This window comes from Strongylocentrotus purpuratus, unplaced genomic scaffold (genome assembly GCF_000002235.5).
Source record: "Strongylocentrotus purpuratus isolate Spur 01 unplaced genomic scaffold, Spur_5.0 spur5_contig_843, whole genome shotgun sequence".
NCBI lineage: Eukaryota > Metazoa > Echinodermata > Echinoidea > Camarodonta > Strongylocentrotidae > Strongylocentrotus > Strongylocentrotus purpuratus.
Genome location: NW_022145550.1, coordinates 69782 through 213960, shown reverse-complemented (window position 1 = coordinate 213960; position 144179 = coordinate 69782). Strand labels below are relative to the sequence as shown.

Here is a 144179-nt window from a genome sequence, read left to right as displayed (position 1 = left end):
CAGCCTGAACTTTCTCGACAGCATAGGTGTTTTGGGCTGTATAAGGGTCCCATGCTGCAGTGGCGTAGTCAAGGTGTGGACGTACAAGAGTAAGATACAACTTTTCTTTAACATTAGATGAGCAGTGATGGAAGTTGCGTCTTAGGAAGTTAAGGACCCTTGAGGCTTTGCCGGTTGCATAATGAGTCTGGCTATTCCAGCGTAGGTCTTTCTGGATATTGATGCCAAGGTATCGGGTCTGGTTCGTTTCCTCCAGGGTAACATCAAGGATTTTGTAGGAGTTAGTACCCGGTGTTCTCTTTCTTGAAACACGCATGTTTTTGCATTTAGAGGGATTGAAATGCATGCCCCAAGTCTTGGACCACTGGACCATAGTATCTTGCTCCCTCTATAAAACAAAAATCCCAAATCGGTGACCATTGGTCCTCCATGATCCTCTTTGTCTTATGTTCATTGAGAGCTGAGTTGATAAAGTAACCACCTGTCCAGTGACCTTGCAGTGTAGTCTTATCCCTCATATAAACTAGTACAGATATGCTTTAAATGGTAGGTTATACAGGGTGGAATTTGAGAAACCTATTAAAGACCGTCAATACTACTGGGCCAGAGGGGATAAGACCACATAGCGAAGTCACTGACAGGTGGCTATCTCATTAACTCAGCTCTCAACTAACTATAAGAAAAAGAGGATCATGGGGGACCAACAGGCACCAATTGGGGAGGTTTTCTATATAGAGGGAGCAAGTAGCTACAAGTAGGACAGTGGGGCTTTTAAAAGCTTAGCTTGCAGATTATAGGATCCCCTTAATAAAAACCAGTATTTGATTGAAGTTATTAATTAGGATAAACTTCATGTGTTTTCTTTGTAAACAATATAATTATGTCTTTCTTATGTACGTATTATTCAACTAATAAGTGATGGGGAAAGAATAAAAACAGAAGAAAAAAAACTATGTGAAAATGTAAAAAAAAAAAAAAAAAAAAAAAAAAAAAAAAAAAAAAACTTTTTAATAATTGTTGTCGTACTTACCGAGGGAGAACAGAAGATGAGAAGCGAAGTAATGACACTAATTATGTAACGAAGATTTATAACTTTCGAAATCAAAGCCATGGCAAATAGTAGCATTCATGAAGCCTTTACTCCTCGGTACCAAAATGTCAAAGTGGGTGTTTTCTTTATTACTGGTCCTAGTTATTGAATTCTACAACCAATCAAAATTGCGCAAGAAAAATACTCATCTGGCGATAGCATCAACCGTAAACAAACTCGGGTATGATTAATACATTGATATCAATGTACGTTTGGTATCATGTTAGGTACGGTTAAAGGTAATACAAAGTTTTGGTATGGGGTCATGAATTTGGTTAAAATTAACATATTGGAAGCATATGCGATCTGACAATATTCAGTGATCGTTGTCGCGGTTAAAATATAGTCTCAAGTTATGAAATTGTAAATAATAAACTTGTTATGTTGTATAGCTCCCTCTCAAGGTCAAGATATAAATTAAGCTATAAAACAATGGTTCATGACTAAAATCGACCGATCAGCTATTCCCGTTTGGAAATTATATATCACAACTACATATTCTGAGATTTTCATGGTCGCAGCTACCATCGTACGGCCGTAGTCGCTATTTGAAATTTATCAAAATTTACCGGGAGCACCGGTATATTTTTATATTCAATTTTTCTCGAAAGCAGAAGTATTTCAGGGGCAAAATTTTCTAATGTTTATAATACATCCACAGGGGCATCCAAATATGTCAAAATTGTGAAGAATCACTATCCACCCAATTTTCAAAATTTCCCAAAACTTTGTATTACCTTTAAGTAAGTCTGAGTTCAAAGTACGAATTATAACCGCTGGCAATTGAGTTGCCGCATGTGTAAGTTTATGCAAAGGAATGTATTTCCGGGCAATAAAGTGATAAATCTTTGACAATGAGACAATGAGTTACGTTGCGGGCTACTCTAAATAGTCCGGCAGCCAAACCCGGATTTGGGGCCTAACCTTGTTTTGGTGAAATAAGTTTTTTTTTTAATGGATTCTGATTGTCTAGGTATCCACTGTGAACAAGCAAAAAACTGGAGCTCTGTCAGCCTTGAGCAATTTGAGATATAAGCAAAAACAAAATGGCCGCCAAAATGGCGTTTTCTGCTCTAAAAATATGTGAAAATGTATACTTTGTCATGTTTTATTTCTACATTTAGAACCCTTTTCTGATTTCTTTTACCAGATATGATATATATGATCCATATTTTGATAATTCTAAACGTGGTTTTAGATGGCAGAGCAATTTATACATTTATACAGGGTGATTCATAAAAAAGTGTACAAGAGATTGGCTGTTTGCGATTTCTACTTCGATAACAAGCAATCAATGTATACACACTCTGGCAACATATTTGTGATGTATATAATCTGCATTTTAATTGAAGCTAATTGATGTCGCCTATCATCATATCGCCTTTAGCAATTTGTGATTATAAGCAAAAACAAAATGGCCGCCAAAATGACGTTTTCTGCTTTAAGAATATGTGAAAATGTATACTTTGTCATGTTTTATTGCTGCATTAAGAACGCTTTTCTGATTCTATTTAACCAGATATGATATATATGATATATATTTTGATAATTCTAAACGTGGTTTTAGATGGCAGAGCAATTTATACATTTATACAGGGTGATTCATAAAAAAGTGTACAAGAGATTGGCTGTTTGCGATTTTTACTTCGATAACAAGCAATCAATGTATTGTATACACATATACGCTGCATTTTAATTAAATCTAATTGATGTAGCCTATCATCTCAAAGCAAATGTATTTGTAGAGATACCCTGTTGAACATACACACACACATCTATGATGAACTGCTACGATTCAAGAAGTGTGCAGCTGTAGAGGCAGGGAAAAACACTGAACTGACAGCAATATCAAGTGCTGAAGATGGTCTTGTTCAGATCATAGTTGACAACTTCCCGTGCAGTTCTCATGACCCAGCCAGATACAAGCATGTACCATGATGATCAGCAAGAGATTTCACAACTGAAGAAGACTGAGATGTCTAGAGATATTGACTACAAGCTTGACATCATGAGATACAATAGTCCAAGAAAACCAGATATGCCACCTGTCAAGAACCAAGTTCCACCACTTAGTGTTCTCGCTCATATGGTTTCTAGACAGAGACCTAATGAATGTGACCGCAGGTTCTTGACAGATGTTGTGCAGCGTGATAACTGTCCTGAATTCAATGGATATAATACGCATTTATGTCGCAATCAAGGGGAAGCCACACAACCGAAAAATAAAGCAGCGTATCTATCGTTGATTGATATGCCACCAGCACATCCAGACACAATAATGACAGCCATGAGCAAATCCCAGCAGTTAAACAGAGAAAACTGGTCAATGTTTCACTGTCTTCACTGCAGATCAACAACTGTACAGGGTTGCAGTAGAGGTACAACCTGATCAAACCAGTACTGATAATGATGCTCTATGTACGGGCTGAACGAGAACTAAAGTGATTGGCCTCTACACCTGGAGGCAGTGAGGCTTATGATGCTTTGCGTCGGGACATGTAAACTACGCGCGATATCGGTTATTCTACCTTCGACGCATGGAAGCCCTACCAGGAGATGCACTCCAGTATTCCATGAAAAGGTCTCATGTGATGAGACACACTCAAGGCTTATGGAATGGCATATGGAGCGACATGGGCATGGTATCGCTGGTGTGATTGGCATCCCTCTAAATCCAGAAACTCTCAAGACCTGCATGGGCCCTTAGCTTGCACATATGTATCAGACTTGTGGAAGACGTTCCAACTCTGACAGACAAGTCGGCTAGTTCTAAAACAGTGCACAAAGAAGAGGCTCCAGCAAGGATATCTGCAGACCATGGTGACAGAGACTGGTTGTGCAGAAAACTGGATGTGAGCATCGATCCAATGGACCCAAAGAAGCACCCAGCGAACATTGTCAATGTGGTCAATGGACAGATCGCTCCTGAATCAGTGAATGTTGACAGAGTAGTTGAAACTGGTGCTCAGTAAATGGGTGAATTTGAACGGAAATTGCCTGGAGGTTTCTACGACACAATTTCAAAGAAAGTTCAAACCATGGCTGTCATGAAGAAATCAATTGTCAGAATTGACGTAGGCGATTCCAAGGTATACGATACCAAGTTGATATACTCTCGCGTGATAGGTCTACAAGCAAGTTCCAGAGATGTTGAATTTCATGATGTAATGTCATGCGAGCTGTCGCCAGTTCCTACAGCTCTGTTTGATGAGTCTGGAGATATGGATATCTCGAAGTCCAAGGCCGCTTTGGAGAACCAGAGACAAAGGTTGAAATATCAGCTAGACACGCGACACTTGAAGAAACGTGTAGAGTGATCGATGGATGTGCTCTCCTTTGGATTCCTAATTGGCCTTCATCATCACCAACACGACAACCAACAGAGATGGACTTTGTATCGAAATTCAAAGGCAAGATTGAAGAGAGACTAAAATCCGGTGATGTGTACTTGGTATTTGACAGGTCAATGATTACAGTACCAAGTGTACAACCAGGATATCGAGAGGCAATGATGGTTGCAGAGTTTTCCAACTGAGTCCAACTTCACCCCTTCCGTCTCAGAAACTGACTCTGACAGTCACAGAGAACAAGAAACAGTTGATTAACATCATTTGTCAACATCTGAAAGGTGATGTAGGTTTCATCATAAAACACAAGCTTGTGATCACCAGCCAAGATGGCACTCCTGTTCAACTAGGTCCAAGTGGTGTTCCGCGATATGGCCACATCTCATGAGGAGGCTGATGTGATTATTGTGCAGCAGGCTATCATGCTTGCAGATGAACGACGATCCATCAGGGTGCTTGCAGACGACACAGATGTCTATGTTCTTCTGCTTCATATTTCTACCAAAAGCAAGGCCTTCAGTCACCCTTGATAATGGAGTCGCCCATCAGAGACAGATCTGTAATCGATATACATGCCACAGTGGACAGACACAGAAACATCATCCCTTTTATGTTAGCAGGTCACCCATTGACAGGTTGTGATACTGTTGGTGCACATTTTGGAGTTGGCAAAGGAACTTTGCTAAAAGTGCTGAGGCAGAAAAATGGGTTCCCATCGCCATCGATTGGCGACATACATGCAGATATGGCCGACGTGATGAAAGATGCAACAGCGCTCATAACATCATGATATGGACAACCCAAGGCTACGGCACTGTCAGATGCCCGACTGAATGTGTGGACTACACGGGTCGGGAAAGCAGGAGCTATCACACTCCAAATCTTGCTGCAATGCCACCAACAACTGAAGCTTTCAAAGATAATGTTAAGCGTGCCCATCTTCAAACATGGATTTGGAAGAGTGCTCCGGAATTGAATCCATGGACATTGGATCCCACTGCATTTGGTTACATGAAAGACGAAGCAACAAAGTCACTCATCCCGGTAACTATTCCACCAAATGTGAAACTTGCACCTGCAAACATACTAAGACTTATACGTTGCAATTGTGCAAGTGACAACCCATGCAAATCATCAGGATGTGGATGCAACAAAGCCAAATTAGCTTGCACAATGTTCTGTGCGTGCCATGCATCCGTGCGATGTCTAAATGATCAGACTCTGGCAGCAAAAAAATGTAAATCAAAATGACAGTGATGCGTGAGCTCAGTTCAGCAAAGGAAGAAAAGGCGTATCCTTAAAAGAATTGCGTACAAGATGAATTGTGAAGGTAAAATTCCTAATATCGCTATAAAATGGTAACACATTCATGAAAGAAGAGTGATCAAATTATTATTATTTTTCCTCAAATGGTATCTTAGGAATTCAAACCTATTGTGAAAACAAATATTTATTACTATAGACTATTGATAGATATTGTGTGATAAACTAACATTGCCGCCATTTTTAATATGTAAATGAGCAAACGTACAACAGCCTAAAGTCAAATATCCAAATCAATTCATCTCTGATTCATGAAGTACCAGTACTCTACTCTGCCAATTTCCGTAATGTATAATACTTATGGCAAATGTTGCTTAGAATTTATCATTTTGGTGGCCATTTTGTTTTTTCCCATTATCTAAATTTAGTAATTATTGACAAATGAGTATGACATAAGTATTTGGTACACTTAATTATTCTAAGAATTAAAAACATAAGATAGAAGGAAATGAGTATAATACTATTTTATTGTGATTCTAAACTTAACAGCTGGCATTTATCCGCCATTTTGAACATGCAAATTAGCAACAATTACAATGGAAAATATGCTAATTAGGTCATCTATGGTCATCTATGTTCACGTATGGTCATCAGGAATGTGTTGAAAATGGTCTTCATGAATTATAAGCACACCATTCTGCCAATATTCTGTAATGTATTATGAAATAATTCAAATTTGACTGAAAATAGGCTATTTTGGCGGCCATTTTGTTTTTGGCCATATCTTAAATTGCTCAACACTGACAAACCTCCAGTTTTCTGTTTGGTCATCTGCAATGCCTACGGAAACAGAATCCATCAAGAAAAAAACTTATTTCAACAAAACGAGGTGTAGCTCAGTGGCTGCCGGACTAAAACCTCAGGAATCCAATTTAAAAATAGCACTACGACAATAACATATTTCTTCCATGCAAATACCAAAGGAAATCAGAGCGGAGATACATGTGTTTATGTTGTGTGATGCCATGGCAATAACGAAAACACTATTTGACGGTACAATACCACATTGCTCATAATAATAGTCCTACAAAAGAAAATAAGAGGTTTTAATCGACCATCAATGACCATGAACTCTGAGGTATAACCACTGGCAATAGAGTTACAGCATTTGAAAACATTAAGGATTTCTTTTTATATTCCATGACATTAGAGTTGAAATCTTCGATAATGAGACAATGAGTCATATCACGGAGTACTTCAGACTTCATACACTGTAATTTCAATCTAAAATGGCGGCCTTAATTTACATAAATTCCTCTGATTGAATCACTTCATTATTATCAAACTTCCTTAATTTTCCTTGAAGAAAATCAACATTGACAAACAAGAAGAAACGAAATAGAAAAGAAATATTGAAGATCGAATGAAGTACTCATGAGTCGACAATACTTGGTGTCAGGTTATCATGATGGGGAATGTGTATTGTTGACTATTACCCTCTTCTTTTAGGAAAAGATCATGAATGAGATTTTCAGAGTTCAAATTTTAGTAACAACAAAAAATTATGAATAATAAACTACGTCTGCCACTTATTAGTTGAGTATAAAACGCATTCCATAGGACCAGACTCACAACGAAAGTACCCATCGATTTATAGCCTGGGAAGAAACATAAAGTTGTTCCATTTATTTCCTTAAAGTTCGATTCAATATTTAGTCGTGTATTTTTTGATGAGCGAGTTCCGTTTCGATGTTTATCAATTTTCACTGGTTCGATTGAACTATGATACGAGATATAAACGGGAAGCAGCAATACAAAAATTGAAATTATCAACAATGTCGCATGTATAAAAGTTGTTTAAATTTCAAACTAACAAGATAGAAACTTTTAAAAGACACGATGAACAAAAACGGAATGGTTACAAATACGACCCAAACAAGCCAAGCGAACTTTCTGACATGCTAGCTGCAATGCGATTCTTATTTACACAACAATGTAAATGGTATGAACAAAAATTGGGACAATCTACCAACAATGTTATAATTATAGTCATTTCATTGATTCGGATAGAAAGATCTTGACAGATACTAACTATATATTACTTACATAAAATCTTATTGCAGCAATTCATCCAAGAAGTTGTTTCATAGGAGACATTAAAATATTAATCAAGATTCTCCTTTCATCAAACGATAATAAAATTAACGTTTGATTGAATAGATTATCGCAAAAACATATATAATACATTGGTTTGTTATGATACTTTCTTTGTATCTGACCGCATATTTCACGCCTCATTGTCTGTACCCCTATTATCTTGATATAACAAGATATGCGTCTAGTTCCTGATTACGATTGAATTCAAGATCAATCACCACGATATTTAGCGTTCAATGAGGCAAAGAATAAGGTATATTGCCACAAATTACACAGGCAACTTTCAGAAAGCTATAAAGCTCAGGAGGTATACTGTCTAACATAGGCGTCATCTATATATAAATCTCCTTTAGGTAATTCCTACAAATTATGGTTAGAATCCAACCATGGGTTTTCAAGAAGAAGAAGAGAATGTGCAATTACTGCCACTCATGAACTTTAGGGATACGGACCCCATTTGATCAACTTCAGATCTCCCTTGTCTATAAGGATGATTCAGACCTTGTAGCTTATGGACCCCTCAGATAATAATAATAATAATAATAATAATACATATGATTTATAAAGCGCCAAATCCACTTGATAGTCAAATGCTCAAGGCGCAGCTTGTGCAAAAGATGAAATACATACATGATACATTGGTGCCAGGTAAAAATGTCAGAGGAAAAAAATGTCAGAGGAAAAAATGTCAGAGGAAAAAATGTCAGAGGTAAAAATGTCAGAGGAGAAAATGTCAGAGGTAAAAATGTCAGAGGTAAAAATGTCAGAGGTAAAAATGTCAGAGGTAAAAATGTCAGAGGAAAAAATGTCAGAGGTAAAAATGTCAGAGGAAAAAATGTCAGAGGTAAAAATGTCAGAGGAAAAAATGTCAGAGGTAAAAATGTCAGAGGTAAAAATGTCAGAGGTAAAAATGTCAGAGGTAAAAATGTCAGAGGTACAAGCAAAAAAAAATGAGTGCCGTCATCATGTCTTAGCACTTTTATTACACAGAATGTCGAGACGTACTGCTACTGCATGGGCTAGTCTATTATATTCCTTTCTTCCATAATGTAAATTTTATAAATGGCTGTGTGTTGTATTTCGTACATGTCCTGAGGATAATACAATGTGGAAAATAGATTTTGAAATTTATTTTGTTGTGATCAGGCTTGCATATATGTATGAATGTCTAACATTTGTTGATATTTTGAATCGGTTGATGTGTTAATGTTTGTGAAACGGACCGGTTCGGCCGGTGGCAGCCTGCAACCTATCCGCGTGTAACGTTCCGGAGACGAACAAAGTCCAAACGAAGAAATGAAAGTTCTCGACAAAAGTCAAGTGTTAAAGTGAGTAGTGCATTTAGTACAAATAGTTACATATAATCACGAGGAATCACGAAAAGTTATTTATAATGGTTGGGCGCCCCGAACTCTGCTAAAGCTTTAGCACCTCATGGCGGCAAAAGAAGTGGAGTAAGAATAAGAAAATCAAGAAGTCGCTCCGAAAAGTAAAAACTCGCTCCGAAAACTAAAAACCCGCTCCAAAAAGTAAAAGACCGTCTCGATTCAGAAGCTCATCCCAATTTTAAACTCTCCGACAATTATAAATAACGATGTAATTTAAACCGAACCTCTGCAAAGCGCGCGCTTCTCTGGAATGTGATGGTGCGGTTGGCATTTAAAGATAAAGTTGAGTTCTGGTCTTGCGATTGCATTGTGAAAGAAACGGTGTGGAAGCAATCAGAAAAGGTTGATCATCTAGCATAAACATCTAAGTATTGGTATGTAGTGCAAGGTTTTGGAGTCATCAAAATGATAAAATCGTTGGCCCTTTCTTGGTAAAGTAACAAGCACTGTACACAGAAAGATATTGATATGGGACTACACAAACATATGGCATACAAATCGGGCCTCATTTTAAAGCTGTTACTTGTCATATCTGGGATATGAAGTCATTTGAAATAGATTTTCAGGGAATAACTTTTTTCTTTGATGTTCTTCCACACTTGCATAATAAGAATGATAACAAACGCTCACACATTATTGTTCACCTTTCCCCAGAACTCAACCTTCTCTTTAATTGATGTAACATCGGCGGCTTTCTGCTTTGTATCGGAGTAACAAAGCTGCTTATTGATTTTTCCCCAGACTATTTTATACCGCAATAGTAATCTTTTATTGCAACGCGCGCACTTCGGGAATGTGATGGGTTTAGCATTGATAACATGGCTTTCTGCTTTGTTTCAGAGTATCAAAATACCAGCCCACAAGAAAGTGGAATTGTCGGAAATATGCATTTATTGGAAATTACATATAATAGTAGTCATTGCCACGCAGTTAAAATGTCCAACAATCTTCAAAAGTGAAGGAGAAGTGGGGGGGGGGGAGGTTCATAGATATCTGATCCTATTTTTGGGGCTGTACTGACTTTTCTTTTTATTTAATAATTACACCATGCATGGAGCGACAACTCAGCCTATAAAACATGGCCAAACTTCTCGATTTTAGAAATCTTTTTCCCCAGAAGTTTGCTCAGTGTACCAGTACCATGCGCGGCTTCTACAAAAGCATAATATACCGGTATATAAATATTGAATAAGGCAGACTAATGGGACATGCATGGTTGCTACTCCGAGTTTCACGCCTTGCAAGCGATCATCAGACAAGATAGCATTCTTACATGATTCCTCTGTAACCTTGGTAAACACGCTCAAAATAAGACTTAACTAATACAATACCTGAATACAATATAATAAGAATTACTCATGAGTAATTCTAATTGTATTTTATTAGTTAAGTCTTATTTTAGGGGTATTTGTACCAAGGTTGTAGGATAATCATGTTTAAGAATGCTATCAATTGCCTGATGATTGCTTGCAAGGCGCGAAACTCGGAGTAGAAACCATGTCCCATTAGTCTGCCTGCTCTCCCTCGGCATTGACCACTGTTCGGAAGGATTTATTAGCAAAGCATTATATAAGAGGAAGGGGGGAGCAGCCGGGTCACCGTGCCCCAGAAGAAGAATACCCCCCCCCCCCCCTCGTCTTCCTTCGGCAATAATCGGGCAAAAAGTCACCATTTGGGGCCGAAAGGTAAATAAATTTAACTGGGAAAGTGGAAAATAAAGCAGCGGTGAAATAACAACTGCAGAATATCCCTCGCTGTTCTTTTTCGATAGGCCTAATATATAACCCGGGTGTAACCATAACAAACTTGCCACATGATTTTGTTTTTAATTTATACCTCTAACATTTATACCTCTGACATTTTTTCCTCTGACCTTTTTTCCTCTGACATTTTTTCCTCTGACATTTTTCCCTCTGACATTTTTTCCCTCTGACATTTTTACCTCTGACATTTTTACCTCTGACATTTTTTCCTCTGACATTTTTACCTCTGACATTTTTACCTCTGACATTTTTACCTCTGACATTTTTTCCTCTGACATTTTTACCTCTGACATTTTTACCTCTGACATTTTTTCCTCTGACATTTTTACCTCTGACATTTTTTCCTCTGACATTTTTACCTCTGACATTGTTTCCTCTGACATTTTTACCTCTGACATTTTTTCCTCTGACATTTTTACCTCTGACATTTTTACCTCTGACATTTTTACCTCTGACATTTTTTCCTCTGACATTTTTACACCGAGCCGATACATTAACCGTTAACATTGTTTTCATCTAATTTCAAGATATATCCCTTACCTTTTTATTTAAATTGATAACCAATTTATCTCATGTTTGTGCCAAAAATATTGAATAATAAATGATTTGGATTCATTTCAGTTCTGTATGTCAAACTATAAATCAGTGCAATTCGCTTCAATTCAATTCAGATTCTAGTACATTGTAAGTATTATTGTCGCAATGGAATAACTGGACTGAGAAATTACCTAGTGATTAAATACGGATCTAGATACAAATTTTTGATAAATATTAATCCACGGCGGCTAAAGCTCAGACGCGTGGGTAACTTATTTATTTTAAACCTGACAGAATCAATTAACCCACTGGCATTCAAATATCCACGTTTCACTCAATTAACGAGCAATTTTCTTTTCTTTTCTTTTCAGTCAAGAAAAAGCCAGATTTTAAAAGGAAATCAGAAAAGAGTTAAAATAATTTTATTAAATCTGCGTTTTCATGAAAAGAAAATTAAATGCCAGACATTCAACCAACCATTTGACAATGATAAACTGAGTTTCTTATTCATGGTTTTAAATCTATCAGTGCGCAACATTATTTCAGTTAACGGTTAAGTGGTTTAAAAGAGGGATATCGCCAATGGATGCCTTGTTTTCGTTCAAGTACACCCCTTTATTTCTCTAGATGTTCTGTTCCTCATACCTGGGAGTCCCTCTTCACAGGATACATTGCATCGGATTCCGTATCCCGAGCTATTTGTGACCTGTTATGGCAAACCTAACACTTTAAGGGGTAATGGAAAACCAAAGTTTTATTATCACTGGATAAAGTAAGAAATCACCTTCAGTATGATACCTCATACAAAGGAAGTGATTGCAATTATTGCGTTTTTCGTGCTTTTAATCACCGACAGTTCATTACGAGGTATTAAAGTTTAAAGTTAAGAATTCGGTTCCATTTTCACACCAAAACCCATGTACACGTTCACTACATTTTTATTTAAGACCGCCATATATAGCCATATTTGACATCTTCGTGCTTTTCTCTTTTTTTCGGTACCAATACCAAATATGCCAGGGATCAACAAATAATTGGTAAAATTAAGCGGGAAAACAAAAGGAAACTTTATTTCTTTTTGACCGCATTATTTCAACTAATTTCGTCCAACGAGGGGATGTATTCATAGATTTAAATTATGAGACCATTAATAAATCTTATGTTGGTCCCTGAAGTAAGAAATCCCTGTTCGGAGACTCCTACAGCACAATGATTTTTGCAGTAGCGGATCACAATAGGGACTTTAAGATTTGCACGTCGACATAGTGGACTGCTACGTATGACGTCCTTATACGGCAGTCCCTTTTAGTGTACATCGTGAAACCATTATCGTTTCATCTAGCTTGGGGTTGCCAGTCATGCCAGTTGCCAGGAGTCATGAGCAAACAAAAGCAAGACAATATTTCGCCCCCAAAATTTAACAAAAGATCTGGAGACCTAGACAACGATCAAGTAAATAAACATAGCTGTGACTAGTAGGATCATCATTTTGTGCTGCATTTCTCAAAAGAATTATGACGAATGATATACAAAAGATATCACGCATGATAAACATGTATAACAATAGGCATTCAAATCGAGATAAAAAAAAATGTTTGTACAAGAATTCCGCAATATACCCACTGATTTCACGTGCACGTAGAACACACAGAAATATGCATTATTCTTTTTACCTCAAGGCTTCCCGTGCAGTGAAGATTTGTTTTCTTCTATGTATAGTGAAAGCATCGATTTGTTAAATGTATGCTTATAAATTATTAACAACCTCACAATAATCGCGGGCGCAAGATGGACGCCCCTTCCCTTTCCCCTCCGGAAACTATTGGCTACTAGCTCGCGGTTTCATGTCATGTTTTTTGGGGACTTTACCCATCTTTTAACATCCAAAAATGATTTGCGGCATTTTATGTCACATGACCCTTTGTGACATTTTTCTTCCTGAAAAAGTAGAATTAGTGAATTTTACGGAATATATCATTGTAGTTTCTGCCTAGATCAATTGCATACGTAAGGAATACGAAAATGATTTCAGTCTTAGTATCCAAAAAGTAAAAGTTTCGTGCGCCGCTGCAACACTTCGTCAGGTGATAAAATATATTGTAAGCAAGCGTGTTTTATACGGGCTACGGGCGGACCGTCGGTCAAACTTATTCGATCAATAATTAAAACAATGACGGACGAGGTCTATTGTATATAAAACACGCTTGCTTACAATATATTTTATCACCTGATGCAGTGTAGCAGCGGCGCTCGAAACGTCGTTATGTTTAAGATCCCTTGTTGACCAAACATTGCGAGACAAACGAATATCACTAGCGATATTATTTTCGACACTACATTCGCAATGAGTATTTAGCATTAACATATATTTCTTCCAAATCCTGTAATTGAAACAAAAACAATTTATGCTAACTTCTTCATTCCAGTTTTGCAAATCAATGTCATTTAATCTACGATCCATATATGATTTCACCCACTCTATGTTTAACGGGGTATTTATACCCATAAATTTGAGATTCCGCTCACGTCTAAGATACATTTAATTTTGTAGTCCAATTCGATTCAAAATCACAATTATCGTATAGTTTGCGTAACAAATTGTAAATAATACACGAGAGTTTAGATTTCTTAGATTAACGAACTGTGCATACAATGTGTGCGGGTAGGCCTGAATCCGATGACCGGGGTAATAATATATATATAAATATATCTGTAAAGCGCTTTGAGAGGGCCTTCGGTCCTGAAAAGCGCTATATAAGAACTATCTATTATTATTATGAGTATCTCTTGCCCAAACATGTATCATACGTCTCTCCACTTTACTAGCCAAAGCAAATCTACCAACTTCGCCATATACCTATACAACTTGCAGTACCACGGTTCAATTTAAGCACGTCAATTCAGTCGTCGAAACCCCCACAATTCATACCCATAAAATAAAATTGAAACAACTATTATTGATCGAAGAGTTCATATTGAATCTCAATTGGTAACCACAATTTCTTAGCTTTACAAGAAAGATTAAACGTGGCTCTCCTGGCTTGAGTAAAACCTGCCTATGTATAGCCTTACAAAAGGAACCATTATAGTTAAAGGTTGGACCAAGATAAGTATGTTCATCAACAATATCAATCTTACTATCACGAAAAGGAGATTCAGGGTATTAACTAACTTTCCCTCGACATAAAATAACAAATTTAGTCTACCTTGCATTAAGAAATAATTTCCAAAGCTCACAGTATTGATATGCAGCAGATAAGGCAGACCGCAACTCTTCAGCAGATTCAGTTATTATCATGATGTCATCAGCATAAAGTAACACATAGGATCGGAGAAACACTTCAATATCATCGTCACTTATCTCATAGTAATATGTCAGTAAAAGCATCTCCTAAAAACTATACTACCTGGCTCTTATTCCTTGACATATGTTTTCCTAAGAATGACCATCATTATAATCCTTGTCATACGCACAAACTGAAGAATGGTATAAGCATTGTTTCCCGACAATGGTGGAGTTGTACTTACCGATATAGCAGCATAGAGTATCAACACTGTTGCCAAAGGGCAAAGGAAGAGACGGCTGATAGTCGAACAAAACATGATGTCCTAGAAGAATCGCCTGTATAATATGACTGCAGTAGAGTATGAAGAACACGCTGTATAAAGCAGATGTGCAGTGATATTGCCTTTTCGGTATCAAACTTGTATAGGGACTTTTAGATTTGCGTGGACTGATACGTGTGACTTCCATTCAAGGCAGTGCATTGAAAGGACGTCGATCGTAGCAATCCCCATTATCTTCGTGCGAATCTAAAAGTCCCTATTGTTATTGGTATGGTGCGGCCTTGAACGTTATGAAGACCGGTTGGACGGTTAGCATACATCCCCTATCGAATTCCATACAGAGCGTGAACTTGAGGAATGCACATGTGAGGGCAGTGGCGTAATGAGCAAAAACGTTTGGGGGGGCTGACAAAAAAAAATCCGCAGCACACCACTCTAACATGCAGGCCCTGCTGAACGTTTCGCAAAGTGGGGTCTAGGGGCAAAGCCCCGGCGGGGGTCAAGGGGCGGAGCCACCGAAGCTCAAGGGGTATGGGCTTCAGTGGCGGATCCTGGAATTTCTTACCGGGGGGGGGCACAAAATGGCATGGGGTTAAATATATGTAAAACGATGAAGCGACAGAACGAGGCTTCAGCGGCGAGGGAGTGGGGCGACCAAACGGGGGTGGGTCTGGGAAGGGGTTATGGCCCCCTTCCAGAGTAAGAAGCATTTGCAATTTTAGAACCAAATTAGACGCATTTTCAGGCTTTTCCTGGAGTAATATGACGTAAATTGCTTTCTCTTACCCCTTCCAAGAGTAGTGATTTGAAACTTTGACACTTCATTAAATTATTAGAGAAAGAAGACGATCCGTTGTACCGTTCTCGACTCTTAATTCTTGTTTGGATCCAGTTCCCCCCCCCCCCCCCTCTCCCGCGCGAAGCGCGGCAGTTTTGACGTTTCAATAAATTATTACTCTTATTCCTTGGCCACCGATTACCAACAAAACGAGCAACCACTTACCGACAAATATATTAATGTCAATGTCCAAATGTTTATAAATTTAACCTTATAAACCAGGGGCCAGGAACTGAGTTATTTTTCAGTCTCCCCCCCCCCCTCCCGCGCGAAGCGCGGAAACTTTGACACATCATTTAATTATTAAAGAAAGAAGACGATCCGTTGTACCGTTCTCAAATCTTATTTCTTGTTTGGATCCAGTTCCCCCCACCTCCCGCAAAGCGCGGCAGTTTTGACGTTTCAATAAATTATTACTCTTAATCTTTGTCTGAATTCATCTTAGCCCATCCCCCGCGAAGCGCGGAAGCTTTGACGATTCATTAAATTATTACTCTTAATCTTAGTCTGAATTCATTTTCGCCCATCTCGCGCGAAGCGAGGAAGCTTTGACGTTTCAATAAATCATTACTTTTATTCCTTGTCTGAATTCATTTTTGCCCATCCCGCGCGAAGCGCGGATGCTTTGACGTTTTATTAAATTATTACTCTTAATCTTTGAATTCATTTTCGCCCATCTCGTGCGAAGCGAAGAAGCTTTGACGTTTCAATAAATCATTACTTTTATTCCTTGTCTGAATTCATTTTTGCCCATCCCGCGCGAAGCGCGGATGCTTTGACGTTTTATTAAATTATTACTCTTAATCTTTGTCTGAATTCATTTTCGCCCATCCCGCGCGAAGCGCGGAAGCTTTGACACTTCATTAAATTTTTAGAGAAAGAAGACGATTCATTGTACTGGTTCCGACTCTTAATCCTTGTCTGAATTCATCTTCGCCTATCTCGCGCGAAGCGCGGAAGCTTTGACGTTTCAATAAATTATTACCCTTAATCCTTGTCTGAACTCAGTTCTCCCCTCCCGCGCTAAGCGCGGAAGCCTTGACATTTTATTAAATTATTAGTGAAAGAAGACAATTCATTGTACAGAACCGGTTCTGACTCATAATCCTTGTCTGAATACATTTTCGCCCATCTCGCGCGAAGCGCAGAAACTCTGACATTTCATTAAAATATTACTCTTAATCCTTGTCTGAATTAATATTCTCCCAGCCCGCGCGAAGCGCGGAAGCTTTCAGATTTCATTACATTATCAGAGAAAAAAGACGATTCGTTGTTTCGTGTTCTTGTATGAATTCAGTTCCCCCCCCCCCCACCCGCGCAAAGTGCGGAAGCTTTGACACTCCATTAAATTATTAGAGAAAGAGGACGATTCATTGTACCGGTTCCGACTCTTAATCCTTGTCTGAATTCATTTTCGCCTATCTCGCGCGAAGCGCAGAAGCTTTGACGTTTCAATAAATTATTACCCTTAATCCTTGTCTGAACCCAGTTCCCCCCCCCCCCCTCCCGCGTGAAGCGCGGAAGCTTTGACACTTCATTAAATTATTAGTGAAAGAAGACAATTCATTGTACAGTACCGGTTCTGACTCATAATCCTTGTCTGAATACATTTTCGCCCATTTTGCGCGAAGCGCGGAAACTCTGACATTTTATTAAAATATTACTCTTAATCCTTGTCTGAATTAATATTCTCCCAGCCCGCGCGAAGCGCGGAAGCTTTCACGTTTCATTACATTATCAGAGAAAAAAGACGATTCGTTGTTTCGTGTTCTTGTATGAATTCAGTTCCAACCCCCCCCCCTCCCGCGCAAAGTGCGGAAGCTTTGACACTCCATTAAATTATTAAAGAAGGAAGACGATTTGTCGAACCGTTCTCGACTCTTAATCCTAGTCTGAATTCAGTTGCCCCCCCCCCCCGAAGCGCGGAAGCTTTGCCGTTTCATTAAATTATTAGAGAAAGAAGACGATTCGTTGTACCGTTCACTACTGTTAATTTTGTCTGAATTCAATTCCCCACTGGGCCCCTCAACGGTACATGTGCAGTGTTACATGATGTAAGTATGGAACGCCTGGCAGTGCCTGCCACAGTTGCTTCTGGAAAGAATTTCTTTTACTAGTGTTACTGTTAGTGGCCACGGCCCCTTAGTGACTATAAAAAAATCATGTGCTCTTCCTGGCCATTTGGGAATGTTTCAGTTTGCAACAGAAATGGAGAAACGCGCACTTTGTTGAAAATCATGTGATATCACGAACATTTATACATCACTTTTATATGGAATTGAAAATAAGTCATGATTCAATTTTATTTGGGGGGGGGGGGGGGGGGCTGGCGCCCCCCCCCCCCACCAGTACGCCAGTGTGTGAGGGTATGTTTAGGTAGACAACATTATGTACGACATGTGAATGCCTGTATGGTGCCCTGTCTGTATTACACGGCTGTTACACATAATAATAAACGGTGCGCTTACCACCGTAGTCTCTAAGCGCTATAACAAGGAAAATACAATGATCAACAATTAAAAAACTTCGCTATATACATATATAACTTGCAGTACCACAGTTCAATTTAAGCAGGGTTTGAGAAACTTCCTAAAAAACACTTCAATACAGTCTTCGAACCCCCACAATTCACACCCATAAAATAAAATTGGAACAACTATTATTGATCGAAGAGCTCATATTGAATGTCAATTGGTAACCACAATTTCTTAGCTTTACAAGAAAGATGAAACATGGCTCTCCTGGCTTGAGTAAAACCTACTTATTTATAGCATTTCAAAAGGTACCATTATAGTTAAAGGTAGTACCAAGATAAGTATATTCATCAACACAATCAATCTTATAACTATCACCAAAGTAGATGCAGGGTATTAGCGAACTTTCCCTCGCGAGAAAATTTTAAAAAATGTAGTCTTACTGGCATTAATAAACAATTTCCAAAGCTCACAGTACTAATATGCAGCAGATAAGGCAGACTGCAACTCTTCAGCAGATCCAGCCATTATTATGATGCAATCAGCATAAAGTAACACATGGGGTCGGAGAAACACTTCAATATCATCGTCACTTATCTCTTAATATTATGTCAGTAAAAGCATCTCCTAAAAACTATACTACCTGGCTCTTATTCCTTGACATATGTTTTCCTAAGAATGACCATCATTATAATCCTTGTCATACGCACAAACTGAAGAATGGTATACGCATTGTTTCCCGACAATGGTGGAGTTGTACTTACCGATATAGCAGCATAGAGTGTTAACACTGTTGCCAAATGGCAAAGGAAGAGACGGCTGATAGTCGAACAAAACATGATGTCCTAGAAGAATCGCCTGTATAATATGACTGCAGTAGAGTATGAAGAACACGCTATATAAAGCAGATGTGCAGTGATACTGCCTTTCCGGTATCTAACATGAATGTTATTGGTATGGTTCGGCCTAGAACGTTATGAAGACTGGGTTGGGCGGTTAGCATACTTCCTCTATTGAATTCCATACAGAGCGTGAACTTGAGACACGCATATGTGAGGGTATGTTTAGGTAGACAATTATTGTGTACGACATGTGAATGCCTGTATGGTGCCCTGCCTGTATTACACGGCTGTTACACATAATAATAATAATAATAATAATAATAAAAACGGTGCTTATAAAGCTCTTACCACCGTAGTCTCTAAGCGCTATAACAAAGAAAATACAATGATCAACAATGATCAACAATACATATTAAACAAAACAAAAATTACAAATAAACCTACAAGTTACAATATATATGAAATATTACAATACATATGAACTATACATCAATGTGAACAGAGTATTAAGTTAATCATCAAAAGTAATTTTGAAGTTTTGAAAGGTTCAAATAATTTTCTAATTACGCGAAAAGTGAAAAGTATTTAGGAGCAAACCGCCCGTTTATCATTTTATTCAAAATCTACCCTCTTTCTTCTAAATAATTTGAGAGGTTTCAAAATGCACACCGACAATTCTGTATCTAAAATACTGTACACGAGCATCGTGGATCTAGAAATGAAAATGCACACCATATCGCCGATCTACTACACCAAAATATCCCTCTGTCTTTCTTTTCTTCCACTCATTCTTTCTTTTGATTGCTGATATTGTAACAAGAACACCCCTACAAAACACCGGTACCGAATTTCGCAGTTTGCGTGATATATTATCTGACTTCACTAGACCATTTTAAATGTTAATAATAATAATAATAATCCGTTTTTTGATATAGCGCTCAATACACCGATCCAACGACGTGCCTAAGCTGACAATCACAAGGGGAAAATATATATTTTATCTATACATGTATAAGATATTTATGTTACAGCTCTTAATTGAAGAAATTTGACGACATAGAATTTCATACGAGGGTTCACATCATACACCTCCCCCCCCCCCCCCCTTCAAGCGATCCCTTGTTTTAATAGGTGTTGTGGTCCAGTGAATGAGTCTCCGGAATGTGAAACACAAGGTACTATCGCAGTAATTGACAGGATATTGATCTACAGTTGCCCCACTCCACCCAGGTGAGGTAAACGGGTACCTTCCAGGATTTAAATACTTAAAATGCTCAAGTGCTGTAAAGGCAGTCGTGCTAAAGCCATGACAATGGAGCGCCAGGAGTGGCAATGTGCAAACACTAGCGCCATACAAGACTTTATTACTATTATTATTATTATTATTATTATTATTATTATTATTTGTTATTATGAGTATTTTTATTACTATCATTACAGGATGGTGGTTCATATTATTTTCAATCAAAGAGGGAAAGATATAGGAATGGCATGACCCAGTGGATGTCGATGAAAAAGGCATATATTAGATAGCTTAGACAGAAACCGAGACGTGATTGGTCCAAAGCTCGTCACGTGATATCAATTGCGTAATTGTTATATTTTCCTGGCCGGTCACTTTCCAGTGTGATATTAACCAGCTGGTAAAATGAATATATTTTTAATCAGTGCATGTTGCCCTCTCTAGGACTAATTACGCAAATTACACCAATACCGAGAGTCAATAATTTGTTTCGAATTTTTTGTTTTCCCCTAGTCTTTATTTTTTCAATTTTTTTTTCCCCGAAAAATGCTTTTTTTTTTCTAAGAATTTGTTTTTTCCCTTGAAATCTTTTTTTCCAATTTTATTTTCCCCCCAATTTTTTTTTTTTTAATAATTTTTTTTTTTAAAGATATTATTTTTTCCTGAATTATCTCGAAGAATTTTTTTCCTGGATGTGATACAGTTGTTGCCCATTAATTTGGAATAATTTGTTTTTCTTTTCATGAAATAATCCTGAAAATATGATTTATTTGTCGTAGATAAAGTTGATATCTTCCCAGAGCTATATTGGTCAATCTCTATGACTCTTTAGATTGATCTACAAGGTTCCGAAATGATATAAGCTATGTCTGTCAAGAATGTATCATATTGTCTCAATCGTTTAATGAAAAGAGGTAAAGACAAATTATTCTAACTCCATGGGCAACAGTGTACAGTCATGCTGAATACAATTGTACACTACCCTCCTTTCTTTCACAAGTATCTGTTCATTGTGTACACAGTACAGCAGCCTTTCATAGTCTTCACCGTGAGTCACATGAATGTACTATGAATGTACTATGAAGGTGGGTTCATGGTGTACAAAGTACAAAACCTATCTCTTTAAAATGAGTCACAGGAGTGCAGCATAGATGTCTTGCCAAGCATGGCTGGTGCTCATTCTCTATAACACCCCAAAAAGAAAAAAAAGAATAAAGTATCATGGAATGCCACATTTATGACGTTAATAGTTGTATGACTGGTTCCCACGAAGCTCAGAGAGACTTGTGAATTGTATGCAAGATTGTAAAAGATTTTATTTCTATTTCTATTCTTTTGACAGGGTAGCCCATTCACCAACAAGTAGTGGTCTTCCATGGGGCCCTGAATGAACATATTTACATCGTTTATAACATTTATACAGAACAGTTACAAAAATAATACTCGTTTGCAAAATAAACATATATCATTAACCTAGTAAACAGTAATGTCAATAGGAAAATATTAATTAAGTCGCAGTTATGTGAATAAGTCATGTTAATATTACAGAACATGCACGTAGTGTATGTTCGGCTGAGCCATTCACAAATTACAACTTTAAAGATCTGGAGACCTAGACAACGATCAAGTAAATAAATATAGCTGTGAGACAGTGGCATTATTATGTCACATGACCTTTCGTGAAATATTTTGTCTTTCTGAAAATGGAAAATTTGTGGATTTTACGGAATAGATAATTGTAGTTTCTGCCTAGATCATTTGCATACAGTACGTAAGGAATACGAACATTATTTTAGTCTAAGTATCAAAAAAAGTAAATTATGAGATGTTTGTCAAAAAGCTGGTCTCCATTTGTTTTCTTTCTTCTTTCTTTAAGAAATATGTTAAATTTTTCATTGCGATCTACATTTTTTTACCATTTTGACATTATGAATTTGTTGCCTATCTAAGTCGCCAGAATTCCGTATATTACTGAATGAATGAACATAGGGGCAACGTACTATAGGCATGATAGGGGAATATTTTGCTAGCTCTCAATACGGTTGACAGGTTAAACAAGTTTGAAAGGTTTTTTTTATTTCGTAAACGACCCAACCTGGGGCATTGAAGAAATACAGATAAATGGTACAAAGATCTTTTACAATTCAGACACTTAAAAAAACAAAAAGCATATATGTATCTTACTAAAGAGGGGTTCTTTGGTAGCAAACTAAACACATAATAAAGTGAAGGCAAGATTTCAACGAATGAACAACGACCCCCAAAAATAGACTTGTAAAACTATAAACCTTATATTACAAATATTGTCAGCACGTATACTAATGCTAAAACAAATTTAAAATGTATACAATCTATTATATATATATATATATATAGATGTATACATGTGCATGTAGAAACCGAGGGTCACTAATGCTTTGGGGAATTTTTTTTTTTTTTTTTTAATTCTAAAATTCGACGTATTGATTTTACAAGAATGTAGAAAGATTCTTTAACTGTTTAACACAAGTTATATTGAACAACTGGTGAAATTTGATGTTAGGTCTACTGTGATAATATTTCTTAACATACATGTACTACTTATTACGAATGTTATCAAAAGCTGGATAAAAGATAAAATAACGACATTGAGTGACGGGCAGCTTACTATTACCACATCGATATTTACTAAAAGAGATGTTCTATCACTAAAATCCAACTTTAAGAGATATTGTTCCATACCGAATTCCTGTTTCAAAATCCCGTAATTGAAACATAAACATTTTATACTAACTTCTTCATTCCAGTTTAGCAAATCAGTGTCATTTAATCTACGATCCATAGATGATTTCACCCATTCTATGTTTAAGGGGGTATTTCTACCAATAAATTTGAGATTCCGCTCATGTCTAAGATACTTTCCATTTTGTAATCCAATTCGATTCAAAATAACAATTATCAGATATTTTGCGTAACAAATTGTAAATAGTACACGACAGTTTAAATTTCTTTCAATGAGTAACTTTTGCCCAAAAATTTATCATACGCCTCTCCACTTTACTAGCTAAAACAAATCTATCAACTTCGCCATATACATATATAACTTGCAGTACCACGGTTCAATTTAAGCAGGGTTTGAGAAACTTCCTAAAAAACACTTCAGTATAGTCTTCGAACCCCCACAATTCACACCCATAAAATAAAATTGGAACAACTATTATTGATAGAAGAGCTCATATTGAATCTCAATTGGTAACCACAATTTCTTAGCTTTACAAGAAAGATGAAACATGGCTCTCCTGGCTTGAGTAAAACCTACTTATTTATAGCATTACAAAAGGTACCATTATAGTTAAAGGTAGTACCAAGATAAGTATATTCATCAACACAATCAATCTTATAACTATCACCAAAGTAGATGCAGGGTATTAATGAACTTTCCCTCGCGAGAAAATTTTAAAAAATGTAGTCTTACTGGCATTAACAAACAATTTCCAAATCTCCCAGTACTAATATGCAGCAGATACCCCCAAAATGCCCCTTTTTCTATAGGAAAAGTGCCCCTTTTACTTTGACAAGTGCCCCTATTACTTAGTAAAAGTGCCCCTTTCCCCTTTTCCTTCGACATGTTCCCATTTTCCTTTGCAATAAATGTTCATTTTCCATTCTCATGAATCTTAAAATTATCTTGAATAAGTGCCCTTTTTAATCTCTAGTAAGTGCCTCTTTTCAGGTACGAGAAGTGCCCCTTTTCATTTTTAATAAGTGCCCCCTTCACCTCTGATGATTGCCCTATTCAAAACTGAGAGGTGCTCTTTTTACTTTGACAACTTCCCCTTTTTTTCCTTTGTAAGAAGTGCCCCTTCTCCTTTTAATAACTACCCCTTTTTTAAACTCGGATGAGCGCACCTTTCATTTTAACATGTGCCCCTCTTATTTTCTAATAAGTGCCCCTTTTCCTTATGATAAGTGCCCCCATTAAAAACAGAGAGCTCCTTCCCCTTCTCATAACTTCCTCTTTCCTTTTCTAATAAGTGCCCCTTTTCCTTATGATAAGTGCCCCCATTAAAAAGAGAGAGCTCCTTCCCCTTCTCATAACTTCCCCTTTCCTTTTCTAATAAGTGCCCCTTTTCCTTATGATAAGTGCCCCCATTAAAAAGAGAGAGCTCCTTCCCCTTCTCATAACTTCCCCTTCCCCTTCTCATAACTGCCCCTTTTAAACATCTGAACGGTGCCCCCTTTTCATTCAACAAATGCACATTTTCCTTTATTATAAGTGCCCCTTTTACATTTTCATAAGTGCCCCTTTTCATATCTGGTCAGTGCCCCTTTGCAATTCTGATAATTCCCCTTTTAATAATGATACGTGCCCCTTTTCCTTTCTAATAAGGGACCTATCCCCTTTTCACCTCTTATAAATGACCCTATTAAAATCTGATGGGTGCCCCTTTTCCGTCAACAAATGCCTATTTCCCATTTTCGTAAACGCCTCCTTTTCATCACTGGTGAGTGCCTCTTTTCAAGTGAAAAATGCCTCATTTTCACCTCTTATAATTATCCTTTGTACTTATACACGTGCTCCTTTTCTTTTCTAATAAGTGTCTTATCCCTTTCGATAATTGTCCCCTTTTCATGTAATCATTAAACGTGCCCCTTATTTAAAGCGACTAAGAGCAGTTTCCCCCAAAGTTCGCTCGCTGCGCTCGCTCGCATTTAAAGATTATACAATTGTGTTACTTATCAAAGGTCTTTTCAGTCTTCCGTTATGAGAATGTGCTTATAACCCCATCACGATTGGCTTTTTTCCTCTTTATAAGATGTAATTTTTCGCACTGCGACCTCACAGATCTTTCAAAATTGTCTCGCTCGCTTCGCTCGCTCGTAAATGTATATTCAGACATCACACCCAGCTGTAAAGTTTGATGCTTAAGCGATATCTTGTATGATGTATGAAGAGGAACAAATATTGAAATCATCCCTGATAATGTAATCACAATGTAGGGGTATATACCAATGTCTAAAAATTGTATATTTTCGCTTTGAGATTTCCCACTGTAGGTGCCCTTTTTTCCAGAAAGTGCCCTTTTTTGTTGGTGCCCCCCACTTTGAAAGTCGCTCGGCCGCCCCTGTGCAGCAGATAAGGCAGACTGCTACTCTTCAGCAGATCCAGCCATTACTATGATGCAATCAGCATAAAGTAACACATGGGGTCGGAGAAACACTTCAATATCATCGTCACTTATCTCTTAATATTATGTCAGTAAAAGCATATCCTCAAAACGATACTACACTGTCGCTCATAAAGGTGGAATATTTTAGTTTTACCCCAATTCATGGAATTATTTTAAAAATTATTTAAAAATAATAGATCTAGATAATAGTATACATTCTCAGATTTTATTTAATAATAATATGCAAATGTGTGTTTTTGCGGGACTGCTAAAGCATGTGTATGCTACTATGCTTATTAATTAGGGGACCTACGCCCTCAAGTCATAAATGACAGTAATGAGGCTTAATACCCCCACAAAAGGGCACTAATATAGCACATCGACACGGTTTTGATCCTGGGGCCTCACAGTTACGGGGGCATTGTTTTGTCACTGAACCATGACTGTACGCAGCGGGGGCTAGGGTAGGGGGCAGTTTACATAAATTTTAAAAAAAACAGAAAATGCAATAAATTTTCAATAATTTATTGCATTTTACCCCGGTCCCCAAAATCAAAAAATCTTCTCGACGGCGATGCATTATGGCTCAAGGCATGGGCACACAGAAGATTTTTTATGTTGGGAACCGGGGGTAAAATGCAATAAATTATTAAAAATTTATTGCATTTTCTGTTGTTTTTTTTATTTATGGAAACTGCCCCCTACCCTAGCCCCCGCTGCGTACAGTCATGGTTCAGTGACAAAACAATGGCCTCGTAACTGTGAGGCCCCAGGATCACAAACGTTTCGATGTGCTATATTAGTGCCCTTTTGTGGGGCATTATTCCTCATTACTGTCATTTATGACTTAAGGGCATAGGCCCCTAGTTGATAAGCATAGTAGCATACACATGCTTTAGCAGTCACGCAAAACACACTTTGGTAAATTATTATTCAATAAAAACTGAGAATGTATACTATTATCTAGATCTAATATTTTTTAATTATTTTTAAAATATTTTCATGAATTGGGATTTAAAAAAAATATTCCACCTTTATGAGCGACAGTGTATCTGGCTCTTATTCGTTGACACATGTTTTCCTTAGAATGATCATCATTATAATCCTTGCCATACACACAAACTGAAGAATGGTATAAGCATTGTTTCCCGACAATGGTGGAGTTGTACTTACCGATATAGCAGCATAGAGTATCAACCAGGCGCGTACACAGGGGGGGGGGTTAGGGGGTTAAACCCCCCCCCTTTGGTAATTTTTTGTGTGTAAACCCCCCCCCCCCCTTTTGGTTTTTTTTTTTTTTTTTTTTTTTTTTATTAAAAAAAAAAAAATCCCATGGTTGACATAAAAAAGCTGACCTTACCCCCCCCCCCCCCCCCAACGGAGCAAAATGTCAAATTTTCAAATTTCGAGACCAAAAAAAAAAAAAAAGTGTCCTTTTTTTTCCAGAAAGTGCCCTTTTTTGTTGGTGCCCCCCACTTTGAAAATCGCTCGGCCGCCCCTGTGCAGCAGATAAGGCAGACTGCTACTCTTCAGCAGATCCAGCCATTATTATGATGCAATCAGCATAAAGTAACACATGGGGTCGGAGAAACACTTCAATATCATCGTCACTTATCTCTTAATATTATGTCAGTAAAAGCATATCCTCAAAACGATACTATCTGGCTCTTATTCGTTGACACATGTTTTCCTTAGAATGATCATCATTATAATCCTTGCCATACACACAAACTGAAGAATGGTATAAGCATTGTTTCCTGACAATGGTGGAGTTGTACTTACCGATATAGCAGCATAGAGTATCAACCAGGCGCGTACACAGGGGGGGGGGTTAGGGGGTTAAACCCCCCCCCCCTTTGGTAATTTTTTGTGTGTAAACCCCCCCCCCCTTTTGGTTTTTTTTTTTTTTTTTTTTTTTTTTTATTAAAAAAAAAAAAATCCCATGGTTGACATAAAAAAGCTGACCTTATTCCCCCCCCCCCCAACGGAGCAAAATGTCAAATTTTCAAATTTCGAGACCAAAAAAAAAAAAAAGTGTCCTCTTACCCCCCCCCCCCCGCTTATTGCGAAATATTCGGCCCGATTTATAAATGTTACCCCCCCCCCCCCCCCCCCCCTTGAAAAAAATCCTGCGTACGCGCCTGGTATCAACACTGTTATTGGTATGGTGCGGCCTTGAACGTTATGAAGACTGGGTTGGGCGGTTAGCATACTTCCCCTATTGAATTCCATACAGAGCGTGAACTTGAGACATGCATAATTATGTGAGGGTATGTTTAGGTAGACAACATTATGTACGACATGTGAATGCCTGTATGGTGCCCTGTCTGTATTACACGGTTGTTACACATAATAATAATAATAAAAAAGGTGCTTATAAAGCGCTTACCACCGAAGTATCTAAGCGCTATAACAAGGAAAATACAATGATCAACAAATAAAAAACAAAAAATTACAAATAAACCTACAAGTTACAATATATATGAAATATTACAATACATATGAAATATAAATCAATGTGAACAGAGTGAGTTAATCATCAAAAGAAATTTTGAATAAATGTGTCTGCAGACAAGTTATGAATGGTTCCAAGATTTTAACGAGGTACCTATTTAGCAGAAAATGTTCAAATAAGTCCCTTACTAAGGCGAAAAAGTTAAAATGTATTTAGAGTGAAACGCCCCTCTTTTACCATTTTATTCAAAACCTACCCTCTCTTCTAAAAAGTATGAGAGGTTTCGAAATGCCAACCGATAATTTTGTATCTCAAATACTATACACGAGTATCTTGGATCTAGAAATGAAAATGCACACCACATCGCCAATCTACTACACTAAAATATCCTTCTGTCTTTTCTTTTTCCTCCTTCTTTCTTTTGTTTGCTGATAGTGTACCAAGATCACCCTTTAAAAACACCCGCACGGAGTTTTGCAGTTTGCACGATATACTTTCTGACGTCCCTATACAATATTCTAAATTGTAGGTGTCGGGTTATATTTGCTGACAATCACAAGGGGAAAAAATATGATATTATTTATATGTACACATGTATTAAATATGTATGTTAAAGCTCTAAAATAAAGAAATTTGTCGACATAAAATTTCGTACGGGGTTTCTACATCAATCATCCCCCAACCCCCTTCAAGCGACCCCTTGTTTAAAGAGGTGTCGTGGTCCAGTAAATAAGTATCCGGACTTTGAACCACAAAGTGGTGGGTTCGAATCCCTATCGCAGTACTTTGGCAAGATATTAATCTACAGTTGCCATCCTCCACTCAGGTGTGGTAAACGGGTACCTTCCAGGAATGAATTACTTTAAATGCTCGAATGCTTTTAATAAAGGCAGCCGTGCTAAAGCCATGATAATAATAATGGAGCGCCGGGAGTGGCAATGTGCAAATGCTATCGCTATTATTATTACTATTTGTTTATTATGATTATTTTTATTACTATCATTACAGGATGGTGGTTCATATTATTTTCATTCAAAGAGGGAAAGATAGAGGAATGGCAAGACCCAGTAGAGGTCGATGAAAAAGATACATATTAACTTTGGTACATAGGCTGACCAACATGTGGAGAAAAAAGGTTGGTAGTCTCCCCCCCCCCCCCCTAAACAAAAACACAGCACAAACACAATAACAACAGCCAAGCCCCCACGGGGAATCATGAACTTTCGCGGATTCCAGCTGTTCACCAGACCCCACCGGGCTATTCCATTTCTTACGTAGGGATCATGTTGGTTATAGACTGATCCTAAAATGGAGTCATTTGGTATATCTGGAGCTTGGCATCTTCTCTCTCTCTCTCTCTCTCTCTCTCCATCAGTCTCTCTCTCTCTCTCTCTCTCTAACCCTCTCTTTCCATCTCTCTCTCTCCATCAGTCCCTCTCTCTCCTTCTCTCCCTCTCTCTATCTCTCTCTCTCTCATTCTCTCTCTCTCGCTCTCTCTCTCTCTTTCTCTCTATCCATCTCCCTCTCTCTTTCACATAAGACCCATTCCTCTCTCAAATAAACAGCACAGTTCATCAGTTCCATTCAGTTCAGCTCTGTCACTTTGAACAAACAACTCGATAACACAAAATGTTGTTAGAATAAATTTGCGTTAAAGTTATAATAATTTGTGTTTAAGTATACAATATTGTACAAGTGTTTTCGTAGGTGATTTTCCGAAACCAGAAGTTATACCTTACACCTAATTAGGATGTTACAAGTTAATAAACCTGAAAGGAAAAGATAATGGTCTCACCGCCACTGCGAAGGCAAGGTAGGGCTCGCAGAGGTTTTGAGGGATATAACAATTATGGAGAAAAGAATCTGAAACCCTTTCTTGTTTTCATATTATAAACTTTTGTTTTCTTACTTCAGGGGACCAGCTTCGATCATCAAATGATTTTTCGTTAATATAAAATTACTGTCGGGTCGCCCTTCCCCCTCACATGACAATCCATAGTCCGCCCCAACTATGTCGATACGCGTCTTTCCCAAATTGTCTGCTTTTATTGAAAACGCCTTGATATGAGAGTGGGCTTCCCCTTCAAAATTAGTTTCTAAACATGTTCTGATGACGTTAACAATTTGGAATACATAAATAAAACGGCGGTACAAAATTGTTCGCATAGACTTCCTCATTTCACCTTTACAGAATGATGTGAAAAGTCTAAGCTTTATAAACTTTTCTATTCAATTCTTTTAAAAAAAAATTGACAATCGTCTCATAACAGAATGTTGGGGCCATGGGTTCAAGGATAAGACCTAAGCTAATATTGACATATTGATAGGTCCCTGGATGTGATACAGTTGTTGCCCATTACGTCGGAATAATTTGTTCATGTCTCTGTTTTTTTGCCAAATATGGCTGGTGATCTGTCTCTATAACATCCCAAAGAAAAAAAAAAGGAAAACAACTAATAAAGTATCATGGAGTGCCAAATTTATGACGTTGATAGTCTAGCCGGTTCCAACGAAGCTCAGAGAGACCTGTGAATTGTATGCTCCCACGAATGTAGCTGTTACTTTTACATATATAATATAGACAATTACAGTACACTCACATTAAAAGGGTAATGCAAAAATGATTGTAATAGGACTGGTTTATTGATTAAAATACATCTTTAATAGCAGCCACAGAGCAGAAACAAATTGCCATAATTTTTCGAAAATGTCCACTATCCCTGTAATCTATCTTGTTCTCTATCCCCTCTCTCTCTCTCTCTCTCTCTCTTTCTTTCTCTCTCTCTCTCTCTCTCTCTCACTCTCTTTCCCCCACTCTCTCTTCCTCCCTCCCTCTCTCTCTCTCCCTCTTCTTTCTTATCCAGATGCTGTTGTTTTTTTCTCGCCAGTACGATTGCGGGCAAATGATCCCTTACATATTGGGTGAAAATGTTGCAATAGTTCCCGTCATAATTATATGGAAAGACCCCTCTCTCGATGACGATGATTATGTAATTATAACACTAGTTGGCGCCATATACTTTTATGATGATTGCTGAATTGCATTAGTTGAGTGGTACTTAGCTTACGTACGATATTAAAGAATAGATTCCGAAAAAAAGTTGCTTAAATTGACAGATTAGATCCATTTCTTTATTCAGCTAAACTAGAACAAAATATATAAAGTTGACCATTTACCTGGTAGCAGGCGCGTACGCAGGATTTTTTCAGGGGGGGGGGGGGGGGTTAACATTTTTAAATCGGGCCGAAATTTTCGAAACGACTCAGCCAGCCGTTGAATAAGCGGGGGGGGGGGGGGGGAGGGTAAGAGGACACTTTGGGGGGGGGGGTCTCGAAATTTGAAAAATCGACATTTTGCTCCGTTGGGGAGGGGGAGGTCAACTTTTTTTAGGTCAGCCATTTGTATAATTTTTTATTTAAAAAAAACCCCCAAAGGGGGGATTTCCTCCAAAATACACACATAACAAATACCAAAGGGGAGGGGGCTCTACCCCAATACCCCCCCCCCCCTTGCGTACGCGCCTGCCTGGTAGGATCCATGATTAAACTATATAAGGAGTTAACTTATAACTCCTTGTTTAATCTTAGTACACTACCATCTCACCATCTAACACGGTAAAACACAGATACGTAAATGTCGTGGTGAGTTTTTTATACCAGTGCATTACAGCTCATGTTTAGTTATGACTTTAGAATTCTTAGGTATAGGCAGAAAGAAGTAGCATTATATAATTGCCTGATTGTTTTACGCCTCTTATTACAATCACCAAATGGTAACTCATTGGCTTTTAAGTAATCTTGGCTGCATATGAATCGATAAGTAACTGAGCATAATCACAACTCAGAATAGATACTGCATTGTATAAATGCAGAGCTTATTACAAATAATAAGTTCCGCCATAGACATCGACAGGAGTTATGGTCAAACAAAGTTGCATTTTCAACCACACTATTATTACAACTCACTTACTAGTACATCTATTACTACATTTATTACAACTACTTCTTTATAACACATGCATTGTAAAATTTTAGCATGGTGGTCAAATAGCCAAAATTTCTTAGCAAGCCGCTCCTTTAGTATGCCTTGCCAAACAGGTGAAGAAAGTAAAATGATGTACTTATATAATCCTTACAATATCATTTGGCTACTTTTGAGAAAGCAATATAATTTCAAAATTTGTTAATAACCCAAAGAATTATTCGACACCACATTTCGCCTCTGCAAGAAACTTAAAAATACAAGACTACACTTTGATTAAACTGATAATTGAACTGAACTAAGTCAAACATTTTTCAGTTGTGTGATTAATGTTTTAATGTGAAAATGATTCTTCTCTAAATCTCGAGGATTTTAGGGCTGAAAAGCTCGGGCAAAAGGCTTTGGTGTTCGTTTGTCTGTCTGTCTGTTTCCAAGGAAGTGTCAAATTAGTTTTGGATGAACTGGAGTGACCCTTTGAAGACTAGCTCCTGGCCAGTCTATAATGATTGATTCTTGCTCATACATTGTAGACAAATAATCTTTAAGAACTAATGCTTCCTCCAGTCAAGACGTTCCCTTGGTTTTTTACTCACTCGCATGAAAAGATTCTGGGAGAAATACCTAGGCTTTCTCGATACAATGGTGATTGCTTTATAAAATGTCATGTATAAGTCCTTTACTACATACGACGCAAATCTGTACAGTTTTCTGGTTATACATGTGTATGTATATGAAAACAATCGTACTACTTCAAAATCCCCTATAGCGCCATCTCAGTTAAGTTGCAGCAGTATTATGAGCCCGTAATTCGCTGCTTCCCTAGCTACACTGTTTTCGCGTCGAGTCATGTATCTGCGAATGGGAAATTAGGTATTGGGTTTCGCACTGTTGGCAAGTTGATCATGAGATGACGCTGTGCAATGAACAGTACCAGAGCCATCTATATACAAAGTGTAGCCAACTTGGTTTCCCTGGGTCACAACATGGCGTATATTCTTTTGTTTTGTGCTTGCCCAATAAAGCAGTAGTCGCCATATTGTGTACAACTCGAACCGGGTTGGCCAAACTCTGTGTATAGATGGGTCTGAACAGTATGCTAGGGCAGAAAGTTAATCACTTCAGTCAAGTTCAGTGTCGCTTTAAGACGATCTTCCCTTGTGTATAGAATAACCAATGATGTCGAGAACCTTGCAGAGGGTAAGAATACTCCCTCCTATCCACATACCAAGAGAGCCACCGATGTCACCTAATTAGGGTCAGGTAAGGGATGGAAAGGGGGGGGGCAAACAAAGATTTGGTAATCAAGCAAAAATAAAAGTGGAACAATTCAAGCAAAGTTTGAAGGCATAACTGATCTGATAGCATACGCAACCACTGAACTCAGATTGAAAGTCGCTGCTCACGGTAACTTGAAAATCTTTTTACTCAAAGCTTGACTTGATTAGGAATGACATCTAAAATGCTTTTTATCTGATGGAGGGTTTAAAAAGCTTTAAAAAAGTGAGACAGCGACCCTTATTGGCAGGTCCAGAGGTAGTAACAGTAAAACACTATTTTTCATGGATGTATGTACTTGCCCCTTACTCAGGAAGCAACGTTTGAGAAGTTCGTGTATAATTCATGCAGTCCTGAGTGAAATGAATATGTCCTTAATATATTATATCAAATGAAATTCAATACAATAGTGCAATTGATGCATTGATTACAGTATTTTCATTGTGAAATATACGTTTTGATTTAACCTATATCAACTTTAAAGGGAACCAAAATCTTCATACTCACTCAGTTACTTTTATTGTCAAGTTTAAGATATTTGAATAAAAATCAGTGAAAATTGAACAAAATCGGGCAAGGAATAAGGAAGGTTAAAGCTTTTTGAAATGACTAGTCACTAAGAGGGCGAAATTCAACTTGATGACATCATTTGTGGACAACTCTCCATGCCTTTTGTACATCAAATTTCACAATTCCTTCGTTTTCTTCGTATTTATTTGTGTTCTTGATCCGACTTCATAACATGTGAAGTGGAATATCATTTTGCATTCTATACCTTGCTTTTAGGGGAGTAGATTATCTCAATCACAAGAAAGAAGTAAAACATGAAATTTGAAGTACAAAAGGCATGGAGAGTTGTCCACAAAATGATGTCATCAAATTGAATATCGCCCTCTAGTGACTACTGACTAGTCATTTCAAAATGCTTTAACTTCCTTATTCCTTGCCCGATTTTGTTCAAATTGTCAATGATTTTATTCAAATATCTTAAACTTTATAATAAAAGTAACTTAAAGATAAACTCCAGTACTGGTAAAAAAAAAAAATTAATTCTCACAGAATCAAACGAAACTTACACTGAATGTTCAAGATTACAAATAAATGACATGTGCCAAACAATTTTGGAAGAAAATGTATACTGGCTGAGTAATGAGCATAGAAAGACAAGGAAACCAAGGTAGTACCATCCCCGACACGATGTGTGTTGTCCCATATATAGCTTTCTATGTGAGTGTTTGTTACTTTACCAAGACTCGATCAAATTTATTATGATTTTGATGACTCCAGAACCTTGCAGTGCACACCAATACTTACATGCTACATGATCAACTGTTTCGGATCCTTTCACACCTTTTCTTTCACAATGCAATCGCATTACCAGTACTAAAGTTTAGCTTTAATATGAAGGTTTTGGTTCCCTTTAATAGCAGAATTTATTATAAAAATAATAATAAACAAATCAAACAACCTGATTATATCTTTAAAAGCTATTTTAAGCTGAGTGTTACAGACTAACAAAGAAGACTATAAAACCCATAAGCTTCTTGTTGAGTGTTTGTTTGCCGACTCAGTTCATTAAAGAATATGTTGATGAGACACATACTGTTGCTGTAATAAAGAATAGAGGTAATACAAAACGGAAAGATTTTAATTCGTAATAATAAAAACAAACGGTTATTGTATAGTGCATTACCTTTCAGTCGCGATGCACTATGGAGAATAAGGAAGAGGTAGAATTAGGCAATAATTTCAAGATACCATTCAAATGAGATACCAACTAAATTTAGATCTAAGGAAAACTGCTGGTGAACGGATGAGTCATCAGTCTTATTCAGTCTGTATTTGAATTGATCAACTGTGACTGCCTCACCACAATACCAGGTATTCTGTTCCATAATTCAGCTGCTGCTACCTAGAATGAACGAGCTCCATATTACTTAAACATATAAGGCCATGTAAAAAAAATATTCATGTTTGGCGTCCCCGCCCGCTTCCTTTTTTTGGGGTCGCCTTCTTTTTTTTCTTCTTTTTTAAGAAAAAAAACATGACCTGCTAAAATGATCTATTTCTGATTTTTTTTTTTAAATGCCGGCGGCCATCTTGAAAAATAGCCAACTGTCAGGGAAAATGTACCGAGCGGCCATTTTGAGAAAAAAAAGGGCCTCCTCCTTCCTATTTTTTAAAAAGGCAGGACGCTAAACATTTTTTTTTTATTTTAACTCTGAGCGTAGATTTCTGGTTGGGGTAAACTTTCTATTGCTCGATTTCCGGAAGAGGCCGAGTTTCGTAAACAATTGCTAGATACAAATGTTTTTTCTAGTAGTCATTAGTCTGCCGGTTGGGGTAAGAGGATAAAATGTTACGTTAGAATAGAAGAATACATTTAAAAACATGATTATAGACCTATATATTTGTTATCAAACTATTAATGGATCTCCTTCCTATAGGACTTCATTGTTTGGATAAATATTAAGAATAAAGATAGAAATAAAGATATTCATAATAATAATAATAATACCAATAATTATAATAATAATAATAATTACAATAAGTATAACAAATTATTGTTATAGTAACAATAATAATAATAATAATGCTACTAAAAGTAGCAGTAGTGGTAGTAGTAGTAGCAGTAGAAGTGATATATGAATGTTTTTATAACAACAATGCGAAATTTATGGGCTTCATGGCAGTTAACGTAAGGTTCTCGAGAGAAGAAAAGTGTGAACAAATTAGATAAAACACATTTTCCTGAATCTTCAAAATATGTCAAAACTTCGGTCCAGTGGGCATTTCCTCAACTAGGACGTCTGGAATAGACCATTTTCGTAATGTAACCTAATACATACGTCTGTGTGAAGCGCCTCGATAGGAATCATTTCATTCACCTGTTACGAATAACTGCATTTCAATAGTCAACATGCGAACTGCTTACTTTACTAGTAGTTGGTGCCAGGTAGGTGCCAGGAGGCACCTCACAAAGACATATGCATTGAAATACGAAAACGGTCTATTGGATATCGATCTTCTTTTTTGTTTGTTGCATTATTTTGTGTGTTTCACAGACGAAAAATTGGTCCTATAAGTACTGACTCCGGTCTCAAACTACAAGCAGTAGCAATCCTTACCTGAAATAGGCAGCATTAAGAGATCTATTCCGCCGTTCAGTCAGTGTTTCTGCAAGAAATTTACTGTAAAAGTCTGACGGAAACTTGGCTTGTGATACCGTGGTAGCATACGTAACAACGTCACATGGTCGGGGGCATGGGCAAGCAGCAGTGGCCTTCGAATTGAAGTCCTCTATAGCACAGAAACAAAAATGACAGGTTTTGGAGAAAGAATGAGCTGTGAATAGAATATGGTTTCTTTCAGGTCATTACGTCATCAATGCTCATTTAGATGATCTTCATATTTCGTTCTGTCCTCTGCACCCCAACAGTGGAATGATCCTGTCACGACATTTTCGTCATTCTTCTTCATTGGGTGCCTTTGATCTCAAAGTGTTCTTTAAACAAATCTTTGTTTTTGTCTTCTTTGAAATGCTTTCAAAATTCTTCTTAGATCATTGATTGTTATGCCTATAATAACACTATAATAACACTAATAATATGCTAATTAGTTTGAACACTTCAAAGTACTGTGAGACCTTACATGTAAAAGGGCTTTACAAAATAATGATTATATTATAAATAAGTGTATTTATATAAATGGATATGCTTAATATTTTTTTTCTTAATCTCCTCTTGGTTTGGGTCTGGGTTTTTTCCGTATAAAAATATATAATTACATACAAAACGTGTATGAACATAAACACTTATGATAGTTACTTGAACAATAGCATGGATTGATCGCTCTATTCAGATATTCAGAGCCATTGAATAGGTGAGGGGTGGTCATTTCATCCCATCATAATATTTCCCGGGGACTATTTCGAGATCATGCAACAGTCATGCATTACATCTTCGATAAACAGAATATACATCCGGGGTTTTATTTTTTTTTTAAATTGCCGCCATCACATCCCCAGCATAGGCATGAAGAATTCGGTTTATACAAGAATGGCTCATTTACTATAATTTCAAAATAACGTTTGTATAGTATAAGGGTATTCAAGTAAAGCTTCGTGGCTGAATCGCAAATTTATTTCATTAAACACAGCTAGTGGTCAGACCACTGTCTTTAAGGAAATACATTTGCTTTTTTATTGGAACTTGTAAGATATCCGTTACTATATTTTCTGCAATTTTCAGCATTTGTATACCTGGATCCTCTTTTTATAGATCGTTATTAATTACATGGCAGTTAAGCATGTTGAGCAACCTGTTCATATGATGATACCCTTTAAAAAAAATCACCATTACAGCTCGGTGGGAGGAGGGAAGTTGAACACGCCAGGATGTACTTACCCATTGCATTATTCATGCACACTATCTCTAGTGGATTGCATTCTCTGTCAGGACCTCGGTAATATTCAAATAGATTACAGCTGTTATTTCTATGTATGCTAATGCCATAAGTTGTCTTCATAAACAAAGCTTTTTATACTATAAACTGTATATATATTGTGTAACTTAATCAAGCATTCTTAATTCCGTCGTCAATACGTTATATGATTATGATAACCTTTGACATTCGTACCGTGTCCCAAGGGGCGGATTCAGCCGACGACAAGAGGGGGAATATTACTACCCTCCTCCAATCTTTGTATTTGGTATGACTCGGCCGGGGTTCGAACCCACGACCTCCCGTTCATGAGACGGGCGCTCTAACCACTGAGTCACCACACCCGCTACTGGGTTCTTTTACAACGGTTCTAACCCTATTTGACAATAGCGCATCATAAGTAGAAGGACAAATGATTTTTTATTAAGCCTTTACACAAGTAATAAGCCCCAAAGCTGAACAATAATACGAGTATGTATTCACTGTTGTTGTACCATCAGTTATATAGGGTTCAGAATATTTCATACATCCCATAATGTGTTCAGTTCCTCACTTGTTCAGTACTTGTATAAGCAAGCGTAGCCGGACACCTACCCCCTGATCATTCAACCTCCCGGATAACCCCTAGTCAACTATCCCCTAGGACAACTACCCCTAGGACAACCACCATCTAAGACGACTACCCCCAGGACAACCCCCCGGACAACTATCCCCCAGACAACTATACCCCGGACAACTACCCACCAGACAACTACCCCATAGGATAGTTGTCCGGGTGTATTTGTCCTAAAGGATCGTCGGGGTAGTTGACTAGGGGTGGTTATCCGGGGGTGGACGTCCAGGGGTTAGGTGTCCTAGAATCATCAGCAAGGTACTATACATCTTTGTTTAATTACAATCGGATTGTGCGATGACTATCGGTACCAGACAAATCCGTACCACGGGATTAGTAGTCCTGTGCAATATCCATTAGAATCTAGACTAAATACCACTCTTCTGTACATAATTTATATAGAAACGTCGCATCGGATGATTATCCATTCAGTTTGTATACCTCTGTCCAATCCCTCTTGAACATGTTCAATAATATCGTAAAAGATGACGATGTATCACGTAGAACCATAACATTTGGTGTTTTTGTTATTAAACTCAAAACGTTTAAATAAACTAAAGGCTTCATCTCTGGTGATGATTTTCATGTCTTTTCATGAAATTCGAATCAATTTTGGTCCGCTTTTATAAAGAAAAGCTACCTGTAAGCATTGTAGTTGCAGAGAACGACTGATGGACAGTCTAGCAGATCAACATATTCCACATCCAAAAGGGTGTTAACAGGTTTCTTTGAATACCTGACGCATTGGTTTCCTATTTGAGATACCATCACAAAAAATATATGGCACGTAAAAAGCATGTATGAAGATACACAGTAAATAATTTAAATCAACACTGTAATAAATATCAAACATCTGTTTATCATCAATTTCATTTTTAAATCGTTTCATCGACATATTTTTAGTTAGGATTCTTCTGATGGAAAAGATATTTTCCATTTGATAAAGTGGGTACGTGCTTTACCAGTATTACAGGATACCATGAACATACATGAATAACAATAATAATGAAAATATAAATCAATAATAATGATATAGATGATGATAATTATGACAGTAATAATGATAATGATAATAATAATAACATTAATAATAATAATAATAATGATATTAAAAATGATAACAATAATAATATTAATAATAATGATAATGATAATAATAAATAAAACAATAAATGAAAAATATATCTGAATTCAAACACGAAACTTCTGTATTCATTTCAAAATTTAAACTAATAATGATCATGGATAGTATCCCTTAGCATAAATTAGAATTCATGTTTTTTCGACTTGTCATTTGCATCTAAGTTTGGACATGTGTCCTTTATTGACTAAACTATAGCAACATTATACTGCATTCTTCTAGGTACTAGTTCAAAAATGTTGGGGTACCCCCTACCTCATTCCTAGTTCCGTGTAAATCACACCACACTTTTAATGTGAGAACAATGCCTTTAGTTATTTGAGGACTGTTTAGGGGGATTATATGTTAAATAATTGTTACAAGGTCTAAATTAGTGCGACTTACCTCCTTATTTTTATTTTATCGCCATTGAATATAAACTTGATCCCTGCCACCCCTATGGCATGATGTAACGATGAAGATAGCAGGTACCATCTGGACTTCTTGATCTCAGGTGATTCCACCTGGTGAGCATTCTCAGCCAATGAAGCACCTGCCAAGCCAAAATCAACTGACTGCGCAACCGATGCGCCGATGTTCGGTGGAAACGGTTTATTTAATCCTTCCGCCATCACCTTTGAAGATCGAGTTCATTTAAATATGGCAATACTATTTTTGGCGTTTGGCTCTTGCTCTTTACGTTTTTATATGCATTCTATCCAATCCAATCCAAAAGATATTTGATGTAGCGCCTTTTCCTTGCAGTTACAAAGCGCTGCTTACACGCTCCACAATAGTTGGGCCACTTAAAAAAAACAAAAGTTAGACACTTCGCAGAGATCAGTCAAGTATATATAGGCTGGTAATAAAGTAATTTTTATCAACCTGAATTTCCCAGTTTCACTTTTCGAAGGCTTTCCGATGCTCTTTGAGTTCATATACGTGAATAAAGAGGAAGAGTAACTCCTATGTAGATGCGTATTATCGGAAAAGAGTTATGTGACACCTTCAAAATTATTTACCTATGTGACAGTTTCGATGTCTAAATCTAGACACCTCTCTCAGATGTGTTCATTAATTTGAATGAAACATACGTAGATTCTAACAAAAATTCCATAGATTTGAAAACTAGAAAAGGGAATATAAACCAGAGATATACCTGACTGCACTAAAACCGTCGAATTTGAACGCAAGACAAATTAATTTGAATGTCAAACTCGCGAATTTGGCCGGGAAATCCTATAATTTTATTAAATCTGCGTTTTCATGAAAAGAAAATTAAATGCCAGACATTCAACCAACCATTTGACAATGATAAACTGAGTTTCTTATTCATGGTTTTAAATCTATCAGTGCGCGACATTTTTTCAGTTCACGGTTAAGTGGTTTAAAAGAGGGATATCGCCAATGGATGCCTTGTTTTCGTTCAAGTACACCCCTTTATTTCTCTAGATGTTCTGTTCCTCATACCTGGGAGTCCCTCTTCACAGGATACATTGCATCGGATTCCGTATCCCGAGCTATTTGGGACCTGCTATGGCAAACCTAACACTTTAAGGGGTAATGGAAAACCAAAGTTTTATTATCACTGGATAAAGTAAGAAATCACCTTCAGTATGATACCTTATAGAAAGGAAGTGATTGCAATTATTGCGTTTTTCGTGCTTTTAATCACCGACAGTTAATTACGAGGTATTAAAGTTTAAAGTTAAGAATTCGGTTTCATTTTCACACCAAAACCCATGTACACGTTCACTACATTTTTATTTAAGACCGCCATATATAGCCATATTTGACATCTTCGTGCTTTTCTCTTTTTTTCGGTACCAATACAAAATATGCCAGGGATCAACAAATAATTGGTAAAATTAAGCGGGAAAACAAAAGGAAACTTTATTTCTTTTTGACCGCATTATTTCAACTAATTTCGTCCAACGAGGGGGTGTATTCATAGATTTAAATTATGAGACCATTAATAAATCTTATGTTGGTCCCTGAAGTAAAAAAATCCCTGTTCGGAGACTCCTACAGCACAATGATTTTTGCAGTAGCGGATCACAATAGGGACTTTTAGATTTGCACGTCGACATAGTGGACTGCTACGTATGACGTCCTTATACGGCAGTCCCTTTTAGTGTACATCGTGAAACCATTATCGTTTCATCTAGCTTGGGGTTGCCAGTCATGCCAGTTGCCAGGAGTCATGAGTAAACGAAAGCAAGAAAATATTTCCCCCCCCCCCAAAAAAAAAAAAAAAAAAAAAAAATTGACAAAAGATCTGGAGACCTAGACAACGATCAAGTAAATAAACATAGCTGTGACTAGCAGGATTATCAGTTTGTGCTCCATTTCTCAAAAGAATTATGATGAATGATATACAAAAGATATCACGCATGATAAACATGTATAACAATAGGCATTAAAATCGAGATTTTAAAGAAATTATTTGTACAAGAATTCCGCAATATACCCACTGATTTCACGGGCACGTAGGACACGCAGTAATATGCATTATTCTGTTTACCTTAAGGCTTCCCGTGCAGTGAAGATTTTTTTCTTCTTCTATGTATAGTGAAAGCATCGATTTGTTAAATGTACGCTTATAAATTATTAACAACCTCACAATAATCGCGGGCGCAAGATGGACGCCCCTTCCCTTTCTCCTCCGGGAACTATTGGCTACTAGCTCGCGGTTGCATGTCATTTTTTCGCGACTTTACCCATCTTTTAACATCCAAAAATGATTTGTGGCATTTTATGTCACATGACCCTTTATGACATTTGTCTTCCTGAAAAAGTAGAATTAGTGGATTTTACGGAATATATATAGTTTCTGCCTAGATCAATTGCATACGTAAGGAATACGAAAATGATTTCAGTCGTAGTATCCAAAAAGTAACTTACGAGATTTTTGCCCCAAAACTGCTTTTCATTCGTTTCCTTTCTTCTATCTCTTAGAAATATGTTATATTTTCCATTGCGATCTACATTTTTTACCATTTTGACATTAAATCCGAATTTGTTGCATATTAGTCGCCAGAATGCCGTATATGCTGAATGAATGAACATACATTACACAAGTACAACTTACTATAGGCATGATAGGGAATCTTTTGCCATAGCTCTGATTACGGTTGAAAGGTTGAACATTTTGAAAGGTTGACAAAGTTTAAAGGTTTATTTTATCTCGTAAACGGCCCAACATGGGGCATAGAAGTTATACAGATAAACTATACGAGAATATTTTACAACTGAGACAGGGAAGAAAAACAAAAACATATATGTCTCTTACTAAAGAGAGGTTCTTTGGTAGCAAACTAAACGCATAATAAATTGAAGGCAAGGTTTCAACGAATGAACAACGACCCCAAAAATAGACTTAAGTAAAACTATAAACCTTATATAACACATATTGTCAGCGCTAACAGCACGTATACTAATGCTATAACAAATTTAAAATATATACAACCTATTATATATATATATAGAGAGAGAGAGAGAGAGAGAGAGAGAGAGAGAGAAAGAGATATACATGTGCATATAGAAACCAAGGGTCTAATGCTTTGGATTTTTTTTTTTTTTAATTCTAAAATTCGACGTATTGATTTTACAAGAATTTAAAAAGATTCTTTAACTGTTTAACACAAGTTATATTGAACAACTGGTGAAATTTGATGTTAGGTCTACTGTGATAATATTTCTTAACATAAATGTACTACTTATTACGAATGTTATCAAATGCTGGATAAAAGAGAAAATAATGGAATTCATCACCTTATACGTAACTTCGGGATCACATAAGGAACACAATTCTAGAGGCTGACTGACTAGGCAAATAACGACATTGAGTGATGGGCAGCTTACTATTACAACATCGATTTTTACAAAAATAGATGTTCTATCACTAAAATCCAACTTTAACAGATATTTTTCCATACCAAATTCCTGTTTAAAAATCCTGTAACTGAAACATAAACATTTTATACTAACTTCTTCATTCCTGTTTTGCAAATCAATGTCATTTAATCTACGATCCATAGATGATTTAACACACTCTATGTTTAAGGAGGTATTTCTACCCATAAATTAGAGATTCTGCTCACTTTTAATTTTATAATTCGATTCAAAATCACAATTATCGTATAGTTTGCGTAACAAATTGTAAATAGTACACGAGAGTTTAGATTTTCCATGAGTAACTCCTGCCGAAAGATTTATCATACGCCTCTCCACTTTATAAGCCAAAGCAAATCTATCAACTTCGTCATATACATATACAACTTTCAGTGCCACGGCTCAATTTATGAAGGGCTTTGAGCAATTTCCTACAAAATACTTCAATACCGTTTACAGAAAGTAATTTCCAAAGCTCATAGTTCTGATGATATGCAGCAGCTAAGGCAGACTACAACTCTTCAGCGGATTCAGCCATTATCATGATGTCATCAGCGGTCAGTGACACATAGGGCCTGAGCAGGCGCGGATACAGGATTTCTTAGGGGAGGGGGCCCAACTTTTTTTTTTTTTTGCTCCCGAAAATTAGAAAATCGTGCCGGCCAAAAAGTCGCTCTGTGGGGGTGGGGGGGGGGGGGTAGTGAGCACAATAAAAAAAAATTAGTCCTCGAAAATTTATAAATTTGCCCCACTTGAGCGCCAGGGGGGGGGGGGGGCAACCCCCCGAAAAAGGTTAAGTTCACGTGTTTTTACATGATTTTTTTTTTCTCAAGGGGGGGGGGCCGGGCCCCCCGGCCCCCCGGCCCCCCTCCCCCCCCCCCCTGGATCCGCCACTGGGTCAGAGAAACACTTCAATATCATCGTCACTTATCTCATAATATGTCATTAAAAAGCATTTCCTATAAACGATACTTTCAGGCTCTTATTCCTTGACAGTTTTTGTGTTTTCCTTAGAATGACCATCATTACATTCCCTGCCATACTTTTTCTTTCATAACAAAAGCCAATAATTCCCATGGGCTAATTAAATTGATTCCTACGACAATCCGATGTTTGTTTTAATAAGGAGGAGGGATTCATTTTTCCTTTACATACACATGTCGTTGGGCCGATTTTGCACACATTTTGTTCCTTCATTCTCATTTTCTTTTGCACTAATGTACGCAGGAACAAAACAAGGTAAAATTGCAATTTATACATATATTTTTTTTTCTTCAGAATCTCATTGTCTAGGTATCAGATTCTTAATCATTTCATTTCAAATTCCATATCAAATTCCATATCAAATAATAAGAAAAATAGTAATAATAGATTGATGCGGACCGAACGAGGGGAGGTTGGAGAGACGAGAAACTAGAAATTAAGTTGATTTGGCCTAGCCTTACCCTAAACCCCCATCCCTCACATTGCCATATGTTGTACCAAACTTCCAAACTTCCACAAATAACATATATATATATATATAATGGACACCTCCAACAGTCAAACACGCATGCCCAACATGCCTTGCATGGGAAGTATATTATTGATACAAATTGAAATGCACGAAAATATTAGCATACAATGCTTATACACCGTCCTGCTTAACTCATACCCATATGACCTTTCAAACCAATATACTTCCGGTATGCTATCATTTATGACAAGTTACACTATATATGAATAAAAACTATGGTTGACTGTAGTGGAACCATGAACTTTAGGAGAATGTACTGAATGAGAAATAACAAGAATTAAAACATAATGAATAGTACAAATGGGTAATCATATTTGAAATCTCCCCAATTAGCAATTCGGCCATATAGGCCTTTAAGTAACCTACATAATTTATGTCTGCAAATATAGCGCCGTGGCTAGGATTCGGATTTTAGACCTTAATTATCCTAGCCGGTAACTTTTCCACAAGACCACGATACTTCCTAACAAGAACAGTCGCATGATCACTGATGATTAGACTTCAAGAGGACACAAAATGTTACATAACGTTTGCTTAAATTCCCCAATACATTGGAAATGGCAAGTAGCGATTCCACATAGCCTTTTAAACGCAATACTATAATATTTTGACAAAAAACAAGTTGTCAAAGACTTTGGAGAAATCATCTCAAAGGTAATTTCGATACGTTTTCTTTTTTTCCAATGAATTACATGGTGGGAATATGTAATTCGTAGTTGTAATGTTTGTGCATTATGATAGGTAATGGGCAAGGCTTTTGAAATCACTTAATTTTGTTTTCTCGAAAGTCTTTGCTATGGTGTTTTACTAAGATTCTTGTATACATGAAATAATTGTTTAGTGATACAAAGATAAAATGGATTAGTCGATGGTCATATATAAAATTATGACTCTTCCATTAAGGAAATAAATTGAAAATATGCTCATGTCATATCGGACATATTTCTTTTGATAATAGTGTTCGCATGGTTACAATATGGTAAATATTCATTGTCTGATTTATCTTGTTTTCCTTATTTAATATTCTTCTTTTCTTTCTTGTTAACCCTTTCTTTCTTTGTATCCCTTTCTTACCTTTCCTCCCTTTCTTTTTTCAAACCTTGTATTTGTGTTTGTTTTTCATTTTGTTTTACTATAATTTTATCAATTTCGCGTTAATTGTATGTATACATCTTCTATTTGGAGCGGCAAAGGCGCGACATGGAACTAATGCCCTTGTGACCCGAAACAGACGTCATGCTAAACGTGTTCGTTAATATATTTTCATTGCGTATCACGTATTCCATCATGAATAATATGAAGTATTAGCCCTGTATTGTAAATAATAAAATATGACCTTGTATTTCCACTAATCTACTTTTACATACTTGTTTGTAATTTATACACAATTTCCTATACTCCTATTTCCTTTATTAATAATCGTGATTGTTAATAAAGTTATATTGAAACTAGTTTTCTGTAATTGTTGATCAATGTTGATACAGGGCATCTTGGTCGAGCTGTTTGTTTAGCCTTACAATTAGATTTAATTTTGAGTAACAAAAACATACTATGGCACATCCAAAATTATCGACCTATGTGATAGTTTCGCTGTCTAAGTCTAAACTTGTGTGTAGCTGACTAAAGTTTGCAGCCAGTTCTTCGATCGCCAAAAATGACTTTTTGGCGATAGCCAATGGGTAGGCCTATTATAATATGCATGCCCCCTGGTAGCTTATTACAGTCTACAAGTACTCATGTGAGAAAGGTGTCTGGACTTAAACATCGAAATTGTCAAACAAATAGATAATTTCGGATGTGACATAAGATCATTTCTAAACTGTCCCCATTAATATTTGCAGAAAAAACGTGGGGTAAACAGATGACAGTCACAGTGACTTCACACCAGAAAGACAGCCAGGAGTGCAGGGATGAGAAGCAGAGTGTAATGAAGAGTAGATGAGACGGCATTCCCTGTATCGTCACCTACAAAACGGAGATAAAAATATATAATAACTCGTGTGAGTATTTTTTATATACTTCAGGTAAATAACACATATTTTTTAAGTCAAAGATATGATAATAATAAGACATTATAATGCAAACATTGTATTGGAAAATGAACCTAAATTTACATGTCAGTTTTGTTATTATTATTATTTGTTATTATTGTTGTGTTTTCTTTGCATCCTTGAATGTATATATTGTTTATGCTGCTTGTCAGTGGCGTAATGAGCAAATCTGCATCCACCACTCTTACATGCAGGCCCCGCTGAACGTTTTTCAAAGTGGGGACAGGGGGCGGAGCCCCCGAAGCTCAAGGTGCATTTTCAGCAACAGATGGTAGTATACGTAAATCTGAAGTATCGTCAGGGGCGGCGATCCCGGAAAAATCAGTCTATTGGTACTTACTGGCTCTATAGCTCTTAAGTCAATTCGACAACTAATAAACGTTATTTTCCCACTTTAAGACATTTTCAAGCCGCCCTTTTTTTAGGGAAGTTCTAAATTAGTATTATCTTTGAAATGCCGTTGGAATTTGACCTTTTCATTTTTGTTGGCCTACAAATAGGACATAGTACCTTTAAAGCTAATTTTAAGAGGAGGTTCCTTATGCAACTGACAAGCCGGGAGTGACATTACCACTCTGAATAGTGGGAGAATCAACGTTTTTAAAAGCTCCTTAAATTATATAGGTGGGATGCATTTTCACTAAAATAAGAATACATCTCTGGTGCGGTTCGCTCGAAACCTCGTTAATTCGTGTAGGTCAATTTTCAAATTTGCTTACCAGTTCGACCGTACACTGTCGGGTTATCATCTTGACCACTCCTCTGCAATCCGAAGGAATCCATGGCGTTCATTACAGATCCAACTCCAAATGAATAGTTGGTAGCAGGAGAGAGACCAGTCAACGTCACCTCGTTATCACTGACGTCACCACGCTGTTTAGTTGTAGTGGGTAATCTCTCATTGGTTGAATTATTAATGACGTAGAACTCGTATGCGTCATGTGGGCTGGTCGGAGGGGTCCAGGAGAGGGTCGCTTCAGTCGTACCAGTTTGTTTAAGAGAAACGTTAACTGGACTCTCGGGTGCTACAAAACGAAAATAAATTCATTTGAAAATCGTAGAGTGAGATTTGCTTCGGTCGTATTCGTTACTTTAAAGTTGGGGTGAAATCCAAATAGAAAAATGATTTCTGTTGATGTGCAGGGCTGTATTACAACTCATATTTTGCATAATACTCACTGGACTCACGGGTGTTGAACCAAAATAAAATTATTTTTTTGTAATGAGATAACGGGTGGTGGCCTGTGGGTAACCATACAATTTGACGAGTAATGTTACTTATAATACGACATAAAATGGTTTTGTTCAAAACTGCGGATGAGAATGAGGATGGACAATTCTAAACAATTGATAAATGCTTTGAAAGGAAATGATGAATACTATATGTAAAAAAGAATTGTTGGCAATTCTCATATATCTAGGAGAAAAAAAGTTTAACCCGGCGTTTATGTTTCAACTCACTTTTAAAAATTGATTTTATAATTGAATGTTAATGTTAAGATAAAAACGTGTCAAGTTATTGTCGTTTACCGCTTCTCATTTGCGTTGATGCCAGGTCCATGACTGGACTACCACCTCTTAAAGTCACGGTAAACACTGTTCCTGGAAGTAGAATGGTCAGTCCGACCTCAGCTTCAAAGATACCCCCTGTACCCTCAATGGCATCACTTGGTTCAGCCTCGATGTCATAGAAGAAGACTCCAGCGACAGGTTTCCATTGGATAAAAGCCGATGATGACGTAACATCAGACACAAATATGTCTCCTTCAGCAATGGCCTCTGGGGAGTAACCAAGAATATACAGCATGTATACAAACTGACTATCTTTTTACATACTGTACATATATCTAACATTTTGCTGCTACACACTGTGTGTTCGGATAAGATTGTAAACACGATTTCACTACGAACATGACGAATGGCAGAAGGGGAAAAATACGAAGGACATTGACATGAAGAAATAAAAACAACAGGATTCTTATCAAATTATGAAGTAAATATATATAAATATTTATTAAAGGTAAAGACCAGTATTGGAAACGCCCCAATTTCAAAAAATGAAATGGAAGCTCTCATTACCAATCATGTGAAAGAATATGTTTTGACTAATACATGATGATAAAAAATTTGCCGGGAAACCGCCTACTAATTCATATATTTGGTAAATTTATTTCTCTCATGGTCTGTGAGAGATATAGGATAGTCCCATATACATCTTTCTGTGTATAGTGCTTGTAACTTTACGAAGAATGGGCCAAATTTCTTATCATTTTGATGATTCCAGAACCTTGCAGATGCTAGATGCTAGATGATCAACCTTTTCTGATCGATTCCACAACGTTTCTTTCACAATGCAATCGCATGACCATAACTGGTCTTTACCTTTAATGTTTTAGTTTTAGTGTTTTTTTGTTTGGTTTCGGGTCTTTGTGCGGGGTTTGGGACTTTCCTTCGGGGGGACCGGATGTTATCTTATTAAAATTACTTGCTTCAAAAGTGCACAATTGTGTTACCTGTAGTAACGGTTTTATTCAATGAACGTCCAGCGCCCTCAGTAGTCCATGGTATGACAACTATTGTGTATTGTTCTTCAGGTCTGAGTCCGGTTATCAGATGTGTCGTGTCGATGGTGTTGGTTGGATATCCACCCACGCTTCTTTGGGATGATTTGATAACATCCACGGTGTAGTAGTCCCATGATGACCCTGCTGCTGTCGCCCAAGAAATGTTGATGTAGGACGGACTATTCTGAACAGTGATAGATTCTATTCCTGATCCATGCTGTGAAATTATGATAATCAGTTGAAGAAAAGAAAATTAATTACATTAATACCCCCCCCCCCCCCCACTCAGTGTTATTTAGGGTACGCATATGTGTGTTCCCTCCTCATGATTATAACGTATCATTTTTCCATGTCGAATGGATATCCACGCTCAAACATGAACATAGTAGGGATATCCTCTCAAAATAGTAATACAGATAACTCGTTTAGAATGATTTCACTATAGTTTAAAATGAATTCCACTCCAAAACATTTGGATCCGCTCCTAATAGAGTGGATTTTCACTATTCTACATTAGGAAAGTGCTCGTTTTCAAAGAAGATGGTTTGGCAAATAAAACTTAGTTTTGCTGGAAATAAAGAGTAAGTCTGGGTTTTTCTGTGTACTTTTACTTTCCATTAGCTAGAACTGAAAGCATGTAACCTATATTCAAATTAAAGTTTTATCTTCGTTTGCTGTCCAACATGGCTGCCTTAGATAAAGACAGGCCAATTAGTCCCCGACAGTGTAAAACAATTATTGATGTACAATAAATTAACAAATGGGCATTACAGTCAGCAACTTAATTATTCATACCTCTTATACATTTCTTTTTTATGTGTGTGTGTGTTTCGTAACTTAGGAATGAAAGGTGGGCTAGTTAAATTAGGGTTTTTCTTGAATACTTGAATGTAAGCTTTTATATGTCACATTCTCAAGAAACAAAATCAAGAAAACTCTATTTTTCACACGCTTTAAAAATAACAAACTTGGTAAGGGTGTGAAGTGAATTTTAACCCCTGGCAGTACTTTGGATTCAGCAGCCCCCGCCGCTTCATATTCTTGTGTGCGCTCTAACTGCCACATTCCTTCACGGATTTCTTTCAAATTTGTATGGAGGTGTATCTTGGTATAATTTTCACATCTTTAACTGTTGGTGATGCCGCCCCCATAGTCCGGGAGCCAGGGGGGTCAACCTAGCTGGAAAGGAAACCAATTTTCATGTGCACGGATGTAAAGATCGCATAGCCCCATAACGAATTGACCGTATGGCATGTCCTAAATGGTGGGTGTGGCCAGAGGGAGGCCCCAAAGGGAGCAAAAAACCTTACCTGACGTAAGTGTATCAAATTAGTTTGGCGAGTATGAATTGAAGAATTAAAAACAAAGATATCGCTATTAAAATGTATAATAATAATAATAATAATAGCTAGTTCTTATATAGCGCTTTTCAGGACCGAAGGTCCTCTCAAAGCGCCTTACAGATATTATTACCCCGGTCATCGGATTCAGGCTTACCCGCACACAATGTAGGCACATTCTCCACTCCCTGGGGAGCATTCCAGTCAGGCGTCATTTTTGCAAGCGCATACTTGCTAATCTAAGCAAGGGAACTCAAGGTTATCAAGTCCTTTAATGGTAATATATTTGACTGTGAAAATAGAGGATTTGCATGACTATTGAAGGGAGCATTAAAGATAATTCATATTGCTTTCTTTTGTCAAATGCATGATTTATCTAAATGAGTTTTAAAGGTGTGACGCCAAACAATATTACAGTAATTGAAATGGGGGAGTATAATGCTATTGTAGATAGTGGTCAGAATGGACTGTGGTACAAAAAGTCTTAATTTGGAGAGAACAACAATAGATCTTGATATGTTTGATGTGGCTTCCAAGAAAGATACTCATTTAAAATTATACCTAAAAACTGCATATTATCACCCTTTGCTATGACATTTCCAACAATAATGAGATTTGAGAGAAATATATTAACACATTTAGTAATTAGAACGGAGAATATTCAAGGTAAAATTTCTGTAATATCATAATATCATCTCTTCTTTCATTCGAATCATTATCATTATCATCATCATCATCATCATCATCTTCATCATCTTCATCATCATCTGCATTGTCAATATCACCGTCATTAAAATTCGTATATTCAACTACATATCCGTTCTGCTTTTAATATGTTTCATGACTTTTGTCTCGGGCTGTCGTATTATCAAGCAATCTGCTTAAAATGAGAGTCCTTCTTCCGCAAATAGTGATATAATGTTTGAGGAAATTTAGCAGTCATGACAGCTTATTATATCATTTTTGAAAATAACAATTGTTATATATATTTGCTTATTTATGATTCGTTGTCAGAAAAATACTAGTGGCGATCTATACGTCATCATTTTCTTTCAGGGAGGGGAGAAGGGATCTTTGTCCCACCTTCGAACTTAAAGGGAAAGTCCACCCCCAAAATAAGTTTGTTTCAATAGAGGCAGAATAATAAGAAAATCAGGTGAGTGAAAGTTTGAGCAAATTCTGAATGAAAATAAGAAAGTTATGAATTATTGAAGTTGTGATCAATCAAATACAAATTGGCAACTCTGTGACTTATTATACGAGCTCTCCTCATTTGCTTTGTGCATAATATTCCATAAAACCATGTTTTCTTCGTTATTGATGACGGAATATATATTTGTTCCTTGCAGGGGGAGTATAGAAACATATTTGCAATTATTATATTTAGGGTGCATGTATGGTTGAAATTTTTCTTGAGGGAAAAAGAAAATTTTATATTTTTTTAGTACTGAGCAAATGGAAGTTGAGCTCGCATGATACGTCATAGAGTTGCCAATTTGTGTTTGATTGATCACAACTTAAAAAATCCTAACTTCCTTATTTTTAATCGGAATTTGCTCAAACTTTCACTGACTTGTTTCTCTCATTTTTCTACTCCTATTAAAACTAACTTAATTTCAGGGTGGACTTCCCCTTTAAGGATGACACAAAAATCGCTGCCACTCCCGGGGGATACGTTCGCCTTGCACGGCAATGCATTTTGCGATATTTCTAGTTTAATGTATTTTCACCGGCCAACTTTGGGTAATTTTCAAGTTCAAGTTTATTTGTTTCACATTTTACAAAACAGAACTTCAAATAAATGACAAAATTAGAACATAATATGAAATATACTCAAAGTATGACATTATATAATCAAGTCTCTGTAAAGACGTCGAAATTAATCGTATTAAAGTCACACTGTCCTACTTGTAGCTACTTGCTCCCTCTATACAACAAAAATCCCTAATCGGTGACCATTGGTCCTCCATGATCCTCTTTGTCTTATGTTAATTGAGAGCTGAGTTGATAAAGCATTAGGTCCATGGATAAAGTAACCACCTGTCCAGTGACCTTGCAGTATATTCTTATCCCTCATATAAACTAGTACAGATATGCTTTAAATGGTAGGTTATACAGGGTGAAATTTGAGAAACCTATTAAAGACCGTCAATACTACTGGGCCAGAGGGGATAAGACCACACAGCGAGGTCACTGACAGGTGGCTATCCCAATAACTCAGCTCTAAACTAACATAAGAAAAAGAGGATCATGGGAGACCAACAGGCACCGATTGGGGAGGCTTTCTATATAGAGGGAGCAAGTAGCTACAAGTAGGACAGTGGGGCTATAAAAAGCTTAGCTTGCAGATTATAGGATCCCCTTAATAAAAACTAATATTTGATTGAAGTTGTTAATTAGGATAAAATTCATGTGTTTTCTTTGTAAACAGTATAATTATGTTTTTCTTATGTACGTATTATTCAATTAATAAGTGAAGGGGAAAGAATAAAAACAGAAGAAAAAAAACTATGTGAAAATGTAAAAAAAAAAAAAAAAAAAAAACACCTTTTCAATAATTGTTGTTGTACTTACCGAGGGAGAACAGAAGATGAGAAGTGAAGTAATGACACTAATTATGTAACGAAGATTCATAACTTTCGAAATCAAAGCCATGGCAAATAATAGCATTCATGAAGCCTTTACTCCTCGGTACCAAAATGTCAAAGTGGGTGTTTTCTTTATTACTGGTCCTAGTTATTGAATTCTACAACCAATCAAAATAGCGCAAGAAAAATACGCATCTGGCGGAAGCATCAACCGTAAACAAACTCGGGTATGATTAATACATTGATATCAATGTACGTTTGGTATCATGTTAGGTACGGTTAAGTAAGTCTGAGTTCAAAGTACGAATTATAACCGCTGGCAATTGAGTTGCCGCATGTGTAAGTTTATGCAAAGGAATGTATTTCCGGGCAATAAAGTGATAAATCTTCGACAATTATTGCGGGGTACTCTAAACCTCAGGAATCCAATTTAAAAATAGTACTACGACAATAACATATTTCTTCCATGCAAATACCAAAGGAAATCAGAGCGGTGATACATGTGTTTATGTTGTGTGATGCAATGGCAATAACGAAAACACTTTTTGACGGTACGATACCACATTGCTCATAATAATAGTCCTACAAAAGAAAATAAGAGGTTTTAAAGGTAGGCTTTACTACTTCAGCAAGAAGGGATTAGACCGCCCAGCGAGCCAGCGAGGTCACTGTAACAGGTGGCTATCTCATTAACTCAGCTCTCATTTAACATAAGAAAAAGAGGATCATGGGGGACCAACAGGCACCGATTGGTGAAGTTTTCTATATAGAGGGAGCAAGTAGCTACAAGTAGGACAGTGTGCCTTTAATCGACCATCAATGACCATGAACTCTGAGGTATAACCACTAGCAATTGAGTAACGGCATTTGAAAACGTTAAGGATTTTTTTTTATAGTTCATGACATTAGAGTTGAAATCTTCGATAATGAGACAATTAGTCATATTACGGAGTACTTCAGACCTCATAATATCAATTTAAAATAGCGGCCTTAATTTTCATATATTCCTCTGATTGAATCACTTCATTATTATCAAACTTCCTTAATTTTCCTTAAAGGAGAGATTAAAGAAAATCAACATCGACAAACAAGAAGAAACGAAATAGAAAAGAAATATTGAAGATCGAATGAAGTACTCATTAGTCGACAATACTTGGTGTCAGGTTATCATGATGGGGAATGTGTATTGTTGACTATTACCCTCTTCTTTTAGGAAAAGATCATGAATGAGATTTCCAGTGTTCAAATTTTAGTAACAACAAAAAATTATGAATAATAAACTACGTCTGCCACTTATTAGTTGAGTATAAAACGCATTCCATAGGACCAGACTCACAACGAAAGTACCCATCGATTTATAGCCTGGGAAGAAACATAAAGTTGTTCCATTTATTTCCTTAAAGTTCGATTCAATATTTAGTCGTGTATTTTTTGATGAGCGAGTTCCGTTTCGATGTTTATCAATTTTCACTGGTTCGATTGAACTATGGTACGAGATATAAACGGGAAGCAGCAATACAAAAATTGAAATTATCAACAATGTCGCATTCATAAAAGTTGTTTACATTTCAAACTAACAAGATAGAAACTATTAAAAGACACGATGAACAAAAACGGAATTGTTACAAATGCGACCCAAACAAGCCAAGTGAACTTTCTGACATGCTAGCTGCAATGCGATTCTTATTTACACAACAATGTAAATGGTATGAACAAAAATTGGGACAATCTACCAACAATGTTATAATTATAGTCATTTCATTGATTCGGATAGAAAGATCTTGACAGATACTAACTATATATTACTTACATAAAATCTTATTGCAGCAATTCATCCAAGAAGTTGTTTCATAGGAGACATTAAAATACTAATCAAGATTCTCCTTTCATCAAACGATAATAAAATTAACGTTTGATTGAATAGATTATCGCAAAAACATATATATAATACATTGTTTTGTTATGATACTTTTTTTTGTATCTGACCGCATATTCCACGCCTCATTGTCTGTACCCCTATTATCTTGATATAACAAGATATGCGTCTAGTTCCTGATTACGATTGAATTCGAGATCAATCACCACGATATTTAGCGTTCAATGAGGCAAAGAATAATGTATATTGCCATTAATTACACAGGCAACTTTCGGAAAGCTATAAAGCTCAGGAGGTATAATATTGCAACAAAAAAAAATTGTAAAATTATTTACTTTTCCTGTATCAAAGAGAACTGTTGCTGAGCTAGCGCCATGAGCGTCCCTGGACGGTGTGTGCGCTCTATAAGTTTACACTATTATTATTATTATTATTATACTGTCTAACATAGGCGTCATCTATATATAAATCTCCTGCAGGTAATTCCTACAAATTGTGGTTAGAATCCAACCATGGGTTTTCAAGAATAAGAAGAGAATGTGCAATTACTGCCACTCATGAACTTTAGGGATACGTACCCCATTTGATCAACTTCGAAAAGAAATATTGAAGATCGAATGAAGTACTCATGAGTCGACAATACTTGGTGTCAGGTTATCATGATGGGGAATGTGTATTGTTGACTATTACCCTCTTCTTTTAGGAAAAGATCATGAATGAGATTTCCAGTGTTCAAATTTTAGTAACAACAAAAAATTATGAATAATAAACTACGTCTGCCACTTATTAGTTGAGTATAAAACGCATTCCATAGGACCAGACTCACAACGAAAGTACCCATCGATTTATAGCCTGGGAAGAAACATAAAGTTGTTCCATTTATTTCCTTAAAGTTCGATTCAATATTTAGTCGTGTATTTTTTGATGAGCGAGTTCCGTTTCGATGTTTATCAATTTTCACTGGTTCGATTGAACTATGGTACGAGATATAAACGGGAAGCAGCAATACAAAAATTGAAATTATCAACAATGTCGCATTCATAAAAGTTGTTTACATTTCAAACTAACAAGATAGAAACTATTAAAAGACACGATGAACAAAAACGGAATTGTTACAAATGCGACCCAAACAAGCCAAGCGAACTTTCTGACATGCTAGCTGCAATGCGATTCTTATTTACACAACAATGTAAATGGTATGAACAAAAATTGGGACAATCTACCAACAATGTTATAATTATAGTCATTTCATTGATTCGGATAGAAAGATCTTGACAGATACTAACTATATATTACTTACATAAAATCTTATTGCAGCAATTCATCCAAGAAGTTGTTTCATAGGAGACATTAAAATACTAATCAAGATTCTCCTTTCATCAAACGATAATAAAATTAACGTTTGATTGAATAGATTATCGCAAAAACATATATATAATACATTGTTTTGTTATGATACTTTTTTTTGTATCTGACCGCATATTCCACGCCTCATTGTCTGTACCCCTATTATCTTGATATAACAAGATATGCGTCTAGTTCCTGATTACGATTGAATTCGAGATCAATCACCACGATATTTAGCGTTCAATGAGGCAAAGAATAATGTATATTGCCATTAATTACACAGGCAACTTTCGGAAAGCTATAAAGCTCAGGAGGTATAATATTGCAACAAAAAAAAATTGTAAAATTATTTACTTTTCCTGTATCAAAGAGAACTGTTGCTGAGCTAGCGCCATGAGCGTCCCTGGACGGTGTGTGCGCTCTATAAGTTTACACTATTATTATTATTATTATTATACTGTCTAACATAGGCGTCATCTATATATAAATCTCCTGCAGGTAATTCCTACAAATTGTGGTTAGAATCCAACCATGGGTTTTCAAGAATAAGAAGAGAATGTGCAATTACTGCCACTCATGAACTTTAGGGATACGTACCCCATTTGATCAACTTCGAAAAGAAATATTGAAGATCGAATGAAGTACTCATGAGTCGACAATACTTGGTGTCAGGTTATCATGATGGGGAATGTGTATTGTTGACTATTACCCTCTTCTTTTAGGAAAAGATCATGAATGAGATTTCCAGTGTTCAAATTTTAGTAACAACAAAAAATTATGAATAATAAACTACGTCTGCCACTTATTAGTTGAGTATAAAACGCATTCCATAGGACCAGACTCACAACGAAAGTACCCATCGATTTATAGCCTGGGAAGAAACATAAAGTTGTTCCATTTATTTCCTTAAAGTTCGATTCAATATTTAGTCGTGTATTTTTTGATGAGCGAGTTCCGTTTCGATGTTTATCAATTTTCACTGGTTCGATTGAACTATGGTACGAGATATAAACGGGAAGCAGCAATACAAAATTTGAAATTATCAACAATGTCGCATTCATAAAACTTGTTTACATTTCAAACTAACAAGATAGAAACTATTAAAAGACACGATGAACAAAAACGGAATTGTTACAAATGCGACCCAAACAATGGAGGGATCCACTAAAAAGCAGACCTTCTAGCTTGTGAACCCCTCAGATAATAATAATTGAGAAAAGGTAAACGTTAACATTATTTTCATCTAATTTCAATTTTTTTCAGTTTCACGGTCAAGTGGTTTAAAACGGATATAAAAGACAGCATTTATTCATTTCTTATTTTTGACCGCATTGTTTATATGTTCACCTCTTTATTTCAGAAATAAAGGGAATCTCTTATGCTTCCCATGCCTAGGAGCCCCTCCTCTCAGGCTACATTGCATTGGCTTCCGTCTCCCGAGCTATTTGTGACCTGCTATGGTAAACCTACCACTTCAAGGGGTAATGGAAAGCCAAAGTTTTATTATCACTGGATAGAGTGAGAAATTACCTTTAATATGATACCTTATTTAGAGGAATTGATTGAAATTATTGCTTTTTCGTGCTTTTAATCAACGAAAGTCAATTTGCGAGGTATTGACGTTTAAGAATTCGGTTCCATCTTCACACCAAAACCCATGTACACGTTCACTCCATTTTTATTTAAGAGCGCCCAATATAGCCATATTTGACACTTCATGCATTTCTCTTCCTTTCGGTACCAAATGTGTCAGGTATCAACAAATAAGTGGTAAATTAAGCGGGAAAGACAGCATTCATTTATTTCTTATTTTTGACCGCATTGTTTATAGTGCGCTCGACGAGGGATGCTTTCCTAGTTACAGACAAAAAATAATCAAAAATACTTCTAGATCTTCTGTCGACTTCATTTCTAATTCAACATTCTTTTTTAATAAGTGTATTTTGAGACCATTAAAAAATCTTATGTTGGTCCCTGAAGTCAGAATTTCGTGTCCGGAGGCTCCCACAGCACAATGATTTTTGCAGTAGCGAATCACAAAAGGGACTTTTTATTTGCACGTCGACATAGTGGACTGCTTCGTGTGACGTCCTTATACGGCAATCCCTATAAGTGCACATCGTGAAACCATTGTCGTTTCATTTAGCTTGGGGTTACCAGTCATGCCAGCCCCTCTATTTTGCGTGTCAAAAATACACCCTTTACTCGGGCGGTCGGGCTCCGCTCTGTTGCTCCTAAGCAATTATTGTAACTGTGACCAAGATGGGTCTTATTGTATTTTTATTTGTGTTATATTTTGAAGTTACCCGCACACTTGCACTTCGTACACACATAAAACGCACCAGCATCACACATGCAGTTGTTCATCCTCCAAATTTTCGGTACTTTACATAATACGTATCGTTAAATGAATTCGCACGCGCACACTCCCGATATTCTTGTCGACGATATAAACGAGAGCAAATACTACACACCCCAAGAATTCAAAAATTCATTTTCTTACAAACCAGACAATATTTCACTTTTACATATAAACTCCAGAAGTCTGAACAAAAATTTCGAATACGTTGAAAACCTTTACACTCTTTAAATAATTTTGCATTTTCCGTCATTGGAATAAGTGAGACATGGTTACATCAGAATTCTCCAGATATGTTCAATTTGCCTAATTATAAGTTGATTAGGGCGGACCGCAAAGGAAGAAGAGGTGGCGGTGTTGCGTTTTATATTACACAAAACATAAACTTCAAAATCCGTTCAGATATTAAACTAACACAAGCTGAATCTTTATTTATCGAAATTAATAACTCAAATGCCAAAAATGTCATCATAGGTTTGATTTATAGACCCCCTGATTCTAATTGTGATTTATTCTGTGACGAACTGGATTTTTATCTTCATAAAATAGGGGATGAAAATAAACACAATTTTATCCTTGGTGACTTTAATATCAACTTCTCACCCTCATCTGATAACAGTAACTCAACCAATTCTATGCAGTTGATGCATTCATACGGCTTTTTTTCGATTATTAATAAACCCACCAGAATAAATCCACATTCATCAACTCAGATTGACAATATTTTTTCAAACGTACATAACAACAAAACCATCGGTGGAATATTGTGTTCTGAAGTGTCGGATCACCTACCCATATTTTTAACTTGTGAATGCAAACTATCTGGCCGTAAATCATTTGATGAGCTTATATATCGCAAAGAATCCAAACGTAATATAGAATTGCTGAAACAGCATTTATTTTTCGAGGGATGGGCTGAGGTATATAGTGTAAATGATGTCAATACTGCATATAAACATTTTAGTAACAAATTGCAATAATTATGAAAAGAATATTCCTTTAGGGAAAATGAGTAATAAGCGAAATAAACCCAGGAATCCTTGGATAACTAAAGGTTTATTGAAATCAATACAAACACGCAATCGCCTCTACAAATTACATTTACACAATCCAACTGACACTAACCTAAACACATATAAAATTTATCGAAACAAATTAACAAAACTTATCCGTACATCCCGTAGATTGCATTTTTCTAATAAAATAAAAAAGGCCAGTTCAAACACAACTGCAACTTGGAAAATTATCAAAGAGGTAATGGGAAAAAAAACGAATCCCCCACCCACGGATAATATCACATTAAATGGCACTAAAATACATGATCCTAGTCTTCATGCAAATTCATTTAACTCATTTTTTACGAATATCGGCCCTGAACTCGCCAGCAAAATTAATAGAACTCACGCACACTTTAAAGACTATCTTTCCAATCAAAACCAAGAGTCTCTCTTTTTAAATCCGACAAATCCTAGCGAAATTATTAACATTACCCAATCTCTTAACAACTCAAAATCGCACGGTTTTGATAAAATAAGTATGTCTCTCCTAAAAGAAATAATGTATCCACTTGCAAAGCCTTTAACTCACATATTTAATCACTCGTTATCGCAAGGTGTTTTCCCTGATCTATTAAAACTAGCTAAAGTCAACCCCATTCTCAAAAAAGATGATCCTCACGAAATTAGTAACTATCGTCCAATTTCCCTACTCCCAAGTATATCTAAAGTCTTAGAAAAGATCGTTCATAATAGGCTACACAAATTTATCACTAAACACAAAATACTCAATTCAAATCAATATGGCTTCAGAAAAAATTACTCAACTGACTTAGCATTAATTCAAATTTATGACAAAATTACAAGTGCCATAGCTAACAAAGAGCATGTTATAGGTATATTCTGTGACTTGAGTAAAGCATTTGATACGCTCAATCACGCTATTCTACTCTCCAAACTCAGTCATTATGGAATTCGGGGTCAGCCACTCTTATGGTTTAAAGATTATTTAACAAACAGAAGACAATATGTTACATTTAATAGTTATGATTCTGATCCTCTTTTAATTCAATGCGGTGTTCCTCAAGGCTCCATCTTAGGTCCACTGTTATTTCTTCTTTATGTAAATGATATTATCAATACATCCCCCCTTCTTTCTTTTATCTTATTTGCCGATGATACAAATATCTTTTATTCCCATAAAGACCTTAATTCGTTAAACAATACTTTGAATTATGAAATTAACAAAGTATCAGATTGGTTTAAATCCAATAAACTTTCACTTAATACAAAAAAGACTCATTTCATGTATTTTAAACATCATTCTCATAATACAGAAACACCTATATATATTAAAATCGATGGTATGCTACTAGAGAAGAAAACTAATTCCAAGTTTTTGGGTGTTCTTATAGATGAAACCTTGACTTGGAATGATCATTTACACCAAGTTACAATGTGCATTTCCAAAAGTATTGGAATAATCTCCAAGTTAAAGTTTCTTCTACCCCATGCAACCTTATTCCTACTATATAATTCGCTAGTTCTCCCGTATATAACATATTGTAATAGTGTATGGGCAAATTGTGGTTCGACAAAAATCAATTCTATTTTCAAACTGCAAAAGAAAGCCATACGTATTTGTACAGGTTCGCATTTCTTAGCTCACACTGATCCTTTATTCTATAAACTTAAAACACTAACAATTTTCGATCTGAACACTACTCAAGTAGCAGTTATTATGTTTAAGTACATTAATAATCTGCTTCCACCATCCTTTAATAACATGTTTAGGTTTAATAATTCCGTTCATTCATACTCTATTCGCATATCTGGAAACTTCCATCTTACAAACCCCAAATTATCAATAACACACAAATCTGTTAGACATTCTGGCCCGGACATTTGGAATGATTTACCCGACAACATAAAGTCTTGTTCAACCATCTACTCCTTAAAAGCTACACTTAAACGACAAATAATACAATCATATGCTCCCCCTCTCTAAATTAGTATAACAAAACCGTGACTTATTTATTCTTTATCATGCAACTGCTCACTGCACCTGCACTTGCACCGCACCCTCTTGGTCACTCAGTTTTTCGAAGAGAGTTATGTCGCCAATTCTTTTTACGAGGCCGCCATCCATCTCCAGCCTAACCGCTCACGATGGTGGTCTCCTGCGTTCCAAATTACCTCTCTAATTTATTGAAAATATTTCATATTTCTTATGTTATTGTATGCTTCGTACATGTTTATCGAATGATATAATTGAACATGATTTTTCATTTAATTACTTTTGTAAACATTGTATTCATTGTATTTGTTATTGTTCGAAATTTTGTACTTTGACTTTGAATTTGTATATTTTTGAACGCAGAAATAAAATCAATCAAACAAATCAAACAAAATGCCAGTTGCCAGGAGTCATGAGCAAACGTAAGCAAGAAAATATTTCGCCCCCCCCCCAAAAAAAAAGATCTGGAGACCTAGACAACGATCAAGTAAATAAACATAGCTGTGACTAGCAGGAGGATCAGTTTGTGCTGCATTTCTCAAAGAATTATGATGAATGACATACAAAAGATATCACGCATGATAAACATGTATACCAATAGGCATTCAAATCGAGAAGAAAAAAAATATTTGTACAAGAATTCACCAATGTAGCCACTGATTTCACGGGCACGTAGGACAAGCAGTAATATACATTATTCCATTTAACCTAAAGATTCCTGTGCAGTGAAGATTTGTTTTCTTCTATGTCGTGAAAGCATCGATTTTTTTTTAAATGTATGCCTATAAAGAATTAACAACCTCACAACAATCGCGGGCGCTAGACGGACGCCCCTCCCTCTCCCCCGGAAACTGTTGGCTACTAGGATAGCGGTTTTATGTCATTTTTCCCGCGACTTTACCCATCTTTTAACATACCAAAATGAAGTGTGGCATTATTATGTCACATGACCCTTTGTGAAATATTTTGTCTTCCTGAAAAGGGAAAATTTGTGGATTTTACGGAATAGATAATTGTAGTTTCTGCCTAGATCATTTGCATACGTAAGGAATACGAACATTATTTTAGTATCCAAAAAGTAAATTATGAGATGTTTGTCCAAAAGCTGGTCTCCATTTGTTTTCTTTCTTCTTTCTTTAAGAAATATGTTTAATTTTTCATTGCGATCTACATTTTTTACCATTTTGACATTATGAATTTGTTGCATATCTAAGTCGCCAGAATTCCGTATATTACTGAATTAATGAACATAGGGGCAACGTACTATAGGCATGATAGGGGAATATTTTGCTAGCTCTGAATACGGTTGAAAGGTTAAATAAGTTTGAAAGGTTTTTTTTATTTCGTAAACGACCCAACCTGGGGCATGGAAGAAATACAGATAAATGGTACAAAGATCTTTTACAATTCAGACACTTAAAAAAACAAAAAGCATATATGTATCTAACTAAAGAGGGGTTCTTTGGTAGCAAACTAAATACATAATAAAGTGAAGGCAAGATTTCAACGAATGAAAAACGACCCCCAAAAATAGACTTAAGTAAAACTATAAACCTTATATTACAAATATTGTCAGCACTATTGTATACTAATGCTAAAACAAATTTAAAATGTATACAATCTATTATATATATAGATATATACATGTGCATGTAGAAACCGAGGGTCACTAATGCTTTGGGGAAAATGATTTTTTTTTTTTAATTCCAAAATTCGACGTATTGATTTTACAAGAATGTAGAAAGATTCTTTAACTGTTTAACACAAGTTATATTGAACAACTGGTGAAATTTGATGTTAGGTCTACTGTGATAATATTACTTATTACGAATGTTATCAAAAGCTGGATAAAAGATAAAATAATGGAATTCACCACCTTGTACATAACTTCGGGATCACATAAGGAACACAATTCTAGAGGCTGACTGACTAGGCAAATAACGACATTGAGTGATGGTCAGCTTACTATTACAACATCGATTTCTACAAAAATAGATGTTCTATCACTAAAATCCAACTTTAACAGATATTTTTCCATACCAAATTCCTGTTTAAAATCCTGTAACTGAAACATAAACATTTTATACTAACTTCTTCATTCCTGTTTTGCAAATCAATGTCATTTAATCTACGATCCATAGATGATTTAACACACTCTATGTTTAAGGAGGTATTTCTACCCCTAAATTAAAGATTCCGCTCACTTTTAATTTTGTAATTCGATTCAAAATCACAATTATCGTATAGTTTGCGTAACAAATTGTAAATAGTACACGAGAGTTTAGATTTTCCATGAGTAACTCGTGCCGAAAGATTTATCATACGCCTCTCCACTTTATAAGCCAAAGCAAATCTATCAACTTCGTCATATACATATACAACTTCCAGTGCCACGGCTCAATTTATGCAGGGTTTTGAGCAATTTCCTACAAAATACTTCAATACCGTTTACAGAAAGTAATAAGCTCATAGTTCTGATGATATGCAGCAGCTAAGGCATGTTATCAAAAGCTGGATAAAAGATAAAATAATGGAATTCACCACCTTGTACATAACTTCGGGATCACATAAGGAACACAATTCTAGAGGCTGACTTGGCAAATAACGACATTGAGTGACGGGCAGCTTACTATTACCACATCGATATTTACTGAAAGAGATGTTCTATCACTAAAATCCAACTTTAACAGATATTGTTCCATACCAAATTCCTGTTTCAAAATCCCGTAATTGAAACATAAACATTTTATACTAACTTCTTCATTCCAGTTTAGCAAATCAGTGTCATTTAATCTACGATCCATAGATGATTTCACCCATTCTATGTTTAAGGGGGTATTTCTACCAATAAATTTGAGATTCCGCTCATGTCTAAGATACTTTTCATTTTGTAATCCAATTCGATTCAAAATAACAATTATCATATATTTTGCGTAACAAATTGTAAATAGTACACGACAGTTTAAATTCCTTTCAATGAGTAACTTTTGCCCCAAAAAATTATCATACGCCTTTCCACTTTACTAGCCAAAACAAATCTATCAACTTCGCCATATACATATATAACTTGCAGTACCACGGTTCAATTTAAGCAGGGTTTGAGAAACTTCCTAAAAACACTTCAGTACAGTCTTCGAACCCCCACAATTCACACCCATAAAATAAAATTGGAACAACTATTATTGATCGAAGAGCTCATATTGAATCTCAATTGGTAACCACAATTTCTTAGATTTACAAGAAAGATGAAACATGGCTCTCCTGGCTTGAGTAAAACCTACTTATTTACAGCATTACAAAAGGTACCATTATAGTTAAAGGTAGTACCAAGATAAGTATATTCATCAACACAATCAATCTTATAACTATCACCAAAGTAGATGCAGGGTATTAACGAACTTTCCCTCGCGAGAAAATTTTTAAAAATGTAGTCTTACTGGCATTAACAAACAATTTCCAAAGCTCACAGTACTAATATGCAGCAGACAAGGCAGACTGCAATTCTTCAGCAGATCCAGCCATTATTATGATGCAATCAGCATAAAGTAACACATGGGGTCGGAGAAACACTTCAATATCATCGTCACTTATCTCTTAAAATTATGTCAGTAAAAGCATATCCTCAAAACGATACTATCTGGCTCTTATTCGTTGACACATGTTTTCCTTAGAATGACCATCATTATAATCCTTGCCATACACACAAACTGAAGAATGGTATAAGCATTGTTTCCCGACAATGGTGGAGTTGTACTTACCGATATAGCGGCATAGAGTATCAACACTGTTGCCAAAGGGCAAAGGAAGAGACGGCTGATAGTCGAACAAAACATGATGTCCTAGAAGAATCGCCTGTATAATATGACTGCAGTAGAGTATGAAGAACACGCTATATAAAGCAGATGTGCAGTGATACTGCCTTTCCGGTATCTAACATGAATGTTATTGATACGATGCGGCCTTGAACGTTATGAAGACTGGGTTGGGCGGTTAGCATACTTCCTCTATTGAATTCCATACAGAGCGTGAACTTGAGACACGCATATGTGAGGGTATGTTTAGGTAGACAACATTGTGTACGACATGTGAATGCCTGTATGGTGTCCTGTCTGTATTACACGGTTGTTACACATAATAATAATAATAAAAACGGTGCTTATAAAGCTCTTACCACCGTAGTCTCTAAGCGCTATAACAAAGAAAATACAATGATCAACAATGATCAACAATACATATTAAACAAAACAAAAATTACAAATAAACCTACAAATTACAATATATGAAATATAAATCAACGTGAACAGAGTGAGTTAAAGGGAGTGGGTAGTCAGTTTCCATGTGCAGAAGGCTATAATTCGCTGACACCAGACTTGGTGGAAATACCATTGATGGGAGTACAAATCTGCACACAGCAAACCCGTTGGCCCGTCAAGAATTACCCCCCAGTCTCTCGGAGCATGCTCAAAGATTATTCGGGCGAAGGAAATGCAAAGCATTACATAAGGTATAATGGTCATAAAACTCAAGGCTTATGCGGTGGTCACATCCCGCCGTACTTGCAAGTGCGTGCTGTCTACGTGCAAAAACGTGGGCAAAATTTGGGTATCCGTACGTGATGAGTACCGCCTCCGTACGGATTTGGGAGCACGCAGACACACCGTAGCACTTTTAGTGCATGAGGAACTTTCGCTGCGTTCGGGCTGCGTTCGGGCTACCGATTCACCCCAGTGCGTGTGACGTGCGTGCCCGGTACTGCCAACGAGCGCACAACGCACTGACTCCGTGAGTCTTTTAAAGGCGCACGTGATAAGTGCGTGGTCCGTGCTTACTCGCCACTTCCCCAGTTCAGCTATCCAATGAGCACGCAGAACTCACGTGGACCGTACCGAGTAAGCACTTACAACGCACGTTGTTCCCACTGATTTATGCAGTATATAGTCTCTTCGGTGGAATGGGCGGCATCTTGAGGCAGCAACAGCTGGGAATTTTGGAGAACATCGGAATGTCGTCCTATATAAACACCGAGTTCATCGCACGTGCACGCACTTACAACATGCGAGCGAGTAAGGACACCGTACGTGAGCAGCACTTGTAAGTACGGCCTCCGTACGATAACGTGGCAACCGCACAGAGACCGTACGTTGTAAGCACGTTGTAAGCACGTACAACGCACTTACCACGTGCGCAACGTACGATGCACGCAACCGTTCACGGCCAGGCGTGGCGTGCGGGCCACGTACTTACACAGTGCGTGTGACGCGCGTTGCCGGTACTCCCTCCCTGCCTTTGCCACTCCCTCCCTACGTTTTCAGAAAAACGTGACGGCCGTGGCCTCCCCAAAAACCGTACGGACTAAAAACACGCACGGTGGGATGTGACCGACGCTTAACCCTGGGGATTGACAACACCTGTTATTTGGGTAAACACCCGAACGGTGTCGAATTCCCCATGAGAGCTGACTTCTATGTGACTTTAATCATCAAAAGAATTTTTGAATAAATGTGTCTTCTGACAAGTTATGAATGGTTCCAAGATTTTAACGAGGTACCTAATTAGCAGAAAATGCTCAAATAAGTCCCTTAAGCGTTGGTCACATCCCACCGTGCGTGTTTTTAGTCCGTACGGTTTTTGGGGAGGCCACGGCCGCCACGTTTTCTGAAAACGTAGGGAGGGAGTGGCAAAGGCAGGGAGGGAGTACCGGCAAAGCACGTCACACGCACGGTGTAAGTACGTGGCCCGCACGCCAGCCTGGCCGTGAGCGGTTGCGTGCATCGTACGTTGCGCACGTGGTAAGTGCGTTGTACGTGCTTACAACGTGCTTACAACGTACGATCTCCGTGCGGTTGCCACGTTATCTTACGGAGGCCGTACTTACACGTGCTGCTCACGTACGGTCTCCTTACTCACTCCTACGTTGTAAGTGCGTGCACGTGCGATGAACTCGGTGAGTCGGGGTATGTCGGAGCATATAGGACGACATTCCCATTTGCTCTAGAAGTCCCAGCTGCTGCTGCCTCAAGCAGGCGCGGATCCAGGATTTCTTAGGGGGGGGGGCCCAAATTTGAAATTATGCGAGCCAAAAATTGGTACGTAATGGTGACCAACAGTGACGTAATGCGGGGGGGGGGGTCGGTGCAGGGAGGGGCGAGTTTCCCCCTCCCTCCTCCGCGAACGCGGAAGTTTTGACGTTTCATTAAATTATTAGAGAAAGAAGACGATTCGTTGTACCGTTCTCAAAAATAATTCTCGTCTGAATTTAGTTTTTCCCCTCCCGCGCAAAGCGCGGAAAATTTTTACGATTTATTAAATTATTACGATTCTTTGGAGAGTTCTCGACTCTTAATCCACGTCTGAATTCAGGTTCCCACCCTCCCGCGCGAAGCGTGGAAGCTTTTACGATTCATTAAATCATTAGAGAAACAATACGATTCGTTATACCGTTCTTGAAAATAATCCTCGTCGGAATTTAGTTTTCCCCCTTCCGCGCGAAGCGTGGAAGCTTTTACGATTCATTAAATCATTAGAGAAACAATACGATTCGTTATACCGTTCTTGAAAATAATCCTCGTCGGAATTTAGTTCCCCCTACATCCCGCGCGAAGCGCGGGAGGTAACATTAAATCATTAAAGATTTGTATTACCGTTCTCGCCTCTGAATCCTCGTCTAAATTCATGTTCCCCCCCCCCCCTCCCGCGCTTTGCGCGGAAGCTTTGACGTTTCACAAGAAAATTTTACGTTTTATTAAATTATTACGATTCTTTGGAGAGCTCTCGACTCTTAATCCTCGTCTGAATTCAGGTCCCCCCCCCCCTCTCGCGCAAAGCGCGGAACCTTTTACGTTTCATTAAATCATTCGAAAGAAGACGATTCGTTGTACAGTTCTCGACTCTTAATCCTCGTCCGAATTCAGGCCCCCCCCCCCTCCCCTTCCTTTTAAGTTTCATAATGTTATGAGAGAAAGAAGACGATTGGCTGTACAGTTCTCGGCTCTTAATCCTCGTCTGAATTCAGGTTCCCACCTTCCGCGCGAAGCGCGTAAGTTTTTACGCGGAAGTTTTTAATTTTCATTAAGTCATTAGAGAAAGACGACGATTTGTTGTACCGTTCTCGAAAATAATCCTCGTCGGAATTTAGTTTCCCCCTCCATCCCGCGCGAAGCGCGGAAGCTTTTACGTTTCATTAAATCATTAAAGATTCGTATTACCGTTCTCGCCTCTGAATCCTCCTCTGATTTCAGGTTCCCCAATCACGCGCGGAAGCTTTGACGTTTCACAAGATTATGAGAGAAATAAGACGATTCGCTGTACCGTTCTCTATACTCTTAATCCTTTTTTCAAAGGTGTTCTTTGTCTGCTCCTTTTTCTTCCTACGTCGTCTTCCGATTTGGGGGACCCCCCCCCCCCCCCTGGCTACGCGCCTGCGGTCAGATAAACACATTTTGATACCTTGTCCGACCCCGCAAGCTCAGGGGTTTAAGGCAATAAATTGCGGTCTCATAAGCATTCAGGGGCCCGCCTTAGGGCCCCTGGTGGGGTCGAGGCGGCTGAGCCGGCCCCGGAAGCTCAGGGGTTTTAGGCGTTTAATTAAGGTCAGATGAGCATTTTTGTTGTTATACCTTATTATTTTATGACACTGGCAGGTCACTATTTGGCGTGGGTTCCAGGGGGCGGAGCCCCAAAAAATCAGGGATTTTAGGCATTAAATTACCGTCAGATGAGCATCTAAGGGCCCGCCGTAGGGTCCTAGGTGGAATCCAGGGGCAGAGCCCCCGGGAGCTTAGGGGTTTTAGGCATTTAATCACGGTCAGATTAGCATATAGATGCCTCATTAATTTTTAACACTAGCAGTTAACTATTCTTTCTTTCTTGCTCTCATTCTATTTTATTTCTCTTTAATATACTTTTTCAAAAAAGTGGGGAGGGGGGGAGGGAGCTCGAGGATCCTAATCCCCGCCCCACCTCGGGCCTGACATGTAGGAATCTCAAGAATCATATTTTTTGCCTGGCTGTAAATTTAGTAATTTGTCATTCTCCAACAAACACATATTAACAAACGTATTTACTAAAAAGCAAGGATAAATCTCGGAGATTATGTCATTTCTTTCCCTTTCCTTCCTTCTCTCTTATTTTTTTGATTGGGGGGGGGGGGGGTTAAACAGCCTCGGACGCAAGGCCCTTTCGGCCCCCGATCTCCTTCTTCCCCCTTTTCTTCTTTTTTTCTTCTTCTTCTTTCTTTCCTTCTCTCCTCTTTCCCTTTCCCTTCTTTTCCTTTCTTCTCTCTCTTTTTTTTTTTTTTTTTTGCGGGGGGGGGGGGCCAAGGCCCGCTCGGCCCCCCCCCCCCTGGATCCGCGCCTGGCCTCAAGATGCCGCCCATTCCACCGCAGAAACTCCGGGTTCTGATGCTGCAAGAACACCTTCAAGTGGCAGCGCATGAGCACGACGTACGTGGTATTACTTGCCTTGATACGGGAGAGAGAGAGGCAACAGAGACGCCGACGCAGGAGATGGTGGGTTCGCCCATGGATCGAGAGGAGGAGGAGGCTTTTCGGGCAGTACGAAACGTTGTTTCAAGAGCTAGAGCGTGAATCGCGGGGGGACTATGTCGGATACATCCAAATGGACCCCAATCTCTTCGCCGAGCTCCTGCTCCGAGTGACCCCTCGAATCATCAAGTGCCCAATTTGTGTGTCTTCATTTCTGCCATAACAAATTCTTGGTTTTGCTTTGTATTTGCATTAAAATGTTGTCTAATTTCTATTGGAAGCTTCCCGTCGCTCATTTAAGAATAAATCTCTGACAAAGGGAGCAAATTTTGCAAATCACAACTTTTCAGTAAAATGGCCATAGAATCAAATCGCCTTCATGTAAGTTGATGATTTTGGTGGCAAATAAAACTTGAAGTGTTTTTCTATCAAATACTATAAACAATAATTGTATTTAGTCATTCATGTATTTGTAATTAAGGTCAGTTTTTGTAGCAATCTTTATGGTCCACCCAAACGCTATTAATACATTTTATGTTTCAGAAGTCGCCGCCCTCTTGAACCTGACATGAAGCTGGCCATCACCCTTCGCTTCTTGGTGACGGGAACAGCTACAGGTCCCTTGCCTACGACTTCCGGGTGGCACACAACAGCATATCCACGTTCGTGCCAGAGGTCTGCACCGCCATCTACAAGGAATATAAGGAGAAGATGTTCAACATGCCCTCCACACAGGACGAGTGGAAAGCCGTCGCCCGCCAGTTTGGAACGCGATGGAACTTTCACCACTGTTGTGGGGCGATCGACGGGAAACATATCGCTATCAAGAAGCCCAATAAAAGTGGATCGCTCTATTACAATTATAAGCGCTTCTGTTCTGTGGTGCTCCTGGCCGTCGTGAATGCTAACTATTCCTTCTTGTGGTGCAAGGTGGGGGCCAACGGCTCTTCCTCAGACGCAGGCGTGTTCAACGAGTCCACCCTCCGGGGGCACTGGAGGACAACACCATTGGATTCCCAGCACCGGATCCACTTCCAGGCGACGACCGGGACTTTCCCTACTTGTAGGCGATGATGCTTTTCCCCTACGAAAGTGGCTCTTGAAGACATACAGTCGCCGTGCCATGACCCACAAAGAGAGAGTGATGAACTATCGGACCTCTCGGGCCCGTCGGGTTGTGGAGAACGGCTTCGGGATATTGGCTCACCGGTGGCGGTGCCTACTCATCACCCTGCAGTTGGAGCCTGGCAGGGTGATTTACGTTGTGTTGGGCTGCCTCACCCTTCACAATCGGCTGCGAAAGCGCCGGCCCGGACTACAAGACCTTAATTTGGACCGCGAGGATGAGGATGGCAACGTGGTCCCCGGGGCCTGGAGGGAGGATGTGCAGATGACCGAACCCAACCAGATGGTCGGCCAACGGGCCTCAAGGGAAGGGAAAACCCTGAGAAACTATCTAGCGGACTATTACAGTTCCCACTTGGCCGCCTACCATGGCAAGATCGGGTTGTTTGAACACATCAACTCATGATAATCATGATTTAATTTTATGAACTCTGGAGACATTCTATGAACTCTACAGACACTAATGATTTTAAAGAACTCTGGGGACATTCCATGAACTCATGATTTAATTTTATGTATTTATGTGTGAATAAACATGTAGAAGTCAAACATAATAATGATTTTTTTTTTTTTTTTTTCTTGTTTAAAATCAACCTTAACTTTAATATGATATACCAGCAGGGCTCAAATTCATTTTTTGCCCACGGGGGCTCTTCCAAAAAAAAATGAGCCCCCGTGAGCCTTCTCACGGGGGCGCTTTTAGTGCTGACGGGGGCTCTTATTTCAATACAAATTTCCATTGAATTGGTACCCGTGAAACTCCTTGGTATTTTATCATTATCATTTATTTAAGTCGGTATTTTTCCTCTTAGAAATTTACTTGTTACATAGCTGTTATTGACTTTTATCCCCGTGAGTCCATTTTCTCCATTTCTTCCCGTTCTGCAGATAATTTCCTCCTCATTATACGGAGCAACCTTATTTACATTCTTTCTTTACTTTTAGTCTTTACCATATCCTTCCAAAACACAGGGGCGGATCAAGCTTTTTGCTAAGGGTGGAGGGGGTACCTCAAATACGATGTGGAACATCGTCCACGAGCCGCGTAGAGGCGAGGCGATTTTTGTTGTTGCTATTTTAAACCCCCGTGAGTGGTGTTTTCCTGGCATCTACTAACATGCGGATCTTCGTCCACGAGCCGCGAAGCGGCGAGGCGATTTTGGGGTGTTTTTTTTTAACCCCCGTTAGTGATGTTTTCCTGGCATCTACTGACATCTACTAATACTGTGTAGGTCTGGACACATGATAGCATTTTTCTGTGCACATCACATTTTTCCTTGGCAGATCCGCCCCTGCAACATCTTATGCCTTCTTTTTCTTCTTCTCAATATTGATTTACTGGTCGGGTTACATTATTTGCTGGTTTTAAGAATCACCAGATTTCAGAGGATTCAAACTTTCACAACGAAAAACTTATCCATGTTTTAGTCCTTGCACGATTGTCGATCTCCAGCTCGAGCAGATATTGGGAGTCAGCGTGCACACCGTTACTACACGCGCAGTGGGAGACAACGATCAAGTAAATAAACATAGCTGTGACTAGCAGGATTATCAGTTTGTGCTCCATTTCTCAAAAGAATTATGATGAATGATATACAAAAGATATCACGCATGACAAACATGTATAACAATAGGCGTTCAAATCGAGATTTTAAAGAAATTATTTGTACAAGAATTCCGCAATATACCCAGTGATTTCACGGGCACGTAGGACACGCAGTAATATGCATTATTCTTTTTACCTCAAGGCTTCCCGTGCAGTGAAGATTTTGTTTTCTTCTATGTATAGTGAAAGCATCGATTTGTTAAATGTATTCTTATAAATTATTAACAACCTCACAATAATCGCGGGCGCAAGATGGACGCCCCCTCCCTTTCCCCTCCGGGAACTATTGGCTACTAGCTCGCGGTTTCATGTCAATTTTTCGCGACTTTACCCATCTTTTAACATCCAAAAATGATTTGTGGCATTTTGTGTCACATGACCCTTTATGACATTTGTCTTCCTGAAAAAGTAGAATTAGTAGACTTTACGGAATATATCATTGTAGTTTCTGCCTTGATCAATTGCATACGTAAGGAATACGAAAATGATTTCAGTCGTAGTATCCAAAAAGTAACTTACGAGATTTTTTGCCCCAAAACTGCTTTTTATTCGTTTTCTTTCTTCTATCTTTAAGAAATATGTTATATTTTCCATTGCGATCTACATTTTTTACCATTTTGACATTAAATCCGAATTTGTTGCATATTAGTCACCAGAATGCCGTATATGCTGAATGAATGAACATACATTACACAAGTACAACTTACTATAGGCATGATAGGGAATCTTTTGCCATAGCTCTGATTACGGTTGAAAGGTTGAACATTTTGAAAGGTTGACAAAGTTTAAAGGTTTATTTTATCTCGTAAACGGCCCAACATGGGGCATAGAAGTTATACAGATAAACTATACGAGAATATTTTACAACTGAGACAGGGAAGAAAAACAAAACATATATGTCTCTTACTAAAGAGAGGTTCTTTGGTAGCAAACTAAACGCATAATAAATTGAAGGCAAGGTTTCAACGAATGAACAACGACCGCAAGAATAGACTTAAGTAAAACTATAAACCTTATATAACACATATTGTCAGCGCTAACAGCACGTATACTAATGCTATAACAAATTTAAAATATATACAACCTATTATATATATATATATAGAGAGAGAGAGAGAGAGAGAGAGAGAGAGAAAGAGATATACATGTGCATATAGAAACCAAGGGTCTAATGCTTTGGAGAATTTTTTTTTTTTAATTCTAAAATTCGACGTATTGATTTTACAAGAATTTAAAAAGATTCTTTAACTGTTTAACACAAGTTATATTGAACAACTGGTGAAATTTGATGTTAGGTCTACTGTGATAATATTTCTTAACATAAATGTACTACTTATTACGAATGTTATCAAATGCTGGATAAAAGAGAAAATAATGGAATTCATTACCTTATACGTAACTTCGGGATCACATAAGGAACACAATTCTAGAGGCTGACTGACTAGGCAAATAACGACATTGAGTGATGGGCAGCTTACTATTACAACATCGATTTTTACAAAAATAGATGTTCTATCACTAAAATCCAACTTTAACAAATACTTTTTCATACCAAATTCCTGTTTAAAAATCCTGTAACTGAAACATAAACATTTTATACTAACTTCTTCATTCCTGTTTTGCAAATCAATGTCATTTAATCTACGATCCATAGATGATTTAACACACTCTATGTTTAAGGAGGTATTTCTACCCATAAATTAGAGATTCTGCTCACTTTTAATTTTGTAATTCGATTCAAAATCACAATTATCGTATAGTTTGCGTAACAAATTGTAAATAGTACACGAGAGTTTAGATTTTCCATGAGTAACTCGTGCCGAAAGATTTATCATACGCCTCTCCACTTTATAAGCCAAAGCAAATCTATCACCTTCGTCATAAACATATACAACTTTCAGTGCCACGGCTCAATTTATGAAGGGTTTTGAGCAATTTCCTACAAAATACTTCAATACCGTTTACAGAAAGTAATTTCCAAAGCTCTAGTTCTGATGATATGCAACAGCTAAGGCAGACTACAACTCTTCAGCAGATTCAGCCATTATCATGATGTCATGAGTGACACATAGGGCCTGAGCAGGCGCGGATCCAGGATTGCTTAGGGGAGGGGGCCCAACTTTTTTTTTTTTTTGCTCCCGAAAATTAGAAAATCGTGCCGGCCAAAAAGTCGCTCTGTGGGGGGGGGGGTGGGGGTGGGGTAGTAAGCACAATAAAAAAAAAATTAGTCCTCGAAAATTTATAAATTTGCCCCACTTGAGCGCCAGGGGGGGGGGGGGCAACCCCCCGAAAAAGGTTAAGTTCACGTGTTTTTACATGATTTTTTTTCTCAAGGGGGGGGGGGGGGCGGGCCCCCCGCCCCCCCCCCCCCCTGGATCCGCCACTGGGTCAGAGAAACACTTCAATATCATCGTCACTTATTTCATAATATGTCATTAAAAAGCATTTCCTATAAACGATACTTTCAGGCTCTTATTCCTTGACATTTTTTGTGTTTTCCTTAGAATGACCATCATTACATTCCCTGCCATACTTTTTCTTTCATAACAAAAGCCAATAATTCCCATGGGCCAATTAAATTGATTCCTACGACAATCCGATGTTTGTTTTGATAAGGAGGAGGGATTCATTTTTCCTTTACATACACATGTCGTTGGGCCGATTTTGCACACATTTTGTTCCTTCATTCTCATTTTCTTTTGCACTAATGTACGCAGGAACAAAACAAGGTAAAATTGCAATTTATACATACATCTTTTTTTCTTCAGAATCTCATTGTCTAGGTATCAGATTCTTAATCATTTCATTTCAAATTCCATATCAAAGTCCATATCAAATAATAAGAAAAATAGTAATAATAGATTGATGCGGACCGAACGAGGGGAGGCTGGAGAGACGAGAAACTAGAAATTAAGTTGATTTGGCCTAGCCTTACCCTAAACCCCCGTCCCTCACATTCTCATATGTTGTACCAAACTTCCAAACTTCCACAAATAACATATATATATTTATAATGAACACCTACAACAGTCAAACACGCATGCCCAACATGCCTTGCATGGGAAGTATATTATTGATACAAATTGAAATGCACGAAAATATTAGCATACAATGCTTATACACCGTCCTGCTTAACTCATACCCATATGACCGTTCAAACCAATATACTTCCGGTATGCTATCATTTATGACAAGTTAGACTATATATGAATAAAAACTATGGTTGACTGTAGTGGAACCATGAACTTTAGGAGAATGTACTGAATGAGAAATAACAAGAATTAAAACATAATGAATAGTACAAATGGGTACTCATATTTGAAATCTCCCCAATTAGCAATTCGGCCATATAGGCCTTTAAGTAACCTACATAATTTATGTTTGCAAATATAGCGCCGTGGCTAGGATTCGGATTTTAGACCTTAATTATCCTAGCCGGTAACTTTTCCACAAGACCACGATACTTCCTAATAAGAACAGTCGCATGATCACTGATGATTAGACTTCAAGAGGACACAAAATGTTACATAACGTTTGCTTAAATTCCCCAATAAATTGGAAATGGCAAGTAGCGATTCCACATAGCCTTTTCAAACGCAATACTATAATATTTTGACAAAAAACAAGTTGTCAAAGACTTTAGAGAAATCATCTCAAAGGTAATTTCGATACGTTTTCTTTTTTTCCAATGAATTACATGGTGGGAATATGTAATTCGTAGTTGTAATGTTTGTGCATTATGATAGGTGATGGGCAAGGCTTTTGAAATCACTTAATTTTGTTTTCTCGAAAGTCTTTGCTATCGTGTTTTACTAAGATTGTTGTATACATGAAATAATTGTTTGGTGATACAAAGAAAAAATGGATTAGTCGATGGTCATATATAAAATTATGACTCTTCCATTAAGGAAATAAATTGAAAATATGCTCATGTCATATCGGACATATTTCTTTTGATAATAGTGTTCGCATGGTTACAATATGGTAAATATTCATTGTCTGATTTATCTTGTTTTCCTTCTTTAATATTCTTCTTTTCTTTCTTGTTAACCCTTTCTTTCTTTGTATCCCTTTCTTACCTTTTCTCCCTTTCTTTTTTCAAACCTTGTATTTGTGTTTGTTTTTCATTTTGTTTGACTATAATTTTATCAATTTCGCGTTAATTGTATGTATACATCTTCTATTTGGAGCGGCAAAGGCGCGACATGGAACTAATGCCCTTGTGACCCGAAACAGACGTCATGCTAAACGTGTTCGTTAATATATTTTCATTGCGTATCACGTATTCCATCATGAATAATGAAGTATTAGCCCTGTATTGTAAATAATAAAATATGACCTTGTATTTCCACTAATCTACTTTTACATACTTGTTTGTAATTTATACACAATTTCCTATACTCCTATTTCCTTTATTAATAATCGTGATTGTTAATAAAGTTATATTGAAACTAGTTTTCTGTGATTGTTGATCAATGTTGATACAGGGCATCTTGGTCGAGCTGTTTGTTTAGCCTTACAATAAGATTTAATTTTGAGTAACAAAAACGTACTATGGCACATCCAAAATTATCGACCTATGTGATAGTTTCGCTGTCTAAGTCTAAACTTGTGTGTAGCTGACTAAAGTTTGCAGCCAGTTCTTCGATCGCCAAAAATGACTTTTTGGCGATAGCCAATGGGTAGGCCTATCATAATATGCATGCCCCCTGGTAGCTTATTACAGTCTATAAGTACTCGTGTGAGAAAGGTGTCTGGACTTAAACATCGAAATTGTAAAACAAATAGATAATTTCGGATGTGACATAAGATCATTTCTAAACTGTCCCCATTAATATTTGCAGAAAAAAACGTGGGGTAAACAGATGACAGTCACAGTGACTTCACACCAGAAAGACAGCCAGGAGTGCAGGGATGAGAAGCAGAGTGTAATGAAGAGTAGATGAGACGGCATTCCCTGTATCGTCACCTACAAAACGGAGAGAAAAATATATAATAACTCGTGTGAGTATTTTTTTTTATATACTTCAGGTAAATAACACATATTTTTTAAGTCAAAGATATGATAATAATAAGACATTATAATGCAAACATTGTATTGGAAAATGAACCTAAATTTACATGTCAGTTTTGTTAGTATTATTATTTGTTATTATTGGTGTATTTTCTTTGCATCCTTGAATGTATATATTGTTTATGCTGCTTGTCAGTGGCGTAATCAGCAAATCTGCATCCCCCACTCTTACATGCAGGCCCCGCTGAACGTTTTTTTAAATGGGGACAAGGGGCGGAGCCCCCGAAGCTCAAGGTGCATTTTCAGCAACAGATGGCAGTATACGTAAATCTGAAGTATTGTCAGGGGCGGCGATCCCGGGAAAATCAGTCTATTAGTACTTACTGGCTCTATAGCTCTTAAGTCGATTCGACAACTAATAAACGTTATTTTCCCACTTTAAGACATTTTCAAGCCGCCCTTTTTTTTAGGGAAGTTCTAAATTAGTATTATCTTTGAAATGCCATTGGAATTTGACCAGTTCATTTGTGTTGGCCTACAAATAGGACATAGTACCTTTAAAGCTAATTTTAAGAGGAGGTTCCTTATGCAACTGACAAGCCGGGAGTGACATCACCACTCTGAATAGTGGGAGAATCAACGTTTTTAAAAGCTCCTTAAATTATATAGGTGGGATGCATTTTCACTAAAATGAGAATACATCTCTGGTGCGGTTTGCTCGAAACCTCGTTAATTCGTGTAGGTCAATTTTCAAATTTGCTTACCAGTTCGACCGTACACTGTCGGGTTATCATCTTGACCACTCCTCTGCAATCCGAAGGAATCCATGGCGTTCAATACAGATCCAACTCCAAATGAATAGATGGTAGCAGGAGAGAGACCAGTCAACGTCACCTCGTTATCACTGACGTCATCACGCTGTTCAGTTGTAATAGATCTCTCATCGGTTGAATTATTAATGACGTAGAACTCGTATGCGTCATGTGGGCTGGTCGGAGGGGTCCAGGAGAGGGTCGCTTCAGTCGTACCAGTTTGTTTAAGAGAAACGTTAACTGGACTCTCGGGTGCTACAAAACGAAAATAAATTCATTTGAAAATCGTCGAGTGAGATTTGCTTCGGTCGTATTCGTTACTTTAAAGTTGGGGTGAAATCCAAATAGAAAGTTGATTTCTGTTGATGTGCAGGACTTCTTTACAACTCATATTTTGTTACTCAAACATTTAAATATATTTCATAGAGACGTTGGAATGAAGCTTCGCCCCCCACCCCCACTCAGTGTTATTTAGGGTACGCATAATGCATGTGTCCCTCCTGTTGAAAACACCCCCAAAGTTCGGTGTGTAAAGTCAATACGCGCCGGGTTTTGTGTACTACGAGCCGGACTTTGGTGCGTGAAAAGTACCCATTTACCGGACATTATGGTAACACACATGGAATCCCTCCGTTCACGGAGTAGGTGGGGGGAGGGGTGGCGGGAAGCTTCGCCAGAGCTGACCACATGTTTACAATAGACCATTCAATACCAACATAGGAGTTGCTATGTCAGACGTGCTGTAGCATCACCAAGAAAAGAAAGGTAAAGTGGAGGTATATGAAAGAATGCAATTCCTTTGTGAGCTTGTGCTGAGCTGGGGAAAGTTACATAGCATTGTTCCGTGTTAGTTAACTAATGATGGACAGATGATTTCACAAGATGAATGAGACCTGGAGCATTTTTGTTAGGGTGGAGCTTAACAGGTCTCAGAAAATTATTTTAACAAATATTACAAAATCTATGAAATATACTTAGATGTTTGAATAACAAAATATGAGTTGTATGCAACCCTGCACATCAACAGGAATCAATATACATTTGGATTTCACCCGACCATTAAGAATAACACTCATTGGACTCACGGGTGTTGAACCAAAATAAAATTATTTTTAGAATCCGACGTTTGTAATGAGATAACGGGTGGTGCGTAACCATACAATTTGACGAGTAATGTTACTTACAATACGACATAAAATGGTTTTGTTCAAAACTGCGGATGAGAATGAGGATGGACAATTCTAAACAATTGATAAATGCTTTGAAAGGAAATGATAAATACTATATGTAAAAAAGAATTGTTGGCAATTCTTACATATCTAGAAAAAAAAAAGTTTAACCCGGCGTTTATGTTTCAACTCACTTTTAAAAATTGATTTTATAATTGAATGTTAATGTTAAGATAAAAACGTGTCAAGTTATTGTCGTTTACCGCTTCTTATTTGCGTTGATGCCACGTCCATGACTGGACTACCACCTCTAATAGTCACATTAAACACTGTTCCTGGAAGTAGAATGGTCAGTCCGACCTCAGCTTTAAAGATACCCCCTGTATCCTCAATGGCATCACTTGGTTCAGCCTCGATGTCATAGAAGAAGACTCCAGCGACAGGTTTCCATCGGATAAAAGCCGATGATGACGTAACATCTGACACAAATATGTCTCCTTCAGCAATGGCCTCTGGGGAGTAACCAAGAATATACAGCATGTATACTAACTGACTATCTTTTTACATACTGTACATATATCTAACATTTTGCTGCTACACACTGTGTGTTCGGATAAGATTGTAAACACGATTTCACTACGAACATGATGAATGTCAGAAGGGGAAAAATACGAAGGACATTGACATGAAGAAATAAAAACAACAGGATTCTTATCAAATTATGAAGTAAATATATATAAATATTTATTAAAGGTAAAGACCAGTATTGGAAACGCCCCAATTTCAAAAAATGAAATGGAAGCTCTCATTACCAATCATGTGAAAGAATATGTTTTGACTAATACATGATGATAACAAATTTGCCGGGAAACCGCCTACTAATTCATATATTTGGTAAATTTATTTCTCTCGTGGTCTGTGAGAGATATAGGGTAGTCCCATATACATCTTTCTGTGTATAGTGCTTGTAACTTTACGAAGAATGGGCCAAATTTCTTATCATTTTGATGATTCCAGAACCTTGCAGATGCTAGATGCTAGATGATCAACCTTTTCTGATCGATTCCACAACGTTTCTTTCACAATGCAATCGCATGACCATAACTGGTCTTTACCTTTAATGTTTTAGTTTTAGTGTTTTTTTGTTTGGTTTTGGGTCTTTGTGCGGGGTTTGGGACTTTCCTTCGGGGGGACCGGATGTCATCTATTAAAATTACTTGCTTCAAAAGTGCACAATTGTGTTACCTGTAGTAACGGTTTTATTCAATGAACGGCCAGCGCCCTCAGTAGTCCATGGTGTGACAACTATTGTGTATTGTTCTTCAGGTCTGAGTCCGGTTATCAGATGTGTCGTGTCGATGGTGTTGGTTGGATATCCACCCACGCTTCTTTGGGATGATTTGATAACATCCACGGTGTAGTAGTCCCATGATGACCCTGCTGCTGTCGCCCAAGAAATGTTGATGTAGGACGGACTATTCTGAACAGTGATAGATTCTATTCCTGATCCATGCTGTGAAATTATGATAATCAGTTGAAGAAAAGAAAATTAATTACATTAATACCCCCCCCCCCCCACTCAGTGTTATTTAGGGTACGCATATGTGTGTTCCCTCCTCATAATTATAACGTATCATTTTTCCATGTCGAATGGATATCCACGCTCAAACATGAACATCGTAAGGATATCCTCTCAAAATAGTAATACAGATAACTCGTTTAGAATGATTTCACTATAATTTAAAATGAATTCCACTCCAAAACATTTGGATCCGCTCCTAAGAGAGTGGATTTCCACTATTCTACATTAGGAAAGTGCTCGTTTTCAAAGTAGATGGTTTGGCAAATAAAACTTAGTTTTGCTGGAAATTAAGAGTAAGTCTGGGTTTTTCTGTGTACTTTTACTTTCCATTAGCTAGAACTGAAAGCATGTAACCTATATTCAAATTAAAGTTTTATCTTCGTTTGCTGTCCAACATGGCTGCCTTAGATAAAGACAGGCCAATTAGTCCCCGACAGTGTAAAACAATTATTGATGTACAATAAATTAACAAATGGGCATTACAGTCAGCAACTTAATTATTCATACCTCTTATACATTTCTTTTTTATGTGTGTGTGTGTTTCGTAACTTAGGAATGAAAGGTGGGCTAGTTAAATTAGGGTTTTTCTTGAATACTTGAATGTAAGCTTTTATATGTCACATTCTCAAGAAACAAAATCAAGAAAACTCTATTTTTCACACGCTTTAAAAATAACAAACTTGGTAAGGGTGTGAAGTGAATTTTATCCCCTGGCAGTACTTTGGATTCAGCAGCGTCCGCCGCTTCATATTCTTGTGTGCGCTCTAACTGCCACATTCCTTCACGGATTTCTTTCAAATTTGTATGGAGGTGTATCTTGGTATAATTTTCACATCTTTAACTTTTGGTGATGCCGCCCCCATAGTCCGGGAGCCAGGGGGGTCAACCTAGCTGGAAAGGAAACCAATTTTCATGTGCACGGATGTAAAGATCGCATAGCCCCATAACGAATTGACCGTATGGCATGTCCTAAATGGTGGGTGTGGCCAGGGGGAGGCCCCAAAGGGAGCAAAAAACCTTACCTGACGTAAGTGTATCAAATTAGTTTGGCGAGTATGAATTGAAGAATTAAAAACAAAGATATCGCTATTAAAATGTATAATAATAATAATAATAATAATAATAATAATAGCTAGTTCTTATATAGCGCTTTTCAGGACCGAAGGTCCTCTCAAAGCGCCTTACAGATATTATTACCCCGGTCATCGGATTCAGGCTTACCCGCACACAATGTAGGCACATTCTCCACTCCCTGGGGAGCATTCCAGTCAGGCGTCATTTTTGCAAGCGCATACTTGCTAATCTAAGCAAGGGAACTCAAGGTTATCAAGTCCTTTAATGGTAATATATGTGACTGTGAAAATAGAGGATTTGCATGACTATTGAAGGGAGCATTAAAGATAATTCATATTGCTTGTCAAATGCATGATTTATCTAAATGAGTTTTAAAGGTGTAACGCCAAAAATATTACAGTAATTGAAATGGGGGAGTATAATGCTATTGTAGATAGTGGTCAGAGTGGACTGTGGTACAAAACCTCTTAATTTGGAGAGAACAACAATAGATCTTGATATGTTTGATGTGGCTTCCAAGAAAGATACTCATTCAAAATTATACCTAAAAACTGCATATTATCACCCTTTGCTATGACATTTCCACCAACAATGAGATTTGAGAGAAATATATTAACACATTTAGTAATTAGATAGTAATAGTGATACAATGTTTGAGGAAATTTAGCAGTCATGACAGTTTATTATATCATTTTTGAAAATAACAATTGTTATATATATTTGCTTATTTATGATTCGTTGTCAGAAAAATACTAGTGGCGATCTATACGTCATCATTTTGTTTCAGGGAGGGAAGAGGGCATCTCTATCCCTCATTCGAACATAAGGATGATCCAAAAATCGCTGCCACTGCCGGGGGATACGTTCGCATTGCACGGCAATTCATATTGCGATATTTCTAGTTTAATGTATATTCACCGGCCAACTTGGGGTAATTTTCAAGTTCAAGTTTATTTGTTTCACATTTTACAAAACAGAATTTCACATAAATGCCAAAATTAGAACATAATATGAAATATACTCAAAGTATGACATTATATAATCAAGTCTCTGTAAAGACGTCGAAATTAATCGTATTAAAGTCACATTGTCCTACTTGTAGCTACTTGCTCCCTCTATATAACAAAAATCCCTAATCGGTGACCATTGGTCCTCCATGATCCTCTTTGTCTTGTTCATTGAGAGCTGAGTTGATAAAGTAACCATCTGTCCAGTGACCTTGCAGTGTAGTCTTATCCCTCATATAAACTAGTACAGATATGCTTTAAATGGTAGGTTATACAGGGTGAAATTTGAGAAACCTATTAAAGACCGTCAATACTACTGGGCAAGAGGGGATACGACCACACAGCGAGGTCACTGACAGGTGGCTATCTCATTAACTCAGCTCTCAACTAACATAAGAAAAAGAGGATCATGGGGGACCAACAGGCACCGATTGGGGAGGCTTTCTATATAGAGGGAGCAAGTAGCTACAACTAGGACAGTGGGGCTTTAAAAAGCTTAGCTTGCAGATTATAGGATCCCCTTAATAAAAACTAATATTTGATTGAAGTTGTTAATTAGGATAAAATTCATGTGTTTTCTTTGTAAACAGTATAATTATGTTTTTCTTATGTACGTATTATTCAATTAATAAGTGATGGGGAAAGAATAAAAACAGAAGAAAAAAACTATGTGAAAATGTTTTAAAAAAAAAAAAAAAAAAAAAAAAAAAAAAACCTTTTTAATAATTGTTGTCGTACTTACCGAGGGAGAACAGAAGATGAGAAGCGAAGTAATGACACTAATTATGTAACGAAGATTTATAATTTTCGAAATCAAAGCCATGGCAAATAGTAGCATTCATGAAGCCTTTACTCCTCGGTACCAAAATGTCAAAGTGGGTGTTTTCTTTATTACTGGTCCTAGTTATTGAATTCTACAACCAATCAAAATTGCGCAAGAAAAATACTCATCTGGCGGAAGCATCAACCGTAAACAAACTCGGGTATGATTAATACATTGATATCAATGTACGTTTGGTATCATATTAGGTACGGTTAAGTAAGTCTGAGTTCAAAGTACGAATAATAACCGCTGGCAATTGAGTTGCCGCATGTGTAAGTTTATGCAAAGGAATGTATTTCCGGGCAATAAAGTGATAAATCTTTGACAATGAGACAATGAGTTACATTGCGGGGCACTCTAAACCTCAGGAATCCAATTTAAAAATAGTACTACGACAATAACATCAGAGCGGAGATACATGTGCTTATGTTGTGTGATGCCATGGCAATAACGAAAACACTTTTTGACGGTACGATACCACATTGCTCATAATAATAGTCCTACAAAAGAAAATAAGAGGTTTTAATCGACCATCAATGACCATGAACTCTGAGGTATAACCACTGGCAATAGAGTTACGGCATTTGAAAACGTTAAGGATTTCTTTTTTATATTTCCTGACATTAGAGTTGAAATCTTTGTTAATGAGACAATTAGTCATATTACGGAGTACTTCAGACCTCATAATATCAATTTAAAATAGCGGCCTTAATTTTCATATATTCCTCTGATTGAATCACTTCATTATTATCAAACTTCCTTAATTTTCCTTAAAGGAGAGATTAAAGAAAATCAACATCGACAAACAAGAAGAAACAAAATAGAAAAGAAATATTGAAGATCGAATGAAGTACTGATGAGTCGACAATACTTGGTGTCAGGTTATTATGACGGGGAATGTGTATTGTTGACTATTACCCTCTTCTTTTAGGAAAAGATCATGAATGAGATTTCCAGTGTTCAAATTTTAGTAACAACAAAAAATTATGAATAATAAACTACGTCTGCCACTTATTAGTTGAGTATAAAACGCATTCCATAGGACCAGACTCACAACGAAAGTACCCATCGATTTATAGCCTGGGAAGAAACATAAAGTTGTTCCATTTATTTCCTTAAAGTTCGATTCAATATTTAGTCGTGTATTTTTTGATGAGCGAGTTCCGTTTCGATGTTTATCAATTTTCACTGGTTCGATTGAACTATGGTACGAGATATAAACGGGAAGCAGCAATACAAAAATTGAAATTATCAACAATGTCGCATTCATAAAACTTGTTTACATTTCAAACTAACAAGATAGAAACTATTAAAAGACACGATGAACAAAAACGGAATTGTTACAAATGCGACCCAAACAATGGAGGGATCCACTAAAAAGCAGACCTTCTAGCTTGTGAACCCCTCAGATAATAATAATTGAGAAAAGGTAAACGTTAACATTATTTTCATCTAATTTCAATTTTTTCAGTTTCACGGTCAAGTGGTTTAAAACGGATATAAAAGACAGCATTTATTTATTTCTTATTTTTGACCGCATTGTTTATATGTTCACCTCTTTATTTCAGAAATAAAGGGAATCTCTTATGCTTCCCATGCCTAGGAGCCCCTCCTCTCAGGCTACATTGCATTGGCTTCCGTATCCCGAGCTATTTGTGACCTGCTATGGCAAACCAAGCATTTCAAGGGGTAATGGAAAGCCACTGTTGTATTATCACTGGATAGAGTGAGAATTACCTTCAGTATGAAACCTCATACAAAGGAAGTGATTGCAATTATTGCGTTTTTCGTGCTTCTAATCACCGAAATTTAATTTTGAGGTATTGAAGTTTAAAGTTAAGAACTCGGTTCCATTTTCACACCGAAACTCATGCACACGTTCACTCCTTTTTTTTTAAGAGCGCCGTATATAGCCATATTTGATATCTTCGTGCTTTTATCTTTCTTTCGGTTCCAAAAATGCCAGGGATCAACAAATAAGTGGTATATTGAGCGGGAAAACAGAAGGAAACTTTATTTCTTTTTTACCGCATTATTTCATCTCATTTCGTCCAACGAGGGGGTGTATTCATAGATTTAAATTATGAGACCATTAATAAATCTAATGTTGGTCCCTGAAGTAAAAAAATCCCTGTTCGGAGACTCCTACAGCAAAATGATTTTTGCAGTAGCGGATCACGATAGAGACTTTTAGATTTGCACGTCGACATAGTGGACTGCTACGTGTGACGTCCTTATACGGCAATCCCTATTAGTGTACATCGTGAAACCATTGTCGTTTCATTTAGCTTGGGGTTACCAGTCATGCCAGTTGCCAGGAGTCATGAGCAAACGTAAGCAAGAAAATATTTCGCCCCCCAAAAAATAACAAAAGATCTGGAGACCTAGACAACGATTAAGTAAATAAACATAGCTGTGACTAGCAGGATGATCAGTTTGTGCTCCATTTCTCAAAAGAATTATGATGAATAACGTACAAAAGATATCACGCATGATAAACATGTATAACAATAGGCATTCAAATCGGGAAGAAACAAAATATTTGTACAAGAATTCAGCAATGTAGCCACTGATTTCACGGGCACGTAGGACACGCAGTAATATGCATTTCCATTTAACCTAAGGATTCCTGTGCAGTGAAGATTTGTTTTCTTCTATGTCGTGAAAGCATCGATTTGTTAAATGTATTCTTATAAATTATTAATGTATGTCTATAAAGAATTAACAACCTCACAACACTCGCGCGCGCTAGACGGACGCCCCTCCCTTTCCCCCGGAAACTGTTGGCTACTAGGATAGCGGTTTTATGTCATTTTTCCCGCGACTTTACCCATTATTTAACATCCCAAAATGAAGTGTGGCATTATTATGTCACATGACCCTTTGTGAAATATTTCGTCTTCCTGAAAAGGAAAATTTATGGATTTTACGGAATAGATAATTGTAGTTTCTGCCTAGATCATTTGCATACGTAAGGAAACGAACATTATTTAAGTCTAAGTATCCAAAAAGTAAATTATGAGATGTTTGTCCAAAAGCTGGTCTCCATTTGTTTTCTTTCTTCTTTCTTTAAGAAATATGTTAAATTTTTCATCGCGATCTACATTTTTTACCATTTTTACATTATGACATTATGAATTTGTTGCATATCTAAGTCGCCAGAATTCCGTATATTACTGAATGAATGAACATAGGGGCAACGTACTATAGGCATGATAGGAGAATATTTTGCTAGCTCTGAATACGGTTGAAAGGTTAAACAAGTTTGAAAGTTTTTTTTTATTTCGTAAACGACCCAACCTGGGGCATGAAAGAAATACAGATAAATGGTACAAAGATCTTTTACAATTCAGACACTTAAAAAAAAAAAAGCATATATGTATCTTACTAAAGAGGGGTTCTTTGGTAGCAAACTAAACACATAATAAAGTGAAGGCAAGATTTCAACAAATGAACAACGACCCCCAAAAATAGACTTAAACTATAAATCTTATATTACAAATATTGTCAGCACGTATACTAATGCTATAACAAATTTAAAATGTATACAATCTATTATATATATATACATGTGCATGAAGAAACCGAGGGTCACTAATGCTTTGGGGAAAATAATTTTTTTTTTTAATTCCAAAATTCGACGTATTGATTTTACAAGAATGTAGAAAGATTCTTTAACTGTTTAACACAAATTATATTGAACAACTGGTGAATTTTGATGTTAGGTCTACTGTGATAATATTTCTTAACATACATGTAGTACATATTACGAATGTTATCAAAAGCTGGATAAAAGATAAAATAATGGAATTCACCACCTTGTACATAACTTCGGGATGACGTAAGGAACACAATTCTAGAGGCTGACTAGAGGCTGACTTGGCAAATAACGACATTGAGTGACGGGCAGCTTACTATTACCACATCGATATTTACTAAAAGAGATGTTCTATCACTAAAATCCAACTGTAACAGATATTGTTCCATACCAAATTCCTGTTTCAAAATCCCGTAATTGAAACATAAACATTTTATACTAACTTCTTCATTCCAGTTTAGCAAATCAGTGTCATTTAATCTACGATCAATAGATGATTTCACCCATTCTATGTTTAAGGGGGTATTTCTACCAATAAATTTGAGATTCCGCTCAGGTCTAAGATACTTTTCATTTTGTAATCCAATTCGATTCAAAATAACAATTATCATATATTTTGCGTAACAAATTGTAAATAGTACACGACAGTTTAAATTTCTTTCAATGAGTAACTTTCGCCCAAAAATTTATCATACGCCTCTCCACTTTACTAGCTAAAACAAATCTATCAACTTCGCCATATACATATATAACTTGCAGTACCACGGTTCAATTTAAGCAGGGTTTGAGAAACTTCCTAAAAAAACACTTCAATACAGTCTTCGAACCCCTACAATTCACACCCATAAAATAAAATTGGAACAACTATTATTGATCGAAGAGCTCATATTGAATGTCAATTGGTAACCACAATTTCTTAGCTTTACAAGAAAGATGAAACATGGCTCTCCTGGCTTGAGTAAAACCTACTTATTTATAGCATTACAAAAGGTACCATTATAGTTAAAGGTAGTACCAAGATAAGTATATTCATCAACACAATCAATCTTATAACTATCACCAAAGTAGATGCAGGGTATTAACGAACTTTCCCTCGCGAGAATTTGTTTAAAATGTAGTCTTACTGGCATTAAAGGTAAAGACCAGTATTGGAAACGCCCCAATTTTAAAAAATGAAATGGAAGCTCTCATTACCAATCATGTGAAAGAATATGTTTTGACTAATACATGATGATAACAAATTTGCCGGGAAACCGCCTACTAATTCATATATTTGGTAAATTTGTTTCTCTCATGGTCTGTGAGAGATATAGGGTAGTCCCATATACATCTTTCTGTGTATAGTGCTTGTAACTTTACGAAGAATGGGCCAAATTTCTTATCATTTTCATGATTCCAAAACCTTGCAGATGCTAGATGCTAGATGATCAACCTTTTCTGATCGATTCCACAACGTTTCTTTCACAATGCAATCGCATGACCATTACTGGTCTTTACCTTTAACAAACAATTTCCAAAGCTCACAGTACTAATATGCAGCAGATAAGGCAGACTGCAACTCTTCAGCAGATCCAGCCATTATTATGATGCAATCAGCATAAAGTAACACGTGGGGTCGGAGAAACACTTCAATATCATCGTCACTTATCTCTTAATATTATGTCAGTAAAAGCATATCCTAAAAACGATACTATTTGGCTCTTATTCGTTGACACATGTTTTCCTTAGATTGATCATCATTATGATCCTTGCCATACAGACAAACTGAAGAATGGTATAAGCATTGTTTCCCGACAATGGTGGAGTTGTACTTACCGATATAGCAGCATAGAGTATCAACACTGTTGCCAAAGGGCAAAGGAAGAGACGGCTGATAGTCGAACAAAACATGATGTCCTAGAAGAATCACCTGTATAATATGGCTGCAGTAGAGTATGAAGAACACGCTATATAAAGCAGATGTGCAGTGATACTGCCTTTCCGGTATCTAACATGAATGTTATTGGTATGGTTCGGCCTTGAACGTTATGAAGACTGGGTTGGGCGGTTAGCATACTTCCCCTATTGAATTCCATACAGAGCGTGAACTTGAGACACGCATATGTGAGGGTATGTTTAGGTAGACAACATTATGTACGACATGTGAATGCCTGTATGGTGCCCTGTCTGTATTACACGGTTGTTACACATAATAATAATAATAATAAAAACGGTGCTTATAAAGCACTTACCACCGAAGTATCTTAGCGCTATAACATGGCGAAAGAAAATACAATGATCAACACATATTAAACAAAACAAAAATTACACATAAACCTTAATTACAATATATATGAAATATTACAATACATATGAAATATAAATCAATGTGAACAGAGTGAGTTAATCATCAAAAGAAATTTTGAATAAATGTGTCTTCAGACAAGTTATGAATGGTTCCAAGATTTTAACGAGGTACCTATTTAGCAGAAAATGTTCAAATAAGTCCCTTACTAAGGCGAAAAATTTAAAATGTATTTAGAGTGAAACGCCCCTCTTTTACCATTTTATTCAAAACCTACCCTCTCTTCTAAAAAGTATGAGAGGTTTCGAAATGCCAACCGATAATTTTGTATCTCAAATACTATACACGAGTATCTTGGATCTAGAAATGAAAATGCACACCACATCGCCGATCTACTACACTAAAATATCCTTCTGTCTTTTTTCCGCCTTCTTTCTTTTGTTTGCTGATAGTGTACCAAGATCACCCTTTAAAAACACCCGCACGGAGTTTTGCAGTTTGCACGATATACTATCTAACGTCCCTATACAATATTCTAAATTGTAGGTGTCGGGTTATATTTGCTGACAATCACAAGGGAAAAAATATAATATTATTTATATGTACACATGTATTAAATATGTATGTTAAAGCTCTAAAATGAAGAAATTTGTCGACATAAAATTTCGTTCGGGGGTTCTACATCAATCATCCCCCAACCCCCTTCAAGCGACCCCTTGTTTAAAGAGGTGTCGTGGTCCAGTAAATAATTATCTGGACTTTGAACCACAAATTGGTAGGTTCGAATCCCTATCGCAGTACTTTGGCAAGATATTAATCTACAGTTGCCACACTCCACCCAGGTGAGGTAAACGGGTACCTTCCAGGATTTAAATACTTAAAATGCTCAAGTGCTGTAAAGGCAGTCGTGCTAAAGCCATGATAATGGAGCGCCAGGAGTGGCAATGTGCAAACACTAGCGCCATACAAGACTTTATTACTATTATTATTATTATTATTATTATTATTTGTTACTATGATTATTTTTATTACTATCATTACAGGATGGTGGTTCATATTATTTTCATTCGAAGAGGGAAAGATAGAGGAATGGCATGACCCAGTGGAGGTCGATAAAGAGGACATATGAACTTTGGTACATAGGCTGACCAACATGTGGAGAAAAAAGGTTGGTAGTCTCCCCCCCCCCCCCCCCCCTCCCTAAACAAAAACACAGTACAAACACAATGGCCCGAATTCACAAAGCAAGGTTTGAGCTCAAACCTCCTTTTGTTTCGCCAAACCTCCTTTTGTTCTTTACAAACCAGGTTTGTAAAAAACGCGTAAAACGCGTCATATGACGTACGAAAACCAAGGTTTGTCGACAAACCTCCTTTGTGAATTCGAGCCACCAACAACAGCCAAGCCCCCACGGGGAATCATGAACTTTCGCGGATTCCAGCTATTCGCCAGACCCTACCGGGCCATTCCATTTCTCATGTAGGGATCATGTTGGTCATAGACTGATCCTAAAACATAGAGTCATCTGGTATCTGGAGCTCGGCATCTTCTCTCTCTCTCTCTCTCTCTCTCTCTCTCCATCAGTCTCTGTCTCTGTCTCTCTCTCTCTCTACCCTTCTCTTTCCATCTCTCTCTCTCTCTCTCCATCAGTCCCTCTCTCTCCTTCTCTTCCTCTCTCTCTCTCTATCCATCTCCCTCTCTCTTTCACATAAGACCCATTCCTCTCTCAAATAAACAGCACAGTTCATCAGTTCCATTCAGTTCAGCTCAGTCACTTTGAACAAACAACTCGATAACACAAAAAAAAATTAGAATAAATTTGCGTTAAAGTTATAATAATTTGTGTTTAAGTAAACAATATTGTACAAGTGTTTTCGTAGGTGATGTACCGAAACCAGAAGTTATACCTTACACCTAATTAGGAGGTTACAAGTTAAGAAACCTGAAAGGAAAAGATAATGGTCTCACCGCCACTGCGAAGGCAAGGTAGGGCTCGCAGACGTTTTGAGGGATATAACAATTATGGAGAAAATAATCTGAAACCCTTTCTTGTTTTCATATTATAAACTTTTGTTTTCTTACTTCAGGGGACCAGCTTAGATCATCAAATCATTTTTCTTTAATATAAAATTACTGTCGGGTCGCCCTTCCCCCTCACATGACAATCCATAGTCCGCCCCAACTATGTCGATATGCGTCTTTCCCAAATTGTCTGCTTTTATTGAAAACGCCTTGATATGAGGGTGGGCTTCCCCTTCAAAATTAATTTCTAAACATGTTATGATGATGTCAACAATTTGGAATACATAAATAAAACGGCGGTACAAAATTGATCGCATAGACTTCCTCATTTCACCTTTACAGAACGATGTGAAAAGCCTAAGCTTTATAAACTTTTCTATTCAATTCTTTTCAAAAAAAATTGGCAATCGTCTCGTAACAGAATTTTGGGGCCATGGGTTCAAGGATAAGACCTAAGCTAATATTGACATAATTCGTCGCTGTTTTCACGAAGTGACGGTAGTGAAAAAAAATGCATTCACTTTGCGTTACGATTTTCTTCACTACCGTCACTTCGTGAAAACAAGGACGAATTATAGGTCCCTGGATGTGATACAGTTGTTGCCCATTAAGTTAGAATAATTTGTTCATGCCTCTGTTCATGAAATGATTGGGGAAAAATGATTTATTTGTCATCGATAAAGTTTATATCTTCCCAGAGCTATATTTGGTCAATCTCTATAACTCTTTTGGTTGATCAATAAGGTTCCGAACAGATATAAGCTATGTCTGTCAAGAATGTATCATATTGTCTCAATCGTTCAATGAAAAGAGATAAAGGCAAATTATTCTAACTCCGTGGGCAACAATGTAATTCTAAATAAAATTGTTACACTACCCTCCCTTTTTCTCAGGTAGCTGTTCATTGTGTACAAAGTACAAAACCTTTCATATTCTTCACCGTGAGTCACATGAATGTACTATGAATGTACTATGTAGGTGGGTTCACGGTGTACAAAGTACAAAACATATCTCTTTAAAATGAGTCACAGGGGTGCAGCATGGATGTGGGTGGGTTTTTTTAATCGTCTTGCCAAGTATGGCTGGTGCTCATTCTCTATAACACCCCAACATTTTAAAAATTAAATAAAGTATCATGGAATGCCACATTTATGACGTTAATAGTTGTATGACGGGTTCCCACGAAGCTCAGAGAGACCTGTGAATTATATGCTCCCACGAATGTAGCTGTTACTTTTACATATATAATATAGACAATTACACTCACATTAAAAGGGTAATGCAAAAATGATTGTAATTGGACTGGTGTATTAATTAAAATACACCTTAAATTGCAGCCACAGAGCAGAAATAAATTGCCATTCCAAAAGATGGAAATGAATTTTTCGAAAATGTCCACTATCCCTGTAATCTCTCTTGTTCTCTATCCCCTCTCTCTCTCTCTCTTTCTCTCTTTCTCTCTCTCTCTCTCTCTCTCTCTCTCTCTCTCCTCTCTCTCTCTCTCTCTCTCTCTTCCTCTCTCTCTCTCTCTCTCTCTCTCTCTCTCTCTCTCTCTCTTTCCCCCACTCTCTCTTCCTCTCTCTCTCCCTCTTCTTTCTCATCCAGATGTTGTTTTTTTTCGCCAATACGATTGCGGGCAAATGATCCCTTACATGTTGGGTGAAAATGTTGCAATAGTTCCCGTCATATATGGAAAGAAAACCTCTCTCGATGACGATGATTATGTAATTATACCACCAGTTGGCGCCATATACTTTTATGATGATTGTAGAATTGCATTAGTTGAGTAGTACTTAGCTTCTGTGCTGCCTGCACACACATCGCCAAGTAGGCCTAGTACTTGTTTCAATTGGTGTGCTACGTACGATATAAAGAATAGATTCCGAACAAAAGTTGCTTAAATTGACAGTTCAGATCCATTTCTTTATTCAGCTAAACTAGAATACAATATAAAAAGTTGACCATTTACCTGGTAGGATCCATGATTAAACTAAGAATTAATTTATAACTCCTTGTTTAATCTTAGCACACTACCATCTCACCATCTAACATATATGGTTACACAGATACGTAAATGTCGTGGTGAGTTTTTTTTTATACCAGTGCATCACAGATCGTGTTTAGTTATAACCTACTTCTTAGGTATAGGCAGAAAGAAGTAGCATTATACAATTGCCTGATTGTTTTACTCCTCTTATATTACAATCACCAAATGGTAACTAATTGGCTTTTAAATAATCTTGGCTGCATATGAATCGATAAGTCACTGAGCATAATCACAACTCAGAATAGATACTGCATTTGTATAAATGCAGAGCTTATTACAAATAATAAGTTCCGCCATAGACATCGACAAGAGTTATCGTCAAACAAAGTTGCATTTTCAACCACATTATTATTACAACTCCATACTCGTACATATATTACTACATTTATTACAACTACTCATTTATAACACATGAATCGTATAATTTTAGCATGGCTTTCACATAGCCAAGATACCTAACCAAACCGCCCCTTCAGTATGCCTTGCCAAACAGGTGAAGAAAGTAAAATGGTGTGCTTACATAAGCCTTACAATATCCTGTGGCTACTTTTGAGAAAGCAATATAATTTCAAAATTTGTTAATAACCCAAAGAATTATTCGACACCACATTTCGCCTTTGAAAGAAACTTAAAAATACAAGACTACACTTTGATTAAACTGATAATTGAACTGAACTAAGTCAAACATTTCTCAGTTGTGTCATTAATGTTTTAATGTAAAAATGATTCTTCTCTAAATCCCGAGGATTTTAGGGCTGCATGGGCAAAAGGCTTTGGTGTTCGTTTGTCTGTCTGTCTGTTTCCAAGGGAGTGTCAAATCTTTTGGATGAACTGGAGTGACCCTTTGAAGACGGGCTCCTGGCCAGCCTATAATTATTGATTCTTGCTCATACATTGTAGACAAATTATCTTTAAGATTGGAGAAAGTAAGGCTTCCTCCAGTCAAGACCTTCCCTTGGTTTCTTACTGACTCGCATTAAAAGATTCTGGGAGAAATACCTAGGCTTTCTCGATACAATATTGACTGCTTTATAAAGTGTCAAGTTTAATTCCTTTACTACATACGACGCAGATCTTTACATTTTTTGGGTTATACATATTATGTATATGAAAACCATACTGTACCAGTTCAAGTACTACTGCAAAATCCCCTCTAGCGCCATCTCAGGTTAGCTGCAGCAGTATTATGAGCCCGTAATTCGCTGCTTCCCTAGCTACACTGTTTTCGCGTCGAGTCATGTGTCTGCGAATGGAAAATTAGGTATTGGGTTTCGCACTGTTGGCAAGTTGACCATGAGATGACGCTGTGCAATGAACAGTACCAGAGCCATCTATATACAAAGTTTAGCCAACTTGGTTTCCCTGGGTCACAACATGGCGTATATTCTTTTGTTTTGTGCTTGCCCAATAAAGCAGTAGTCACCATATTGTGTACAACTCGAACAGGGTTGGCCAAACTCTGTGTATAGATGGCTGTGAACAGTATGCTAGGGCAGAAGGTTCATCACTTCAGTCAAGTTCAGTGTCGCTTTAAGACGATCTTCCCTTGTGTATAGAATAACCAATGATGTCGAGAACCTCGCAGAGGGTAAGAATACTCCCTCCTATCCACATACCAAGAGAGCCACCGATGTCACCTAATTAGGGTCAGGTAAGGGATGGAAAGGGGGGCAAACAAAGATTTGGTAATCAAGCAAAAATAAAAGTGGAACAATTCAAACAAAGTTTGAAGGCATAACTTATCTGATAGCATACGCAACCACTGAACTCAGATTGAAAGTCGCTGCTCACGGTAACTTCCAAATCTTTTAACTCAAAACTTTACTCGATTAGGAATGACATCTAAAATGCTTTGTATCTGATGGAGGGTTTAAAAAGCTTTAAAAAAAAGTGAGACAGCGACCCTTATTGGCAGGTCCAGAGGTAGTAACAGTAAAGCACTATTTTTCATGGATGTATGTACTTGCCCCTTACTCAGGAAGCAACGTTTGAGAAGTTTGTGTATAATTCATGCAGTCCTGAGTGAAATGAATATATGTCCTTAATATATTATATCAAATTAAATTCAATATAATAGTGCAATTGATGCATTGATTACAGTATTTTCATTGTGAAATATACGTTTTGATTTAACCTATATCAACTTTAAAGGGAGCCAAAATCTTCATACTCAGTTACTTTTATTGTCAAGTTTAAGATATTTGAATAAAAATCAGTGAAAATTTGAACAAAATCTGGCAAGGAATAAGGAAGGTTAAAGCTTTTTGAAATGACTAGTCACTAAGAGGGCGATATTCAACTTGATGACATCATTTGTGGACAACTCTCCATGCCTTTTGTACATCAAATTTAACAATTCTTTCGTTTTCTTCGTATTTATTTGTGTTCTTGATCCGACTTCATAACATGTGAAGTAGAATATCATTTTTCATTCTATACCTTGCTTTTAGGGGAGTAGATTATCTCAATCACAAGAATCAAGGAAAAACATGAAATTTGATGTACAAAAGGCATGGAGAGTTGTTCACAAATGATGTCATCAAATTTAATATCGCCCTCTAGTGACTACTGACTAGTCATTTCAAAATGCTTTAACTTCCTTATTCCTTGCCCGATTTTGTTCAAATTTTCAATGATTTTATTCAAATATCTTAAACTTTATAATAAAAGTAACTTATTATGAAGGTTTTTGTTCCCTTTAATATAAGAATTTATTATAAAAAATAATAAAAAACAAATCAAACAACCTGATTATATCTTTAAAAGCTATTTTAAGCTGAGTGTTACAGACTTACAAAGAAGACTATAAAACCCATAAGCTTCTTGTTGAGTGTTTGTTTGCCGACTCAGTTCATTAAAGAATATGTTGATGAGACACATACTGTTGCTGTAATAAAGAATAGAGGTAATACAAAACGGAAAGATTTTAATTCGTAATAATAATAACAAACGGTTTTTTTTTATAGTACATATTACCTTTCAGTCGCGATGCGCTATGGAGAATAAGGAAGAGGTAGAATTAGGCAATAATTACAAGATACCATTCCAATGAGATACCAACTAAATTTAGATCTAAGGAAAACTGCTGGTGAACGGATGAGTCTGCAGTCTTATTCAGTCTGTATTTGAATTGATCAACTGTGACTGCCTCACCACAATACCAGGTATTCTGTTCCATAATTCAGCTGCTGCTACCTAGAATGAACGAGCTCCATATTACTTAAACATATATGGCCATGTAAAAAATATTCATGTTTGGCGTCCCCGCCCGCTTCCTTTTTGGGGGGCCGCCTTCTTTTTTTTCTTCTTCTTTCTTTTTTTTAGAAAAAAACATGACCTGCTAAAATGATCTATTTCTGATTTTTTTAAAAATGCCGGCGGCCATCTTGAAAAATAGCCAACTGTCAGGGAAAATGTACCGAGCGGCCATTTTGAGAAAAAAAAGGGCCTCCTCCTTCCTATTTTTTAAAAAGGCAGGACGCGTAACATTTTTTTTTATTTGGCCTAATGTTTATGGAAAAATGAGTAGGGCCTTTAACTCTGAGCGTAGATTTCTGGTTGGGGTAAACTTTCTAGTGCTCGATTTCCGGAAGAGGCCGAGTTTCGTAAACAATTGCTCGATACAAATGTCTTTTCTAGTAGTCATTAGTCTGTCGGTTGGGGTAAGAGGATAAAATGTTACGTGAGAATAGAAGAATACATTTAAAAACAGGATTATAGACCTATATATTTGTTATCAAACTATTAATGGATCTCCTTCCTATAGGACTTCATTGTTTGGATAAATATTAAGAATAAAGATAGAATTAAAGATATTCATAATAATAATAATAATACCAATAATTATAATAATAATAATAACAATAAGTATAACAAATTATTGTTATAGTAACAATAATAATAATAACAATGCTACTAAAAGTAGCAGTAGTAGTAGTAGTAGCAGTAGAAGTGATATATGAATGTTTTTATAACAACAATGCGAATTTTATGGGCTTCATGGCAGTTAACGTAAGGTTCTCGAGAGAAGAAAAGTGTGAACAAATAAGATAAAACACATTTTCCTGAATCTTCAAAATATATGTCAAAACTTCGGTCCAGTGGGCATTTCCTCAACTAAGACGTCTGGAATAGACCATTTTTCGTAATGTAACCTAATACATACGTCTGTGTGAAGCGCCTCGATAGGAATTATTTCATTCACCTGTTACGAATAACTGCATTTCAATAGTCAACATGCGAACTGCTTACTTTAGTTGGTGCCAGGTAGGTGCCAGGAGGCACCTCACAAAGACATATGCATTGAAATACGAAAACGGTCTATTGGATATCGATCTTCTTTTTTGTTTGTTACATTATTTTGTGTGTTTCACAGACGAAAAATTGGTCCTATAAGTACTGACTCCGGTCTCAAACTACAAGCAGTAGCAATCCTTACCTGAAATAGGCAGCATTAAGAGATCTATTCCGCCGTTCAGTCAGTGTTTCTGCAAGAAATTTACTGTAAAAGTCTGACGGAAACTTGGCTTGTGATACCGTGGTAGCATACGTAACAACGTCACATGGTCGGGGGCATGGGCAAGCAGCAGTGGCCTTCGAATTGAAGTCCTCTATAGCACAGAAACAAAAATGACAGGTTTTGGAGAAAGAATGAGCTGTGAATAGAATATGATTTCTTTCAGGTCATTACGTCATCAATGCTCATTTAGATGATCTTCATATTCCGTTCTGTCCTCTGCACCACGGCAGTGGATTGATCCTGTCACAACATTTGCGTCATTCTTCTTCATTGGGTGCCTTTGATCTCAAAAGTGTTCTTTAAACAATCTTTGTTTTTTGTCTTCTTTAGAATGCTCTCAAAATTCTTCTTAGATCATTGATTGTTATGCATAATAACACTAATAATATGCTAATTAGTTTGAACACTTCAAAGTACTGTGAGACCTTACATATAAAAGGGCTTTACAAAATAATGATTGTATTATAAATGAATTGTATTTATATAGATGGATATGTTTAATATCTTTTTTTTTCTTCTTAATCTCCCCTTGGTTTGGGTCTGGGTTTTTTCCGTATAAAAATATATAATTACATACATAACGTGTATGAACATAAACAATTATGATAGTTACTTGAACAATAGCATGGATTGATCGCTCTAGTCAGGGATTCAGAGCCATTGAGAGGGGTGGTCATTTCATCCCATCATAATATTTCCCGGGGACTATTTCGAGATCATGCAACAGTCATGCATTACATCTTCGATATACAGAATATACATCCGGGGTTTTATATATTTTTTTAAATTGCCGCCATCACATCCCCAGCATAGGCATGAAGAATTCGGTTTATAAAAGAATGGTCTATTTACTATTATTTCAAAATAACGTTTGTATAGTATAAGGGTATTCAAGTAAAGCTTCGTGGCTGAATGGCAAATTTATTTCCTTAAACATAGCTAGTGGTCAGACCACTGTCTTTAAGGAAATACATTTGCTTTTTTTTATTGGAACTTGTAAGATATCCGTTACTATATTTTCTGCAATTTTCAGCATTTGTATATCTGGATCCTCTTTTTATAGATCGTTATTAATTACATGGCAATTAAGCATGTTGAGCAACCTGTTCATATGATGATACCCTTTAAAAAAAAAATCACCATTACAGCTCGGTGGGAGGAGGGAAGGTTAACAGGCCGGTATGTACTTACCCATTGCGTTATTCATGCAGACTATCTCCAGTGGATTGCATTCTCTATCAGGACCTGGGTAATATTCAAATAGATTACGGCTGTTATTTCCATGTATGCTAATGCCATAAGTTGTCTTCATAAACAAAGCTTTTTATACTATAAACCGTATATATATTGTGTAACTAAATCAAGCATTTTTAATTCCGCCGTCAATACGTTATATGATATGATAACCTTAGAATATTCGTACCGTGTCCCAGGGGCAGATCCAGCCGACGACAAGAGGGGGGGGGGGGGGCTAAATCTTGAGAGAAAAAAATTCAGCCGGCCGGTGAATAAGCGGGGGGGGGGGTAAGAGTATGATGATTTCCACCAATGGGGACATCACCAGTGAGTCTGTGAGAGAGTAGTCTGGGAGGATGGTATGATGATCGAAACCTCTTACTTTCTTTGTTCCTGTTATTGGTATACAGATAATCAGCTCAATTGAATCTGTATAATTTATAAGGAAAATGCGCTACACAAATACATTATTATTATCAACCATCATACACTGGGGATATGACGTCTAAAACTAGAGGATGTCATCAAGAGAGCCCGCCCCCTCCCCTCTCCCCCTTCCGCCCCCCCCCCCCCCAAAAAAAACAACAACAACAAAACCCCTCCTACTTCGAGCTGTAAGCTCTACTTCTTTTTCCCCGGGAGGGATAGTCTGTAGACATGTGGACACAATCCAAAACCAAGACTTAACTTATCAGTCTCTGACTTAACAGATGCAGCTTGAGTATAGGACCCTATAAAAAATATGTACATATATACATGTATATACATATTTACATCTTACAGCGTCATTATACGGACATAATGTAGTAAAAATGAGTTATTAAGTAGACATGGTCATTAACATAACGATTGGACAATATAATTACTGCCCTCTGCGTACGTTTGCAGGCAGTGGAAACTAGTAAAGGGCTCCCAAAAAACAATAGGTATAATCAGTAGTCATTAGTTTAACTAGTTATATTGTTTTGAATTTAGGGTTAGGGTAGTTATACCAGTTTTGTTATGATGTCCTGTTAATGTACCATTTAGGGATATATATATATATATATATCTTCTTTTTGTGGAACTGACTTTTCGGTCGGAACCGCCCCCCCCCCCCCCTCACCACAGAATTCTGTATCCTCCATTGCTATGGAGCGCAGTATCTATAGTCTCAAAGTTCAGAACCCTCTCATATGCGCTATACGATTAGGAAAGTTGGTACCTACGAACCAAGGGGTAACCTTTCAACAATCTTGTCATATATGAATGATGGTTGCCAGACAAAAATAAATGATTTAGATAATGCAAGTAATGATCTAGAAGAGGAAATAAGATATTATATCTCACCAGCCATATAGGGAGCTCGGCATTTACATGCAGCGACCAAGAAATCGGTTTTGCATTCCAATTGGCACAGACTAACCTTGTAACCATCATGATACTTCAGCTTTTTCGTTCCACATTTCCCGTGTGGAGGTGGTATGTTATGTGTCTACAAATGAAGATTCACATAATTCATTAAATGCCCTCTGCACACGAGGCATACAGTCATGATTTCAATAGGTAATTCAATGAGTAGGACCATTGAAATTGTAAAGAACAAAATAAAACTGCCCGAAATAAAACCATGTCAGAGGAAATAATTGTTTACTTTTTTCTCCATCAGGCAAGGCAATAAAGCTTCAGATTAATCGTCTAAAGAATAGCTCTGAAAGTCGACTCTTGAACAATGAAATTCACGATAATGGTAATTTATCAAAACAAACGGATTCTCGTCACTATTTCATAATAATCCGGGATAATAATACACATTATGTTCGGGCATTGATATTAATATGATACATCAATGAGGGCGTTATTATCGATGGTCCTCCCTCATTACCCTCGAAAACGTCCAATATCTGACGGATTGTTCCAAAGGTACAACTGGTGTGGATAACCATTAATTACCGCCCCCACTCATGTATTTTATTCATAAACTGAACACGATAGCAACGACTTTCGATAAAGAGCTACCTAATAAAATTTCCCAAGCTTTGTCCATCACGTCTTGCTATGTGCAAACATGAAAATAGCGTATTGGCACGATCCGAACATGAATGCTATGGGGCATACAATACGTTATATATCTTGAGAGTCTTTCCGATCGTGCTGTAGATATCCTAATTAATCTATCAAGGAGTACTGTAGATACCTCATGGACTGTGACACCAACACGAGTCTTAGTTCCAGGTCCAACAGCGATCCCATAGTCATTGACTTGGGGGGTACTTGTTTTACTGTCGAATGCCTGGAGCTGAAATCCTGCCGAGATTCTTGAAGGGTGACTATCCTGATGATAATAGTTCCACTGCTCAACATCTAAAATCACTACTAGACCGTGGGTTGCTCCTGTTCCATGTCATTCATTATTATGGGAAATAATACAAATGTGATTGCAGTTTCGAAGATACGTTGAATATTTTTGGGGAGAAAAACTAAGTGGTCTAAGTATCAGATCAGAAAGCAAGAGATTTATATCTAGTGATGGATTTTCTTATCTTTAAATGTATCTTTTTCCTACATTCTTTTCGCATTTTTAAAACATTGACCTTGATATGCTTATTCTTCCTAGCTATCCTAAATGTATCAACTGTAGAATTAACCTAATATTGTATTGCATATTTCGTTAATAATTGGGCTTACTTCGAATCGGTTCTACCCCCTGGGCAATCACCCCCCGGAAATTTACCCCCCGGAAAACTACCCCCGAAGGACAATTACCCCCCGAAAATTACCCCCCGGAGAATAACCCCTAGAGGACAACTACCCCCAAGGACAATAACCCCCCGGAAAATTACCCCCCGGAGAATTACCCCCCGAGGACAACTACCCCCGAGGACAATTACCCCCCGGACAATTACCCCCCAGACAACCACCCCCGAGGACAACTACCCCCCCCCCCCCCGGGGGACAATCAGGATTCAATAGCAAAAGACGATCTGATAGATTGAGAGATGGCTACGAGCCTATAAGACGCCCTTCATGAACCCATATTCGTTCAAATACTAGCACGTTGTCTTCCTCGATACTAAACAGTTCCCTTTAATACATATAAGTTATACAACGGCAGTGCGGCTGCTGATTTCCACGAAGGATGTAAGTTTTAGGTAATTGTCAAGCGCTTCTCTTGAGCAGCGTTATTTAAACTTTTTGAGTCATGGTACTCTTTTAAGAAATGAAAAGTTTCTCCCAAATCCCAAAGTCTTCACAGACTATCTAATTTGCATGATTCAAGCACCCCGCCAAGTTCTATGTTCATGTTATGTTTTTTTTTTTTTGCTTCCGCAAATTGAAAATCGTGCCGGCCGATAATTCGCTCAGGCCCCCCCCCCCCCCCCCCTCCTGGATCCACCACTGGTGTCCAACAATTTTCCACAAAATAACTAAAATTATACACTCTTTCAATTCAATTGACTTGAAATTTCTCTGTGCATTAACCTGTACAACTGTAATTACTTTTACCTCATTTATCTCTAATCTTTTTTTTTTGAAGAGCACCTAAAAAGATTGTAAAATAGGTGTTTGTAGTAATATTTTAATCATTAAGTTTGTATCGTTATACACATAATCAAGAAACTAAGGTTACCTGTTTACGATTCTATTCCATATGGTGTTTTAATTATCATGATAATCAGAAAGATTTGATTGCCGTGCACTAATCAAGAACCTAAGGTTACCTGTTTACGATTCAATTCCATACGGTGTTTTAATTATTATGATAATCAGAAAGGTTTGATTGTCAAGCACAATTTTATAATCAAGAACCTAAGGTTACCTGTTTACGATTCTATTCCATATGGTGTTTTAATTATTATGATAATCAGAAAGGTTTGATTGTCGTGCACTAATCAAGAACCTAAGGTTACCTGCTTACAACTTTATTCCATATGGTGTTTTAATTATTATGATAATCAGAAAGGTTTGATTGTCATGCACAATTTTATAATCAAGAACCTAAGGTTACCTGTTTACGATTCTATTCCATATGGTGTTTTAATTATTATGATAATCAGAAAGGTTTGATTGTCATGCACATAATCAAGAACTCAACGTAACCTACATTTCTACTATTCCAAACGGTGTGTTTATTGTAGCTTGTTTGATATGCTAAGGAGTATAATCAATCCATCGGAGTGAAAACATAATTGGAATAGTACATACAATCCATGATTGTGCAAATCGATATCTTGGGCTGGCAACGTTCGGTCAGATTTTAGCTTTATATTCAAACAACGGTTTGCGTAACTTTTTTAAGTTTTATTAACAAAACAAAACCTATAGACGCCCTGTATATATTTGAAATGTTAGTTTATTTTGTTGAGAGAATATAAAAAAATTGTTGCTGAGACATGTTGAAGAAAAATGGTCTAATGGAAAAAGGAATAGATTACACTTTTCTGCTCATTATTGAATACAGGGAGGGAAGTCCACCCTGATATTAAGTTAGCTTCATTAGAAGCAGAAGAATAATTTGGGTTTTCTGTTGTACGCAGAATTTGTTTGTATTCTTTCATCAATATTCGACTTTAAACGCATTTGTTTTGAAAACCCTTGCAGAAATATGTCTTAAATTAGATCCTCTTTCACATTATGATACAATTTGAGTCAAGTTTTACCATCAAACTTTGGGGTGGATCCAGGATTTCTTAGGGGGGCCCAAATTTGAAATTATGCGACCCAAATATCGGTACGTAATGGTGACCTGCATTGACGTAGTGGGGGGGGGGGGGGTGCAGGGAGGGGTGATTTCCCCCTCCCTCCTCCGCAAAGCGCCGAAGCTTTGACGTTTCATTAAATTATTAGACAAAGAAGACGATTCGTCGTACCGTTCTCGAAAATAATCCTCGTCTGAATTCAGTTTACCCCTCCCCCTCCCGCGCGAAGCGCCCAAACTTTTACGTTTCATTAAACAATTAGAGAAAGAAACCGATTTGTGGTACCGTTCTCGACTCTTAATCCTCGTTTGAATTTAGTTTCCCCCTCCCGCGCAGAGCGCGGAAGCTTTTACGTTTCATTAAATCATTAGAGAAAGAAGACGATTCGTATTACCATTCTTGACTATTAATTCTTGTATGAATTCAGTCCCACCCCCCCCCCCCTCCTGCGCGAAGCGCAGAAGCTTTGACGTTTTATTAAATTATTAGAGAAAGAAGACAATTCGTATTACCATTCTCGACTCTTAATCCTTGTCTGAATTCAGCCCACCCCCCCCCCTCCTGCGCAAAGCGCGGAAGCTTTGACGTTTCATTAAAATTATTAAAGAAAGAAGACGATTCATTGTACCGTTCTCGACTCTTAATCTTTGTCTGAATTTCAAAAATGTTTTTTTGTCTGATCATTTTTCTTCCTACGTCCTCTTCTTTTTCTCCCCTCTCTTTTTTGGCCGGTGTCTTCTTCTTTTTTTTGGGGGGGGGGGGGGGACGCGTCTGCAGTCAGATGAACATATTTTGATACCTTGTCCGCTCCCGGAAACTCAGGGGATTAAAGCAATAAATTACGGTCAGACAAGCTTTCAGGGGCCCGACTTAGGGGCCGAGGGTGCGGAAACCCCGGAATCTCAGGGGTTTTAGGCATTTGATTACGGTCAGATGAACATATTTGTATACCTTATTTGTGACACTGGCAGGACACTGATTGGCGTGGGGTCCAGCGGGCGGAGCCCCCAGAAGCTCAAGGGTTTTAGGCACTAAATTACGGTCAAATGAGTATCAGGGGGCCCGCCTTAGGGCCGTTGGTTGAGTCCAGGGGGCAGAGCCCCCGGAAGCTCGGGAGTTTTAGGCGTTTAATTACGGTCAGATGAACATATTCTTATACATTATTTGTGCCACTGACAGGACACTGATTGGCGTGAGGTCCAGCGGGCGGAGCCCCCAGAAGCCCAGGGGTTTTAGGCATTAAATTACCGTCATATTAGAATCCAGGGGTCCGCCTTAGGGCCCTAGGCGAGGTTTAGGGGGCACATCCCCCGGAAGCTCAGGGGTTTTAGGCATTGATTACGGTCAGATGAACATATTTTTATATCTTATTTTTGACACTGGCAGGACACTGATTGGCGTGGGTCCAGCGGGCGGAGCCCCCAGAAGCCTAAGGGTTTTAGGCACTAAATTACGGTCAGATGAGTATCAGGGGCCCCGCCTTAGGGCCGTTGGTTGAGTCCAGGGGGCAGAGCCCCCGGAAGCTTAAGGGTTTTAGGCGTTTAATTACGGTCACATGAGCATTTTTTGATACCTTATATTGTTGTGACACTGGCAGTTAACTTTTTTTCTTTCTTGCTTTTTTTCTTTCTATTTCTCTTTAATACACTTTGTCAAAAAAGTGTGAGGGGGGGGGGGGGGTGGAATCTCCCGATCCCCGTCATTCCGCGGACCCTGACATGTAGGCACCTCAAGAAGCATATTTCTTGCCTGGCTGTAAATTTAGGAATTGGTCATTTTACAACAAACGCATAAGAATGTATAATTTACTAAAAATGAGGAAAAATCTCAGAAAATTATGTCATTTCATCATTATGTGTAAACCACCGTAACGGTTATGGAATCAGAAATAAACCCCCTCCCCGATCAACACGCCAGTGCCCCCCCCCCCCTCCCCCCTGATCTACACTTTGTTGGCGGAAAAATCGCAACTGTTCTCCCCTTCCTTTCTTCTTTCTCTTTTTTTTTTCTTTCCCTAATTTCTCTCCACATTTTTTTTTTTTGGCCCCGGAAATTGGAAAAATTACGTTGTCAGATATTTCGTTCAGTGGCTTGGGGGGAAGTAACACTTCCCCCTTTTTTTTCCTTGTTTTATTTTTCCTTTTTTTTTTTTCTTTTTCACCAGGGGGATCCGCCACTGACCAGACCACCGTCTTTGTGCAATGTGCAGCAACGAAGCATATGCAACGGCTCGAGACGTGACAGATCACTTTTCTCTAACCTCTAACTAATCATCAGGTCTCGTTTTTTTTCTCTCCAGGAAGTGCAGGTGGACATTATTGCGCCAAATGTGGTTCTCAAATTGCAAAAGATCCCTACTCTTAGAGGGGGTAGGAGAAACCGGTTTTACATCATATTACTCAAGGAAGTGTGTGAAAATGCGACTAATTTGTGGTTATAAAGTTGCAAATGTTTCCTACTCTGGATATATACGTGTGTATATATATATATATATATATATATATATATATATATCTCAGCACCCCCGGTGAAAAAAATCGTTCCCAGGGCCCTGGGGTGAACTGAATTCAGACAAGGATTAAGAGTCGAGAATGGTACAACGAATCGTCTTCTTTCTTTATAAATTTAATGAAATGTCAGAGCTTTGGCGCTACGCGCGGAGGAAGGGGAACTTCATTCAAACAAGGATTAAGAGTCGAGAATGGTACAACGAATCGTCTTCTTTCTTTATAAATTTAATGAAATGTCAGAGCTTCGGCGCTACGCGCGGAGGAAGGGGAACTTCATTCAAACAAGGATTAAGAGTCGAGAACGGTACAACAAATCGTCTTCTTTCTCCAATAATTTAATGAAACATCAAAGCTTCCGCGCTTCGCGTGGGACGGGGAAACCCCCCTTCCTGCAGCCACCCCCTATAGGGAGTGCGCTTCGCACGCTTCGCGTGCTTACCACCGCCCCCCTAAAATAGTTTTCTGGGTGGTAATTTTCCGGGGGGTGATTGCCCAGGGGGTAATTGTCCTGATACGCTTCGAATCATCGGTCATCGCGTCGGGTCAGGTTACCCGACCTCTTGTAAAAAAACATGTCCCTGTATTCACGAAATGTCAGGGGTTATGTGTGTAAAATAAAAAAGGACACAATAATTATTATTATTATTATTATTTTTTTTTTTTTTTTTTTGGGGGGGGGTCTCGAAAATTGAAAAATGGGCATTTTACTCCGTTTGGGGGTGAGATCACCTTTTTTAGGTCAGCCATTGGCATAATTATTTTTAATTTTTTTTTTTTTTTTTATTAAACAAAAAAAAAATCACAAAGGGGAGAGGGGGGTTTGCTCCGAAATACACACATTTAAAAAAAACTGAACGGGGTTTAATCCCCCCCCCCCCTTGCGTACGCGCCTGTGTGGCAGGAATTAATTCCTTGAAATGCTGGAGTGCTGTAATGGCAGCTAGGCTAAAGCCAGGGTAATAATTAATGCGCCTCGAAATAGAATTTCTAGAAAGACGGCGCTGTAGAAATGCCTATAATTAGTATCATTTACCTGGGCTTAGTACTTGTAACCGATGAGTACTGTCGAGGTTAAAAGTAAAACACACCCCGAACTCGAAGAGAGCGAGAGAGAAATTATCAACTGTAAGTTTTTCATTGCCAAAGGTTGCACTGTAAAGAGAAGACACGTGTTAAGTGAATTTACTCAACAAGAAGTGAGGTTTATGTTCATGGTCTAGAGAACTCATCAAACTTTCTAAGATTTACAAACAGGAACATGACAAAAGGGGGCCCAAAGAATGTCGTGTTTAAACCAATTCGTTTGAAAAGATATTATTAATAACCGAGAAACCATCATTACGTTATATATTAATTGCTCTAATGAACGCTACCATAAAGTATTAGTAGACTAAAAAAACTTTAAAAAACATGCAATGTAGACCTATGTTCTTAATTTGTAATCAAGTCAAATTTCCTATTGCATTTCAATTCCTAGATAATTATGTAAAGCATCTTCATATTGCATAGTGCTCAAAGGTTTTAATGTGCTTTTGCTCAGAATCTGTTGATGACACATTAGGCGGTGTCACACAGAGGCCAAAAATCCGGATTTTAGTTATCCAGATTTTAGTCATCCTCTTAATTGCTGTCTGTCATCAATTATCCCATTAAAAATCCTCTAACGAAGCAAGAAAATTCTCCCTTGAAAGGAGTTTTCAAGGGATTTTTTTAAAGAGATTTTTCTGTGAGACACCGCCAGCCCTATAATGATACAAAATGCACTTTACTAAACGATAGTGTCGAGTTGATGGGCAGCGTTGAGTCTCAGTTCTGTGAGATTGGTGTACTTCAGGTTTCCATCATAAAATGTGGCATCGATATCCTGATGTCTACGTGATGTTCGATTAGCGAGATGCTCTAGGAGTGCAGCAAACTCTGCTTCGTTGTCTTCTATGTAGGATTTCCTGTTTGATAAAAGATTACTGTTTACATATCATTTGTATTAATAATTAAACGATAGTTCATATACATTCAAACCTAGAGCTGCAAAACATGATAATATATTATAGCCCAGCTGAAGGTATTAAATTCAGTGTCTCTACTGGGTACTATTACAACGGTTCTAACCTATATTTGAAGGCGCATTATAAGTAGGACAATTAATTTGTTTATAAAGCCTTTACACAAGTAATAAGCCCCAGCGCTCAACAATAATACGAGTATGTATTCACTGTTGTTGTACCATACATCCCATAACGTGCTCAGTTCCTCACTTATTCAGTACATGTATAAGCAAGCGTAGCCGGACACCTACCCCCTGGTCATTCCACCCCCGGATAACCCCCCTAGTCAATTATCCCCTAGGACAACTACCCCCTGGACATCAACCCCCTAGGACAACCACCATCTAAGACGACTTCCCCAGGACAACCCCCCGGAAAACTATCCCCAGACATCTATACACCAGACAACTACCCCCAGACAACTACCCCATAGGATAGTTGTCCGGGGGTATTTGTCCTAGAGGATCGTTGCCGTAGGGGTAGTTGTCTGGGGGTAGTTGTCCGGGTACTAGTTGTTCGGGGGTAGTTGTCCTACGGGGTAGTTGACCAGGGGGAATTGTCCAGGGGGTAATTGTCCAGGGGTAGTTGTCCTAGGCTAGGGGGTAGTTGTCTGGGGTAGTTGGCCTAGGGGTAGTTGACTAGGGATGGTTATCCGGGGGTGGACGTCCAGGGGGTGGTCGTCCGGGGGTAGTTGTCCCGGGGATAGACGTCTCAGAGGGTGGTTGCTCTAGGGGTAGTTATCCTAGGGGGGTAGTTGACTAGGGGTGGTTATCCGGGGGTGGACGTGCAGGGGGTAGTTGTCCCGGGGATAGTCATCTCAGAGGGTGGTTGCTCTAGGGGTAGTTGTCCTAGGGGTAGTTGACTAGGGGTGGTTATCCGGGGGTGGACGTCCAGGGGGTAGGTGTCCTAGAACCATTAGCAAAGTACTAAACACCTTTGTTTATAATCGGATTGTGCAATGACTATAAGAGACAAATCTGTACCGGGTAATTAGTAGTCCTATACAATATCCATTAGAATCTAGACTAAAGACCACTCTTCTCTTGCACATTCTGTACATAATTCATATAGAAACGTCGCATCGGATGATTAACCATTCAGTTTGTATTAAGACCCCTGTCCAATCCCTCTTGAACATGTTGAATAATATCGTAACGATGACGATGTATCACGTAGAACTAGTAGATCATCATCAAAGTTTGGTGTTTCTGTGGGTTAACTCAAAATGTTTAAGTAAACTAAATGCTTCATCTTTGGTGATGATTTGTATGTCTCTTCATGAAATTCTAATCAATTTTGGTCCGTTTACATAAAGAAAAGCTACCTGTAAGCATTGTAGTTGCAGAGAACGACTGATGGAAAGTCTAGCCGATCAACATACTCCACATCCAAAAGGGTGTTAACAGGTTTCATTGCATACCTCACGCATTGGGTACCTGTTTGATATACCATCGCAGAGAGGCATATCAGGAGAAGGATGCCCCAGACATATCTGTAACATAAACAAAATGTTATCTCACGTCTTTTTGTATTACATCTGAGGAAGACTAAAAAGAACCCTTCGACGAATCAACATTTAGATGGATGAAAAGTTAGATTTGCCTTGTTCAAGTTATTTGGAAAATGGTAATGGTAGATATTGCCTTTCGCATTATCGATGACATTTTCAGACAGGAAAAACCAGGTCAACCAGGTCAACAGATACTTTGGGTTTGATGCTGCTTAAAGGGGCGGCTTGCATGGTGATGTAGATATACAGTAGGCTTGCGGGTGCACCATGTGTGTGTGTGTGTGAGAGAGAGAGAGAGAGAGAGAGAGAGAGAGAGAGAGAGAGAGAGGGTCGAGGATTCCTGGAAAGGACTCTGACTCGGTAATCTTTCTTGGGGTGTGTAGTCCTGAAAAGGACTGTTTGTTATCTTTCTTAGCTTATAGTTCTAAGGAGAACTATGGCGCTTGGAGAGGATGAGTGGCTCGACGTTTCGAACAGGTTGACTATCCGTCGTCAGGGTTTTTTGTTAAAGGTAAAGACCAGTTTTGGAAACGCCCTCCTCTCAAGAAATGAAATGGAAGCTTTTATTACCAATCATGTGAAAGAATGTGTTTTGACTAATACGTGTTATAACAAATTTGCCGAGAAACCGCCTACTAATCGATGTTTTTGGTAAATTATTATATCTATTTGGACCTGATAGATATAACGGACGTGTCGCGTAGTCCCATATACATCTTTCTGTGTACAGTGCTTGTAACTTTACCAAGACTGGTCCAATTCCTTATCATGTTGATGATTCCAGAACCGTGTAGTACACACCAACACTTACATGTATATGCTAGATGATCAACCTTCTCTGAACGATTCCACGTTTCTTTCACAATGCAATCGCATGACCAGAACTGGTCTACTTTTTATCCATTCATTCATTTCTTCATCATTCGCCATAGCATACAAATATAAGAATATACATGTATACATATAATACATATATGTAAGAATTATATGGCACGCACAAAGCACGTATGAAGATACAAAGAAAAGATTAAAGATCAACATCAAATAGAATATCAAACGTCTATTTATTATTAACTTCATTTTTTAATTGTTTCATTGATATATTCTTAGTTTGGATTCTTCTGATGGAAGGTGGGTACATGATTTACCAGTATTAAAAGATACCATGAGCATACATGTCACTGTTTTATTGAATGAAGTTGATTTCCATGTACATGTATTAGAACCTGGCTTCACATCAATCAGACAATAGGTGCGTTCTCTCCTTCAAGTCGCAAGGGAGGTAAAAAGAAGATGTGTCGGGAAATTCACATGTTACCCGATCTCCCCCCCCCCAAAAAAAAAAAATATATATATATATATATATATAATAATAATAATAATGATGATAATTATAATAAATAAATAAATAAAACAATAGATCTGAATTCATACACAAAACTTCTGTATTCATTTCAAATTTTAAACTAATAATAATCATGGATAGTAACCGTTATCATAAATTAGAATTAGAATTAGAATTTACATTGTAAATTGACTTATATGATGTATATGTTCCCAAACAGAATATTGATTGTTACATTACATTGTAAAGTGATTATATGTTTATAAACAGAATATTGATGTACATCAATATAGTTTAATAAATACAATACAGTACAATACATGTCTTTTTCGACAGTATACTGCATTCTTGTAGGTACTAGTTCAACAATTGTGGGTACCCCCTCCCTCATTCCTAGTTCCATGTGAATCACATCACACTTTCAATGTGCGAACAATGCCTTTAGTTATTTGAAGACTGTTTAGGTGGAAATATATTTGATTTTTTTTTTTATACAAGGTCTAAATTATTGCAACTTACCTCCTTATTTTCATTTCATCGCCATTGAATATAAACTTGATCCCTGCTACCCCTATGGCATGAGGAAATGATGAAGATAGCAGGTACCATCTGGACTTCTTGATTTCAGGTGGTTCCACTTGGTGAGCATTCTCAGCCAATGAAGCACCTGCCACGCCAAAATCAACAGACTGCGCAATCGATGCGCCGATTTTTGGTGGAAACGATTTATTTAATCCTTCCGCCATTACCTTTGAAGATCAAGTTCATTTAAATATGTCAATACTATTTTTGGCGTTTGGCTCTTGCTCTTTACGTTTTTATATGTTTTCTATCCAATCCAATCCAAAAGATATTTGATATAGCACCTTTTCCTTGCAGTTACACAGCGCTGCAGACACGCTCCACAATATTTGGGCCACTTAAAAACAAAAGTTAGACACTTCTCAGAGATCAGTCAATTATGTAGGCTGGTAATAAAGTAATTTCTATCAACCTGAATTTCCCAGTTTCACTTTTCGAAGGCTTTTCGATGCTCTTTGAGTTCATATACGGGAATAAAGAGGAAGAGTAACTCCTATGTAGATTCGTATTATCGGAAAAGAGTTATGTGACACCTTCAAAATTATTTACCTATGTGACAGTTTCGATGTCTAAATCTAGACACCTCTCTCAGATGTGTACTGGTAGACTTAAGTTAGCTCTCAGTAAATCTTGATGCGTATTCATTTCCTCAAAAGATGTCCCTACTATAGAAGATTAGATTGCTCTTTTCCAATCAGACTGTCTTGAGAGAATTTGTACCTGTGACATACGCGAAATGGCATGTTTCCGTAACTACTGGAAGTTGAAGTCCAAGTCGCTCTAACACATGATGAAAATCACCATCTCGCGAAGCTTATTATCTTTCCTCGACATACCAACACATCCAGAAGAATGGCTAATATAATAGATCGTACTTCTACGAGGCAAATCTACGATCACTCGAAATGTACAAGCTAAACAAATGATATTCCTTTCATATACATTCGTTCGCCTTACACAACACGTCGAAATGGATTTCATTTTACGTTGAAGTAATTGGTAGGCCCACAATGTCTGTATTTATCTCCTTTGTTATACCGCGTAATTACATGATTGGATGCAAAAACCATGGATGTGTTTATATGGGATTCCACAAACTAATTCTAAACCCGTTCCGCGGTCTTTACAATTCGACGTCCTCGGCTATCACCCAACTTACGGCGAATTGGTGTCAATAAATGTCCTGTACACTGTTATATAAAATATTTCGATGGGAGAACTCTACATCAGATCACCACCACGAGGAACATGGTTATGATTTAACCTGATCATTGATTAGATTTATGCGTGTATGAAGACAGCCAAGTTTATTAAATAGAGTCAACAACCCCATCAGAGGCAATACATCATTGTAGTACCGCCAAATCAACTCCAACTCGACCATGTTTTAGTCTTTTGTTTGGGGGGGGGGGATAATTGTTTAATTGTTCGGGCTCTGACGGTCTCGTGTTGGGCTCGTTGGTGCGATTGAAGTATAAATTGTGATGTGTATGTATAAGTGTTTAATCATTGTACATATTAGAAAATATGTCATACAATACAAACAATACAATATAAACATATAATGAGTGTTAATAGTAAAGAAAACATACATTTAAAAAAAAGTACTGAGAGGACATGAGAAAATGACATACAATTTCGTTTATACAATATATTTCTGAATCATATCATCAGTCTCGCAATTCTTACAACATAGGCCCTAACTTTTGTGTTCGGTCTGTTTTTGGTCTCGTGTATTACTCATTGGTGTGATTGGGGTATTAGGTGTCCAGAATAACGCAATCCGTCAACATCAGTCTTTGGCAACAAGTCTCATGTACATGTAGATCTCAGGTAAGAGCTATTTATTTTTGTTATACGAAAATTAGAAAATTGCTTTTAATCTTGTAAGTGTTTTCATTTAGTTACCCAGTGGAGCCTGTAAAGTAATCATACTCTCGTCATAGCAAGAAGCACAACGGGTAAGTAATTAAATTGAATCCTGCATTATTGATCCGAGTCAATGGAACATACAATGTGATGGATCTCTACTCTGTAATTATACAGAACCAGTTTGATTCTATGCGCACTTAATCATCGAGAATACCGCCAGTCTAGCTTCGCATCATTAGGGAGGTGAAGCAGTGGCATAGAGTGGATCCAGTCTTCGAAGAGGGGTGCACTGGGCGCCTACTAGATCGTCAAACCGGAGTAACAAGTGAATCAGAGGGTTTTTTCAGGGTATCAATCCTTATAATGATAATGAAAATAATAACAATTACAATGATAACAATAATGATACTAATACTAATGATGACGATGATAAACAAAACAAATTAATAATAATAATAATAATAATTGTTATAATAATAATAATAATAATAACGATAATAATAATGATGATAATGATGATGATAATGATGATAACATTAACAACAATGATAATAATACTAATAATGATAATAATAAAAGCAATATAAGCTACATTTAAAAATCAAATTGGCTTGTGTAGAGAAGCATGAACTTTCAAGGAGAGGACTAGCACCATAACAGCAGAAAAATGTGTCGTCTTTTGCTTTGTTTTGTTTTTAATTATTTTCTAAATATTTATTTGTGCTGTTGTGCTTATAATGAGCAGCTCGTATAGGATACTTCGATAAGAGGGCATTGATATTAATGCAATGTCTTTATTTAAGAGAATGAACAAAACAGAATTCTAAAGACAATGACCCTTATCACTGCAGCGATGTTCGTGACGGACAAGGAGATAATGACATGAGTTGACAATTTGTTTAAATTAAGAGTTTTCTGTTATTAAATGAATATTTTTCAGTCTATTATGATAGTTACTTGCAATTTTCGAACAATCTTCTTTTGATTCGCCCACATAATTTTATCGCTTCGAGTCGGAACTGGCGGTTAGTGGCGTAATACAACAAAGCATTCCAAGCTGAATTAAGCAATGTCGTAAAACCCGAAAGCAACCGAATCTGAGACGGCTGCTGTAAGTATCCCCCAGATTCTAAGATACTTAAGATGTAGGGAATCCATGAGATACAGTAAGTAAAAGTGATCAACAGTGTTGTCCGAAGGCCTTTGAAACTGTCGAGAGGGCGCTTTCCTTGACGGATTTTCCCTAAAGGATCGATTCTGGCCACTTGGTTGTGGATAGCATTAATTCTTTTCGATTGTTTGAAAGATATCAGCATAATATGAATGCTTGTAGCCAATAACACCACAAACCCTGCGATTATAGGAAGAACAAAAAGAACCATAACACGAGGGCTGAAATACTTTGGGAGTGTCAAGATGTATAGTAACCCAAAGTTATACGTCACTGAAACAATGCAGATAATTGCCTGGATGACCACAACCTTTCTTTTCGTGATCCATCGGAGGTACTGCAATGGCTTCACGATGAGCAGATAACGACACAAAATTATTGTTAGAAGGGTACCAAAGATCTGATACAAGATGGCCGATGAGGAGATGAGTCTTAATGATGACCATCTGTGACAGGTGTCATGTACACAATTAGTGGTATCTTTTCTTATTAGATACTGAATAGAAAGGCCAGTAATGAAGAAAACCATGTCCTCTACTGCCAAAACCTGATACAGAATGGAGTCAATTTCATTGAACGCGTCGCTGTTTCTCATTAACAATATTATACATGAATTGAGAATCAAGGAAAAGACCATAAAAATCCAGGTGGTATAAATAATGATATCCAAATTAAAAAGTGGAACCTGGTCGGGATCGAATCCAGCGGAAGAATTGCCCTCCATTGTACATGTATCTTCGTCGCTACGCCTTCCCTGAAATTATTAGTTTTCTTTAAACGGGAAATTAATCTGCACTCGACAACTACTGTATGGCACAGAAGTATCTTCTGTCATCTAACAAGGATGTTTCTTTGATGGTGTTTAGCAAACATACAATAGATGTCCCCTAATTTCAATCAGACAAGCAATGAACTCAACAGTTATCCAAGGAATATAATCCAGATATCACAGTAAATTTGCAGATTGACTATTTCGTTCTAGTTATTTAGGATTTGTGCTAAATGTTTCAAACAAACCGACATTCTATATATCTCTATGACTCTGAAAGCAGTGTTATCCAAAAACTAATGACTGAATGATCAGTCAACACTTTGAAAAACAATAATCTCACTAGTGAACTGTAAATAGGGCCTACAGTTATGACAACCCTTCTTGACAATAATTAGATAATTTTCATCAGTTAATAGTCCGCGCGTATTAGCCTCATCAGTCTCGATAATGACTAATAATTATCGGGTCCATTAGGGCCCCACTCATTGTAATGTAACATCCGCTCTTAAGTGGGCTTATATCTTGTTAATGCTAAGATGATAATGCCATAGATAGGACATCTGATTTAAGAGTATCATATTATTAAAGAGGATGAATGTTTGCAAGACCTTTTTATAGATTATTATAAAGCTTTCGCTTAATTACAACTTTTCATCTTTAACTTTAAAAAAAATGTTGCGTTGACTAAAATAGTATGAACACTTTACATGGCACCATTTAACAATAGCGGGTAACATTTAAACAAGAATTGTTTTGAATTAAGTGCTTACTTGAATATATATACTATGTATTCTGGAGTAGCGGAATAGATACGGGGGCGTGGGGGACATTTCCCCCTCAATTAATCGATGGGAGAGGAAGAGAGAGTGAAAATAAGGGACAAGAGGGACGGAAATATGGGAAGAGGATGGTACATGGCATCCCAGCTACATAACCCACCCCATTCCTCGGTCGCTTTGCCGTTCTCTCATATTTCATCTCCCAGAGCCCACTTAATTGTCTACATTTATGCTACGCCTCTGCCCTAGAATAAAGTGGTAATTATGAACTCTCTCAAGAGTTTTAATCTTGAAAGCAATTAAGCAATTTCCCTGCGGCTTGTGCACACATTGAAATTAGTCATGTATCACGTATTCTTGGGTACAAAGGTAATTGTTTTGATTTGGTTAACGATTCAGAATGTATAAACTCATGAACGACTCAATAATAGTCCAGCTTAAAACAAAAGGGGGAGAAACAAACGCACATTTAAAAGATTAATATGTACATGTACTAGTACAAATATGTACTTTTGCCCAGAGCACCATTCATGGTAACTTTGCCATCAATAGCAACTACCATGTCAACATCACTCAACAGCAAATCAAATCAAGGTTTCCATGGAAGTCACCATTTTGGGTAAGTTTTATGCAATGGGGCCCAGTGTCATTGATGAAGAGTTTGACCAACCCGGTTCGAGTTGGACACAAAATCGCGACAACTGCATGGCTGGGCAAGCACAAAACAAAAGAATATACGCCCCAAAATTAAATTACTCTAGTGGTTTTGTGGACACGAATAAGTAGGAACGCTTTACACCATATAACCTTTACTCAAATTGCCACTTATGAATCGATAGTAACATTGAAGAAGAAAAAAAGACGTTAATTTGAGTTAATTCAAAGGTAATACAAAGTTTTGGTATGCATGAATTTGGTTCAAATGAACATATTGGAAGCATATGCGACCCTACAATATTCAGTGATCGTTGTTGCGGTTGAAATCGAGTCTAAGTTGTGAAATTGTAAATAATTGACTCTTCCCGTTTGGAAATTATATATCTCAACTAAATATTCTGAGATTTTCATGGTCGCAGCTACTATTGTACGGCCGTCGGCGCTATTTGAAATTTATCAAAATTTACCGGGAGCACCGGTAAATTTTATATTAAATTTTTCTTGAAAGCAGAAGGGTTTTAGGGGCTAAAATTTCTTGTGCTTATAATACATCCACAGGGGCATCCAAGTATATCAAAATTGTAAAGAATCACTATCCACCCAATTTTCAAAATGTCCCAAAACTTTGTATTACCTTTAAGTACCCATTTGTACATCTTCGACTCGGTATTACAGGTGCCGTCATTAATTATCAACAATGGTAGTATTGTGTGGAAGAGTAGGGAAATGGGAGTAGTCTTTAGTCGTGGGCTCTATGGTCTGTCCTCATAAACAACCTCCCACAAACACACACGCGCGCGCACACACACACGCACTCTCTTTAGCAATGTGAATTCAATTTTGTATTTCCCTTTTGATTACATGTAGTTACTCTATTCCTTGTGTTATTCCATTCCCCGCCTTCTCTCCCTTTCTCTCACGCACACACACTTTCTCTCCCCTCCTCCTTCTCTACTCTCCTCTCCCTCCTCTTTTTCTCTCCTATCCTTTCACCTACCTTTTCCCTCTCTTCCCCTCTCTCCCACTCTTCTTCTCGCTCCCCTCTCAGTCTATTTCCTCTGCTTGATCTCTTTAGATTGGCCAGTCCAAGATATTTAGTACTATACGTATTATCAAAGATTAGGATACACCAGCTTTAGTATAAAGCCGATAGCCCTACTTTAAACTTTTCATCAAACCAAATATCAAGGAAAATTTCATTTGTATGTTGATCATGTTCATTGTTCCATGATAATAGACCCGTTTACTGAGGCATTTAAATGTATGCATGTTTCTCTCCCTAATCCCTAGTTACCAGCTATTTCAATCACCTGCTATGAATAATTGGATCTCTATATGGACGGAAACCACTTTGCATTCATTAGATGTTGCTATGTCAAGCACGCATCTGGCAAGCTTTTTACTAGAAGTTGCCAAGAGAAATAGTAAACAGGTCTATTGCTAATACTATGGGACACCAAATGGCCAAATACCTTGAGTTTTAGGAGTCATATTTTAATGAAAGCTAGTTTTATATCAAAACGAATGCAAGATTCATATGAAACACAACGGTCACACAATAAAATTAACTCTATAAAAAAAATCTATTTATTCACAAATCATTTTAATAGCAGCAATCGGGAATGTAATTATTCATAGGAATTTCTCATAATAATAATAATAATAATAATAATAAGATATTTCTATACCGCAAATTGCATATTGCGCTATTCCATTTTACATGTTCACTGGATGAAAGAAATGGCAATTATGATCTCATATAGTGGTCGAGCCCTGTAAAAATAATCTGTTCTTCAAATGGGAAAAAAGATGATTCTAATTGGTATCTTGATACATGCATAGCGTGCATTTTCATATAAAACAATTAATTTAATAAATCTCATATTATGTAAAAAATATTATTTACAGCTTTCACACTTTTTACTATGAAAGACAAATTAAAGCTATTTCTACTTCATCCATAAAATCAAACTAAAATCATATGCATGTATGTGATCATTAACAGAATTTTTTCTTAGGGTTAACCATATATGTGTAATCATCTCAGCACCAGTACTGATATAAGATATGTTCAATAAATCGTCAATCTGCATAATATACTTAGAACTACATATACTTTCATAAAATATCATAATATATTGTTACTGCATCAATGTCCCCACTGCATTCAAATATCAATATTTGATAACGAATTAAACATAAAATTATTAAAATATAAAACTATAGGAATGAAAGCAGAATTGTAAAAGAGAATAAGAAATTCTGGAAAGACATAAAAACAAACATATCTAACAAAACATTTCCCCTAAGGGTCATTATTACATAGTATGATGTACATGTAAATATATTATTAAGTACGGTACCATAGGATACAACACATGTATAAAAGTGATATTTCATTTCGATGAAGATGTACTTCATTGATTAAGCTTGTTCAAGCTTATGGCAGGTTAACAATCTATATTACAATTTTAAAATAAAATGGGTTTACAAATCAACATGAATGTGATTTTGTCCCAGAAATAGAAAGAAAATGTTTTAATAATCATTACTAGAATCTTTGTGAAAATTGTGGTAACAATGTTAGATGTTAAATAAAAAGAATCAAAATGTTATGTTTAAAACAAGATTCTAAATACTTACCTACTTTTATTTCTTAAATGGAACAACAAATTATCTCTTTTTTTTCATGCACTTTGATTTGGGTTGCTAACAAAATAGTCAACTATTGTAAGTTTGCGATGCATGTTCAAATTCTATGAGAAGTATTTTGAAAACCTAAAATATGAATTAAATAAGCTCCTGTAGTCTCTTTACAATAATAGGGGAAAACACTTATGAGGTAAAATACAATGATAAATGAAAAAAGTAATATTAACTATATTTGAACATATAAGTAATAAACACAAGATAAATATTCTTTAAGCAAAGGAGAAAATCGAATATATACTGGATAAGTCTAAAGAAGCATCTCCAAGACTCTTCAAGAGTGAAGGAGGGGGAGTCGATAGAAGAAGAAGATTTGTATAAATCAAATTGTAAAATGTATATAAGTCATAAAAAAGGGTTCTATTTTGAAGTCCTTTGTAGGTTTAGGCCTCTTTTTAGGTAAATTGGCAAAGGCATTTTCCCCATAATTTTTTTATAATTATTAATGTACTTTGAAAGAGTGAATTTGAATGGGAAGAATATATAAAAGACTTGTTTGCATAGTTACTTTTTGATAGCGGTACTATTCATGTCATATAAACGAGTGTTATTACATTAAAACATTTGAGAATGAGCTAGACATGCATTTGAATTACCAGTACAGTAAAAAAAAAAAAAAAAAATTCTTTTCTTTAAAGTACATATATATTTCATGATAACCACAGATTCTTTATTTCATGTAATTATAAATAACATAAGATACCACATACATGAACATGTATAAACAGACAGAAATAGTAAAAAGTGAAGGCTTATCTTTATTGAACATTTGGTTGTTTGTAAGTCATATTTTACTTCATATTTCAACGTGTTCAAAAATCCTGTCAAGCGTTGCTAAATTCCACATTATTCATGGATTTTAATACACAGTCACTTTTTGCTGGGTCTACAATACTACATGTATATATTTAGGTACACGCTTTTTTAGAAACACCATTATCCACTAATTAGTGCAATTACCGGTAGTGCTTTTACTGTTTGTATAATCAAAAGCATGTAGTGAATTGCCAGGCAAGTCATAGTATCACATCATGAATACATCAAGAATGGCAATGGTCAGATTAGAATCCAGTAAAAAAATAACTTGTACGTGGGCTAAAATATGGTAAACTATTCTTTCACGAGCATCTCATGTACATGCAGCAAAATGGTATTGTAAATATTGCCAGTAAAGTTATAGACATCACTCAAGCACTAACCACCTTACAAATAATGTGAGAAGGTCTACATTACAGGTTACAGATTTGGACTCCTGGGACCAGTTTCACAAAGCCTTTTTTTCACTGACAAATTACAAAAATCAGTGACAAATCTGCTAATAACCAATCGGAAGCAAGGATTTCAGTAGTTTATAACAAACACTGTCTATTGTCACTGATGACAAGTTTTGTGAAACGCCCCCCGGTAGAAACGACATACTGTAAGCATAATCAATCTCTTCACATGTCTAGGTTCGCATACTCATCAAACTTCTTCATGTACTCTGCCATGCCTTCATAACAGATGCTGTATTGATCCTGTAAAAGAGAAGGGGGAAAAAGGTGAAGAAATATAAATAAGTAAGAAATTGTGTAGCAAAATTTTTGGTCAAAAAGTTGAATGCACATAACTGATGCAGAGTGTATTACTTGTGTTACACATAAACACGACATCAACATGAAAACCACTTATTCATTAAGGTTTTACAGTATAGATTTTGAAGAACAGGTCACTGTCTTATAAGGAGTTGTAATTGACTGGGATAGATCAAATTCCCAGATCAATCACAAACTTACAAGCTCAAGCCCCTTTAGTATACTAGAGTTGTGAGTGATCATAAGTTGTGACATATTTTAATTAATCACAACTGTTTTAATATAAGCCCTGATTTACTTCTAAGACAGAAATTGATAATTAACACATGATTTACTTGACTAACAATATCTCTACCTTCTCTGTTCAAACAACAGCTTACAACCACCATTTCTAAATAATTACCCTAATTCAATCATGCTAGGACTGTTCACCGTTTGGAAGATGACGACAGAACAACTATTTCAAGAGAATTTCTGTCACATCATCTCACGATGAGTACTCCGCTTTATTTTTAAAGTATTACAAGCCCAGACTTACCACTGACTCAATCATGCTGGGACGGTTTGCTCGTAACCTCTTCACAGATTGGAAGATGTCGACAGAGCTGTCAGTTATCATCTTCTCAGCTGCTGAATAGATCGCTGCAAACACACCACTCCTACCAATTCCATTTCTGCAATCGTGAAACAAAGAATTTCATGGTCTTAGGTTGTAGGTGGAAACTTTTTAAAAACCACTCCTACCAATCTCATTGCTGTGACGATCAAACAAAGAACCCATGCTTTAACATTATAGGTGGACATTTTTGACCATCTTTGGAAGACCAGGGCCATGTTGCATAAAACTTATCATTGATGGTAACTATGCCATCAAAGGTAACTATTATGGTACCAAGGCTCAACAGCCAATCAAAATCAAGGTTTCCATGGTAGTTACCAATGATGGAAAAATGACCATCGATGGTAAGTTTCATGCAACGAGGCCTTAGATTTCAGATATGGTGAGGAAAGAAAGCAGTAAGGTTGGTCTAATTGAAGAGGATGCTTGATACAAGAAGAAATGGAAGGCGGGAGTGCCATCATGGCGGAAAAGTCTGTAACCCCTTGTGAGAGGGAAACTGCTGACTTTAATAAATGATGATGATGATGATTTAAAAGTAAGTAGAGATGAAATAAATAAAGGTATTTCCGTGTTTGCTTCATCAATCTGATCATTATCACTACTATTATATACTCTAATTAAAAAATGCATCATACAAACTTTTTGACCTGTAAACAACCAGGTAATGAAAGTCTATCTGACAAACATATCATTATCAAATTTGATCTTGAGCCAGCGCTATTTCCCCTGATTTCTAGATTTTATCCATCACTCAATCTCATTAGAAGTTCCTTCAGTAGTCACATGATTTCACATTCTTTCTTTATGTAATAAATTTATTCGAAATTACACACTTACCACATCTACTCAACAAGTAAATTAGGATTTTACGGAACTATTTTTATTTTAACAGCTGTGAATTAAACATGGGCCCTATTTCATGAAGCTCGTTATCAATAACAAGTTACAATGACTTTTATAAGCCATTAGAATTTTGGCATTTGATTGACTGAGAGCAAATTTGTCATTGAATTTAGAGTGGCTCATGGATAACGAGTTTTATCAAACAGGCCCCTGAACTTGAACATATATGCATAGATTAGAAGACTATACTCACATGCAGTGTAACACGATTGGACCTGATACTTGTGATGTCCTTACACACTCACTAACAGCATCAACCAGATGGAGGATGGGAGCTAAGGAGGCGGGTCTCTTCTGGTTACCATCCCAACCCATCAACTGAAACTGCTTCACTGTCAGAGTCTGTTAGAAATAAACAACAGGTTTATCCTTGTCAATATCCTTGTGATTATCTTTAAATCAAAACTTAAAACACATCTTTTCAATTAACTGTAAGTCTAAGCATATCAGGAGTTTTTGTAGCGCAGTAGAATATATACTTAATGTTGGATAGTTTCTGTGCTCTATAAATGTATTATTATTATTATTATTATTAATACAGTGTGATTGTTGTGATACATCGCATTTCCCAGAGACCCAAGCTTGAGATGGTTTATTACCATTTGGTCTACAACTGGTTCGTCTACTAACAGGAAATACTTACCAATGTTAACAAGAGGAAGTATGTTGAGCGTATCTCAATCTTCTTATGTTTCTCTATCGACCTTTCCTTCTTACTCTTTCTCACAGCGCATACAAACATATTGTGATATGCGCTATATAGGTACGGTATATTATTATTATTATTGACCGGACCACGAATAATGTCATGATGATTAGACAGCTGCATGGAGAAACTTGTGAGTGTAGAGGCAGTATTTTCAGCTGTTTGAATAAAATTAATTTCAATTCATGTCATGGATTTATTTGCGCAACGATTTTAAAAACATGGAAGATTTATCAAACAAAGTTTTCCAAGGGAACATTTAATAATCCCCTAGCAAAGATATCTCATTAAAGCTAGATAGTCAGTGGGTAAAGACATAATGAAAACTTACTCCCTTCTTAGGTCCCTTGATCTCAAACTTCCTCATGACGTAGTCACTGCGGATGGTTTCAGCCGAGATGATGGACACCTTGAGGGGACCAAACTGGACCGAGTCTTTATTGGGCCAGTACTGGGCACAGGACTAGCATATGAGTTGGAGGAGAAGGATTTCAATGTGATAAACATAAAGCACTTAAAGCTTTGGTATGAGTTATGTGTTAGTTTACTTAACATGAAATTTATTATTCCAATTACAACCAAATAATCTTATAACATTCAAATTATATAGCATAGCCCTTTCCATACATGTAAATTCATATTTTGAGCAATAAACCTTGCATAGGTAGCTGGGACTCTTTTAACCCTATCAGCCCTGCATTTTTATTTGCATCGATCCTTTCTATCTATATCCTAGTACTTGTTCAATGCTTGTTCGGTTATTCTGTATTATTTTATTCAAATTATGGAATATCTAACTGAAGCTGCAATTTACCAAAACATGGAACAATATGTTGATCTTTAATTAGAAAAGTTGACAGCATCAGCAAAATTTGATGTGAATTCCATACAGAATGGGAAGACAGTGAAAGTTTCTCTATTCAGACAGGGATTAAGTCAAATCAGTCATTCTGACCATATTGCCTACTATGTGATTGGATAATTCCTACAGTAAGCCTAGAGAATAAGGCAATGCAGTGATCACCGTGTAAAACATTCTTGATATTTCAATGCTGATTATCTCCTCTGGAAGTATCTTGTTATCTAGTTTTGCCTTTTATCCATCATGTAAACTGCTAAAATATCATCATCAAATGTCAAATATCTTCAAATATCTCTCTTCAATAATCATTAGACCTGTACATACATCATACCATATACTTGTACATGTATATAACTGCATATGTTTTTATAGTATACATGTAAAATTCTAGCGTAATTTCTTTTTATCATAAGCCAATTTGTAAATAGCTTTGGAATGCATGACCTCAAAATATCCACAGATCTTTTACACGGTGGATACGTCCCACTTGTGCATTTTAGAATAATTACTGCCAAAGTGATGGAGGTGCTTCATGTTTGCCTCTTGAGAAGAATACTTCCACCTGTGTATCAGATATATGTACTGTCGGTGCATAAATGAATACTGATTACATGACTTTCATGAGCACAATACCAGCATGCATCTCGATGGGTTTTAAAATTTGGGAACGAATGACCTTTATCTGCCCATGCGCAGATACCATTTATGAACTGGATTATTTAATCGATAAAAATCTGTAATGTTGTTCTTTTTTGGTAAACTTTGTGTGTACTCCACTGACCTTGTCTTGAAGATCAAGTTCATTTAGCATGACAATGACAGGACTTCTCCAGTCATACACCATTCTCCAGATATCACCGGTGGTATGAGGGAGGGGCATCTGGGTTGCTAGGAACACATCCTTCTTAATGAATGTCTGAAAAAGATACATCATTATTATTCAATCAGTACAAACTATACATATTTTTGGGGGAATAATTTTAAATGTATTCAATGTTTAAAGGAACTGGTGTCGCCCAAAACATAGCTTTTAGAGATGTTTATGAATGTATATTTTGAATATTTTTCTCAAAGAATAAATGACATCATCTGTTCATTTATTACTAATAATAATTAATAATAATAATAATTACTTATTATTAATATATTTATATTTGAAATAAATTATCTTGAAGATTGCATTTCAACACTCCAATCACATCTTTCCATACCATATACTGCATACCCAGCCCCAAAGTTTTGTTTTTAAGGATGTATTTTGACCAAAGACAGGGATACACTCTTCTTTCATAATCGAACTTAGGTGCCTCCATTTGAAATTTTATTGCCATGAAAATATTTTCACTCTATAAATCCAACAAATAACCATGGAAATAACCCAAACTGTCGATATACATGAATGTGTCAGGAAAAGGACACTACCAGGCCAATTAACAGCAACCCCTTCGGATAAATATCACCTCCATCTCCATCCAAAACAACTCAAGAGCCTCTAAGCCCTTGTGTGTGGGAAAATTTCTCTAGGAGTAGTTGTCATAGGGGTTTGGTGGTACATGTAGTTCAGGACCTTCTTCATGGAGAATTACTCAAAAACATTAAAGCACTCAAACATTGAAGTATAAATTATTGACCCAGGGTGCAAGAGAAATTGTGTAAGTCAAGAGGATTAATTTGAAAGATTTTAAAGGTATAAACCAGTTTTGAAAACGCCCCCCTCTCAAAAAATAAAATGGAAGCTCTTATTACCAATCATGTGAAAGAATATGTTTTGAAAACCGCCTACTAATTGATATATTTGGTAAATTATTATATCTATCCGGACTGGATAAATATCGGGTAGTTCCATATATACATCTCTCTGTATTCTAAATATGAGGACCACATTTTTACACCTCATATGTTTGTGTATAGTTCCATATACATCTTTCTGTGTACAGTGCTTGTAACTTTACCAAGACTGGGCCAAATTTCTTATCATTTTGATGATTCAAGAACCTTGCAGTACACACCAATTCTTAAATGCTAGATGATCAACCTTTTCGATTCCATAACGTTTCTTTCACAATGCAATCGCATGACCAGAACTGGTCTATACCTTTAACCTCATACTTACATTGAGAAAAGAGGCATTGATATAGTCTGTGCTTCCTGCTTCTCCCTTTGTCACTAGGCATGGTCTGTTCTTCTCCACTGAAAAAAAGATATGGTACCATTTAATTTGTCATAAATATATGCTGAGGCAAACGTAAAAGGAAATAATTTTGCTGTGCAAGGCTGGTATCCAATGCATTGCTTCATGAAACCGTCATAAGTACAAGTTTGCCGACATCCCATCGAACATTTAACAAACTTTTTGATGGGATGTCAGTGAACTTATGACAGTTTCGAAAAACAATGTTCTGTACTCCACATATCAGCTGTATGCTCTTTAATCATGTACAATTAGTAAGGAAAGAATGTTGCCAAATCATGGCAACTGATAGTAATAACATTTTAAAAATGATACTGCTCAGAATAGAAGAGCCTGGTAACTGCAAAAAATACATAAATCATAACTCTGTTATTCACTTCACACAGATGCTGACCTTAAACAAACAAAAAAGTAGTCATGTTTTAATAAAATTTTAAATAAATTTCATTGAGATTGTGCGGGCAGGTATTGAATCCGATAACCGGGGTAATAGTATATCTGTAAAGCGCTTAGAGACATTGTAGATGTACTAAGCGCTATATAAAAGTGGAATATTATTGTTATTGATACATTCAAGCCTACTATTAAACTGCCTGTGATAAATAATGTTTATCATTATCTGACATTTTCTTGCTTGGAAGAGTCGATATATGGTCTTCAAAACAAATAAGAGATTAAAGTGGCATGCTGTAAAGAAGGAAGACTCACTGGGTAGAACGTTCGGGAATCTGTTCTTGTCAATGTTGGCAGGTAGACCAGCAGCCTTGAAAGCTTGTGGACCGACGGGAGGGGTGAGCTGGTTCAAGATCTACCAACAAACAAAGGCAACACTACTACATAAACACAACACATGCATCAAAACAATCACATAGACAGTGGGAGTGTAGAAAAAAGACAAAAAAACTTTCAAGATAATGAGTTAACCCAGAGGTGATACACAGCAGCCAATTAACCACATAGGGGTGAAGGAAAGATGCAATGAACCCCAATTCGGGGGAAAATGCCATTTAATGCTGGTTTAAAGTTGTGTTAACCAAGTCATGCAAACATTCTATTTATAATAGAAATCATGGATTCAAAACAAAACATAGTAAGAAAAGATATTAACCCATTTCAAATGGGAACCAGGTGGCCCTGTATAAAGCCTATGGGAATGAAAGAATTCAGTACCGGTACTCAACAGGTTAAAGCCTAAATTATTGGAAGCCTCAAATTTGCAAAGCATTTGATTGCAAAATTTCACTTAAATTGTATCGTAATGCGAAAGAGGATGTTATTTAAGACACACCTCTGCAAAGATCCCCCCCCCCCCAAAAAAAAAAAAAAAAAAAAAAAATACAACTTCAAAATGTTCAAGAGTATCTCTACAAGAAAGGAACAGATTACAATGCTGATTGGACTATTGCTCATCAGTTTTACCTCAAATTCCTGTTCAATGTTGAGTTTCTGGGTAAGTGGATTCCTCTCTTGGAGTGAGGAAAGCTTGGCTTCAAAACTGCTGACAGGAACATCAGTGTTACCACTCATGTAGGCCTCAACTAGGGCAGTATGGATGAGAATATACTGGTCCTGATAGTGGAAAATACATAAAGAACAGATATATGAATCACATCATAGAAATAAAAGCACAAACTACTATCATAATAGTAGTAGTAATACATTGTAGTAGTAGCAGTTGAAGTAAAAGTAGTAGTAGTAGTAGCAGTAGTAGTATTAGTAGTAGTAGTAGTAGTAGTAGTAGTAGTAGTAGTAGTAGCAGTAGTAGTATTAGTAGTAGTAGTAGTAGTAGTAGTAGTAGTAGTAGTAGTAGTAGTAGTAGTAGTATCGTTATAATGCTGTAAGGGTTTAAACTTGTAAATGTAACAACACTGGGCTGTGGGCAAGATCTTCATCATGAAACAGTTGGCAATCTTACACTCATGAAGTTCTTACATCTGTTGCCTTGTATCCTGTATCCTGTAGGAAGTATCCTGTAGGAAGTAATCAAGTCAAATCTATTTGTAATACAGGCCATCATGGTACAGGCCATCATATAAAGCTGAGCAGAATAAATGATAGATACTTACAGCAGTTTGGACCATATTAGGTCTGTCTTTTCTCATCTTCTGAATGAAACCAAAGATGTCGACCCTGCTCTCTTCTATGACCTGTGCTAGCATGCAGTAGAGTGAGATGAACGTTCCTGTCCTCCCAACACCAGCACTATTTAGAAAATAATAATTGAAGATTAAATGATGTGTCAAGAAAAACTAATTTATTGTGGAAATCATATTTATGAAGGATCCAGATAGAACCAAGTCATTGTAACAAGGAGCTGGTTAGTATCTCTAATGACCCGATTGGGATTAATATTACCAAAACTGTGATTCAGATATGTCAAATTACAGCATTTGATTCACCAATATTACTGTCTTTTACACTGCATATTTTTGTTCTCATTAATTAGCACATTATTTTGAGGTTTCAAAAAACTATTTTCTGGTCACATTCTTAATCATGATCTAACTCACCTGCAGTGAACAAGCATGGGTGTGGAGCCCTTGGTGTTAGCAGTGATCCGTTCATGGACATGTTTGACAGTCTGTGTATAGCTGATGAGTGTGGTAGGGTACTGTGGAACACCCATATCAGGCCAGGACTGGTAGTGGAACTGATGGACGGACCTCGTTTCACCTCCACTCACCTGAGAAAAGAACATAATCAAGAGCACAGTTTGATAAAAATTGTTCATAGGAATTGATTTTTGTTTTAACTACTGGAATCTCTGAATTTAATTGGTTATTTTCTGTATAATCAGTGCCTTTGATTGGGCATCTACATACTGACGCTCTACTTATTCTCTGATTGGACTAAGTTGGATGAAGAAACAGTCAACGTAAAGTGGAAGTTTCATTTATTCTTTCATTCAGATTATCACGATTAATTAAGGTACACAATATTTGTTATGAAAAGGAACATCATCTTTTAAAGCAGGTGGGACCAAAGTGCTATTATCACCTATCTTGCACTGTTTAGAGCCTGGGGGTGTTTCATAAAGCTGTTCGTAAAGTTACACATGACTTTACGGATGACTTATATATGAAAAGCCAAATGGGATGCTCAATCCTTTTTTAACTGCATCAACTAAAGTTGAACTGTGCAGATGTAGATTAACATTCTTATGATAACAAACATTTTTAATGCAAAGTATATTTTTTGCCATAATTTAATTAAGGTTTAGGAAATATAGTCACACTTTGTGAAAACATTAGGAAAAAAATTGGGCATCCTATCTGGCACTTCATATTCAAGTCGTTAGTAAGGTCATGCGTAACTTTACGAACAGCTTTATGAAACACCCCCCAGAACATAATTCTTACCTGCTTAACATCCAGAACCCTGTGCACATGATCTGAGAACTCTTCAATGGTTCTCAGCTTGACCTCAATCCCACCAAACGTCTTGCTCTTACCCATCTCCTTCGGCCAGTAAACTGTGCAGCGATCCTGTCGTACAGAGCAGAGAAATGTTGAGTTGACATTTATAAATCATAGTGTACAGTGTTGTTTTTTAGCAGGGGTGATAGTGAGCACTAAAAAAAAAATAGGTTTTTTGTTTTCCCCTCAACCACGACCCCTTGAGTAAAAAAAAAAAGAAGAGGATTCGCGGGGAAAAAATGGCATGTATCAACATTCCCGCCTTTCAAGTAAAAAAAATTTGGACAAAAATAGGGCAAAATTGGGAAGAGTAGAGAAAATAAGAGAAAAATCGGGAAAATCAGGATGAAATATGGAAGAAGAAAAAAAATTGGTAAAAAAAAAAAAAAAAAAAAAAAAAAAAAAAAAAAAAAATCTTTTTTTTTTTTTTTTTTTAATTTTTTTTTTTAATAAATCGGGAAGAAAAAAAAATCGGGAAAAAATCGGGAAAAATAAAAAAATCGGGAAACCGATTTAAATCGGGTTTTTATCTGGCCTGTTTTAGTGAGATCTCATTTTTTTCGATCTAGCATACAAAGACGCGTCCGGAATGCAAAAGGCAAAATACTTGTTGTTTGTGAATTAAAGTTTTTTTTATTTTTTTATATGTGATGAAAGTTTAGGTAAACATTAAGCCTTATCAAGACAGTACACGTATTTACCAGCTAGTATCCTAACAATGTGCTTCTACCTCTATATGTTAACAAATATGATTTCAATCAATTATGTATTTTGCGTTCTGGGTTTGTCTTTTCATGCCACTACGTCTGGCTAAACTATCTTAATTTGTCTCATCATTACATTATAATCAAATAATATGTAGGTCTTATCTATAAGTATGAAATCATTGATTACTTACCTTGCCTCCCTCCATGGTGTTTGTAACCATGACAACCGAACATACATTCTCCTGCCAAATGAGTCGCCAGAAATCATTGATGCTTGCAGTGTTGGGGGCTGAGAGTAGACAGAAATACAAAGAGCATTATGAAATGAAGGATCATTAAGGAAATATTTCAATCAAAATGTTTAAACATGTAGGTGATGAATGCATATATTATTCCTGAACGAAAAGCTTTCTCTCATTAAATCTTCTGTGTCTTTCTAAAAAAACATATTGATCTTATTTCAGATTAACATATATGTACATAGTAATAGGCACAAAAGATTTGTAATATCATTTTACTAATTTTGAATGAACCCAAATATTACAATCTTCAGTAAAGATAGTCTTCATATTTTGAAGATGATGTCTTTAAACATACCTTGGGCAGCAATAAATGTCTTCTTCCCCTTGTCATCCTGTTGAAAATAAGAAGATATTATCACTATCAAATTCCAAATTAACCTCTAGTTTGTGTCTCTACAATTCATATATTCCTACCTCTCACTTCTCATTCACTTTGGTAATTCTCTCTCTCTCTCTCTCCCTACCCTCCCTCTCTCTTTCCCTCTATATCTCTCTCTCTCTCTCTCTCTATTCTCCCTCCCACTCTTTATCTCTCTCTCTCTCTCCTTCTCTCTCTCTCTCTCTCTCTCTCTCTCCCTCCCTCTCACTCTCTATCTCTCGCTCTTTACAGTTACCTTCTGTTTCTTTTTATTCGCTTCTTATTCTTTTCTTATAATATTCTGTGTCTCTACCCTTTCTTCACTCAAAAGGAACATTATGTAGTACCATGGTGGGCTTAATTTTTCCTATTACATAGTACTGGCAAAGGCAAATGATATGGTGAGCTTAATTTTTCAAAATACCAAAATATCAATAAAGATTACCTATTTAATCTTTTCAAACTACATGTACATATGTCAGCATGAAGAACTTTAATAGATGAACGAAAAGTCAATTACACTTAAAAGACAGTGCAGTAAACCCAGAGAATTTCATGAATTTTTAAAATGGAATAAACTTGTGGCAGTTCCATCCTGTAAAATAACCATATCACAACTAAGTTTGCAATTCCCATAAGTTCCTTGTGGCAGTTACAAGTTACTAAAGGAAACCTGAAATATGGTGTTTACAGAAGGTATGGAAGTAAAAATTTATTTCATGAATCTCAGTATACTTTTGGAAGATGATAGGAAATGCGACTGACCCGTATGTAATTAGCATTGTAGTAGTCTGAGTGAGGATCATCTTTCAACGTCTCGAGGACTACTCTGGAATGATCAACTACAAACCAAGAAAAGAAACAGCCCAACTAACAATTAAACGTTTTCTGAACGTTCTAAAAAGGTTCCAAATTGGTTTTCTAAACGTTTTGTGAAAACGTTCTAAAAACGTCCATTTGTGGTAGGTTGAAAACGTTTTTTGGAACGTTCCAAATGGACGTTTTTTGAACGTTTTCTAAACGTTTTTAGAACCAATAAAAAACCTTTTAAAGATTTGCTTTAAGTGCAAGGACCTGCAGAAAACCTGTACGACGTTTGGGACGTTTTAAGAACGTTTTAAGAACCTTAAAAACGTCCGGAAAACCTTTTAGGAACGTCTAGAACGTTTCCAGGACGTTTAAAGAACGTCTAGAACGTCCAAGAGAACCTTTTAAGAACGTCTAGAATGTACTGGAAACGTTTTGAGAACGTTCAGAAAACCTTTAAAGAACGTCCAGAACGTCCTGGAAACGTTCAGAAAACCTTTTAAGAACGTCTAGAACGTCCTGGAAACGTTTTTAAAACGTTCAGTAAACCTTTTAAGAACGTCTAGAACGTCCTGGAAACGTTTTAAGAACGTTCAGAAAACCTTTTAAGAACGTCCAATATACAGTGAATTTTAAATAAACGCTAGGTCACACATGAGTTTGATTGATTTTATGAATTTATTACCAAACATATTTACAAAATATGTACAAAGGCTTGGCAATACAGTACATCATGTATATTTGAAAAAGAGTATTGGTATTTCCCGAAGTGCCCCCGAAAGAACATACAATTCTGATATTAAGAATAAATTGTTATTTGATCAAAGTCGGTTCACAAACGGCTGAAATATCCATAAATATATTTTTATTCAAAATATTAAAAATGCTTAAAGACTACTTTGAAGAAAAAAAATCTGAATAGTTCTTTAAAAAGCAATTTATATAGATATTTAATTATTATTTTAACAAACATTAAATGCATAAACTGAAAGTAACGGGTCATTTTGAATATTAACAGGGGTTTTACTTGGCCGTTTGTGATTATTACTTTGCACCGTGATGGTGCAGGTTTTGGTTTTAAAGTTAAGTTTGACCAATACTAAACTATCCCTTTAAAACTATAGATACATAACACATGAACAATCTACAAATAATACACAATAATCTGATAGATGAGTTGAAGATATGTCATTAACTGGCAAATATGAATACTCATATATTTACGGGTCTATGTCTCTATGAATATACAAGGCAACATATAAATTAATAGTGTCAACACATGAACAATCTACAAATAAAACATAAGAAAATGATAGATGAGTTGAAGATATGCCTCATTAACTGGCAAATATGAATACTCATATATTCACGGGTCTAAATATACAAGGCAAGACAGGGAGAAAATTAATATTTATTTTTCGGGGGCTACTTTTCAAGCTTGCCTGCATAAAAATAACACTCTAAAATTTGTTTTGCATTGAACTCTATGCAAATTTACTGGGGCTCTTTTCTGATTTTCGGGGGCTGTTTTAGGCATTTCGGGGGCAAATTCGCCCTGAGCCCCCGTGTATTTTTTTCACTGAGGCAAGATAAAATGAATAGTGTCAAGAATTTGGCAGCACACATATAGCAACTTTGGTAACACACTTTATAAAATCAATTTGAGTTATTTACAGAACCTGGCAATTCATGCCAAAAAGATGCCCCAGCAAATGATTAAGAAATCTTTCTATAATAAGTCTTGATCTTTGGTAAAACCACATAGTGCATAGAATTTCTTTGTGTACTATATCAATGTGAATAAATTCACCAGAACCTTTTAACAAAATGTCACAAATTATCATTAAATACATGTGAATAACCGATTTAGCTATGTGCCTCCACCCAGGATTAGCTTCATCATCCGGTGCAAATTATAACTATTCAAAAGAGTACATGTATTTACTTTCTCATCAACTTCTACAAGTGATAAAAATGTGACTATTTTAAGAAGTCACATTTCGAGTGAAAGTACGGAGAAAAAAAATATGGAAACTACACTCGTTTCAGCTCTACAAATTGGCAACACTGATGACATCAACTGTGAGTAGCTATCCATCAACTTTGTACACAAAATTTCATATTTTCTAAATTTTCCTTAAAGTTGCACATTTCCACAGCTTTTAATCAGAGTATGTTCAGATTACTAATGACGACTAGCTTTTTACACAAAATGCTTTGACTATGGGGGATAGAAAATGTGAAATTTTGTGTACAAAGTGAATTTAGAGCTACTCAAGATGTCATCAGCATTGTCAAATTGAATAGCCGAGAGTAATTTACTAGAAAATGTAAAAAAGAGTAGTTTCCTTAATTTGTTTTCCTTACCGAGTTTGCCCATTTCTTATTTTTAATTTTGTTCAAATTTGTCTCCTTTGATTGAAGCAGTGAAATTTCTAGGGTAGATTTCCCCTTTAAATCCGTGTAAAAAATTGTCCTTTTGATCGACCAAAGATTTAGTGGGCAGGTCAAGATTTCCCAGAAGCCTTGCATTGGACCTTGCATCTTACTTCAAATATAAAATCAACACAAAACTCATGAACAATCTACAAAAAGCTATTTACAATAAACTGATAGAAATGAGTTGATATGAATTATTAACAGGCAAATATGAATACTCAAATTTAAGGGTCTATGAATATAGAAGACAAGGTTATAAATAAACAGTGTCGAGAGTTTGGCAGCACACACATTGGTTTCAGCATCCTTACAAAAAGTAGTAAATTTACAGACCTATACAACTTTGTCTTGCATTCTCAACAAGATGTTGGCAATTCAATCCAAAAAGATGCACCAACAAAACTGTTATGTCGCTGATAAAGTTTCTCCATTATTAGCTGAAATGGTCAAATTTGGTTTCAATATGAGTTTTAGGATTTTTGCATTGCCCCTGAATGAAGGTATCTTAATCTACCTTGAATGAAAATTTGGTGTTCACTGGTTTGGTAAACGGCTCCCTCAGTCTTCCACAAAATTCAACGGCCGCTCCTGGTTTGGACAAAAGCAGTTTTTGTACCAACTGCGTCAGCTGCTGCTGCCTTTCCTCCAGCCTCTGCAGCGTACACAGTACCTGCACTTGAAAATTGCCTGAGAAGAAAAAAACAGACACATAAAATGCATTATAATAACAGTTCAAGTCATTAAAAAGTTTGACAGCAAATGAATAGGATATTTTGCCGAGATATGTTTGATAGCTGTCCAATTTAGTCACTTCAGGAATATATCACCCAGCTTCAAAGACAACACCTGTGCAGCGCTTCTAACAAAGTATACATACTGTAAGGATTTAAAAGCGACTCTTCTGTAAGAAAACTATACCCATGCCTTGTTGATAAAATAAATTACATGTACTGTACGCCGCGATAATCTGTCTCTCTTATCCAATCCAACAGTATTTTAGTGTAGCAACTTAGCACAAATGGCAAATGTTGTTTTGTTAGTTAATACACTCTACAGTATATGTTCTGATAAAAAAAAACTCAGAAACTTTTGTTTGTGAAATGCTATCTGAAAAAAACTTACTTTCCGTAGCCCGAGCCCTTGCTGGAGTTGTGGGTTGGAACTGAAAAATGCGATGTGGACTTGGACTTCGCATTCAGTTTCGGCATTGGTATCTCCGCTGCCACAGCCTTAGTCGTTCCTCCGCGTACATGTTGTTTTCTTGGGTTCGATCCCTATTCAAGATCTGAAAAATAGAGACACATTGCAGATGTTAAAAGGGATATCAAGACATGACAAGAATTCTCATAAACTGAAAAAACTTTTGGGTAAAGCACACTTCTTGTCCGAAATTTATGCCTAGATTATAAATTAATTTCCAGTTTTGCCGGAATGGTGCCACATCTATTAATCATCATTTTGCATGGCTGGGACACAAAGCAGGTCTAGCTATACCAAATAAATTATCTTGGCTTTTCATCATCTCTTGGATTTTGAAGAAAACAAGAAATAAGATGTAAATTATACGTCTCTGGCCGAGCCAAGCACTACTAACCATCAAGAGACAAATACTTACCAGCGTCCCTTCAGGAATCACTTGAAGATTTGCTAAATCTCTGGGGAAGACGTCTCTTTCGCTTCTACACAGCATCATCTTCCGGTACCAGGTTTGACGTGTCCTCTGCCTTCCTGGCGATGTTTTTTGTGCTTTCACATAGTTGCCTGTATGTACAAATAAAACAAATCAATCTTTAAGTTAATCTACGTTATTGGAAATCAATTTCTTTAAATAATGTGTCATCTGAACTAAAAATAATTTTTTTGAAGGGACGAAATTGAGAACAAGATATAGATCTAGACTAGGTCTCGATATTTCTATAAAAACAAAATCCATACAAAAAAGGTGGTTTGGGAGCTATTTCAATTGCCTAAAAAACAAACCTGTTGATATAGGGGGTGGGATAATATAAAGTTGCTAAATGGTGGTGGAGGGAAAAGCATGGATTGTTCCATTCCCGTGGGATTTTAAATGATATTGAGGGAAGAGTAAATAAGTCAAGAAATGAGATGGTAGTCGAGGGACTTATTTTCTTCACGAAATAGCATTTTAAATCCCGATGGGAACTTTCCATGATTTTTCCAGACAGCAAAGTTAAAAACTCAACTGTTTTAATCATCCGATTACCATGTAATGTAATGAGCCATGCGCACATACCCACTCCAGCAAAGAGTCGATGCTATTATGCGTATTAACCTCTAGCACTGCACTACATGTTAATAGGCAGCATTTGCTCAAAAGGAATAGTCAATACACACATAATACACAAATGCACTTATCATGCCGATGCGGCTGTAAGCAAAGTTTGACAGTAGACAAACAATTTGAATTTCTAAATTGTTCTTCCTAACAAAATAACATCGGTAAGTTGAACAAATTGTATTCTATTACTGCTATTTAGGTGTCATCAATTGTCACTAAAGTACCGATTTTTAGTGAAAGAGTTTTGTACAGTGGTGTTTGAAATGTTGAGTATCAATAGCACAGCTTTTAATACACAGCCAGGATAGTAATGCAGCTATGTAGACTCTATGCACTAACTCCATTTCTCCAAGAAGCTCCGACGCCGTTCGGCATCGGAGCTTCCTGAAGTTATGTGTGCACATAGCCTAGCCTACCCAATTACCATACCAGTCAATGCAATGAGAGTTTCATCGGCCTGCACATGCGACATAGAGTCTACCGTACTTTTCGTTTTAATGCAAATAATCAATATTTTATTTCATTTTACATGCTTCAAAATCAATCAAACAAAGCTTAAATTCCTTACAGATATCAAAATGTTAAAATAACGCTTACCTCGGTGTCGCAGTCTAACAGATTATTTGAAATCTCGAAGTCACGTCATCAAGCAGTCAATTCGTTATTCAGTTTAAAACACGCGGCATGCTGCTAGCTAGCTAGCTCTGGATGGAGCGAGCGCGCCGCACCGGCCGTGCCGGGTACGATTCACTGACCTCTACAGTGGTACGATGATATACGGTGCGTCCGCAGTTGACCCCCCTCTCCCCACCATGTACGTACGCACTTTGTATACACGTGGTTGAATGGAGCATATAAATGACGTAGCGCGGTCGGACTGACTGGGCTTTGGGGGGGGGGGGGGGGGGGCACAAACATTATATGTGAGGGGAAGGGGTCACTACTTTTCTTCAAATAATGTCACCTTATGTTTTCTATTTTTTTCCCTCAAAATTATTGGGGGGCACGTGCCTCCCCCCATCGCTACGCCACAGGAGTGCATCAGTTTGACATACCTCGACCCCCCCCCCCCCCCCCCATGCGTATGCATGTGGCCTAATTTCGCCAGCTAGTATTTTTTAAGAAATATTTATTTGGACATTAAAAATAAGTTCAACAAAATATGTCTGAATAAAACGTTCTGTAAACGTTATATCCAAGAACGTTTAATTTGTAACGTCCACAAAACGTTTTCTGAACGTCTTCAAAAGACCTAGCTCCGCAGCGAATGTAAGGTCCCAACTTAGACGTTATATAAACGTTTTTTAAACGTTTAATATGGACGAAGACGTACGGAACCTGATAAGAACGTTCTGTAGACGTTTTAAAAACGTTTTGTGTTTGCTTGTAACCAATAACACCACAAACCCTGCGATTATAGGAAGAACAAAAAGAACCATAACACGAGGGCTGAAATACTTTGGGAGTGTCAAGATGTATAGTAACCCAAAGTTATACGTCACTAAAACAATGCAGATAATCGCCTGGATGACCACAACCTTTCTTTTCGTGATCCATCGGAGGTACTGCAATGGCTTCACGATGAGCAGATAACGACACAAATTTATTGTTAGAAGGGTACCAAAGATCTGATACAAGATGGCCGATGAGGAGATGAGTCTTAATGATGACCATCTGTGACAGATGTCATGTACACAATTAGTGGTATCTTTTCTTATTAGATACTGAATAGAAAGGCCAGTAATGAAGAAAACCATGTCCTCTACTGCCAAAACCTGATACAGAATGGAGTCAATTTCATTGAACGCGTCGCTGTTTCTCATTAACAATATTATAAATGAATTGAGAATCAAGGAAAAGACCATAAAAATTCAGGTGGTATAAATAATGATATCCAAATTAAAAAGTGGAACCTGGTCGGGATCGAATCCAGCGGAAGAATTGCCCTCCATTGTACATGTATCTTCGTCTCTACGCCTTCCCTGAAATTATTAGTTTTCTTTAAAACGGGAAATTAATCTGCACTCGACAACTACTGTATGGCACAGAAGTATCTTCTGTCATCTAACAAGGATGTTTCTTTGATGGTGTTTAGCAAGCATACAATAGACGTCCCTTAATTTCAATCAGACAAGCAATGAACTCAACAGTTATCCAAGGAATATAATCCAGATATCACAGTAAATTTGCAGATTGACTATTTCGTTCTAGTTATTTAGGATTTGTGCTAAATGTTTCAAACAAACCGACATTCTATATATTTCTATGACTCTGCAAGCAGTGTTATCCAAAAACTAATGATCAGTCAACACTTTGAAAAACAATAATCTCACTAGTGAATTGTAAATAGGGCCTACAGTTATGACAACCCTTCTTGGCAATAATTAGATAATTTCCATCAGGTAATAGTCCGCGCGTATTAGCCTCATCAGTCTCGATAATAATTATCGGGTCCATTAGGGCCCCACTCATTGTAATGTAACATCCGCTCTTAAGTGGGCTTATATCTTGTTAATGCCAAGATGATAATGCCATAGAAAGGACATCTGATTTAAGAGTATCATATTATTAAAGAGGATGAATGTTTGCAAGACATTTTTATAGATTATTATAAAGCTTTCGCTTAATTACAACTTTTCATCTATAACTTTAAAAAAAAATGTTGCGTTGACTAAAATAGTATGAACACTTTACATGGCACCATTTAACAATAGCGGGTAACATTTAAACAAGAATTGTTTTGAATTAAGTGCTTACTTGAATATATATACTGTGTATTCTGGAGTAGCGGAATAGATACGGGGGCGTGGGGGACATTTCCCCCTCAATTAATCGATGGGAGAGGAAGAGAGAGTGAAAATAAGGGACAAGAGGGACGGAAATATGGGAAGGAAGAGGATGGTACATGGCATCCCAGCTACATAACCCACCCCATCCCTCGGTCGCTTTGCCGTTCTCTCATATTTCATCTCCCAGTGCCCACTTAATTGTCTACATTTATGCTACGCCTCTGCCCTAGAATAAAGTGGTAATTATGAACTCTCTCAAGAGTTTTAATCTTGAAAGCAATTAAGCAATTTCCCTGCGACTTGTGCACACATTGAAATTAGTCATGTATCACGTATTCTTGGGTACAAAGGTAATTGTTTTGATTTGGTTAACGATTCAGAATGTATAAACTCATGAACGACTCAATAATAGTCCAGCTTAAAACAAAAGGGGGAGAAACAAACGCACATTTAAAAGATTAATGCACATTTACTAGTACAAATATGTACTTTTGCCCAGGGCACCATTCATGGTATCTTTGCCATCAATAGCAACTACCATGGCAACATCACTCAACAGCAAATCAAATCAAGGTTTCCATGGAAGTCACCATTTTGGGTAAGTTTTATGCAATGGGGACCAGTGTCATTGATGAAGAGTTTGACCAACCCGGTTCGAGTTGGACACAAAATCGCGACAACTGCATGGCTGGGCAAGCACAAAACAAAAGAATATACGCCCCAAAATTAAATTACTCTAGTGGTTTTGTGGACACGAATAAGTAGGAACGCTTTACACCATATAACCTTTACTCAAATTGCCACTTATTAATCGATAGTAACATTGAAGAAGAAAAAAAGACGTTATTTTGAGTTCATTCAAAGGTAAGTTTTGGTATGCATGAATTTGGTTCAAATGAACATATTGGAAGCATATGCGACCCTACAATATTCAGTGATCGTTGTGAAATTGTAAATAATTAACTCTTCCCGTTTGGAAATTATATATCTCAACTAAATATTCTGAGATTTTCATGGTCGCAGCTACCATTGTACGGCCGTCGGCGCTATTTGAAATTTATCAAAATTTACCGGGAGCACCGGTAAATTTTATATTCAATTTTTATTAAAAGCAGAAGGGTTTTAGGGGCTAAAATTTCTTGTGCTTATAATACATCCACAGGGGCATCCAAGTATATCAAAAATGTAAAGAATCACTATCCACCCACTTTTCAAAATGTCCCAAAACTTTGTATTACCTTTAAGTACCCATTTGTACATCTTCGACTCGGTATTACAGGTGCCGTCATTAATTATCAACAATGGTAGTATTGTGTGGAAGAGTAGGGAAATGTGAGTAGTCTTTAGTCGTGGGCTCTATGGTCTGTCCTCATAAACATTCTCCCACAAACACACACGCGCGCGCGCACACACACGCACTCTCTTTAGCAATGTGAATTCAATTTTGTATTTCCCTTTTGATTACATGTAGTTAGTCTATTCCTTGAGTTATTCCATTCCCCGCCTTCTCTCCCTTTCTCTCACGCACACACACTTTCTCTCCCCTCCTCCTTCTCTACTCTCCTCTCCCTCCTCCTTTTCTCTCCTATCCTTTCACCTACCTTTTCTCTCTCTTCCCCTCTCTCCCACTCTTCTTCTCGCTCCCCTCTCAATCTATTTCCTCTGCTTGATCTCTTTAGATTGGCCAGTCCAAGATATTTAGTACTATACATATTATCAAAGATTATGATACACCAGCTTTAGTATAAAGCCGATATGGCCCTACTTTGAACTTTTCATCAAACCAAATATCAAGGAAAATTTCATTTGCATGTTGATCATGTTCATTGTTCCATGATAATAGACCCGTTTGCTGAGGTATTTAAATGTATGCATGTTTCTCTCCCTAATCCCTAGTTACCAGCTATTTTAATCCCCTGCTATGAATAATTGGATCTCTATATGGACGGAAACCACTTTGCATTCATTAGATGTTGCTATGTCAAGCACGCATCTGGCAAGCTTTTTACTAGAAGTTGCCAAGAGAAATAGTAAACAGGTCTATTGCTAATACTATAGGACACCAAATGGCCAAATACCTTGAGTTTTAGGAGTCACATTTTAATGAAAGCTAGTTTTATATCAAAACGAATGCAAGATTCATATGAAACACAACGGTCACACAATAAAATTAACTCTATAAAAAAATCTATTTATTCACAAATCATTTTAATAGCAGCAATCGGGAATGTAATTATTCATAGGAATTTCTCATAATAATAATAATAATAATAAGATATTTCTATACCGCAAATTGCATATTGCGCTATTCCATTTTACATGTTCACTGGATGAAAGAAATGGCAATTATGTTCTCATATAGTGGTCGAGCCCTGTAAAAATAATCTGTTCTTCAAATGGGAAAAAAGATGATTCTAATTGGTATCTTGATACATGCATAGCGTGCATTTTCATATAAAACAATTAATTCAATAAATCTCATATTATGTAAAAAAATATTATTTACAGCTTTCACACTTTTTACTATGAAAGACAAATTAAAGCTATTTCTACTTCATCCATAAAATCAAACTAAAATCATATGCATGTATGTGATCATTAACAGAATTTTTTCTTAGGGTTAACCATATATGTGTAATCATCTCAGCACCAGTACTGATATAAGATATGTTCAATAAATCGTCAATCTGCATAATATACTTAGAACTACATATACTTTCATAAAATATCATAATATATTGTTACTGCATCAATGTCCCCACTGCATTCAAATATCAATATTTGATAACGAATTAAACATAAAATTATTAAGATATAAAACTATAGGAATGAAAGCAGAATTGTAAAAGAGAATAAGAAATTCTGGAAAGACATAAAAACAAACATATCTAACAAAACATTTCCCCTAAGGGTCATTATTACATATGATGTATTAGTATGATGTACATGTAAATATATTATTAAGTACGGTACCATAGGATACAACACATGTATAAAAGTGATATTTCATTTCGATGAAGATGTACTTCACTGATTAAGCTTGTTCAAGCTTACGGCAGGTTAACAATCTATATTACA

General features: G+C 37.0%; 5 protein-coding genes and 1 long non-coding RNA gene across 10 annotated transcripts in view; all 6 read right to left on the bottom strand.

Annotated features, from left to right (window-relative positions):
* The window catches only part of LOC115925876 (receptor-type tyrosine-protein phosphatase eta-like), a 36693-nt gene extending 21414 nt beyond the window's left edge, over positions 1–15279 (bottom strand). Inside the window, exon 1 of one of the 4 annotated variants that reach the window (XM_030989925.1) lies at positions 15074–15279. In XM_030989925.1, the coding sequence (XP_030845785.1) occupies positions 15074–15148 (75 nt within the window). In that variant the 5' untranslated portion in view covers positions 15149–15279. Of the gene's footprint in view, positions 1–1030; positions 1209–15073 lie in introns of those variants that run through there. The other 3 variants (XM_030989931.1, XM_030989917.1, XM_030989922.1) reach the window with 3 other exon arrangements.
* A 17956-nt stretch (positions 15280–33235) lies between these two features.
* On the bottom strand, positions 33236–40683 carry LOC105438673 (acid-sensing ion channel 4-B-like). Its single transcript, XM_030989770.1, has 6 exons — positions 39953–40683; positions 39068–39179; positions 37778–37831; positions 36500–36671; positions 34888–34979; positions 33236–33342 (listed from the first exon to the last, which is right to left on the bottom strand). The coding sequence occupies exons 2-6, from the start codon at positions 39075–39077 to the stop codon at positions 33236–33238; spliced, it is 435 nt and encodes a 144-aa protein (XP_030845630.1). The 5' UTR covers positions 39078–39179; positions 39953–40683.
* Positions 40684–44990: 4307 nt separating this feature from the next.
* On the bottom strand, positions 44991–90431 carry LOC115918092 (tenascin-R-like). 2 transcript variants are annotated; one of them, XM_030989903.1, is made up of 8 exons: positions 84709–84906; positions 81549–81816; positions 80567–80815; positions 79087–79389; positions 49522–49773; positions 48539–48787; positions 47728–48033; positions 44991–46922 (listed from the first exon to the last, which is right to left on the bottom strand). In XM_030989903.1, exons 1-8 carry the CDS (start codon positions 84802–84804, stop codon positions 46837–46839), a joined length of 1809 nt encoding a protein of 602 aa, XP_030845763.1. In that variant the 5' UTR covers positions 84805–84906; the 3' UTR covers positions 44991–46836. The 2 variants fall into 2 exon arrangements, with proteins under 2 accessions (XP_030845763.1, XP_030845769.1); XM_030989909.1 differs by lacking the exon at positions 84709–84906 and adding an exon at positions 90203–90431 and having other exon boundaries at positions 46810–46922.
* A 5570-nt stretch (positions 90432–96001) lies between these two features.
* Positions 96002–113330, bottom strand: LOC115925696 (acid-sensing ion channel 4-like). Its single transcript, XM_030989769.1, has 9 exons — positions 113104–113330; positions 109454–109630; positions 108718–108836; positions 102672–102868; positions 101825–101969; positions 100451–100504; positions 99179–99350; positions 97536–97627; positions 96002–96377 (listed from the first exon to the last, which is right to left on the bottom strand). The coding sequence occupies exons 1-9, from the start codon at positions 113328–113330 to the stop codon at positions 96271–96273; spliced, it is 1290 nt and encodes a 429-aa protein (XP_030845629.1). The 3' UTR covers positions 96002–96270.
* A 6673-nt stretch (positions 113331–120003) lies between these two features.
* Positions 120004–135954, bottom strand: LOC115925679 (receptor-type tyrosine-protein phosphatase alpha-like). Its single transcript, XM_030989768.1, has 15 exons — positions 135942–135954; positions 133533–133609; positions 132705–132741; positions 132299–132396; positions 131344–131469; positions 130495–130667; positions 130051–130186; positions 129404–129553; positions 128693–128792; positions 127907–127983; positions 126575–126709; positions 125263–125394; positions 124419–124567; positions 123239–123374; positions 120004–122643 (listed from the first exon to the last, which is right to left on the bottom strand). Exons 1-15 carry the CDS (start codon positions 135952–135954, stop codon positions 122566–122568), a joined length of 1617 nt encoding a protein of 538 aa, XP_030845628.1. The 3' UTR covers positions 120004–122565.
* Positions 135955–135967: 13 nt separating this feature from the next.
* LOC754039 lies at positions 135968–138992 on the bottom strand. The gene is made up of 4 exons (XR_143743.3): positions 138910–138992; positions 137629–137774; positions 137136–137298; positions 135968–136700 (listed from the first exon to the last, which is right to left on the bottom strand). It is a non-coding gene; the product is annotated as an uncharacterized LOC754039 (long non-coding RNA).
* Between the last annotated feature and the right edge of the window lie 5187 nt (positions 138993–144179).

What these genes read in the sequence shown, in the direction of transcription:
- LOC105438673 (XM_030989770.1), bottom strand. An exon ending in GTGCATGAATAATGCAATGG is followed by an intron (nt 36,672 to 37,777) that starts GTAAGTACATCC and finishes TCTGTGCTATAG; the next exon opens with AGGACTTCAATTCGAAGGCC. An exon ending in TGGGTTTTATAGTCTTCTTT is followed by an intron (nt 33,343 to 34,887) that starts GTTAGTCTGTAA and finishes GACCCTAATTAG; the next exon opens with GTGACATCGGTGGCTCTCTT.
- LOC115918092 (XM_030989903.1), bottom strand. Translation starts at nt 84,804, where the DNA reads ATGCTACTATTTGCCATGGCTTTGATTTCGAAAATTATAAATCTTCGT. An exon ending in GACAGTGTACGGTCGAACTG is followed by an intron (nt 49,774 to 79,086) that starts GTAAGCAAATTT and finishes GATCAGGAATAG; the next exon opens with AATCTATCACTGTTCAGAAT. An exon ending in GACAGTGTACGGTCGAACTG is followed by an intron (nt 46,923 to 47,727) that starts GTAAGCAAATTT and finishes TCCGTTTTGTAG; the next exon opens with GTGACGATACAGGGAATGCC.
- LOC115925696 (XM_030989769.1), bottom strand. Translation starts at nt 113,330, where the DNA reads ATGGCGGAAGGATTAAATAAATCGTTTCCACCAAAAATCGGCGCATCG. An exon ending in TTGGTGTCACAGTCCATGAG is followed by an intron (nt 101,970 to 102,671) that starts GTATCTACAGTA and finishes CTTCATTTGTAG; the next exon opens with ACACATAACATACCACCTCC. An exon ending in TGGGTTTTATAGTCTTCTTT is followed by an intron (nt 96,378 to 97,535) that starts GTAAGTCTGTAA and finishes GACCCTAATTAG; the next exon opens with GTGACATCGGTGGCTCTCTT.
- LOC115925679 (XM_030989768.1), bottom strand. An exon ending in TCAAGGGACCTAAGAAGGGA is followed by an intron (nt 124,568 to 125,262) that starts GTAAGTTTTCAT and finishes TATTTCTAACAG; the next exon opens with ACTCTGACAGTGAAGCAGTT. An exon ending in CCAGCATGATTGAGTCAGTG is followed by an intron (nt 122,644 to 123,238) that starts GTAAGTCTGGGC and finishes TCTCTTTTACAG; the next exon opens with GATCAATACAGCATCTGTTA.